The following is a 140,568-nucleotide window of genomic DNA, read 5'->3' as shown; positions in this document are numbered from 1 at the left end:
TGTCATATTGACGCCCAAAGGGCTGTGTCAAGTAAGCAGTGGGTATAACTAACATTCCTACACTTGTATTGGAGGAAAATATAAGTACATGAAAACCTAAAAAAAGAAATCCAGGTGTTGATGGCACAAAATTTTGATGCATTTCCAGAGGGTCCAAGAGCAGCACCACTGCTAGCGGTGGCCAGTACTGAGGCTACAGCTGCAAGAGGAGGGTGCCTCAATAGCTGAGGCACCCTCAAAGAGGGGTTGGGGTAGCCACGGGTGGGAGAGTGTCGCTGACGACAGGAGGTGTAGATGCCGCAGAGGCAACCTTGCTGCACGGGGGCCCCTCCATGGGGCCATGGAGTGCCCCTAAAAGAGGGCACCTCTGGAGTCCGCTGGGACACTGACAGGTTTCACTGGACAGTCTCCCCACATGGCAGAGGGCCCCCCCGATGTGGGTAAAATGCCCATGACGGCGGGAAGTGGGCCTTAATTAGCCACTTAAGTGGCTCAATTGGGCTTCTGGCAGGCAGCTGATCTGCCACCTTTCCCATTGCGGGCAAAATGTCATGGCGGCGGGTAGACTTTAGGCACCACCTGATGCCTTCCTGTGCCATTTTGCCAACTTTCCAGCCCATTGCCAAAGGCCTGGTAAAATTCCAGCCAAGGACTGTGGAAATCCTAATGTAAAGCCAGAACTGGATACATTGTGGTTTCAACCTTGGCCTGGATTTTGGGGTGGGAATAACAGTAAAACTGTCAGAGTTGGCTGTCATTTCTTTGCTGAAACTGACAACAACTTCTGGAATTTGCACAGAATAACGTGAAATCAAGAAATTTCTGACAATTATTTTATGCTTCTCCAGAAGGTGCACTGTTGAGGCACCCCCAAAGTGTAATCAATGTAACTCCCACTGTTACACTGTTAATCTCGCTGTAAAAACCCTTGAAAAAGCTGGCACCTTGTTGAATGAGGGGTAACTGGGTTTTTAACAGCTAAACACCCCCACTAGCCCTGAAAAATTTATTTTAATTTTGTGGAATCCAGGGAAGATTGGAAAATTATGGCAAGCCCTTCTGCTATCTCCATCCCCATTTACTTTAGAAATCTGAGATACAAGCCATCCGACCAGGTGACTTATCTACCCTCAGCATAACCAGCCTTATTAGTACCACCCCCTCCCAATTTTTATCCTATCCATTGCCTCTCCACTCTCCGCTTCCACTGATATTTTGTCAGATTCCATTTCCTTAGTGAACACTGATACAAAGTACTCATTAAGCATATTAGCCTTGCCCTGTGCCTCAAAGCATATAGTACCCTCTTTGTCCCTAATAGGCTCCACTCCACCTCTTACTACCCGCTTACTATTTACATGCCAGTAGAAGATTTTTGGATTCCCTTTTTTGTTGACTGCCATTCTATTCTCATATTCTCTCTTTGCCAGTCTCATTTTCCTCTCCTCTCAATTTATTGTATATGGCCTGGTTCTCATTTGACAAATTTATCTGACATATATTTAAAAATTTGGAAGTTTGTTTATCTTTATTTTAGCTTCTATCTTAATCCAATCATAATCGTTTACTTTGCTGTCTGAAAATATACATTAAAATCGAAGGCTATTCAGTGCTTTTAACTTCCTGGCTTGCTGTGTGTGGATACCCCAATGTGATTGGCTACTTAGCTGCATGCTATAATTGCTGCTGCATGCCAAGGCATCTCCTTGACTTGACATTACAGTTAAACTGGGGAAGGGGAAAACCACAATCCAGTTGTGGGCAACTTTCTTCGAGGTCAGCAGCAAGTGCTGTTGCTTCACTGCTGACCGCAAAATCCAGGCCCTTAAATCTGCTACTCCCAGTGGAATTACAGTTGGAATATGCTTTGAATTTTCAATCCTATTATGTACATAGTTGAATATAATCATGGGATTCATGCTTGAAAATATCGCAAACCCTCCCATAGTACTCTGCAATTATGCCATTATTATAAACAAACAACCCTCAAGATACACTTTAGATTAAATGTGATAAACTTTGTATCCTCCTACTCACTGTGAGAAATGTCCCGGTAGATCCAGGCATAGTTTAGAGATACAGCACTGAAACAGGCCCTTCGGCCCACCGAGTCTGTGCCGACCATTAGCCACCCATTTTATACTAATCCTACACTAATCCCATATTCCTACCACATCCTCACCTGTTCCTATATTCCCCTAGCACCTACCTATACTAGGGGCAATTTATAATGGCCAATTTACCTATCAACCTGCAAGTCTTTTGGTTGTGGGAGGAAACCGGAGCACCCGGAAGAAACCCACGCAGACACAGGGAGAACTTGCAAACTCCACACAGGCAGTACCCAGAATTGAACCCGGGTCGCTGGAGCTGTGAGGCTGCGGTGCTAACCACTGCCGCCACTGTGCCGCATGTATATGTAATGTCTAAGAATTTAAAAGTGGAGGAATCCATTTAGAACACTGAGCCATTTTTTCAGCAGAGCTGTCTTAACTTTTTAATTCCAGTTCCAGTGCCTTTTCTTTCCATTTCTGAATACTTTGATGTCAAATTTCCACAGACCTTTCAGTGCACTCAAGCTGTAACTCTGCTGGGAATTCACAAGAATGGCCAGAGGATAGACCAGGACCTGATACCAGTCTTCTATTGGGATTTCCACGGTTCTTGCAAGAGCAGCAACCATCTATCCCTTACAAGGCCAGTGGTGTAACCAGGAGCTGTGCTGCGGGAGGGACGACTCACATTGCCGGGAGTTTCCATGTCCCCAGCAGTTTGAGAGACTGGGTGTAGTTTCAGCAGCAGAACACTGGCCGCCAAATTGTGCAAGTTAGCCCCATCTTGGGTCCAATACAAGATCATGGACTGGACCACTGTAGTATTGTGCTGTGTTCTTGATAACCACAGGCTTTATATTCGGATTTAACACAAACAGTATTGACTGTCTTACTTATCTACATTGCATGATCTCAGGTCCAGGTCATTTCCTCACTGGTATATGTGTGTGTTCTCTGTAAACCATGTGCTGAGTGTGTCTCTCAAAATGGTGTCTCCTTATATATGTATGATGATGTCATCAGTTGCATCAGTGGTCTGATCTCTTAAAGGTATTGTTTCTTAAAGGTGAAGTCACCACTGCACTACATTTCATTACCCCCTTTTAAATTTAAAGTTTCCCTCTTTTCTTTAAAAATGATCAATTGCTCTCTAGCTACATAATTGTGCAAAATTATATTGAAGAAAACTCAGTTGGACTAAAGTTTGAAAACTTGGAGGAGAGGTTTCAGGCACATCACCCTCCATACCAGACTTTTTTCTCACCTGGCTCCCTTCATCATCGATGTGTGACATAGTCATTAAATCGGACAAGTAATCGATGCGATCTCGATAATTTTCTCTATGAATCTTGCAGTATGAATCTCAGCTGTCGTTGATTTGGCTGAGCTGCTTCTTGAGTTGTCGCAGGTGTGAAGTCATCAAAATCATCTTCGTTACTTTCTTCAGGAATTGTTTTAGCATTGGCTTTTATCAAGAAGGTTACATTTCTCTTCCCAATGTAGTTTCCTCTCTTTGTTATTATCATGCTGCTTTTTCTCTGAACTACTGGAAGCACTGTTGGTGCAAATGGTGAGCTAATATTCAAATTTTTTTTTTGCCAAACAAGGACTTTGTCACCTTTTATCTCACTATCTTTTGCATGTATCTGTCGGTATGCATGTGTATTTATCCTGTTTTTGACTCTTGTCTCTATCTCTCTAACTTTCCGTTGAGTACATGTAGCTTGTGTAGGCATGAATTATGGCAGTGGATACTTCTTCAAGATGTCTTCTTTCATCAGGTAGTTCAGTCCTCTGACAATTTTGATCATGATCAGCTTCAATTCACTGACAGTTGCGAAACTTAGCAGATTTCCCTTACTTGAGTCAACAACATGGAACTCAGTCTGACATGTGGCCCATGGGAGGATTTGAGAGCAACGTGGATAATCCCTAAGACTGGTAGAGGGGTATCTGATCCATAGAAGGTTTTAGACATTGGCTTGGTCAATTACAGTTTCTGTTTTCTCTGTAACTTGTGGAATGTCGGTGCATTTATTATGTTGACTGTTGCTCCTGAACTAATCACTGCAGGGATTGTCGAATTGCCTATGAACAAATTGCACATGGGGAGGTGTTGGTACTTGTGGTTGCAAGCAACAAAAATCTTCTCGTGCAGCAAATATGTAATATTCCTTCTGGCAATCCTCTATTAATGTCTTCTGCGGCTTCGATCGGCATATTCTTGTAAAATGTCCCATTTTTCTGCAGGCGTTGCACTTCTTTCCTCTCGCAGGACATGTTTTGTAATGAGGATATGCACCACTGCAATGATTGCATGTTTGAACGTGATGTGATGGTGACCTCTGTCTTGATCTTCCTCGAATGCCTCAGACCTTTCTCTGGGTTTCCTCTGTGCCCTTATGTTTGGTGTGTTTCTCTGGTGAAACCTTCTTCCAGTGGCATTCACGGATTCTGTTGATGATCCTGACCAGGCCTCAGGAGATTCTCATCTTATGTTATTTGCCTCTTTCCCTTCTAAGACATTAGCTTGTCTTTCACTAGCTTCCAGCATTCTGCCAATATCTCGTCACCCTTGCAAGTTTAACATTTGCCCTCTCTAAGAGTTTGCCTTCTTAGTCTTGGTGATTAACAGGTCATAATGAACCAGGAGATGATTTTATTGTTCACTTCTGTGAAGTTGCAATTCTGGCTCAGACTTCTGAATCTCGTCACGTAGTGGTCAAGGGTCTCACACTTATCTTGTTTTGCTTGCCTGAAGACATAAATTTTGTAGTGAGGATTTGCCTTTGGTTGAAAATATCTTGTTAGAGCATTCTTCGCTGCATCATAATCATCATCAGTTCCGGTGTCTGTGAGTGTATCAAAGATATCATTGACTTTTAGTCCAGCATAGTGTAACAGTGATACTCTCTTTCTTTGGGGTGTATTGATATCGAGTACCACCATTAGGCATTCAAACCTTGCTAGCATTTGCTCCAGTGTGGCCCTGGGTTGCTGTCTGTCTCTGTAAAGGCTAGAAAGACTGGCAGTTGTTGCGCAAACATGGTGATTGCTTTTGTTTTAATCTAGAACAAAAAGTTTTTTTCTGTTCCAGCCGAGGTTTTCTCTCTAGTCCAGCCCAGGTTTTCTCTCTGGTCCAGTCCACCTTTTCTCTCTGATCCAGTCCTGGTTTTTCCTCGACTTTTTTTGTGTTTGTTTTCTGCCCTTGGATCCTTCTGTGCCTCGTCTTTTTTTTCTCCTTGTTGCCAGAATATTTCGTGTTATGCTGTGTTCCTAACTCTTAATTAAATGATAACCGCAGGCTTTGTATTCAGAATCAACACAAACACGATTAATTGTCTTACTTATCTACATTGCATGATCTCTGGTCCAAGTCTCTTCCCCACTGGTGTATGCGCTGGTTCTCTGTAAACCACGTGCTGAGTGTGTCTCTTAATGGTGTCTCCTCCTTATATATGGATGATGATGTTATCAGTTGTATCTGTGGCCTGATCTCTTAAAGGTGCAGTTTCTTAAAGGTAAAGTCACCACTACACTACATTGCAATCACTTTCCAAAGGGGCTACTGGGGGCATATCTAAATTCTTTTTGGGGTGGGGGGACCCAACTCCCACCTGGCTGGCTCCACAATTTGCAGCTTCCAACAGGCGGATGCTGAAGATGTATTCCTGGTGGCACAGGTACGTGACATTTGCCATTGAAATTAAGAGCCTTTCCCGACCTCACAAACTCTGTTTGTATTAGCGGCAGAGATCCCGGACAAACACGTCTGAGCACTTATGCTGGGATGCTCCCCCATTTTCCACAGATAATCACTCTACATGTGTTGTTCATAATGAAAGGAGAATTGCATAGCATAATGGAGACTTTACTTTGTTGGTATATTTTAGCTGCTTGTTGAAAATAAAAGGAATGTTGATTCAAAATAAAGAAGTGAGTGCATATGATGGAAAGATTATATAAATACTCGAAATTAATTTAGTTAATTGAAAAATAAGTTGAATTAAATATTGGTTGGTTTTTATATGGCTATAGAAATTATGAAAAGGGGAATTTGATTTAAAATAAATTAATATGACATGTTAAAATGAATACATTAAACAAGAGGATTATTTTGCTGGCAGGAAATCAGAGGATGTATGGTTTTATAAGGAAGTAGAAACAATGTGGTGTTAGTAATGGTAAACAAGAGAATGAGTTGTTTGGGAAATGATTGGGACTGGTTTAGAGAATCGGGACGTGAGATGTATTTTCAGATCGTGAATAATTTTTATGAGATCAATGAGCAGTTGTGGAGAAAAAGAGGCGTGCGGAAGGGTATTTGGGGTAGAGAACTTTATACTGAAGGGATAGGAAGGTGTTGTGAGTTGTTGTGGCGGGGGTACATACTGCAAGTAGGAACATAGGAACAGGAGTCGGTAAATTAAACCCCTCAAGGCTGTTCCACAATTCCAATAGATTGTGGTACAGATATATCTCAAGTCCATTTAGCACCTTGTTTTATATCCATTGATATTGTCATGCAGGCCCCCACCTGCTAGGAATGGGGCACATTGATTTCACCACATGGACATTAAATTTCAAATTGTTGCTAGGAAGAAGAGAAGGCCTGTGACAAGGGGTTGCCAGGCCCCTGGCTGGAAAGGCATTTTTACATATTAACAGACAGTGTTTGGAACAAAGGAGCTATCCCCTGCTCCAATATAATCCATAAACAGACGTGGTCAAACCAGTTAGTCATATGACTAACCTGCTTGGCAGTCTGGGTTTTTTTTCTGAATTGTACAGTTTTGAACTGAGAGTCTGCAGAAAGCAGAACTCTCCTGGACTGAAGAAGACCTCCTGTCTGCTCCCATCTTTCTCCAAAACCCCCACTGAAGATACATGAACCCCAAGAGAGAAAAGTCTCCTACAGTGAACAAGGTTTAAGAAGAATACTGGGCACCAACGAAAAGCAATATCTACCTACAATCAAGAGCTTTACAGTGAGCCCGAAGCACAGTAACAAAAAACCCTCTTCAGAGATTGCCTCAAAATTTTCCACTTTATTTTTCTTCTGCTCTTTCTGTCCCTATCTGCATATGTGTATCGTGTATGCATGCTAGCGTGGGCGCATCATGTATCCATAGGTGTTAACTGAATTTGAGTTTAAGTTTAATAAATTTCAACTTTTCTTCTTTAAACCTGAGAAAGTCTGTTTGTGCTGGTTTCTTTGCCTTATAATTGGAAAGTGGTGAACAAGGATTCGCCAAGGGGGAGCTAAAACACAGTGTTTTTAAAAACAAAACCCTGTTACAGTAAGACCAGATGAAAGCTGAAAGGGAACCCTAGACCTCTTTCTCACTTGGTCGTAGCAATATTCTTACCCAACAAAGATCTATCAGTCTTGGTCTTGAATATTTCATGTGACCCAGCATCCACGTTAGTGTTCATTTTGGGAGAGGAGGGGAAAGATAGGTGATTATGGGTAGTTACTAATCTTGGGTAAAAAGAATTTGGATGGGGGAAATGAGAAATTGGAGAGAGAGTAGGCTCTATTTGGTGGAAAGTTTGTGGGTATTGGTGTCAGGAATATTTCAGAAGGAAGGAAGGAAGGAAATGTCACCAGGCTCCATTCACTGAGCCAGGCATTATTCAGTTAATTTATTGGATTCTATTGACTCATCAACACATTATTCAATAGATTTGTTGTATTGCCTTCTGTCAGGCACATATCGTTTAAATAATTTGGTGGATTGATTTTACTTACTAAGAGATTATTTAATTTGTTTTTAAAAATTTATTCATGGAGTGTGGGCATCACTGGCAAGGCCAGCATTTATTACCTATTGTCAGGCAAACCCCCCACCTGCCAAGACTGAGGCACACATGATTTCACCACTTGAACATTAAAACTTAAAATTGCAAGCCTCTGACTGGAAAGACATAGTAACTAGCAGAGTTGGAACAAGGGACCATGCCCTGACCCATTCAACCAACAATTGACTTTTGATTACCAGACGTTGAAGGTAGGGGGAGCTAGCATTCCAGGTTAACTGCTAAGATAGCAGAATTCACAAACACAGAAGAAGTGGTCAGACCAGTTTTAGTCACAAGACTAGCTGGCTGTTGAGATTTGAACTTCCAACAAGGGATTTGAACTCAGAAGGCTGTTAGCTCCTGGACTGAAAGACCTGTCTCCATGCTCATCTCTCAGGGAACTGAATCTTGTGAAGACATGTGAACCTCAAAGAGAGAAAAATCTCCTACAGTGAACAAGGTTTAAGAATACTGGGCCTCAATGAAAAGCAAGTCTACTTACAAAAGGACTAAAGTGAGCTCAAAGCAGAGTAACCAAGAAACTCTTCTGATATTGCCTCAAACCCTTCTCTACAATATCGGCCTCTCCTCTTTACTGTCCCTTTTGGCATGTGTATATGGCGTGTGCATGCTAGCATGGGCGCGTTGTATATCTGTAGGTGTGAACCATATTAGAGTTTAAGTTTTAATAAAATTTCATCTTTCTTCTTTAAACCTCAGAAAGCCTGTGTGAATTGGTTTCTTTGTCTTATAATTGGAAAAGTGTGAAAAAGGATTCACAAAGGGGGAGGAGCTCAAAACACAGTGTGTTTAAAAATAAAACCCTGTTACAATAAGACCAGGTAAAGACAGCAAAAGACCCCTATAGACACATTTCTCACCTGGTCGTAACACTATCCCAAATTGCCTTTGAGAAGGTGGTAGTGAGCCCTCTTCTTGACAACTGAGTGGCTTGCTAGGCCAATTGAGAGGGCAGTTACGGGTCAAACACATTGCTGTGGGTCTGGAGTCACATATAGGCCAGACCGGATAATTGCAGCAGATTTCCTTCCCTAAAGGACAATAGTGAAGCAAGATTTCTTTTATAACAATCCAGTAGTTACTTGGGCCAGAATTGTATGTGGAGGTGGTGGCCCCGCCCAATGGCTGGAAAGCCAGGGGCGAGCCCACCTTCGCTGGCTTTGGAAGCCATGCTATTTCACGTAGCTCAGGCACTTAAGTGCCTGAATTCATGGCTTCCGCCCCTCTGAGATGGGATGTCCCACCTCCAAGAGCTGCCGGCCAAACAGAAGGCTAGTAGTTCTTCAGCCCTAGCCGTGCCACTGGGAGTGGTGGCTGCTGCTGTGACTGCACCCAGCATGAGGAGCTACAATGGACGCCAGCCTCAGAATAGGTAAGTGGGGTCAGACATTGCCAGGGACAATCGGCCAGGCCCCAGAGAGGGTGGTGGTCAAACAATAGGGTGGGGGGGGGGGGGGGTTGTTTCAGCGGGGGTGGCCCATGCTGCTGGGGGAGCTCTCCATGGGGCATAGGACACCCGATCAGGAGGGTCTGCCCCAGCCCACAAGGAGGTCACCAGTTATTACTGGGTGGCCTCCTCAGGTGCCAAAGTGCCCATCCACTGCTGGTAAAATTGCCTAAGGGCAGGCAGGCTGCCTGCCACCTCCCCGCTGCTGGTAAGACAGCATCAGGGGCAGGTAGGTGACAGGCATGTCATTCCTGCCATCTTGCACGATTTTACACCACCCCCCAGCCTCCTTGCCCACTTCCAAGGGGTGAGGATGGCGTAAAATTCCAGCCATGGGCACCACTACTATAACTAACTTTTTATTTCAGATTTATTTAATTAACAGAATTTAAATTCTCCAGCTGCCATGATGGGATTTGAACTCATATCTCCAGATTACTAGTCCAGTAGCGTAATCACTAACCTACCCATTCCCATTTACTAAACTGCATACAGTCTGCCACACAGGGAGCAACTACAAAACAGTAATCCAACTGTTACAACCAGGTGAGAAAGGTGTCTAGGGGTCTTTTACTGTCTTCACCTGGTCTTATTGTTATAGGGTTTAATTTTAAACACACTGTATTTGAGCTCCCCCTTTGTGAATCCTTGTTCACAGATTTCCAATTATAAAGCAAAGAAATGAGCACAAGCAGGCCTTCTTAGGGTTAAAGAAGAAAAGTGAAATTTATTAAACCTTAAACAAACTCTAATATGCTTAACGTGTACAGATATACGATGCACCCACGCTAGCATGCACATGCGGTGCACACATGCAAATAGGGACAGAAAACAGCAGAAGAAAAATAAAATGGAGAGGTTTGAGACAGTCTCTAAAGGGGGTTTCTTGTTACTGTTTCTGTAGTTCCAGCTCGCCGTAGAATCCTTGATTGTAGACAGCTCTTACTTTTCATTGGGGCCCAGTATTCTTCTTAAACCTTGTTCACTGAAGGAGAGTTTTCTTTCTTGGTGTTCATATGTCTTCAATGGTTTCCAAAGCTGGTGAGAGCAAGATGAGAGCAAACAGCAGAGAGGTGTTCTCAGTCCAGGAGCTAACAGCCTTCTGATTTCAAATTCTTTGTTGGAAGTTCAAATTCAAAAAACTCCAACAGTCAGTCATGTGACCAAACTGGCCTGACCATGTCAGTTTGTGTATTCGGCCATCTTAGTAGTTGACCTGGAATGCTAGCCTTTTCACCTTCAATGTCTGGTAATCAAAAGTCCATTGTGGATTAAATTGGAGCAGGGAATAGCCCCTTTGTTTTTTGAAGTATTGTCTGTGGATATGCTAATGTCTTTCTCCAGCCAAAGTTTCCAATTGTTATTTAAAGAAAGTTCTTTCTTCACCATCAGCAGTTTAAAATCAATGTTCATGTGCTGAAATTAATTTTCCTCATCCTTGGCAGGTGGGGGTTTGCCTGATACCTCCACACCCAGGGGAATGAAATGTGATTTGAAGAAAAATGGCACATTTCATTACAGAGTTTGAGAGAAATATAAGATACAAAAAGAAAAACCATGCATTTCTCTCATTCATCAATCTTGAAGCTTATTAAAAATGGTCTTTTTGGGGTACCAGGGCTGCTTTAATTTTCCATTTTTTTTCTCAGGAGAGTTAGTAGTGGGCAGGTCTATCCTAACTCTCTGAGTCATGCAAAGACTTTTGACTTCAGGGGATGGGTGGTTCCCTTTTCCTCTGACTGTGGGGAGGATTCTTTGTTACTCTCTCCTTTGTTCTCTGGGACACTCCTACCTGCAGGTATTTGTGCAGACTTGACTGCACTCTCCTGTGGCACTTTGACTAGGTGAGACATCATCCTCACAGTTTCTGTGCACCCTAGAGGTCTCTCTTTGTCTCTGCAGGTTCCTGTAAATGCTGTTAGCAACTCTGGTGGGGTGCTTCTAGAGTCTGCATTTACATAGGAGGATGTGGGGTCTAACTTTTCACATTTTTCGGGATTGGTTAACCGGACAGTAGGGGTTTTCATCCAAGATTTTTCCCAGACTTCTTTTAACCTGCCCTTTTGGTCACTTTTTCCCCTTCTCTTTCTAAACTTTTGCCAGCCATGTGCCTGCCTGTCCCCTTTTGTTCTTGGTGGGGATCCCTTACAGTTCACCAGCCATCTGCTGGAGGGTCCTCCTAACACCTGTACAGGACTTAGGGGTGCAGGTTTCACTGTAGGTTGGAGTTTCTCCTCAACCTGGCACATGTGGCAACTCCTGAAGTACTCCACCACATCTTTGTGGAGTTTTGGCCAGTCAAACCACTGTCTTATGCGTGCTTTGGTCTTTGGTATACCAGCATGTACAGCCATTGTAGTCTTGTGAGCCCTTCTTAATATTTCTCCCTGGTATCTCTGTGGCACCACTAACTGGTGAACTACTGTCCACTCCTTGCCCTCAGGTCTGTGAGGAGAACTCCTCATCAGTACCTCATTCTTTAAATAGTAGCCATCAGGGACTCCCTCAGCTTCACTTTCAGACTGGGCAGCCTGTGCTAACTCTTGCAATACTGGGTTGGCTCACTTAGTCTCAGGTAGGAAAAATCCATTTAATTCATTCCCTGGGTCTCCTAACTTTCCAAAGAAAATCTCAGACAGGCAGACCTCATGGTCATTTGCCTGCAATGTCAATGCAGTCTCCTCTGGGAGAGCTGGTTTGATCATGGCCTGATCCATTACACATTCAGGGAAACTGCAGGGGACCGTCTCCTGCCACTGCCCTGTCTTTCTGACCTCCCGCAGTCTTTCTTTCACTACTGGGGGGGCTACCACCTTCACCCCCGCCAGATCATTAGGAGCACGTCAACCCCTTCCACAGGCAAACTAGGGGCAATCCCTACAGTCACCGATCCTGAAACTAGGTTGCACTCCAGCTGCATCCGGTGTACAGGTACAGGCATACACTGCCGTCGAGTACCATTCACCACCATTCTGCTGTTTACTGTACTCTCTGGGGGAAAGGTCAGGCCTTTTCCCAGTAAAAGGGATCTAGTTACCCCTGTGTCCCTGAGAATCACTATGGGCTTGCTTGCCCCACTCAAGGGGTATGAGGTTACTTTCCCTTCAAACACAAAACCCTGAGAACTTTTCCTGCACCGGCCATAGTTAGTTTCCTGGGTTGCACTCTTACTGCAGTTAAAGCCACAGCTTGTTCTGTGTTTTCCATCAGGATCCTGTCTTCACTGAGCGGATATGCCCTGATTAACCCTACCGGTTTTCCCTTTAGTTTCCAACAGTCAGCTTTTAAATGCCCTGCCTTATTACTATGGAAGCTCACAAGTCTCCGGGTCTCACTCTTGCTCACAGCACCTTCCTTTTTGACTGGCGGAGGGCCCTCTGTATCTCCTGCTTTCCTTTGTCTTCCAGGACTGCCTGGGCGGATATCAGTTTCCTACCCTTTGTCCTTTTCAGATGATTAGGAAAGGTTCTCGCCTGGGAAACCGACTTATAAATTAAAGCAAACTCACCGGCCAGAACAGCCACTTGACGAGCTCTCTGGACCCACTGCTCCTCTACATGGGTCTTTATTGAGAATGGGAAAGAGTCTTTAAATTCCTCTAACAGGATTACTTCTTTGAGAGTCTCATAGCTGAGCTGTATTTTTAAAGCCCTCTGGTCAAAAGCCAGCTGCTTACTTCTTTCAAACTCCAGATAAGTTTGTTTATGTTGCTTTTTGAGGGTTTTAAACTCTTGACGATAGGCTTCGGGTACTAATTCATATGTCCCGTGGATAGTATTTTCGGTCAGTTCATAATTTGATGAACTCTCATCTGGCAACAAGGAATAAACCTCATGGGTTTTTCCAGTTAGTTTGCTTTGTATTAAAAGGGACCAGGTCTCAGCTGGCCATTTTAACTGCCTTGCCTGTTTCTCAAAAGACACAAAAACCCTTCTACATCTTCCTCATTGAATTTTGGAATTAATTGAGCAAGTTTTAGCAATTTTGTACCCAGCCCTGAATTATGCTCCTCCATATTGGCTATGTTTTCACTGGGGTTGCTCTGTCGTTCCCTTGTTAACACAAGCCACTTCAACTCACTTTCTTCGCATTCTTTCTGGAATATTCTTTCTTTCTTTCTTTCTCTCGCCTTTCATTTTCTTCACGTTCCTTCTGGAAGGCTCTCTCTTTCTCCCTCTCTCTTTCCTCAAATTCAAGTTTCCTTTGTTCCAATTGTATCTTTGCTAACAATACCCTGTCGGAGTCTGCTTCTAACACTGCTTCTGCTTCTTCAGATTCTAGGGAAAAATGGTTGGCCACTACCCTTAGGAGTTCAGACTTCCTAGCCTTGCCACGTAAAGTGATCCCACACTGCTCAGCCATTTTCCTCAACTCCTCCATAGACAGTGCTTTTAACTTATCCCAAGTTACTTCACCCTGGCTTGGAGAGCTACTCGCTTCAGTTGCAAACATGTTAGTATTCAATCACACACAACCACAAGAAAGCCTGTATTAAAATTTGCTCTTTTTGATTGGGAACAATTTGGCTTTCCACTTCCAATTTCACTCATTTGTCTGTGGGTAAAATCCTGGACGCTGGCACCCAAATTTCTGTTACGACCAGGTGAGAAAGATGTCTCAGGGTCTTTTACTGTCTTCACCTGGTCTTATTCTAACAGGGTTTAATTTTAAACATACTGTGTTTTGAGCTCCCCCTTTGTGAATCCTTGTTCACAGCTTTCCAATTATAAGGCAAAGAAATGAGCACACCTTTAGGTTTAAAGAAGAAAAGTGAAATTTATTAAGCCTTAAACTTAAACTCTAATACAATTAATGCCTGCGGATATATGACGCGCCCACGCTAGCATGCACACACGATATATACATGCAAATTAGGGACAGAAAAGAGAAGAAAAAAATGTTCACGTAGGAGACTTTTCTCTGTTTGAGTTTACGTGTCCTCAATGGTTCTTCAGTTCCGTGAGAAAGAAATGGGAGCAGACAGGAGAGAGGTGTTCTCAGTCCAGGAGCTAACAGCCTTCTGATTTCAAATTCCTTGTTGGAAGTTCAAATTCAAAAAACTCTGACAGCCAGCCAGCCATGTGACCTAACCAGTCCAACCACATCTGTTTGTGTTTTCGGCCATCTTAGCAGTTAACCTGGAATGCTAGCCTTTTCACCTTCAACGTTTGGTAATCAAAAGTCCATTGTGGATTAAATTGAAGCAGGGAATAGCCCCTTTGTTCTTTGGAGTACTGTCTGTGGATATGCTCATGTCTCTCTCCAGCCGAAGTCTCCAATTGTTTTTTAAAGCAAGTTCTTTCTTCACCATCAATGTTCACGTGGCAAAATTAATTTTCCTCATTCTTGGCAGGTGGGGGGCTCGCCTGACATTGTGTTTTGAGTTTTGCAAGCATGGGCTGGTTGGGTGCGGCCCGTACCTTGCCCGTTGTAAACAGCAGAAGGAACATTTTGTTTGATACGATCCGCCAATCGTTGGGACGTACGGCCTATATACCTAGCATCACACAGGCATTGAAATTCATATATCACATTACTCATACGCGTGATAGGCAGGACGTCTTTTTGGCTTGACAGCAGCATCCTGTTAAACGTGTTGCTACTGCATAGTCGCAGCATAAAACAGTTAGGTTTACCTGTTGCTCAAATGTTTGAGATACATTACCCTTTCAGGGTAATTTGAGGTAAACTCGGCACTTTTCAGGGACAAAAAAGACGGCCTTAGTTCCATTCAAAAGTTTGCATGATATACAGTGAGAAATGATCTGATCAGGGTAGCCATGGTCACACAGGATGTCTTTGATTCGCCCTATTTCAGCATCAAGCTTTCATGGTGAGCAAATAGCTCGGGCCCCATTTATGAGGTTGCCGATAAGGCCAATCTTATAGCACGTGGAACAGTAAGAATCCCATCGCATGTATTGACCAGTGAAGGTAGGTTTGTGGTAGATCATGGTAGAGAACCCCTTAACAGATTTCTCAACTAGTACATCAAGGAAAGGGAGCTCATTTGACTGCTCCATTTCAGAGGTGAATTTGAGCGCAAGATGGAGCCCATTAAGACATGTAAGGAAATTATTGCATGCAGCTGCGGATTCAAATATAGCAAACTTATCGTCTACATATCGGAAATATGCAAGAGGTAGGAGGTTAGGTGTCATTCCATCAAAGACACTTTTCTCATGGAACCCAAGATGTTTGTGAGAGCTTGTATTAAATGTAATGCACTCTTGTCATATGACTAGGTAAGTAATAACTTGTGGCATACTTCGCTGCAACAATAAATTCTATTTAATGAAGAATTCGAAAACCTACTGGAAAACTTAAAGTAACAATTCGCTCATTACCAGCAGACATTTAATTTATTGTATTTAAATTGAGCCAAACTGTCTTCAGGAAATATATTTTTGTAGGCATTTCTTAGGGTCATTGACAAGAGGTAGTTGTTACATTGTGTGATAGTGTAAAACAGGTGATATTCACAATCACAAGTTTTATACCGTAACAGAGTCAAAATTACCAACCCTCACCCTACCGCCCATCCCCACACAATGTGCAAAGCCTCAGGAGATGAGAATCATAGAATGGTTACAGCATAGGAGGCCATTTTTGCTGATTGTCTGCAAGAGCAACTCAGCCAGTCCCACTCTCCTGCCTTTTCCCTGTAGTACTCAGATTATTTCTATTCAGGTATATTATTCAGGTATTCTATTCTATTCACCTATACCCAAGGACTGCATTGGTTCAAGAAGGCAGCTCACCTCCACTTTCTCAAGGGCAATTAAGGATGGGTAATAAATACTGGCCTAGCCAGTGACGTCCACATCCCATGAATGAAAAAAACAATCCAATTCCCTTTTGAAAGTCATGATTGAATCTGCCTCAATCACTCTTTCAGACAGTGCATTCCAGATCTTAACCTCTCACTGCATAACCACTTGCCTCTGGTTCTTTTGCCATTCATCTTAAATTGGTGTCCTCTTGTTTGTGGCTCTTCTGCCAATGGGAACAGTTTCTCCCTATCTACTCTCTCTAGGTCCCTCATGATTTTGAACACCTCTATCAAATCTCCTATCAAACTTCTCTTCTCTATGGAGGACAGCCACAGCTTCTCCAATCTATCCATGTAACTGAAGACCCTCATCCCTTGAACCATTCTTGTAAGTCTTTTCTGCATCCTATCTAATGCCTTCACATCCTTGCTAAAGTGTGTTGCACAGAATTGAACATAATACTCCAGTTGAAGCCAAACCAGTGTTTTATAAAAGCTTCACCATAACTTCCTTTTGTACTCTACACTTCTATTTATAAAGTCCAGCATCCCGTATGCCTTATTAACCACTTTCTCAACCTGCCTTCAACAATTTGTGCACATATATCCCTGAGTCCCTCTGCTCCTGCACCCCTTTTAGAATTGTATTCTTTATTTTATATTGCCTTTCCTTGTTTTTTTCTACCAAAGTGTATGATTTCACATTTATCCGCATTAAATTTCAGCTGCCACGTGTCCATCCATTCCACCAGCCTGCCTATGGCCACTTGAAGTCTCTCACTATCCTCCTCACCATTCACAATATTTCCAGGTTTTGTGTCATCTACAAATTTTGAAATTGTGCCCTGTTCACCCAAGTTAAGGTCATTAATGTAGATCAAGAAAAGCAGTGGTCCTAATATCGACCTCTGGGGAATCCCAATATATACTGTCCTCCAGTTCAAGAAACAACCATTCACCACTTCTCTCTGTTTCCTGTCACTAAGCCAACTTTGTATCCATGCTGCCACTGTCTTTTATTCCATGGGCTTCAACTTTGCTGACAAGCCTTACATGTTACATGTCGCTTTATCAAACACCTTTTGGAAGTCCATGTGCGCCACATTAACTGCATTACCCTCATCAACCCTCTCTGTTATCTCATCAAAAAATCTCAAGCGGTTAGTTAAGCCTGATTTTCCTGTAACAAATCCATGCTGGCTTTCCGTAATTAATCCACATTTGTCCAAATGACTGTTAATTTTGTCCCAGATTATCATTTCTAAAAGCTTTACCATCACTGACATTAACTAACTGGCCTGTAGTTGCTAGGCTTATCCTTATACCCTTTTTTGAACAAGGGCATAACACTTGCATTTCTTCAGGCTTCAGGAGGATTGGAAGATTATGGCCAGTGCTGATAGAATTTCCACCCTTACTTCCCTCAGTATCCTCGGGTCTCATCTGGCCCTGGTGGCTTAGTAACGTTCAGTACAGCTGCCCTTTCTAATACCTCCTCTTTATCAATTTTTAGCCCATCCAGCGTCTCAACTACTTCCTCTCTCACTATGAATTTGGCAGCATCTTCTTCTTTGATAAAGACAGATGCAAACTATTCATTTAGTACCCCGGCCATGCCTTCTGCCTCCATGCATAATCAAATAGATTCTGTCCTTGACCCCTCTCAGACTTCCTCTCTCTTCAGCAATGTAATATTATCCTTGATCAACATTGCCACCTCTCCTCCTTTCTTTCTTTCCCTATCTTTCCTGAATACCATGTGCCCAGAAATACTTAGTACTCAGTCCTGCCCTATTTGAGCCAGGTTTCCATTATCACAGCATTATATTCCCACTTGGCTATCTGCACCTGCAGCTCACCAACCTTATTTATATTGCGAGAATGGTTAGTAAAGAATATGGAATCTTGCACTTCATAAATAGAGGCATTGAGTACAAAATTAGGGAAGTTATGCTGAATCTTTATGAAGCTCTAGTGAGGCCCCAACTGGAGTATTGCATCCAGTTCTGGTCACCACACTTGAGGAAGGCTATGAGGGTCCTTGAGAGGGTGCAGAGGAGATTTACCAGAATGGTTCTAGGCATGAGGGATTTTAGTTACAAGGTTAGGTTGGAAAAGCTGGGGTTGTTCTCCTTAGAACAAAGGAGATTGAGGGGAAATTTGATAGAGGTATACAAGATTTTCATATGCTTAGATAAGTTAGACAAGGAAAAACTGTTGCAATTAACTAATAGTACAAGGACTAGGGGCCACAGATTAAAGGTTTTGGGCAAGAAATGCAGGGTGAATATGAGGAAGAACTTTTTTTTATGCAGCAGTGGTAATGACCTGGAACTCGCTGCCCACAAGGATGGTGGAAGCAGAGACAATCAATGAGTTCAAAAGGAAATTGGATGGCCACTTGGAGGAAATAAACTTGCAGGGCTATGGGGATCGAGCAGGGGAGTGGGACTGACTGGATAGCTCTGTGAAGAGCCAGCATGGACTTGATGTGCTGAATGTCCTCCTTCTGTGCCCTAAATGACTATAACCAGCCACTGTGCATTCACATACATGCATGATAAAGCTAATTTAGACCTTATTGTATTCCCTTTCACACTGACCCCACTCAAACCTTACTACTTCTTACTCTAGTGCTATCTGTCTCTCCCAACTTTGTGCACCTTGTTTTTCCTCTCTAATGTTATAGGCTGGTTCCCATCCCCCACCAACTTAGTTTAAGCTGTCCCCAATAGCATATGCAAACTGCCCCACAACGACATTCATCCTGGCCCTGTTGAGATACCACCTGTCCGACCTGTATAGGTCTACCTCCCCACTCCCCACCAAAAAAAACGGTCCCAATGTCCCAGGAATCTAAAGCCCTCCCTCCTGCAACATCTCTCCAGCGACACATCCATCTTCTCTAGCCTCCTATTTCTACACTGTTACGCCCATGTGGTGAGGGGTGTGGGTGGTCCCCACTGTTCAACTTCCAACTGACCTCAGCGAGTCTTTTTGTTACTAAGGTTACTCCTTTGTGTTTTATTTGTCAAATAAACAGACAGCGATAGATTTACATGTAGGTTTAGAACAGAAGATTAACTGTTTATTGAGCAAATATTTGCTCCTGATAAGGTTGCATCCACACCCGCATTCACTCGCACACGCACACACATAAAGAGATAGATAGAGAGGAAAAGAGGTAAGGGGTTTGAAGTGAGGTAGGTTTTCGGGGTTCACGGAAACCAGTTGTATCTTCTCAGAACTCCATTTCTTCTTTAAAGTTGCAGGCCTGGGTTGTTTGTACATTGCTCTGTTGGTTGAAATTTCAGTCTGAAGACAGGGGATCACTTCCTGTTCTCTGCTGCACAAGTTGAAGTATAGAATTCACCAAAAGGCACCTTCTGGCTGGATTTCTCTCCCAGCTGTCAGCTGGTCAGGCTTTTGTGGCATTTGTCCTGTGACAAGAGGTTTGTTTTTCATTTGAAAGCTTGGAATTCTGTGTATTTTTAAGAGACTGAGAAAAAGGATATTCTGTGAACATTGAATGCTGAAACTTGGTGTTTGACTGCAAGACACCTGTTCCAAACATCAGCAAGAGAAATTGACAGGTCACATGACTTATTGTTAAGAGTTTTGGTTTCACTTTTGCTTTGTGAAGACCAGTGCTGGACAGGCAGGACGCAGAATAAACTAACTGGCACCTGTTTTTTGCAGGCTAGAGAAAAAGACCTCTCCCTGAAAATGGTTTGCCTTTCTTGTAAAATGAAATTCTACAGTTGAGGTGGTAGTTAAGATCTGCCTGGAGAGAGAAAAGGACCCTGGAGAGGAAATGATCCAGGAAAAAAGGAGTTGCTGCTCTCTCTGGAGAAAGGCTCCTTTGCTGAGAGAAAGCCCTGCATTTTAAAAGGTAGCAAATTCCTACTGCCTCCAGTCTCTGAAAAATCTCTGCCTCAGGAGTGATTCCTGTTGCCTCTTATGTTTTGGGAGATCCTGAAAGCTCAAGAAAGCTTCTATTGCCAGACTGCTATTTAAAAACCCAAGTAGACCTGTTACTACACCCTTTGCTGAAAGATCTGTGTGATGCCTGCTGCAAACTAAGTGCCGTGAATGCCTACCCATTACAGACTGTTCGTCAACCTCGCCTGGAGAGACTTCGAGTGGCATCCGACTATTCGACTCTGGGACACCTCACCAACCCGGAAATAGCCTACCAGAACGTGACGACCTAATTATTTTATTATTCCTAAGAAAATAGCTAATTGTGTTGTTAAATGAAACCTGGCTTGGCGTGCTTTATTCTGCAGGATAAATAAAGTGTTTAATTTGGCTGTTTTCCAGTAGGTGCAAAACTTTATATTTGATATGCTAGGACCTGTGGATAGTGCGACTGAATAGTGCATTACTTCTGCCTTTGTTGTAACCTATTAATTGGGGGTTCTTGTCAGGTTAGTTTCAAATGCTAATTACGTTAATTGTGAGGGGAGTAATAACTTGAAAGAAAATAAAGGGACCAAGTTTCTTGTGTAATCAAGCAGAGTCTACACCATCGGAATGGCATTAGCAGTTGCAGCAATTTTTCTGGGAAAGGAGATCATGTCCCTCAGTGACTTAACAACTTTAACCAGATTAAACTGAAAGAGTTGGCAGAACAATTGGGGATGGAATTGAAATCAGGTGCTGAAAAAGCAGAGATAATTGATGAAATAACCCAAAATATAAAATTGGAGGAAGAAGAAGATAGTAAGTCAGAGGGTAATGCAGTTGAATTGGCTAAGATTGTTAAAAATGGAAAAACATAGGCTTCAACAGGAGAAAGAAAAAGCAATAGAACTAAGAAAACTTGAGGCTAAAAAAGAATTAAGAAAACTTGAATTGGAAAAAGAGGAAAGGGAGAGAGAGCATTTCAGAGATAAAGTGAAAAAGAAGCAAGGGAATTCAAATTGAAAGAAACGGAATGAAGACAAAAAGGGTAGTGTTGAATCCAGGGAAAATTCGGGTCAGGGAGAATCTGAATTCAGCCCAGGACCCAGTGAAAAGTTGTTTAAATATATACAGGCTCTCCATAAGTTTAAGGAAAGGGACGCAGAGGCATTTTTCACATCTTCTGAAAAAATAGCCAAACAAATGAAATGGCCAAAAGAAAGTTGGACACTGCTTATGCGAAGCAAGTTGATGGGCAGAGCTCATGAAGTTTATGCCATGCTTCCTGAGGAGGCTTCCGCAGATTATGAGATGGCAAAAAAGGCTATTCTTGCTGCATATGAGTTAGTCCCTGAAGCTTACCAACAGAAGTTTTGGAAACTCCGGAGATTGTTGGGCAGACTTATGCAGAATTTGAGAGGGTGAAGCAAATTAATTTTGATCATTGGATATAGGCAGTAAAGATAGAAGCCAGGTATGAGAACCTTCGAGAACTAATTCTCTTGGAAGAGTTTAAAAATTCTATCACTCCAGTAGTGAGAACTCATGTACAGAACCAGAAGATTTTAAAAGCCAGGCAAGCAGCAGAAATCGCTGACGATTTTGATCTTGTGAATAAGCCAAAACCTTTTATCTGTCACCCCCACAAACCCGAGAAGGATAGAAAGTGGGAGAGTGAAAGGAAGGCAAGTAGCCGGGGACAAGAACGAACAGCTGGGAATGCCGCAGGATCCCCTCCCCAGGCCAGAAAGGAAGGTGCTGACGGTAGAAGTGAGATCCGCAATCCAAAGTGTTATCATTGCCACAAGGTGGGACATCTTCGTTCAGAATACTGGAAGTTGCATGGGACTTGCTGGGGTACACAAAGCTAATGCAGAGAAAGGGGCTCTGACTGAGAGTACAACAGACCAGGCTGTAGCTTTAACAGCAGCTCTAAAACCAGATACAAAAACAAAAGTAAGTGTAGAGGGTGAGAATAAGATACCTGCAAGTTATGATGAATTCTTGTCAAAGGGAAAAGTAACTCCATATCCCTCAAGTGAGGCAGGCAAACCTATTGTCATATTTAAGGATGTAGAAGCAACCTAAACTCTTTTGATGAGGAAAGGTATAACGTTTCCACCAGAAAGCACACTGAATGCTGAAGTTTTAGTTAATGGTATTGGTGGGGAGTATATACCTGTACCTTTGTATTAAGTGCACCTAGACTGTGACCTGATGTCTGGGATGATAACTGTAGGAGTTGTCCATAGTTTGCCAGTAGAGGGAATTGACCTACTCCTAGGGAATGATTTGGCCAGAGCAAGAGTATCAGTTTCTCCTGTAATCACAGAGAAACCAAGTGAAGTTAAAGAAACAGAACAATTGCAGGAAGAAGTTCCAGGAATATTTCCTGCGTGTGTAGTAACCCGAGCAATGGTTAAGCAAGTTCCATTGTCAGAGGTAAAATTGGCACCACAAACAGATAGCCGAGTATCTGAAACTTTTCTTGGGGATTTCTATAATCCAAATGAGATATTTAACAGGTCTTCTTTAATCTCAGCACAACAGCTGATCCAGAGTTACATAGAATAGCGCAGATGGCTCTGACAGAAGCTGAGGCAAAAGGAGTCCCAGAAGGCTATTATGTTGAAGACGGGATTCTGAGGAGAAAATGGAGACCGTCTCATAGATCTGCAGATGAAGAATGGACGGTTGTTTGACAGATAGTGGCTCCACCTAAATATCGCCAGGAATGATTAAGGTTAGCGCATGACATTTCTCTAGCAGGACACATGGGGATCCGGAAGACGAAATCATGTATAAGTCAACATTATTACTGGCTAGGCCTTACAAAGGACATGAGGCAGTTTTGTAGGATATGCCACACATGCCAAATGGTGGGAAAACCGCAACCCACCATAAAACCAGCACCTCTAATTCCCATACCAGTTATTGAGGAACCATTTAGTAGGGTATTGGTAGACTGTGTAGGACTCTTGCCAAAAACAAAAGCAGGACATCAGTATATACTCACTATCATGGATATGGCTACTCAATTTCCAGAAGCCATTCTCTTGAAAACAATTACTGCTAAATTAGTAGTAGAGAAGTTAACCCAATTCTTTGAGATACGAATTGCCCCTTGAAGTTCAATCAGATCACGGTTCTAATTTTATGTCTAAAATATATCAAGAAGTCATGGGTGATTTGGGCATCAAACAGTTAAAATCTTAAACATATCACCCACAGACACAGGGAGCTTTAGAAAGGTACCATCAAATTCTCAAAGCAGTGATTAGGAGCATACCGTCACAAATATCCCCATGACTGGGATAAAGGGTGAAACCTTCTTTTATTTGCCACTCGAGATTCACCGAATGAGTATACAGGTTTTAGTCCTTTCGAATTGGTTTACAGACATGAAATAAGAGGTCCTCTAAAAGTCAACAAAGACAGGTTCTTAGAACAAAAGAATGAATCTTCGATACTAGACTATGTATCTGTGTTCCGGAAAAGGCTCACAAAAGCTTGCAACGTGGCTCAGGAACACCTTAAAGTATCCCAAGCCATGACCTGAAATTTTCAACCAGCAGATGAAGTATTAGTATTATTACCTTTATAGGGTGAACCATTAAAAGCACGGTTCAGTGGTCTGTATAAAGTGATCAAAAGAGTGAATAAGATAAATTACTTGATTGACACCCTTGATCGTTGGAAAAAGAATCGTTGTGTCATATCAATAAGTTAAAACAATATTATCGCAGGGAGAAGGGTAAGCCAGTACAAGTATGTCAGGTAATGGGGACTGTTGAGAAGGACAAGAAGAATAGTGAGGATGAGGCAGAAAGGGGCCTAGACAATTCTCAGATTGAACCTCCAACTATCCGGTTAGCTAATGCAGAATGGCTAGGAAAATTAGATAATATGCTTTTGTACTTAGATGCAGAACAACGAGAAGACCGAACAAGGTTACTCACAGCATTTAAAAGAGTCTGTAGGGATAAGCCAGGATGTACAACTTTAGCCACACATGATGTGGATGTAGGAGAATCAATTCCATTTGTTACGACCAGGTGAGAAAGGGGTCTAGGGGTCCCTCTCAAACTACACCTGGTCTTACTGTTACAGGGTTTTATTTTGCTTTTCGTTGGGGCCCAGTGTTCTTCTTAAACCTTATTCACTGCAGGAAATTTTTCTCTCTTGGGGTTCAGGTGTCTTCAATGGATTCCAAAGCTGGTGAGAAAGAGATGGAAGCAGACAGGAGAGACTGTTTTCAATCCAGGAGCCAAGAGCTTTCTGAGTACAAATTCTCTGCGGCAAGTTCAAAAAAACCTGCAACAGCCAGTTAGTCATGTGACCAGCTCACCTAACCAGTCCTGGCCCTTGTGGATTGTCTTGTCCTAGCAGACCATGGAATGTCTCCTCTCCACACACTATCTGGTGATCAAAGGTCCACTGTGGGTTAAATTGGAGCAGGGAAATGGCCCCTTTGTTCTTTCAAGTACTGTTAATATGCAAAAATGTCATTCCAGACAGTCTGGCAGCCCTTGTATAGGACTTCTCTATTTCCCAGCAACAATTTGAAATTTAATGTCCATGTGGCAAAATTAATGTGCCTCACTCTTGGCAGATGGGGGCCTGCATGACACTTTAAAACAGCATCCTTAACACGTAGATCCAGATAAACCGGTCCAAGTAAATGCAGACATCCAATACATGCTGGAAAGCAACTTAATTGAACCTAGTCAAAGCAGCTGGAATTCACCAATAGTCCTTTCCTTTTTGGTCTCCTTGTCTCGAGAGACAATGGGCAAGTGCCTGGAGGTGGTCAGTGGTTTGTGGAGCAGCACCTGGAGTGGCTATAAAGGCCAATTCTAGAGTGACAGACTCTTCCACAGGTGCTGCAGGTGAAGTTGGTTGTCAGGGCTGTTACACAGTTGACTCTCTCCTTACACTTAACTCTCTTTCTCTGCCAACTGCTGAGTCTCTTCGACTCGCCTCTCTTCAGCCCCACCTTTATAGCTGTCTGCCAGCTCTGGTGATCGCTGGCAAGTGGCTCCCACAACTTGTGGTCAATGTCGCAGGACTTCATGTCGCATTTTCAAACGTCTTTAAAGTAGAGACATGGACGGTCGGTGGGTCTGATACCAGTGATGAGCTCGCTATACAATACGTCCTTGGGGATTCTGCCATCTTCCATGCGGCTCACATGGCCAAGCCATCTCAAGCACCGCTGGCTCAGTGGGGCATACATGCTGGGGATGTTGGCTGCCTTGAGAATTTCTGCGTTGGAGATACGGTCCTGCCACCTGATGCCAAGGATTCTCCGGAGACAGCGAAGATGGAATGCATTGAAACATCGCTCTTGGCTGACATACATTGTCCAGGCCTCGCTGCCGTAGAGCAAGGTACTGAGGACACAGGCTTGATACACTCGGACTTTTGTGTTCCGTGTCAGTGCGCCATTTTCCCACACCCTCTTGGCCAGTCTGGACATAGCAGCAGATGCCTTTCCCATACACTTGTTGATTTCTGCATCGAGAGACAGGTTGCTGGTGATCGTTGAGCCTAGGTAGGTGAACTCTTGAACCACTTCCAGAGCGTGGCTGCCGATATTGATGGATGGAGCATTTCTGACATCCTGTCCCATGATGTTCGTTTTCTTGAAACTGATGGTTAGGCCAAATTCGTTGCAGGCAGCCGCAAGCCTATCAATGAGTCTCTGCAGACACTCTTCTGTGTGGGATGTTAGTGTAGCATCATCAGCAAATAGGAGTTTCCTGATGAGGACTTTCCGTACTTTGGTCTTCGCTCTAAGATGGACAAGGTTGAACAATCTGCCATCTGATCTTGTGTGGAGGAAAATTCCTTCTTCTGAAGACTTGAACGCATATAAGAGCAGCAGTGAGAAGAAAATCCCAAATAGTGTACGTGCGAGAACACAGCCCTGTTTTACACCACTCAGGATAGGAAAGGAGTCTGATGATGCACCGCTATGCTGAATTGTGCCTTTCATATTGTCATGGAATGAGGTGATGATACTTAGTAGCTTTGGTGGACATCCGATCTTTGCTAGTAGTCTGAAGAGATCACGTCTGCTGATGAGGTCAAAGGCTTTGGTGAGATCTATGAAGGCAACATAGAGGGGCATCCGTTGTTCTCGGCATTTCTCCTGTAGCTGCCGAAGGGAGAACAGCAGGTCAATGGTGGATCTCTCTGCTCGAAAGCCGCACTGTGCATCAGGGTAGACACGCTCAGCCAGCTTCTGGAGTCTGTTTAAAATTACTCGAGCAAAAACTTTCCCCACTGTGCTGAGCAGGGAGATTCCATGGTAGTTGTTGCAGTCACCACGGTCACCCTTCTTATAAAGGGTGATGATATTGGCATCGCACATGTCCTGTGGTACTGCTCCCTCATCCCAGCACAGGCAAAACAGTTCATGGAGTGCTGAGAGTATAGCAGGCTTGCCACACTTGATTATTTCAGGGATAATGCCATCCTTTCCAGGGGCTTTTCCGCTGGCTAGAGAATCGATGGCATTACTGAGCTCCGATTTTGTTGGCTGTTCGTCCAGCTCATCCATGACTGGCAGAGACTGGGCTGCATTGAGGGTGGTATCAGTCACATCATTTGCCCTGGAGTACAGTTCTAAGTAGTGCTCCACCCAGCATTCCATTTGCTTGCTTGGTTCAGTAATCTTTTCCCCTAATTTAGACTTGAAGGGGGCGATCTTCTTGATGGTTGGTCCAAAAGCTCTCTTAATGCCGTCATACATTCCTCTGATGTTTCCGGTATCGGAGGCATAGGTGTTGCCAGTCGTTTACGCAGTGCCTGGCTGTTCTTTGTGCAGTGCTTCTGGCTGCTTTAAGTGCTAAGGATGTTACCTCGCTGGGGGCTTTCCTGTAGTTCAGCAATACAGCGCGCTTAGCGGCTAGAACTGTTTCCATCTCTTCAAAGTGAGATTGAAACTAGTCTGCATTCTGCTTCTCACGTTTGCCAAAGGTGGTCACTGCTGAGTCATCGATGGCGTCTTTGATGTGGGCCCACTTGGTCTCTGCATTGCCTGCAGGAGGCACAGTGGCAAGCACTGCAGCCTCACAGCTCCAGCGACCTGGGCTCAGTTCTGGGTACTGCCTGTGCAGAGTTTGCAAGTTCTCCCTGTGACCGTGTGGGTTTCCACCAGGTGCTCCAGTTTCCTCCTACAGCCAAAAACTTGCAGGTTGATAGGTAAATTGACCATTGTAAATTGCTCCTAGTGTAGGTAGGAGAATTGAGCGAATATGGGATTAATGTCGGATTAGTATAAATGGGTGGTTAATGGTCGGCACAGACTCGGTAGACCGAAGGGCCTGTTTCAGTGTTGTATCTCTCTGAGTGTTTTGAAGGTAGTGTCTAAACCTGATGGGTCAACCTGACTTTGCATAGACTACAGAAAAGTCAGTGCAGTAAGGAAGGCAGACTCCTGCCCAATTCCTCACTTAGAAGATTGTATTGACAGAGTGGGCAGTGCCATGTGTCTCAAGAGATAGATATGTTAAAGGGATACTGGCAAGTTCCTTTGACACCCCAAGATCAGGAGGAATCAGCTTTTGTCACACTGGACGGGGTTTTCCAGTGTCAAGTGATACCACACAGGTTAATGGATACTCGAAAAACTTCTCAGAGACTAGTGAACCCAGTCGTCACCAATGTTCCTAACTGTGCAGTTCACCTTGCTGAGGTGATGATTTCTAGGGACACATGGGAGGAACACATGAAACAACTGGGAAACTATGTTTGGAAGATTGCAATTGGCTGATGGGTTCAACCTTTAAGAAAAACTTAAAAACCAAAATGCCAGAATATTCACACTGAGTTTATTGTTACAGCCTTATCACTTGAAGATTGTACACATTTCAGGAAAAAACAATTTTATCGCTGATGCTTTGTCACAAATTTAATCTTGTTGAGTTACATGAATAACAATAGTACAAAGCAAAATTGTGTTAACTACCAGTGGAGTGAATGATGGGCATGAATGCGAAAATATGTTTAAAATGCTTTTTCAATTTCTGGTTTTCATTGTAATGAAACACATTCAAGAATGGCATTTCATTTCACCAAGGGCGGAGGTGTCACAAGAGGTTTGGCTTTTTTTTGAAAGCTTGGAATTCTATGTGTTTTTAAGAGACTGAGAAAAAGGATTTTCTATGAACACTGAATGCTGAAACTCGGTGTTTGAACTGAATGGGACAGACTGCAAGGCACCTGTTCCAAACAACAGCAAGGGAAATGACAGGTCACATGACATTGTTAAGGATTTTGGTTTCGCTTTGCTTTAGCTTTGTGAAGACCAGTGCTAGACAGGCAGGAGGCAGAACAAACCTGTTTTTTGCAGACCAGAGAAAAAGACCTCTCCCTGAAAATGGTTTGCCTTTCTTGTAAAATGAAATTCTACAGTTGAGGTGGTGGCTGTGGTCTACCTGGAGAGAGAAAAAGACCCCCGGAGAGGAAGAGACCCAGGAAAAAAGGAGTTGCTGCTCTCTCTGGAGAAAGGCTCCTTTGCTGAGAGAAAGCCCTGCATTTTAAAAGGTAGCAAATTCCTACTGCCTCCAGTCTCTGAAAAATCTCTGCCTCAGGAGTGATTCCTGTTGCCTCTTATGTTTTGGGAGATCCTGAAAGCTCAAGAAAGCTTCTATTGCCAGACTGCTATCTAAAAACCCAAGTAGGCCTGTTGTTACACCCTTTGCTGAAAGATGTGTGACTCCTGCTGCAGACGAAGTGCCATGAATGCCTACCCAGCACAGACTGTTCATCAACCTCACCTGGAAATACTTCAAGTGGCATCTGACTATTCGACTCTGGGACACCTCACTGACCTGGAAATATCCAACCAGAATGTGACAACCTATTTATTTTATTATTCCTAAGAAACAGTTGTAATCCAAAACATCTTTTTAAAACCGGTTAACCATTTCTTTTTGAATGTATGTGTGTGTGCACATGAGGGTTAGGAAGAATAAGTCATAAAATCTTTTCATATCTAGATTTATCACATTATTGTTTAAAACTTAGTTTATTAATAAATAGTTAATTTTGTTGCTGTTTAACAAAACCTGGTTCAACATGCTTTATTCTGGGGGATAAATAAAGTGTTTAATTTGGCTATTTTCCGGTAGGTGAGAAACTTTATATTTGATAAGCTATGACCTTCTGCATAGTGGGACTGAATTAACAGTGCATTACTCCTGCCTTGGTCGTAACAGTCCTGATTTTTTTTTCTCTCTCCAAAGTCTCTCACATCTTGCCTCTGTTGGGAAACAGATCTTCCTCCCAGTGATGACCGACAATGGCCCAGGCTATGGCTACTTCACACCTTCTTTGTTGCAGAAGAATCCATTCAATTCAAAAATGCCCCTTAATGGGTTCAGGATGGGTGTAATTGACACCTCTTAGCTTTGAAATGTATCCCTGTCCCTGCTAGACAGCCTGAATATACAAGGCCAGGCTTTTGATCTTCGGGGGCCATTCTGAAGCACGTTGTCCACTTTTCTTTTTAAACATTCCATTTCTATAACTATTCAAGATGAATTCTTGTATTGTCAACCTCTGCACTTTATGCGAGTATAACAATACTCACGAGCATGTGGCACTAGAGTAATCCAATGATTTGAGGTCCTGTTTGCTGGTTTCTTTCTTTTCTCCCTAAAATCTGCCTGGGGACCTCATCCCTCTTTCTACCTGTCTCATTGGTACTGATATGGACCACAAGTGATGGCTATTTACCCTCCCCCTTCAGAGTGCTCTGCAACTGCTCAGTGACATCCTTGACCTTAGCACCAGGGAGGCAACATACCATCCTGGAATCATGTCTGCAGCCGCAGAAACACCTGTTTGTTCCCCTAACTATAGAATCCCCTATCACTATGGCTTTCCCAATCTTCCTCCTGTTCCCCTGTACAGCTGAGCCAGCGGCTGTGCCTGGACTTGGCCCTGGTCGCACTCCACAGAGGAACCATCACACTCAGCTGTATTCAGAACTGAATACCAGTAGGAGAGCGAGATGCACTCAGGGGACTCCTGCACTACCTGCCTGGTCCTGGTGGTTACCCACTCCCTCTCTGCCTGCACACCCTTACATTGAGGGGTGACCGCATGCAGAAACGTGCTATCCACATAGCACTCAGCCTCACAGATGCACCGCAGTGACGTCACCTGCTGCTCAAACTCCTCCAGCTGATGACACTTCCTGCACATGTTATCCAGGACACATTTCTTGGAGCTCCCACATGATGCCTATAGTATAAATTCTTCTATCTACATAAACCTCTTGTTCATGAATTTTGAATCATGGCTCTTATCATTATTGATGAATAGGTGTGGTACTTTTACCCTACAAAATACACATTAAAGCATGTAGGTTAGACATATCTTTCAGGCCTCGAGATACTAGGTAGCATTGTTGTGCATTCAAACTGTATCTGCTACATCCATTATTCCTGGCTCAAGGTGGCTCTGTTCCTCCTTTCTCAGTTCTGTAAACTTTTATTTTCACTTTATAATTTTGCTTCTAACACTTAATTTTTCACTTTTTACCTGCCTCCTCAACCAGTTTTCACATCCTTCACTCCCCAAGCAGCCCCATTCTCCCACCAGAACATTCTTCATTGGCTGATTTCCACAAACCACGGCCACCCGTTCCTCGTTCTCAGCTGCCTTCTCCAGGACCAGGTTGTTTTCCAGCTGGCTGTTGCAGTTTATCTCTTCAGATGCTGCTCCACTCACTGCGCCAGATTTTGTGCTTCTCCCGACGGCGGGTTTCGTGGCAGGGGAAGGGACGGAGAATCAAACCAGAAGCACCCGCCATGGAACCAGATGTCAGGAAACCTGGTTCCTATTCTCCCAGGGCCAGCAGAGGCCGACAACGGCCTTCCTGCTCAGAGGCCAAATAAGGGCCTGTTCCTTCCGCTGTTGGAATCTTACCAGCGGCAGGGGAGGGGGACTCTGCCGCGTGGGGAAAACACCTTGGAGAACAAGACACCCTCCCTGTGGGTGGGGTGCAGTGGTCCCTCCTTCATGGGCAATTCGTGCCCCACAGAGGACCCCATCAGGAACTAATGTACACCCCGGGAAACCCCTTCCCCTGTAGTTAACGCCCATTCCCTACCCCCTCGCTGGGCCCTTCTGGACTGGCCCCAGCGGCTAAGCCTCACTTACCTGAGATCTGGGGTTCCAGTTCTGGACTGGGTTCAAGGCCTCTGCAGTACCAGAAGTGGCCACCGCTCCCAGTGGCACTGCTGCTACTGCTGAGCTGCCTGCCCTGTGATTGGCCAGTAGATATTGGGGGCGGGTTCTCTGTCCAAATTCAGTATTAAAAGAACAAAGTGATTACTGACAATGCAGCCGGCAGCTTACGTCATCCGACTGCGCCAATTTGCGCACATGCATAGATTGGTCCCTACCCTCTGCAAAAGCGCTGCGTTCCACAGTGCCAGGACTGGTTGGCGCATGCGCAGATGACATCATCACGTAACACGGAAGATGGTGGTGGGATCTGGGGAGCTAGCGAGAGGAGATCTGGGGAGCGAGCGAGAGGAGGTCTGGGGAGCGGGTCGAGAGCGGCCAAAGACCTTGCTGGTGGCGGGTGCGCACTCCTCCTTCCCCCCGCCGCCCGCACCCGACCTCCGCCGCCCGCCTGCTCGCTCACCGCACCACCCACGCCCCCCCCCCCGACCACTCGTTCACCGCCCGCTTGCCACATGCCCGATCGCTGGCTCGCCTCCCCGGACCGCCCGTTCCCTCCCCAGCTCACTCCCGCACACCCTCCCCTCACCGCTCCCGCACTCCCTCCCCTCCCTCCCCAGCTCGCTCCCACACTCTCTCCCCTCCCCAGCTCGCTCCCTCCCTCCCTCGCCCGCTCGCACCCTCCACGGCCCGCCCGCACCCTCCCCAGCCCGCTCCCTCCCTCCCCCCCCCCCCCTCCGCGGCCCGCTCGCACCTTCCTTCCCGTCCCCAGCTCCCTCCCCGGCCCGCTCGCACCTTCCCTCCCCTCCCCGGCCCGCTACCTACCTCCCTCCCCTCCCCCGCCCACTCGCACCCTCCCCTCCCCGACCCGCTCCCTCCTCTCCCCCGCCCGCTCGCTCCCTCCCCCGCCCACTCGCACCCTCCCCGGCCCGCTACCTCCCTCCCCGGCCCCGCCTGCTCGCACCCTACCTCCCCGCCCGCTCGCTCCCTCCCTCCTCTCCCCGGCCCGCTTGCAACCTCCCTCCCCTTCCCGGCCCGCAACCACCCTCTCTCCCCTCCCCGGCCCGCTCGCACCCTCCTTCCCCTCCCCAGCTCCCTCCCTCCCCTCCCCAGCTCGCTCCCTCCCCTCCCCTCCCCGCTCCCGCACACCCTCCCCTCCCCAGCTCGCTCCCTCCCTCCCCTCCCCTCCCCAGCCCGCTCCCCCTCCCCTCCCCAGCTCGCTCCCTCCCTCTCGGGCCCGCTCCCTCCCTCCCCTTCCCGGCCCGCTCGCACCCTCCCTCCCCTCCCCGACCCGCTCGCACCCTCCCTCCCCTCCCCAGCCCAGCCCGCCCGCGCCCTCACCCGCCCGCTCGCACCCTCCCCCACCCACTCGCACCCTCCCCTACCCGGCCCGCTACCTCCCTCCCCTCCCCCGCCACCTCCCTCCCTCCCCTCCCCCGCCCGCTCGCACCCTCCCTCCCTCCCCTGCCCGGCCTGCTACCTCCCTCCCTCCCTCTCCTTCCCCGCCCGCTCGCACCCTCCCTGCCCTCCCTGGCCCGCTCGCACCCTCCCTCCCCTCCCCGGCCCAATCGCACCCTCTCTCCCCTCCCCACTCGCACCCTCTCTCCCCTCCACGGCCCACTCGCACCCTCCCTCCCCTCCCCAGCCCAGTCGCACCCTCCCTCCCCTCCCCCGCCCTCTCGCACCCTCCCCTCCCCGCTCCCTCCCTCCCCTCCCCAGCCCCCTCCCTCCCTCCGTCCCCTCCCCAGCCCGCTCGCTCGCTCCCCATCCCCCCCGCTCCCTATCTCCCTCCCCCCCCGCGGCCCACCCCAGCCCACCCCACCAACTACTGCCAGTCCCAGCCCTCCCAGCCACAACTACTGCCAGACCAAACCCCCCCCATCACCACTACTGCCAGACCCAACCCCCCCCACTACTGCCAGACCCAGCTCCCCCACCCCACTACTGCCAGACCCAGCTCCCCCAACAACTACTGCCAGACCCAAATCCCCCCCCAACACACTACTGACAGACCCATGCCCCCAACAACTACTGCCAGACCCAAACCCCCCCCCACACACTACTGACAGACCCATGCCCCCCCCCACCAACTACTGACAGACCCAGCCTCCCCCCAACATCTACTGCCAGACCCAACCCCCCCCCCACACACTACTGACAGACCCATGCCCCCCCCCAACAACTACTGCCAGACCCAAACCCCTCCCACACACTACTGACAGACCCATGCCCCCCCAACTACTGCCAGACCCAACCCCCCCCACCACCACTACTGCCAGACCCAACTCCACCCCCCTACTGCCAGACCCAAACCCCCACTCCACCAACAACTACTGCCAGACCCAACCCCCCCCCCCCCCACACACTACTGCCAGACCCCAAACCGCCCCCCCCTACTGCCAGACCCAAACCCCCACTCCACCACCACTACTGCCAGACCCAACTCCACCCCCCTACTGCCAGACCCAAACCCCTACTCCACCAACAACTACTGCCAGACCCAAACCCCCCCCCCCCCCACACACTACTGCCAGACCCAAACCGCCCCCCGCCCCCTACTGCCAGACCCAAACCCCCACTCCACCACCACTACTGCCAGACCCAACTCCACCCCCCTACTGCCAGACCCAAACCCCCCCCCCCCCCCACACACTACTGCCAGACCCAAACCGCCCCCCGCCCCCTACTGCCAGACCCAAACCCCCACTCCACCACCACTACTGCCAGACCCAACTCCACCCCCCTACTGCCAGACCCAAACCCCCCCCCCACACACTACTGCCAGACCCAAACCCCCACTCCACCAACTACTGCCAGCCCCACCACACCCCACACCAGCCGTTGCCAGATCAGATGCTGGTGACGCTGATGTTATTGTTTGATCTCTTGCTGCGCTCTCCTTCCTCTCTCTGAACAAGCTGTGGGTCGGAATGACGGCGGTTCTGCCCAAAGTGCAGCGTCTGTCGGCCCGTGTGGTGCGGGTGTTGGGCTGTAACCCGGGCCCGATGACTCTGCAGGGAACCAACACCTACCTGGTGGGGACCGGCCCCCGGTGAGTAACGAGGGAGGACGCCGGGAGGGACAGAATGACAAGCGAGGTCGCTGCCTCAGCCCTGGGCCTGCTCTCCCAGCATCCCCGGGGGATTCATCCAGAAACAGTCAACCCCGATCAGCCTCCTCTGGCCCTGTATATTGCAGCCCAGCTACATAGAAAATTTATAGCGCAGGAGACCGTTCGGCCCATCGTGTCTGCCAGCCGAGAAAGTTATCCGCTCTGATCCCACCTTCCAGCTCTTGCTCCATAGCCCTGTAGGTTACAGCATCCCAAGAGCCTATCCAGGTATTTTCTAAATGCAATGATGGTTTCTGCCTCTAACACCCTTTCAGGCAATGAGTTCCAGAAACTCAGCACCCCCTGGGTGAAAAAGTTACTTCTCAACAACCTCCGAATCCTTCTACCAATTACTTTAAATCTATGCCATCTGATTATTGATTTCTCTGCTAAGGGAATAGGTCCTTCCTATCCACTCGATCCAGGCCCCTTATAATTTTATACACTTCAATTGAATCACCCCTCAACCTCCTCTGTTTAATCAAACTGAAGTTCATCTGTCACTACCGAATCCTTAATTGTTTACATCTCTTTGAAAGCTGATCTCTCATACTCATTCCTTAGTTACATAGCTTGGGGTCTACTGTGCACTGCTAAATCTAGTTTTCAACTCAGTGACATAGTGCACTATCCTAGAGCTGATTTATGTTCATCTGATGTCAATCTCAGTCTCCAAATTGTTTTGAGATCCTGGTTAGGGAATGCCCCACTCTGGCTCCTTATGGTAGTGCCCCCATCCCAGCCCCTTTTGACCATGCCTCTCCCAACTACCCTCCCCCCCCCCCACCACCACCACCACCACCACCTCCCCCCCCCCCCCCACCAGCCCCTCTTGAATCAGGTTATTCCTACACTCTCAGCTTGCTGCTGCCAGTGCCAAGACTGCTATTTCTGTAGCATATTGCCTACATTATGCAGCAATGATAATCCTGCCCGCGTAGAGATGGGGAAGTGCTGAGATGAGAAAGTGCCTGCATAGCGGTAAAAGGGAAAAGGACAGAAACTGATTGGCACTTTGGGATGGGGCAAGAAAGTCAGTACCAGCATTAACTGAGAGGATGAATGGAGAGAGAACCATCCTCTGTATCTTCAGCTCAGAGTAGATAAGCTGGAAGCCGAGCTGCAGAGACTGCGATGTATCAGGGAGGGGGAAAGTTACCTGGACACTTTGTTTCAGAAGCCAGTTACACCCCATAGGATAAGGTTGTCTGATTTGGTCAGTGGTCAGGTACAAGGTTGTGTGATTGCATGTGAGGTAGGTAAGGGGTTCGAGAAGGCAGAAGTGGAGGAGCTTCAGCCCTTGCAATTGTTCACCAGGTTTGAGGTCCTTTCAGCTTGTATGGATGAGAGCGAGTACTGCAGGGTGGAAGAGCAAACTGACCATGGCACCGTAGTACAGGAAGCCATTCAAGTGGAGGGAGTAAATAGGAATGTAGTGATAATAGGAGATAGTATATTCAGGGGGATAGACACAGTTCTCTACAGCAAGAGTCCAGAAGGCTGTGTTACCTGCCCGATGCCAGGGTTTGGGTCATCTGCTCGGGGCTGGAAAGGAACTTACAATGGGAGGGGGAGGATCCAGTTATTGTGCTGCACATGGGTACCAACGACATAGAGAAGACTAGAAAAAAGGTTCTGCATGGGGATTATGAGCAGCTAGGGGCTAAATTAAAAAGCAGAATCTCAAAGGTAATAATCTTTGGATTAATACAATAAGGTAATACAGCAGAGTAGCGATTTGGGTAATGATAACCAGAGTGGGGCAGGAAGGGACAGAGCGTACAAACTTAAGACTGCACCAGCATATAAGGCCAAAGATTGCAGAAATGTTAAAAAGACAGTTAAAGGCTCTGTATCTGAATGTGTGCAGCATTCGTAACAAAATGGATGAATTGTCAGCACAGATAGAAATAAATATGTATGACTTGATAGCTGTTACAGAGACATGGTTGCAAGGAGACCAAGGCTGGGACCTGATTATTGAAGGGTATTCGACATTTTGAAAAAACAGGAAGCTAGGAAAATTATTACAGTAGCGAGAGATGACCTTGGCTCGGAAGAGCAAGATGTAGAATCAGTTTGGGTAGAGATAAGAAATAGGAAAGATAGGATGTCACTTGTAGGAGTAGTTTATAGGCCCCCTAACAGTTGCTACACTGTAGGACAGAGTATACAAGAAGAAATAAATGTGGCATGTAAGAAAGGTACCACAATAGTCATGGGTTACTTTAATCTACATGTAGATCGGGTGAATCGGATTGGCAAATGTAGCCTGGAAAATTAGTTCATAGAATGTATTCGGGGTAATTTCTTAGAGCAGTATGTTCTAGAGCCAACTAGGGAGCAGGCTTTTCCCGACCTGGTAATGTGCAATGAGACAGGATTAATCAATAACCTCATAGTAAAGGAGCCTCTGGGCGACAGCAATCATAACATGATAGAATTTCACATTCCGTTTGAAAGGGAGAAGTGTGGGTCTAAGACTAGTGTTTTAAGCCTAAATAAAGGTAATTGCAAGGGTATGAAGGCATAGCTAGCTAAATTGAACTGGGAAACTAGGTTAAAAGGTAGGACACCTACCTGACGTTCGGGGCAGCGGCGGACCTGAAAGGAACAGGGCTGAAGAGCTATAAAATAAAGAGCGGGGCTCGAAGCCCTTCACCTAGCTGACATCCAAGGCAGTGCTCAGACTCTCTAACTATTTCTGCACACGCTCTGTTTGGATTAAGTGAAAAAAAAACTAATAGTGACATCACTGAAATTCTGTGTGCTGATTGGTCGGTGGGCGGCAGCTGTTATTGCCTGTGGACAGCTGAGATAGATTGGAGTAAAAAAAAAGGTTCCTGTTGAATTAAATCCCTAGGATAGCCACCGGTAAATTATTAGTAATTACTAGCTGTACTAGTGCTGTTTGCACGGAGTGAGGCTGTAAGTTGAGTGTGGGTATTTTCGCTGGCTGGGGGCAGTGGAAGGTGCTCTTTGGTCTCTTTTTTGCCTTCTCGGCCTCAAAGGTACAGGGGATAAAAGCTGTTAATAATTAGCTGGTAAGTTTATACATTCGCAAGTTTTCATTGTAAAGTTAAGTAATGGCAGGGCAGCTTGGCCAAGCAGAATGTGCCTCCTGTGCAATGTGGGAAGTCATGGATGTGCCATGTGACCTTGGCGAACATGTCTGCAGAAAGTGTCTCCGGTTGCAGAAGCAGAGCTTCGGGTTTTGGAACTCAAGCGGCGGCTGGAGTCACTGTGGCGCATCCGCGAGGTGGAGGACTACATGGATGGCACTTTGTAGGAGGTAGTCAAACCAGTGCCTAGGCGAGCACAGTTGGCGGGGGACTGGGTGGCTGCCGGATTGACAAAGAAATCAGGGCAGGTAGTGCAGGAGTTCCCAAAGGACATCCCACTTTCTAACCGGTATTCAGTTCTGGGTACTGATGGGAAAGGGGGTTCCTCCGGAGGATGCACCGAGACTCATAACCGGAATATCATGGGTGACTCAGCTGTGCTGGGATGGAGAAAAAGGGACAAGATGGCAATAGTGGCAGGGGATTCTATGGTTACAGGAACAGATAGGCATTTCTGTGGTCGCAGACATGATTCCAGGATGGTATGTTGCCTCCCTGGTGCAAGAGTATTCTGAAGGTTGACGGTCCACAGCGCCACCAGGAGCGGTGGCCACTGCTGAGACTGCAGCCCAGCCGACGGAGGAGGACGCATTGGAATCGAAACAGAAGGTAAGTTCGGGCAGCCTCACCAGGGGAATCGGTCGTGCCCTGGTGAGGCTAGGGTGGTCTTTTGGGGGAAGGGGGGTCGTCTTGGATCCCGGGGTTGGGTTGGGAGGTGGGGGTGGCCCTCAATTGGGCCCCCCGGGGTGCGGAATGGCTGACAGTTATAGCTGGGTAGCCTTTCACGTCCCCGGCACACCCGTTTGCCATGGGTAAAATACCCGTGGAGGTGGTCGAGGGCCCTTAAGTGGCCGTTAAGTGGCCACTTAAGGGTCTTGATTGGCCTTGGGCAGGCGGGCCGCTTCTTACCCACCCCCCCCCAATCCCCCGCCGGACCTCCGTAATCTTGGTCGGAGGCGGAATCGGGGCGGTTAGGCCTCCCGGAGCCTGCCGTTCAATATTACGCCACCCCCACGCCACCATCAGACCCGCTGGGGTGGCGTAAAATTCCGGCCCAAAACTCTGGAAGATTTAAGGTAGTTATGGAAAAGGACCTCGAGGGACTGGAAATAAAAGTACTGAATTGGGGGAAAGCAGTTTTCTATATGATAAAACAGGACTGGGAGCAGCTTCTTGTAGGAAAGTCTGCATCAGACCAATGGGAGTCATTCAGAAAGGAAATAGTGAGGGTTCAGGTCCAACATGTTCCCGTAAAGGTGAAGAGTAGGACCAACAAGTCAAGGGAACCCCGGATGTCAAGGGATAGAGGATTGGATAAGGAAAAAAAAGGAGGCTTATGGCAGATTCAGAGTGCTGAAAACAGCCGAGGCCCTAGAGGAGTATAGAAAGTGTAGGGGAGTACTTCAAAAAGTAATTAGGAGAGCAAAGAGGGGGCATGAAAAAACACAGGAAGACAATATAAAGGAAAACCCCAAGACGTTTTATAAGTATATTAAGGGCAAGAGAATAACCAGGGAAAGAGTGGGGCCCCTTAGGGATCAAAGAGGCAATCTGCGTGTGGAGCGGAGGACATAGCTGGGGTTTTGAATGATTAATTTTCATCTGTGTTCACTATGGCGAGGGATAATGTAGGTGTAGTGATCAGGGAGGGGGATTGTGATATACTTGAACAAATTAGCATTGAAAAGAAGGAAGTATTAGCTGTATTAGCAGGCTTTAAGGTGGATAAATCCCCAGGCCCAGATGAGATGTATCCCAGGCTGCTATGTGAGGCAAGGGAGGAGATAGCTGGGGCTCTGACACAAATTTTCAAATCCTCTCTGGCCACTGGAGAGGTACCAGAGGGCTGGAGGACAGTGAATGTGGTACCATTATTCAAGAAGGGTAGCAGGGATAAACCAGGTAATTATAGGCCTGTGAGTCTAACGTCAGTGGTAGGGAAATTATTGGAAAAATTCTAAGAGACAGGATTAATTTCCACTTGGAGAGGCAGGGATTAATCAGGGATCGTCAGCATGGCTTTGTCAGGGGGAGATCGTGTCTAACAAATTTGATTGAATTTTTCAAGGAGGTGACTAGATCTGTAGATGAGGGTAAAGCAGTTGATGTAATCTACATGGACTTCAGTAAGGCTTTTGATAAGGTCCCGCATGGGAGATTGGTTAAGAAGGTAAGAGCCCATAGGATCCAGGGTAATTTGGCAAATTGGATCCAAAATAGGCTTCGTGAAAGGAGGCAAAGGATGATGGTCGAGGATTATTTTTGCGAATGGAGGCCTGTGACCAGTGGTGTACTGCAGGGATCGGTTCTGGGACCCTTACTGTTTGTAGTGTACATTAATGAGTATATAAGAGGTATGATCAGTAAGTTTGCAGACGACACGAAAATTGATGGTGTCCTAAATAGTGAGGAGGAAAGGCTTAGATTACAGGACAATATAGTTACGCTGGTAAAATGGAAGGAGCAGTGGCAGATGGAATTTAATCCTGAGAAGTGTGAGGTGATGCACTTTGGGAGCACTAAAAAGGCAAGGGAATGTACAATGGATGGTAGGACCCTAGGGAGTACAGAGGGACCTCGGGGTCCTTGTCCATAGATTACTGAAGGCAGCAGCACAGGTAGATAAGGTGGTTAGGATGGCATACGGGATTCTTGCCTTTATTAGCTGAGGCATAGAATATAAGAGCAGGGAGGTTATGTTAGAGCTGTATAAAATGCTGGTTAGGCCACAGCTGGAGTACTGTGTACAGTTCTGGGCACTGGAGAGGGTGCAGAGGAAATTCACCAGGATGTTGCCTGGGCTGGAGCATTTCAGCTATAAAGAGAGACTGGATAGGCTGGGGTTGTTTTCCTTGGAGCGGAAAAGGCTGAGCGGGGACCTAATTGAGATATACAAAATTATGAGGGGCATTGATAGGATAGATAGGAAGAAACCTTTTCCCTTAACGGAGGGATCGATAACCAGGGGGCATAGATTTACGGTATGGGGCATGAGGTTTAGAGGGGAGTTAAAAAACATTTTCACCCAGAGGGTGGTTGGAATCAGGAACAGACTGCCTGAAGGGGTGGTAGAGGCAGGAACCCTCACAACATTTAAGAAGTATTTAGATGGGCACTTGAAACGCCATAGCATACAAGGATGCGGGCCAAGTGCAGGAAAATGGGATGAGATTGGATGGGTGCTTGATGGTCGGCGCAGACGTGTTGGGCTGAAGGGCCTGTTTCTGTGCTGTATAACCCTGTGACTCTATGACAGTAGAGATGCAGTGTCAGACGTTTACAGAGATATTTAATAACTCTCAGCAAAGATTTATCCTAGTGAGAAAGAAAGATTCTTTGAGAAGGATGCATCATCCGCGGCTAAATAAGGAAGTTAAGGATAGTATCAAATTAAAAGAAACACTATACAATTCTGCAAAGATTAGTGGTAGATCAGAAGATCGGACAGATTTTTAAAACCAACAAAGAATGACGAAAAAAATAATTAAGGGGGGGAATTAGAGTATGAGAGAAAACTAGCTAGTAATATAAAACAAATCGTAAGCGTTTCTACAAATATTTAAATAGGAAAAGAGTAACTGAAGCTAGTGTTGGTCCTCTAGAAAGTGAGTCTGGGGAATTGACAATGGAAAAGAAGGAAATGGCAGAGGTATTGAAGCGGTATTTTGTTTCTGTTTTCACTACAGAAGACTTAGCAAACCTGCCAAAGATACTTGCAAATCAAGAGGTGAAAGGGAGGGAGGCACTTTAAAAAATTACCATCACCAGGGGAAAAGTGCTGGGAAAACATTAGACCTAAAGGCTGACAAGTCTCCAGGACCAGATGGCCTGCATCCTAAGGTCTTAAAAGAAGTGGCTGCAGAGATGGTAGAGGCTTAGATTATAATCTTCCAAAATTCCTTAGATTCTTGAAGGGCCCCAGCAGATTGGAAAATAGCAAATGTAGCACCTTTATTCAAGAAAGGGAGACAGAAAGCATGAAACTAAAGGCCAGTTAACCTAACATCTGTCATAGGGATATTACTAGAATCCATTATTATGGAGGTTATAGCAGGATACTTACAAAATCAGAATGGGATCAGACAGAGTCAACATGGTTTTATGAAAGGGAAATCGTGTTTAACTAATTTATTAGAGTTCTTTCAGGAAGTAACAAGCAAGATAGATAAAGTGGAACCTGTAGATGTGGTGTACTTAGTTTTCTGAAAAACATTTGATAAGGTCCCACATCAAAGGTTCTTTCTTTTGGGCCTCCTTATCTCGAGAGACAATGGATACGCGCCTGGAGGTGGTCAGTGGTTTGTGAAGCAGCGCCTGGAGTGGCTATAAAGGCCAATTCTGGAGTGACAGGCTTTAACATTTGATAAGGTCCCACATCAAAGGTTACTACACAAGATAAGAGCACATGGTGTAGGGGGTAACATATTAGCATGGATAAAGGACTGGTTAGCTAACAGACAGCAGAGAGTAAGGATAAATGAGTCTTTTTCGGGTTGGCTAGCTATAACTAGTGGAGTGCCAGAGGGATCAGTGCTGGGGCTTCAACTACTTACAATTTATAGCAATGACTTGGATGAAGGGACCGAATGTATGGTAGCTCAATTTGCCGATGACACCAAGATAGGAAGGAAAGTAAGTGGTCAAGAAGGGGTAAAGGTCTACAAAAAGATATAGATAGGTTAAGTAAGTGGGAAAAAATTTGGCAGATCGAGTATAATGTGGGAAAATGTGAACTTGTCCACTTTGACAGGAAAATAGAAAATCTGTATACTATTTAAATGAATAGATTGCAGAACCTGGTGGTATGGAAGGATCTGGGTGTCCTGGTACATGAATTACAGAAGATTAGCATGCAGGTACAGCAAGTGATTAGGAAAGCAAATGGAATGTTGGCGTTTATTGCAAGGGGAATAAAGTATAAAAGTGGCAACGTTTTACTGCAGCTGTACAAGACCTTGGTGGGAACACGTCTGAAGTACTGTGTACAGTTTTGATCTCCTTATTTGAAAAAGGATATAATTGCGTTCGAAGCAGCTCAGAGAAGGTTCACTCAACTAATTCCAGGGATGAAGGGCTTATCTTATGAATAAAGGTTGAATAGGTTGGGCCTATATCCATTGGAGTTTAGAATAATGAGAGGTGATCTTATTGAAACATATAAGACCCTGAGGGGACTTGATAGAGTAGATACTGGGAGGATGTTTCCTCTTGTAGGAGAGATGAGAACTAGGGGACACAGTTTAAGATTAAGAGGTCTCCCTTTTCAGACAGAGACAAGGAGAATTTTATTTTCTCAAGATTAGTTTGTGGAATTGGGTCATTGAATTTATTCGAGGCCAAGTGAGATAGATTTATGATAGATAAGGGAGTCAAGGGTGATGGGGGCAGACAGAAAGTGGAGTTGAGCACACAACCAGATCAGCCATGATCTTATCGTATGACAGAGCAGACTCGAAGGGCAGAATGACTTACTCCCACTCCTAAGTCCTATGGTCCATGAATGGAATGGGTAGAGAAACAAGAATACCAGCATGAATTCTGTGAGAGAGGCTGCGACTTGAATGGAGGAGAGTGGAAGAAATGTGTCAAATTGAATTGATGGCAAAGAGTTATAAGAGTGCCAATATGAACTGGAAAAATTGGAGGAGAAATTGTATTGGAAAGGTTAGAGAACTTGTTGTGAAGCATTGCCTCTGTATACTGCATCCAGAAGAGATGTGGGAAGTGCTTTTTCAACTGCCACTCATCCATTTCTTGCTTGATAAATGGGTGACCAACAGAGGAAGATCGGACAGGCATTGGACACCCCCTAAATTCCCAAGGCTTGTCTGTATCGATTTTTGAGCGAACCTTTAAATGGGCACCAAGTTGTTCTGCTCAGAAAAGGTGGGAGGCTGTTTAAGTATACAAATTGTGATCCTTTGCTGGCTGCAGGGCCCTTAGTGCCATTTTCATGTACAAATGGGTGGAGAATCCATAATGCATGCCATACCTGGTTGTACCAGATGTTGAGGGGCCTAACCAGATGTCCTTAATGGGACTGCTGGAGGAAGCTCCAAAAAAAGTCTGGAATATTTTTTAAGGGGATTTTTTTAGGTCCCAGAAAAACTGGAGTGTTCCTCCAGGCCGAGGAAAGCGATGCAGTGGTTTTTGTCGAGGTTCATCCCAAGCAGCTCAGTAACACAGGAATCTGTGCTCTACGGGCTGTTCCCAGGGTCGCACACTGAGATAAACATCAACTGCTGCTGGAGGTCTTTCAATTTGGTGAAAGACGCCCCTTGGTCTGCCTGAAACTTGCTGGTCTTTCAGCGCAAAGAGTTGTCCACGACCGAATGTTGCAGACTGGCACATTCCAAGGTCCAGGACTACGTGCTGAGGGACGCACTAAAGCTTGGGGCAGCCGCAGCAAAGGCTCAATGGGGAAAGATCACTGTGTAAGCTCCCCCTACCAAGCTGAACGGAGGGGCTGGATCCATGGGAAACCCCTCGAACTGTATCGGGAAAATTTTGTGTGCTGTAAAATGTAAAAATGTATATGGCATAACAAATGAAATGGAAGGGTTGTGAGGCAACTCATGATTGTATTGAAGGAAACTGATCACCTTTGCACTGTTTGTAATTTTTGACTTGGTGCTGTTAGAAACTGTTTGGTAATGTATTTTTTACAGATTTTTATGAATAAATTATATTTTGGAAATAAAAAAAAAGTTCCTCCAGGCCTTACAAAACTACAGTGGCCTGCCATAGATGCACTGCCTATTTGGACAAAGTTATATTCACACTATCTAAATGTAAGTTTTTTTGCATAAGCTCATGAGAAGGGCATATGCTTTTCTCACTTCACAAAGGCAGTTTGAAAATGAAGCACCATTTAGGATCTTAATTTAATTCTGCAGCAGCTAAGTATTCCACCCCCAATTCCAACAAACCTCTGAATAGTGTAATGCATTCTGTACTGTTCACCATCTATCTTGTTGAACCAGTGGCTTTTGGAGCTCATGTTGCCTATTCCACAGATGAAGCTTGTACATTATTGAGACAAATTGGCATAGATAATACTGTACCTGCAAAACTATAACATGAAGTAATTCATATACTTTCAGAAATTACTGCTGTTTGGACTTGGTCTCTGCCACCTAGTTAGGCTCTCCCTGCTCTACATCCTAAGTTCTACTGAATTAGTTTTCTCTGAATATAGGTCTTCTTCCTTCACACATGCATTGCCCACACAATGCATCCTTACCCAACTGACCCCTCAGAGCTTATGGGGAGTGCATGCAGTTCTTCTTTTCTTCTTTGGCCTCCTTATCTCGACAGACAATGGATAAGCGCCTGGAGGTGGCCAGTGGTTTGTGAAGCAGCGCCTGGAGTGGCTATAAAGGCCAATTCTAGAGTGACAGGCTCTTCCACAGGTGCTGCAGAGAAATTTGTTTGTCGGGGCTGTTACACAGTTGGCTCTCCCCTTGCGCCTCTGTCTTTTTTCCTGCCAACTACTAAGTCTCTTCGACTCGCCACACTTTAGCCCCGTCTTTATCGCTGCCCGCCAGCTCTGGCGAACGCTGGCAACTGACTCCCACGACTTGTGATCAATGTCACAGGATTTCATGTCGCGTTTGCAGACGTCTTTAAAGCGGAGACATGGACGGCCGGTGGGTCTGATACCAGTGGCGAGCTCGTTGTACAATGTGTCTTTGGGGATCCTGCCATCTTCCATGCGGCTCACATGGCCAAGCCATCACAAGCGCCGCTGACTCAGTAGTGTGTACAAGCTGGGGATGTTGGCCGCCTCGAGGACTTCTGTGTTGGAGATACGGTCCTGCCACCTGATGCCAAGTATTCTCCGGAGACAGTGAAGATGGAATGAATTGAGACGTCGCTCTTGGCTGGCATACGTTGTCCAGGCCTCGCTGCCATAGAGCAAGGTACTGAGGACACAGGCCTGATACACTCGGACTTTTGTGTTCCGTGTCAGTGCGCCATTTTCCCACACTCTCTTGGCCAGTCTGGACATAGCAGTGGAAGCCTTTCCCATGCACTTGTTGATTTCTGCATCTCGAGACAGGTTACTGGTGATAGTTGAGCCTAGGTAGGTGAACTCTTGAACCACTTCCAGAGCGTGGTCACCAGTATTGATGGATGGAGCATTTCTGACGTCCTGCCCCATGATGTTCGTTTTCTTGAGGCTGATGGTTAGGCCAAATTCATTGCAGGCAGCCGCAAACCTGTCGATGAGACTCTGCAGGCACTCTTCAGTGTGAGATGTTAAAGCAGCATCGTCAGCAAAGAGGAGTTCCCTGATGAGGACTTTCCGTACTTTGGACTTCGCTCTTAGGTTGAACAACCTGCCCCCGATCTTGTGTGGAGGAAAATTCCTTCTTCAGAGGATTTGAACGCATGTGAAAGCAGCAGGGAGAAGAAAATCCCAAAAAGTGTGGGTGCGAGAACACAGCCCTGTTTCACGCCACTCAGGATAGGAAAGGGCTCTGATGAGGAGCCACCATGTTGAATTGTGCCTTTCATATTTTCTGAGTTTTTTGAGGAGGTAACAGAGAGGATTGATGAGGGAAATGCAGTTGATGTGGTGCACATGGACTTTCAAAAGGCATTTGATACAGTGCCATACAACAGACTTGTGAGCAAACTTATAGCTCATGGAATAAAAGGGACAATAGCAACATGGATACGAAATTGGCTGAGTGACAGGAAACAAAGAGTAGTGATTAATGGATAATTTTTTGGGCTGGAGGAAGGTTTGTAGTGGAGTTCCCCAGGGATCTGTGCTGGAACCCTTGCTTTTCCTGCAGTATTTGTAGAATTATTAGCATTGATCAAAACAATTGCTGTTCCACAGAATCACAGAATCGTTACAGTGCAGAAGGTGGTCATTTGGCCCATCGTGTTCTCATTGGCTCTCTGAAAGAGCAATTCCCTCAGTTCCATTCCCCCTCCCTTCTCCTCATAATGCTGCACATTCTTCCTTTTCATATAACTGTCTAATTCCCTTTTGAATGCTTCAGTTGAATCTGCCTCCACCACATTCTCAGGCAGCACATTCCAGACCTTAAGCACTCGTTGCATGAAAAAGTTTTTCACGTCACTTCTGCTTCTCTTACCAAATACTTTAAATCTGTGCCCTCTCATTCTCGATCCTTTCACGAGTGGGAATAGTTTCTCTCTATCTACTCTGTTCAGACCCCTAATGATTTTGAATACCTCTATCAAATTATCTCTCAGCCTTCTCTTCTCCAAGGAAAACAGTCCTAACTTCTCCAATCTATCTTCATAACTGAAATTCCTCATCCCTGGAACCATTCTCGTGAATCTTTTCTGTGCTCTCTCCAATGCCCTCACGTCTTTCCTCAAGTGTGGCGCCCAGAACTGGACTCAATACTCCAGCTGAGGCTGAACTAGTGTCTTATACAAGTTCAACATAAATTCCTTGCTCTCGTACTCTATGCCCTTATTAATAAAGCCCAGGATACTGTTGCTTTATTGACTGCTGTCTCAACCTGTCCTGCCATCTTCAATGACTTATGCATATATACACCAAGGTCCCTCTGTTCCTGCACCCCCTTTAGAATTGTACCCTTTATTCTATATTGTCTCTCCATGTTCTTCCTGCCAAAATGAATCACTTCACATTTCTCTGCATTGAATTTCAGCTGCCACCTGTCTGCCCATTCCACCAACTTGTCTATGTCCTTTTGAAGTTCTGCACTATCCTGTTCACAGTTCACAATGCTTCCAAGTTTTGTATCATCTACAAACTTTGAAACTGTGCCCTGTGCACCATATATCAGGAAAAGCAAGGGTTCCAGCACAGATCCCTGGGGAACTCCACTACAAACCTTCCTCCAGCCCAAAAAATTATCCATTAATCACTACTCTTTGTTTCCTGTCACTCAGCCAATTTCGTATCCATGTTGCTATCGTCCCTTTTATTCCATGAGCTACAAGTTTGCTCACAAGTGGCGGCACAGTGGCACAGTGGTTAGCACCGCAGCCTCACAGCTCCAGGGACCCGGGTTCGATTCCGGGTACTGCCTGTGTGGAGTTTGCAAGTTCTCCCTGTGTCTGCGTGGGTTTTCTCCGGGTGTTCCGGTTTCCTCCCACAAGCCAAAAGACTTGCAGGTTGATAGGTAAATTGGCCATTATAAATTGTCACTAGTATAGGTAGGTGGTAGGGAAATATAGGGACAGGTGGGGATGTTTGGTAGGAATATGGGATTAGTGTAGGATTAGTATAAATGGGTGGTTGATGTTCGGCACAGACTCGGTGGGCCGAAGGGCCTGTTTCAGTGCTGTATCTCTAATCTAATCTAAAGTCTGTTGTATGGCACTGTATCAAATGCCTTTTGAAAGTCCATGTACACCACATCAACAGCATTGCCCTCATCAACCCTCTCTGTTACCTCCTCAAAAAACTCCAGCAATTTAGTTAAACATGATTTTCCCTTAAGAAATACGGGCTGGCTTTCCTTAATTAACTTGCTTTTGTCCATGTGACTATTGATTTTGTCCCGAATTATTTATTCTAGAAGTTTTCCCACCACCAAAAGTAAACTGACTAGCCTGTAAATTGCTGGGCTTACCCTTACACCCTTTTTTGAACAATGGTGTAACATTTGCAACTCTCCAGTCCTCTGGCACCATCCTCGAGCCTAAGGAAGACTGAAAAATTAATGGCCACTGCCTCTGCGATTTCAACCCTCACTTCCCTCAGTATCCTTGGATGTATCTCATCTGGTCCTGGTGCTTTATCCACAGACAGCCTATCTAATACTTCCTCTTTATCAATTTTAGACCCCTCTAGCGTCTGACTTATCTCCTCATTCAACATTGCCTGGGTTGCATCTTCTTCCTTGGTAAAGACAGATGCAAAGTATTCATTTAATACCTCAGCTATGCCCTCTGCCTCCATGTGTAAATCACTTTCTGGTAATCGGCCCCACTCCTCCTTTTATCACCCTTTTACTATTTATATGCCTTTAATGCTAGCTGCCAGTCTCTTTTCATACTCTCTCTTTGCTTCTCTTATTTGCTTTTTCACTTCTCCCCTGGACCTTCTATATTCAGCCTGATTCTCAATAGTATTTTCTACCTGGCTTCTGTCATAAGCACACTTTTCTTTCTATATCTTAATCTCTACCTCATTTGTCATCCAGGGAGCTCTGGATTTGTTTGCCCTTCTTTTCCCCTTCAAGGGAACATACCTTGACTGCGCCCAAACTATCTCACATAAGAGATTAGCATGTAAAATTAAAGCGCATGGGATTGGGGGTAGTGTATTGCGATGGATAGAAAATTGGTTGGCGGACAGGGAACAAAGAGTAGGGATAAATGGGTCTTTTTCCGAATGGCAGGCACTATTGGGGCACCGCAGGGATCGGTGCTAGGACCCCAGCTATTCACAATATATATTAATGATTTCGATGAGGGAACTAAATGTAATATCTCCAGATTTGCAGATGACACAAAACTGGGTGGGAGGGTGAGTTGTGAGGAGGATGCAGAGAGGCTTCAGGGTGATTTGGACAAGTTGAGTGAGTGGGCTAATGCATGGCAGATGCAGTATAATGTGGATAAATGTGAGGTTATCCACTTTGGTAGCAAAAACAGAAAGGCAGATTATTATCTGAACGGCTATAAACTGAGAGAGGGGAACATGCAGTGAGACCTGGGTGTTCTCGTACACGAGTCGCTGAAGGTAAGCATGCAGGTGCAACAAGCGGTAAAAAAGGCAAATGGCATGTTGGCCTTCATAGCGAGAGGATTTGAGTACAGGAGCAGGGATGTCTTGCTGCAATTATACAGGGCCTTGGTGAGGCCACACCTGGAATATTGTGTGCAGTTTTGGTCTCCTTATCTGAGGAAGGATGTTCTTGCTGTAGAGGGAGTGCAGCGAAGATTTACCAGGCTGATTCCTGGGATGGTGGGACTGACGCATGAGGAGAGGTTGAGTCAGGATTATATTCGCTGGAGTTCAGAAGAGTGAGGGGGGGATCTCGTAGAAACCTATAAAATTCTAACAGGACTTGACAGGGTAGATGCAGGAAGGATGTTCCCGATGGTGGGGGAGTCCAGATCCAGGGGTCATAGTCTAAGGATACGAGGTAAACCATTCAGGACTGAGATGAGGAGAAATTTCTTCACCCAGAGAGTGGTGAGCCTGTGGAATTCGCTACCACAGAAAGTAGTTGAGGCCAAAACATTGTATGGTTTCAAGAAGGAGTTAAATATACCTCTTGGGTCTAAAGGGATCAAAGGGTATGGGGCAAAAGCAGGAACAGGCTACTGAGTTGGATGATCAGCCATGATCATAATGAATGGCGGAGCAGGCTCGAAGGGCCAAATGGCCTACTCCTGCTCCTATTTTCTATGTTTCTATGAAGGTAGCTCATTGTTCATCTACCAATTTTCCTGCCAGCTTTTGACTCCAATTTATTCGTCCCACCTCCATTCTTACCCCATTGAAGTTGGCCTTCCCCCTGATAATTATTCTTACCCTGGAATGCTCTTTGTCCTTTTCCATAGTCAGCCTAAACCTTATGACACAATGATCACTATCCCCTAAATGCTCTCCTACTGATACTTGATCCATTTGGCCCACCTCATTCCCAAGAACCAGCTCTAGCAGAGCCTCCTTTGTGGTTGGACTAGCAACATACTGTTGTAGAAAATTTTCCTGAACACACTCTATGAACTCTTGCCCCTCACTGCCCTTTACACTACTATTATCCCAGTCTATGTTTGGATAATTAAAGTCCCCCATTATAACTACCCTATAATTTTTGCACCTCTTTGTAATTTCCTTGCAAATTTGTTTCTCTACGTCCTTCCCACTAGCTGGTGGCCAATAGACAACACTGAGCAATGTAACCACACCTTTTTTGTTCCTTAGCTCTAGCCAAATTGATTCTGTATTCGACCCCTCTGGGACATACTTTTTTTCCAACAATGTCACGCTCTCCTTAATACCGCCACCCCTCCCCTTTTTTCCCTTTCCTATCTTTCTTGAACACCTTGTATCCAGGAATATTTAACACCCAAGTCTCTGTTATAAGCCACAACATCATATTTCCACTTGCAATCTGCGCCTGTACCTTACCCGTCTTATTAACCACACTCTGTGCATTCACATACATGTACATTAACCCTGATTCAGACTTCCATTTCATGTACAACACTTTTAAGCAATGCAGGCATGGTACGATCATGAGAGTCAATATTACCTGACTTCAGCAGACATCACGTAAAATGTGATAATTGGGTGCCTACATGCTATCCTAGAATGTGATCCAGACATGATTCAGCGCCAGCATCTTCAAAGAGTAAAAAGGTGCCACAATGGAACTAATCAGTCCTTCTCACTTTTAACCATTGTAGAGTGTTTATATTGCAGCATTGTTGAGGAGTCAATGAAGTAATGTGAAGTTAAAAAGAGATTATGTTGATACTGACAACCGTAACATTTTTCCTAGACGATTTTTGATTGACACCGGTGAGCCATGCGTACCTGAATACATCAGCTGTTTAAAAGAAACTTTGACCCAATTGAATGCCAGTATTCAAGAAATTCTGGTGACGCACTGGCACATTGATCATGTTGGAGGCATACCAGATGTATTGAAAAATGTTGTTGATGGTGAGTATGCACAGGCAAGCGGTCTTCCAGACTCTAATAATTGAAAATAAAGTCATTCTGTTTCCTGCTTTGTGCTAAATAAACTTTCATGTTGAAATAAATGACAACTTGTAATATGGGATCTACTTTTAATGGGGAAGGGGGGGATGATGCTATTAAACATTTGCCTTTAGTGTGAGATAGTGATTTGCTTCTTCCTGAGAAGCTCACAATGTGGAATCACTGACGCAGAGCTCTCGTACCATATGTTAAAACACCGATGTGCCTTTGAATGTGATCTATCCTATTTCTCATGTACATGCTTCCCCTCGTTGACATCATCCAAAAACACAGTGTCAGTTTCCATGTACTCTGACAACACTCAGCTCTACCTCACTACCACCTTTCTCAATCCCTCCACTCTTTCTAAAGTGTCTAACTGCTTGTCTGATATCCAGTCCTGGATAAGCAGAAATTTCCTCCAACTAACATTGGGAAGAACAAAACCATTGTTTGTAGGCCCTGCCACAAACTGTTCCCTAGCAGTTGACTCCACCCCTCTCCCTGGCAACTGCCTGAGGCTGAACCAGACCATTTGCAACATTGGTGTTGTATTTGACTCCGGTTTCAACCATTTATCCATGCCATCATTAAGACTGCCTATTTCCACCTCCATAACATTGGCCAACTCCGTCCCAACCTCAACCCATCTGTTGCTGAAACCCTCTAGATTTGACTATTACAATGCATTTCTGGCCAGCCTCCCCTCTTCCACCCCTTCTAAACTTGACGTCATCTAAACCTCTACCCAATTTTTAACTTGCACCAAATCCCATTCACTCAGCACCCCTGTGCTCACTGATCTACATTTGTTCTCACTTAAGCAATGCCTCGATTTTTAAAATTCTCATTCTAGTTTTCAAATCTTTCCATGACCTTGCTCCCTCCCTATCTCTGTAAACTACACTAGCCCTACAAACCTCCAAGATCTCTGCACTCCCCCAATTCTGGCCTCTTGAGCATCCCCAATTTTAATTGCTCCCCCATTGGTGGTTGTACCTTTATCTGCCAAGGCCCTAAGCTCTGGAATTCCCCCCAAAATATTTCCACCTCTCTACATCCCTTATCTCCTTTAAGACACTCCTTAAAACCTATCTCTTTGGTCAACCCTCAGTCATAAGCTGAGAAGTGAGGATGTGCACAGTGTTCAGTACCATTCACAATTGCTCAGATATTGAAGAAGTCTGTGCCTGCATGCAGCAAGAGCTGGACAACATTCAGGCTTGGGTTGATCAGTGGCAATTAGCATTTGTGCTACACAAGTGACCATTTCCAACAAGTGGCAACTTCAACAAGAGGGAATCTAACCATCTCCCCTTGATGTCCAGTTACATTACCATCCCCGAATCTCCCACTGTCAAAATCCTGGGGGTTGCCATTGGACAGAAACTTAACTGGACCAGCCACATAAATATTGTAGCGACAAGAGTGGCTCAGAGGCTGGGAATTCTTTGGAGACTAACTCACCTCCTAACTCCACAAAGCCTGTCCACCATCTGCAAGACACAAGTCAAGAGTGTGATGGAATTCTCTCCACTTGCCTAGATGAGTGCAGCTCCAACAACACTCAAGAAGCTTGACACCATCGATGACGAAACAGTTTGTTCGGCACCCTATTCAACATTTTAAACATTCACTCCCTCCACATAGTGACAGCAATGTGTACCATCTACAAGATACACTGCAGCAACTCGCCAAGGCTCCTTCGACGGCACCTACCAAACGCATGACCTCTACCACCAAGAAGAACAAGAGCAGCAGACGCATAGGAGCACTTCCACCTGCAAGTTCCCCTCTAAGTCACACACCATCCTGACTTGGAAATATTTCGGGTCAAAATCCTAGAACCCCCTCCCTAACAGCACATGGGTGTGTCTACACCACGTGGACTGCAGCAGTTCAAGAAAGGGGCTCATCACCACCTTCTCAAGAGCAATTAGGGATGAGTGATAAATGCTGGCCTGCAAGAAATGCTCACATCCCATGAATGAATAAAAAAACTGCCCTCATATCTCTTTATGTGGCTCAATGTCAGATTTTGTTTGGTAACGCTCCTGTGAAGAAACGAGCATCAGAAATATAATTTGTCATATCAGCAGGAATTTGTGTAACTTGCGAATCACTGCCTAATTCAAAATCCAGTTGTATTTTAGTGAAGTGGATGTAGGTGGTATAAAAAGGATGTTTGCAGGCCCAATGTAGCAGAAATAGGGGCAGCACTACTCTATGGTGCTAGTTTTTTACTATGAAACTATATATTTAATGTTCTGTATATTATGAAGAAAGTCAAGTGAAGGAAATCTGCATTCAGAACATTTCTCTATCTTCTCCCACCACCCCCAATTCTCAAATGTCACTGGTAACCTTTAATCATGAAGCTTCAGAACCTAGGAGCCATAACGCTGATGTTGAGACACTTTAGATCATTTTTAACCTCAATCAGAAAGCTTACTTGAAGTCAAAATTATAGCGTATTGGTTCAAATTAAATGTAATTAAGTGAAGTAACCTGTCTTTCTGTTTGGATTTGTTCCATTATAACATGGCAAAACCTTTTTATGAACAGCTTGCAGCATAGGGACAAGGCAAGAATGAGCTTTTATTTTTCAAAACTGATTTGTATAGGGTAGTTAATGAGGTTTTTAAAGGAGACTACTAAATGTATAGACAAAAGGAAATGCAGTGGAAGTGGTATATTTGGACTTTTGGAATCTCTTAAAAAAGTGTCACATAAAACAAGTATGTTAGGTGATGTTCTTTGCCTTTTCCAAGTGTTTCCCATGACCCTCTTGATGGCCTCAGAAGAACGGGTGAATTGGGAGATAATATTCTTTGCAATTTTAACCAGAAATAAAGGAAATCAAAAATGCATATTGCAAAATAAAAATTGTCAACTGCACCTATAATACACAAAAACGTTTTGTATTTCAGTTCCTGGAGTGTCAGAAATGTCCATCTAATAGTTGTGAGACTCATCCATTTTTCATCTGATAGCTGAATGACAAAAGGAGATTCCTATCAGGAGGTACATCTGGTGATTTTAACTCAAATAACTTGGTAATTAAATAGCAGCTCTATAAGGCCCTGGTTAGACCACACTTGGAATATTGTGTTCAGTTCTGGTTGCCTCATTATAGGAAGGATGTGGAAGCTTTAGAGAGGGTGCAGAGGAGATTTACCAGGATGCTGCCTGGACTGGAGGGCATGTCCTACGAAGAAAGATTGAGGGAGCTAGGGCTTTTCTCATTGGAGCGAAGAAGGATGAGAGGTGACTTGATAGAGGGGTACAAGATGATGAGAGGCATAGATAGAGTGGATAGCCAGAGACTTTTTCCCAGGGTGGAAAGGGCTATCACCAGGGGGCATAATTTTAAGGTGATTGGAGGAAGGTTTCGGGGAGATGTCAGAGGTAGGTTCTTTACACAGAGAGTGGTGGGTACGTGAAATGCGCTGCCAGCGGTGGTAGGAGAAGCAGATACATTAGGGACATTTAAGCGACTCTTGGATAGGTACATGGATGATAGTAGAATGAAGGGTAGGTAGTTAGTTTGATCTTAGAGTAGGTTAAAGGTTCGGCACAACATCGTGGGGCCTGTACTGTGCTGTACTGTTCTATAAGTAGCACATGGAAGACTGAGAAGACAGTTGAAGGAACTGCATTAGGGGAATGGACAGCTATTTGGAAAATGCTCAACATGGATAAATGTGAAGAAGTATATGTTGGGAGGGGGGAAACAGAATGGGACTATATCCTAAATATATGAGTATAGGAACAGGAGTAGCCCATTGTGCACCTCAAGTCTGTTTCACAATTCTGTATCTGAGCTCCATTTACCCGCCTTTGATCCATATTCCTTGATACCTCTGCCTAACTTAAAAATGATCAGTCTCGGTCTTGAAAATTTCAAATGATCCAGCATCCATGGCCTTTTTGGGTAACAACGTTCCACATTTCCACTACCCTTTGTGTGGAAAAAAGTGCTTCCTAATTTCACTCCTAAATGCTGTAGCTCTAATTTTGAGGTGAAGCCTCCTTGTTCTGAATTCTGCCAGCAGAGGAAATAGGGTAAATGCAAAAAACTATCAAATCCCTTCATCATTTAAAACAGTAAAATTCTAAATGAAGTGGAGGAACAGAGATATTTGGGAGTCAGATTTGCAAATTTTTAAAAGCAGAATTCCAGGAGGCAATAGGTAACAAAAGGGCAAATGTGATTTTGGGTTTTATTTGTATAAGAGCATTGAGTTCAAAAACCATGTAAGTAATGATGAATCTGTAGAAGACATTGGTTAGACTACAGCTGGAGTACTGAGTACTGTTTTTGACTCGCCATTATACAAAGGGTGTAAGAGCCATGGAAGAATTGATGTCAGGATTGAGAGGATATAGTCATGATGACAGGCTTGGAATAAATCTAGCTGTATTCACTGAGGCAGAAAAGGTGCGAGAGATCTAACAGAAGTAATCAAAATTGTGAAAGGGTTTTGAGAGGGTTAATAAAGATTGGGCAAGAATTTGCTAGATGTGTGATTTACTGTGAATTTGACATTTGTGCCAAATTTTTCTGGAAATTGATCCAGCAACAATGATGAATTAAGGAGGTAATTTACAATGCAGACAATGGCTTATCCTACAGACCATCCATATGGCACTATAAAAAGCTGCAAACAGATGTCATGGGGATAATTCTAACCTAACCGCCCAATGGGAAACCCACTGGATCAATTGGAATGCTGGTTTTACACCCGCCAAACATTACTTTAGTCTCTTTATTTAAGGAAGAATGTAAATGCATTGGAAGCAGTTCAGAGAAGGTTTACTAGACTATTATAAAAGCAAAATACTGCAGATGCTGGAAATCTGAAATAAAAACAAAAAGTGCTGGAAATACTCAGCAGGTCTGGCAGCATCTGTGGAGAGAGAAGCAGAGTTAACGTTTCAGGTCAGTGACCTTTCATCAGAACTGGCAAAGGTTAGAAATGTAATAGGTTTTAAGCAAATAAAGTGGGGATGGTGAAAAAGAGAACAAAAGGGAAGGTTTTGATAGGACAGAGGGTCCGAGAGATTAACTGACAAGGAGGTCATGGGGCAAAGGCAAAGAGTGTGCTAATAATACCAGGAATGGGCGTGTTGTCTTATGAGGAAAGGTTGGACAGGCCAGGCTTGTATCCGCTGGAGTTTAGAAGAGTAAGAGGCAACTTGATTGAAACATATAAGATCCTGAGGGGTCTTGACAGAGTGACTGTGGAAAGGATGTTTCCCCTTGTGGGAGAATCTAGAACTAGGGGTCACTGTTTTAAAATAAGGGGTCACCCATTTAAGCCAGAGATGAGAAATTTTTTCTCTCAGAGGGTTGTGAGTCTTTGGAATTCTCTTCCTCAAAAGTCAGTTGAAGCAAAGTCTTTAAATATTTTTAAGATAGAGGGAGATAGATTCTTGATAAGTAAGAGGCAGAAAGGTTATCCGGGGTAGGCAGGAATGTGGAGTTGAGGTTAAAATTTGATCAGCCATGATCTTATTGAATGGCGGAGCAGGTTCGAGGGACAATGTGGCCTACTCCTGCTTCTAATTCGTATGATCGTATGTACTTTCTGTTAGCTTCTTTGATGGGGAGCTGCCTTTTTGAGCCACTACAGTCCATGTGGTGAAGGTGCTCCCACAGTGCTGTTAGGTTGGACGTTCCAGGATATTGACACACTGCGATGAAGGAATAGCGATATACTTCCAAGTCAGGATGATGTGTGACTTAAAGGTGGTGGTGTTCCCTTGCGCTTTCTGCCTTTACCCTACCCGGTGGTAGAGGTCATGGGTTTTGGAGATGCTGTCAAAGAAGCCTTAGCGAGTTGTAAAAGTGCATCTAAAAGATGGCCCACACTGCACCTGTGGTACGCCGGTGGTAGAGGGAGTAAATGTTTAAGATGGTGCTTAGAATGTCGATCAAGCAGGCTGCTTTGTCCTTGATAGTTTCGAGTTACTTGAGTGTTGTTGGAGCTGCACTCAACCAGGCATGTGGAGAGTATTGCATCACACTGCTCCTGTCTTGTGCTTTGTAGACGGTGATTAGGCTTTGGGGAGTCAAGTGCTGAATCACTCGCTGCAGAATGCCCAGCCTCTGACCTGCTCTTCTAGCCACAGGGTTTATGTGGCTAGTCCAATTAAGTTTCTGGTCAAGCAGATGGCCAGGCTGTTGATGGTGGGGGATTCACTGATGGTAATGCTGTTGAATGTCAAGGGGCGATGCTTGAACTCTCTGTTGTTGGAGATGGTGATTGCCAAGCACTTGTGTGGTGTGATCATTACTTGCCACTTATGAGCCCAAGCCTGAATGTTGTCCAGATCTTGTTGCATGTGGGCATGGACTGCTTCATTATCTGGGGAGTTGCGAATGGACTGAGCCCTGTGCAATCATCAGTGAACATCCCCGCTTTGGACTTGTGTTAGAGGGAAGGTAATTGATGAAGCAGCTGACGATGGTTGGGCCTAGGACACTACCTTGAGGATCACCTACAGTAATGTCCTGGGACTGAGATAATTGGCCTCCAATACCTACAACCATATTGCTTTGTGCTAGCTATGACTCCAAGCAATAGAGAGTTTTCCCCATGATCCCATTTGCTTTCAATTTTACTGGGCTCCTTGATGCACTCTCAGTCAAATGCTGCCTTGATGTCAAGGGCAGTCACTTTTGCCTCACCACTGGAATTCAGCTCTTCTGGCCATGTTTGGACCAAGGCTGTATGAGGTCTGGAGCCAAGGCATCCTGGCAGAACTCAAACAGAGCATCAGGGAACAGGTTATTGGTGTGTAAGTGCTGCTTGATTGTATTGTGGACTCCTTCCATCACTTTTCTGATGATTGAGAGTTGGCTGATAGGGCAGTAATTGAGCAGAATAGATTTGTCCTGCTTCTTGTGAACAGGACATACCTGGGCAATTTTCCACATTGTTGGGTACATGCTAGTGTTGTAGCTGTACTGGAACAGCTTGGATAGAGGCACGGCTAGTTCTGGAGTACAGGTCTTCAGCACTACCAACGTAGCCTTTGCTATATCCAGTGTGCTCAGTTGTTTCTTGATATCACGTGGAATTAATTGAATTGGTGAAGAGTGGCTTTCTGTGATGGTGAGGATCTCAGGAGGAGGGCCGAGATGGATCATCCACTCAGTGCTTCTGGCTCAAGGTGGTTGCAAACGTTTCGGTCTTGGCTTCTGCAGTCACGTGTTAGGCTCCGCCATCTTTGAGAATGGGAATTTTCATGAAGCCTCCTCCTCCTATTCGTTGTTTGTTTATGATTCATGGCTTAATGTGGCAGGACTGCAGAGCTTTAATCTGATCCATTGGTTGTGGGATCACTGAGCTCTATCTATAGTATACTTGTTATCGCACGCTGTCACTTCATCAGGTTACCACCTCATTTTTAGGTATGCCTGGTGCTGGTCCTAGCATGCCCTTTCACAATTCTCATTGAACCATAGTTGGAACCTGACTTGATGGTAATGGTAGAGGGAGGGATATGCTGGGCCATGAGGTTACAGATTATAGTGGAATACAATTCTGCTACTGCTGATGGGCCACAGCCCCTCATGGATGTCCAGTTTTAAGCTGCTAGATCTGTTTTGAATCAATCCCATTTAACACTGTGGTAATGCCACACTACACGATGGAGGGTGTCCTCAGTGTGAAGACGGGACTTCATCTTCATAGACTATGCACTAGTCAATCCTACCAATACTGTCATGGACAGATGCATCTGTGACGGGTAGATTGGTGAGGCCGAGGTTAAGTAGGTTTTTTCCATCGTGTTGTTTTTCTCACCACCTGCCACAACTGAGTCTGGCAGCAATACCCTTCAGGACAAGTTGCTATTGAAGCGAAGTTAATCATGACATTTCACCACTACCAACCGTTTCGTTAAGTCCATCTACCTGACCCCACCTGCCTTCCAAAAACAAGTATGAGAATCTCCTGGACTACTTTATTACTAAGATTGAGACCATCTTTTCAGCAGCCTTTACTTCTTTCCCCTTGCCCACCAAGCCAAATCTCAACCCCCCTCCCCTAACCCATCTCCCCCATGAGTCCTTCTTTCTCCTTTAGTTCATTACCCCTTTTTGGATTAAACCTTTGTCTAGTGTTTGGGGGTGTTTCCCTATGTTAAAGGCACTATCTAAATTCAAGTTGTGTCAATAACTCCAAAGTAGAGGTGAATGATGGTCTCCCATGGTGTATTTTCAATTTCATTTCTATAATATGATTGAGACCGCAGGGGCAGTAAATTATACAGTACTGGTAACTGAAACTTAAGCAAACTGCAAATTACCAGTACTTTTGTTTTCTATTTGAACATTCAAGACTTATTTTTATAGTAAAAGACTTGTTGGTTAAGTACCATTACTGAATCTTAATATGGAATGCGATCCTGAAGAACCAAGACAGCATGGAGTGGGCTTCGCCATCAGAAACTCCTTGCTCAGCATGATAGAGCCTCCCTCAAATGGCTCGGAACGCATACTGTCCATCCGACTGCTCACCACCTCTGGTCCAGTACACCTACTCAGCATCTATGCTCCAACACTCTGTTCCGCACCTGAAGCTAAAGACCAGTTCTATGAACAACTCCATAACATCATTAGCAGCATCCCCAACACCGAACACCTATTCCTGCTGGGGGACTTTAATGCCAGGGTTGGGGCCGACCATGACTCATGGCCCTCCTGCCTTGGGCGCTATGGCGTTGGAAGGATGAATGAGAACGGGCAGAGACTGCTTGAGTTGTGTACCTATCATAACCTCTGCATCACCAACTCGTTCTTTCACACTAAACCCTGTCACCAGGTTTCATGGAGGCACCCAAGATCACGTCGTTGGCACCAGCTAGACCTCATTGTCACAAGGCGAGCCGCCTTAAACAGTGTTCAAATCACACGCAGCTTCCACAGTGCGGACTGCGACACCGACCACTCCCTGGTGTGCAGCAAGGTTAGACTCAGACCAAAGAAGTTGCATCATTCCAAGCAGAAGGGCCACCCGCGCATCAACACGAGCAGAATTTCTCACCCACAGCTGTTACAAAAATTTCTAAATTCACTTGTAACAGCCCTTCAAAACACTCCCACAGGGGATGCTGAGACCAAGTGGGCCCACATCAGAGACGCCATCTATGAGTCAGCTTTGACCACCTACGGCAAAAGTGCGAAGAGAAATGCAGACTGGTTTCAATCTCATAATGAAGAGCTGGAACCTGTCATAGCCGCTAAGCGCATTGCACTTTTGAACTACAAGAAAGCCCCCAGCGATTTAACATCCGCAGCACTTAAAGCAGCCAGAAGTACTGCACAAAGAACAGCTAGGCGTTGCGCAAACGACTACTGGCAACACCTATGCAGTCATATTCAGCTGGCCTCAGACACCGGAAACATCAGAGGAATGTATGATGGCATGAAGAGAGCTCTTGGGCCAACCATCAAGAAGATCACCCCCCTCAAATCTAAATCGGGGGACATAATCACTGACCAACGCAAACAGATGGACCGCTGGGTTGAGCACTACCTAGAACTGTACTCCAGGGAGAATGCTGTCACTGAGACTGCCCTCAATGCAGCCCAGCCTCTACCAGTCATGGATGAGCTGGACATACAGCCAACCAAATCGGAACTCAGTGATGCCATTGATTCCCTAGCAAGCGGAAAAGCCCCTGGGAAGGACAGCATTACCCCTGAAATAATCAAGAGTGCCAAGCCTGCTATACTCTCAGCACTACATGAACTGCTATGCCTGTGCTGGGACGAGGGAGCAGTACCCCAGGACATGCGCGATGCCAACATCATCACCCTCTATAAAAACAAAGGTGACCGCGGTGACTGCAACAACTACCGTGGAATCTCCCTGCTCAGCATAGTGGGGAAAGTCTTTGCTCGAGTCGCTCTGAACAGGCTCCAGAAGCTGGCCGAGCGCGTCTACCCTGAGGCACAGTGTGGCTTTCGTGCAGAGAGATCGACTATTGACATGCTGTTCTCCCTTCGTCAGATACAGGAGAAATGCCGTGAACAGCAGATGCCCCTCTACATTGCTTTCATTGATCTCACCAAAGCCTTTGACCTCGTCAGCAGACGTGGTCTCTTCAGACTACTAGAAAAGATCGGATGTCCACCAAAGCTACTAAGTATCATCACCTCATTCCATGACAATATGAAAGGCACAATTCAACATGGTGGCTCCTCATCAGAGCCCTTTCCTATCCTGAGTGGTGTGAAACAGGGCTGTGTTCTCGCACCCACACTTTTTGGGATTTTCTTCTCCCTGCTGCTTTCACATGCGTTCAAATCCTCTGAAGAAGGAATTTTCCTCCACACAAGATCAGGGGGCAGGTTGTTCAACCTTGCCCGTCTAAGAGCGAAGTCCAAAGTACGGAAAGTCCTCATCAGAGAACTCCTCTTTGCTGACGATGCTGCTTTAACATCTCACACTGAAGAATGCCTGCAGAGTCTCATCGACAGGTTTGCGTCTGCCTGCAATGAATTTGGCCTAACCATCAGCCTCAAGAAAACGAACATCATGGGGCAGGATGTCAGAAATGCTCCATCCATCAATATTGGCGACCACGCTCTGGAAGTGGTTCAAGAGTTCACCTACCTAGGCTCAACTATCACCAGTAACCTGTCTCTAGATGCAGAAATCAACAAGCGCATGGGTAAGGCTTCCACTGCTATGTTCAGACTGGCCAAGAGAGTGTGGGAAAATGGCGCACTGACACGGAACACAAAAGTCCGAGTGTATCAGGCCTGTGTCCTCAGTACCTTGCTCTACGGCAGCGAGGCCTGGACAACGTATGCCAGCCAAGAGCGACGTCTCAATTCATTCCATCTTCGCTGCCTTCGGAGAATACTTGGCATCAGGTGGCAGGACTATATCTCCAACACAGAAGTCCTTGAAGCGGCCAACATCCCCAGCTTATACACACTACTGAGTCAGCGGCGCTTGAGATGGCTTGGCCATGTGAGCCGCATGGAAGATGGCAGGATCCCCAAAGACACATTGTACAGCGAGCTCGCCACTGGTATCAGACCCACCGGCCGTCCATGTCTCCGTTATAAAGACGTCTGCAAACGCGACATGAAATCGTGTGACATTGATCACAAGTCGTGGGAGTCAGTTGCCAGCATTCGCCAGAGCTGGCGGGCAGCCATAAAGACAGGGCTAAATTGTGGCGAGTCGAAGAGACTTAGTAGTTGGCAGGAAAAAAGACAGAGGCGCAAGGGGAGAGCCAACTGTGCAACAGCCCCAACAAACAAATTTCTCTGCAGCACCTGTGGAAGAGCCTGTTACTCCAGAATTGGCCTTTATAGCCACTCCAGGCGCTGCTTCACAAACCACTGACCACCTCCAGGCGCGTATCCATTGTCTCTCGAGATAAGGAGGCCCAAAAGAAGAGAGATTACTGAATCTTAATATGGAATGCTTTACTCTGAAAAGAATAATGTAGTGCTTCTGTCTGTGTATGTAGAAATTCGATCATTTGTACATACTGCATATCTAATACCTTGTGTGTTTTCAGATTTGTAAACAGTTTACATTATCTTAACTAGGTCTACGATATCCTTTTAAGACTGTAAATGAATTAGACCATTGCTGTTTTTTAATATGTCTTTTGAATTTTATAAGGTGGAGATGTTCAAATTAGTAAACTTTCACACAGACCACCTCAAAAAGAGACAATTGGAGAAGGTGACAGTCAATACACATACCTAGAGGATGGAGATGTGTTGGAGACAGAGGGAGCCACACTGAGGTATTCTTGGACACAATGTTGCCTTTTTACTGCGCAAGTTTTTGATTCTTTTTATATCTGTAAATGTATGCACATTGTATTTGATAGAAATCAAAAAGAATTATTTGAGTCCAAATTAACAGCGTAATAGGTAAAATGCAATAATTAAAAGGGAGGTTGAAAAAGACCTAAGAATCTTAATAGACTCAACACTGTACCGGGCCTAGGAAAAATCAGTGTTAATGGGGTGTTATGGGACTTGAAATAGGCTCAGTATCCTTATTGCCTTGTTAACCTTGGCGATCAGCCTGATGTAACTTGCACAGAGGCCTACCTGTGACATGATTATTCCAACCATGTACTAGCGTTCTGATCAGGAAACAGGTGGAATTTTTTTTAAAGTTGATTTTTTTTCTTCGGAACTAAAATGTGCAGGAGTTCTCCTAACTCCACATAAAGGTGTAGTAAAAGTGACTGCCCTTGACATAAAGGTAACATTTCACTGAGTGTGGCACCAAGGATCCCTGGTAAATTGAATCATTAAGGATTGGAGGAAACTTCCATTGGCTTTACTCATACCTAGCGCTAAGGAAAATGGTCTGGTTGTTGGAGGCCAATCATCTCAGCCCCAGGAAATTGCTGCAGGAGTTCCACAAGGCAGTGTCCTGCACTCAACCATTTTCAGCTCCTTCATCTCACCTTCCCTCCATTATAAGGTCAGAAGAGGGGATGTTCGCTAATGATTGCAGTGTTCAGTACATTCGCAATTCCTCAGATAATGAAGTAGTCTGTGCCACATTCAGCAAGACCTGGACAACGTTCAGGCTTAGGCTGATAAGTGGCAAGTAACGTTCATGCCACATAAGTGCCAGGCAATGAGTATCTCCAACAAGAGAAATCTACAATCGCCTCTTGATATTCAGTGGTATTAACATAATTGAATCCCCCATTATCAACATCCTGGTGGTCACTATTGACCAGAAACTTAATTGGACCAGCCTATTGTGACTACAAGAGCAGGTCAGAGTCTGGGTATGCTGCTGCGAGTGAATTACTTCCTGACTCCCCAAACCCTTTTCACCGCCTACAAGGCACAAGTCTGGAGTGTGATGGAATACTCTGCACTTGCCTGGATGGGCAATAAACGCTGACCTTGCCGGTGACGCCCAAATATCATGAATGAGTTCTTAAAAAAATGTAGACTGCTGCCAGACGAGCATCATGTTCATCCTTTCCAAGCACCTACATGTGGGCCTCTGCCAGTATTCTAACCACCTAACATTCCTAAGGCTGAACAGCAGCAAGCTGCATCAGTCCTGTTTGCCATCTGCTGCTCAACTGCCAAATTCAAATGAGATTGGGGCCTCAAAATTACAGCTGCCTCCTCGCTTCTGAACAGGCAGCCAGCCAATGTGTTCTGTCAGCTGGCTACTGAAAAGTCAAAATTGACCCTATCGCGTCTTAACAATGCAGAGTAGAAGTCACCCAAGCAGTGGAATAATAAGATTACTGGAAGTCATGATTAAACTGCATTGCTGTGGTCAGACTTCACCTTAGACACTGTATCCAGATCTGGTTACAAAAACACAAGGGAGACGTTGAAGCCCTGGTAGAAGGGTAAGGAACCACAAAGCTGAACCCTAGTGTCAAAGGTGTGAGTTATGAGGAAAGAAAGGAAAAGATGTGCCTGAATATTGTTGTTATAGAGCAGATAAAATATTTAATGTAATCCAAACTAAATCTGGAATATTACTTTAAATTGCAAGAGTAGTGCAAAGATTCAAAGTATTAAAAAGAAAATATAAGACCGATATCAGGAAATCCTTCTTCACACAAAGAGAGACCAATACATAATTGATAGGATAGTATAAATGGAAACCCTGAAATTATTACAATAAATAATTGGATCATGTAGTGGGAGGACTTTAGGGTCATTCTGGACGGATGAACTAAGATGGACTGAATGCCCTTTCTCATCTGTAATTATCCTGTGATCATTTAAGAACATTTCTTTCCCTGCCATTTAACCTGATCCCTAGTTACACTCTATTTAGAAGCAAATTTTATGTATTCCAATAAAAAAAATTTGCTTCTTATTTTTGTGAAATATTTGTTGGTCCAATATCATACGTGAACTTTGAAACTTCTCAAATGTGGTCAACTAATTCTGCATGTGCAGATATCTGTGATAATGGACCCTTTTGTTCTTTGGGAATTTGAACTAATTGTATGTTATGGACTGAAAAATTGCTGCATTTCTGGACCGTAAGAAAGTTCTTAAGTTGATTAATTTCTTGTGGGGAACCTAATTAGTGACCAGAAAGCAGGATATTGTGATTGAAATATTACAATAGTGTCATGAAGACCCCCACCTGCCAAGAATGAGGCATATTAATTTCACCAAAAACTCCACATTGAACTCAAAGGACTGTAATTACAACCCAGCTATTGCCTCAAACTTTTACCCTTTATTCTTTCGACTTTTTCTGTCTATATCTGCATGTGTGTTTATTGCATATGCATGCTAGCATGGTCGCATAGCGTATTCGTAGGCGTTAACCGAATTAGAGTTTAAGATTAATAAACTTCCATCTTGTTTAAATCTTAGAAAACCTGTCTGATTTGATTTCTTTGCCTTGCAATTGGGAAGCAGTGAAAAAGGGGGAGCTAAAAAACATGGTGTTTTAAAATTAAACCCTGTTATGGTTAGACCAGGCGAAGGCTGAGAGGGAACCTCTAGACCCCTTTCTCACCTGGTCATAACAATAGCTTATCAGTAACTTTGAATAAGTGCACGATAGAGCTATGCTATTGTGTGGCATGGTATTTTAATGGGATGTCAGACTTTCCCTATTGGATATGTGTATTATAATATTCAGTTCACGTATTGATGACTTGTAGTCACCATAGGAACAGGAATAGGCCATTCAGTCCAACAAACGTGTTGTGTCATTCAGTGAGATCATGGCTGATCTGTGTCTTAACTCCATTTACCCACCTCTGTTCCATATCCCTTAATATCCTTGCTTATCAAAGATATAGGGGTACACATTCACAAATCATTAAAAGTAACGATGCAAGTTAACAAAGCCATAAAAAATACAAACAAAACACAATTTCTAGCACAGGGTTGTCCAACCTTTTCATGTGGGGGGCCACATTACAATTTTTGTCTTACATGGGGGGCCGGTGAGACAATTTCGGAAAGATAAAGGCATTAAAAAGTATCTTACTATTAACCAAAACAACAAAAAAGCTGCATTTTTGTGCAGCAGCCTTAAATGAGAAGGCTAATTTATTGATTTTACTTTCTGGTCACTAAGTTGGACACTGATTTAGTGAGATACCTGGCATTTTTTTGCTTGCACAAGTAGTCAATGTTTGCTTGCACACTTGTAGTGATGCGGTATATTCTGGATAGATGTCATTCTGTCAGGAATGATCTTGATCACTCTCTCCCTCTCTCTGTCCCCCCTCTCTATCTCTTCCCCCCCACTCTCTCTATCTCTGTCCCCCTTTCCCTCTCGCTCTCTGTCCCCCTTTCCTTCTCTCTCTGTCCCTCCCCTCCCTCCCCCTTCCCCTCTCTCTCTCTCTGTCCCCCTTTCCCTCTCTCTCTCTCTCTTTGCCCCTCTCTGTCCCCCTTTCCCTCACTCTCTCTCTCTGCCCCCCCCTTTCTCTCTTTCTCTGACTGTTTCAGAGAGTGGGAGTGCTCAGCAGGTGGTTAATCAGTTTTTTAAAAAATATCAAGTCAGTTTCACAGCTGACATATCCTGACATCGGGAACAGCAGTTGCTGTACTTCGGACAGATTCTGAGTTTTTTAAAAGGCTGCCGGAAAACCCTGAATCTGTTCGAAGATCGGAAACTGCTGTTCCCAATGTCACGATCTGTCAGCTGTGAAACTGACTTGCGATCTTTTTTAAAAGCCGGTCTGACAATGTGGAATTTCTCATCTCCTGTCACGGACCCCTGAGGAGGATGAGGAACGGCCCCGGGTACAGTTTACATCCGCGGGCTGGATAGTAGCCTTTGGCGGGCTGTATCCTGACCCTCGGGCTGTATGTAGGACAACCCTAGTCATAGAGAGATACAGCACTGAAACAGGCCCTTCGGCCCACCGAGTCTGTGCCATTAACCACCCATTTATACTAATCCTACATTAATCCCATATTCCCTACCACATCCCTACCTTCCCTCAATTCTCCTACCACCTACCTACACTAGGAGCAATTTACAATGGCCAATTTACTTATCAACCTGCAAGTCTTTGGCTGTGGGAGGAAATCGGAGCACCCGGTGGAAACCCACGCAATCACAGGGAGAACTTGCAAACTCCGCAGAGGCAGTACCCAGAACCAAACCCGGGTCGCTGGAGCTGTGAGGCTGCGGTGCTAACCACTGCGCCACTGCAACCCTGTTCAAGCAGAATAGAATACAAAAGCTGAGAAGTACTGTTAGCCTCTATGTTGCATGCATCGGAGAAAGTGCAAAAAATTACAAGGATGATACCAGAACTGAAAGGGTACAACTATCTGGAAGGACTTAACAGGCTGGGGCATTTTTCTCGAGAAAAGGTGACCCAATAAAAATATTTAAAATTATGAAGGAGTTCAGTAAGTTAGATGTAGAGAAGATGTTTCCACTTAGTCCAAAACTAAGAGCCATAAATGCAAGATAATTACTAATAAATTCAAAAAGGAAACGGGAGATATTTCTTTACTTATTAGTGAGAATGTGGAACTTGCTACCACACAGAGTGGTTAAGACGAATATCAATGATGAATTAGATAAATACACGAGGGAGAAAGGAATCAAAGGATCTATTGATAGTACGGTAGCAAGATGAAATAAAGTGGGAGGAAGATCGTGTGGAGCATACACAACAGCATAGACCTTTTTTTTTTATTCGTTTATGAGATGTGAGCGTTGCTGGCTAGGCCAGCATTTATTGCCCATCCCTAATTGCCCTTGAGAAGGTGGTGGTGAACCTCCTTCTTGAACTGCTGTAGTGGAGGAGAGTTCCAGAATTTTGACCCAGTGACAGTGAAGGAATGGCGATATAGTTCCAAGTCAGGATGGTGTGTGGCTTGGAGGGGATCTTGCAAGTAGTGGTGTTCCCATGCAACTGCTGCCCTTGCCCTTCTAGGTGGTAGAGGTCACGGGTTTGGAAGGTGCTGCCTAAGGAGCCTTAGTGAGTTGCTGCAGTGCATCTTGTAGATGGTACACACTGCTGTCACTGTGTGTCTGTGGTGGAGGGAGTGAATGTCGAAGGTGATGGATGAGATGCCAATCAAGCGGGCTGCTTTGTCCTGGATGGTGTCGAGCTTCTTGAGTGTTGTTGGAGCTGCACTCATCCAGGCAAGTAGAGAATATTCCATCACACTCCTGACTTGTGCCTTGTAGATGGTGGATTGGGGAGTCTGAGGTGAGTTACTCGCTGTAGAATTCCTAGCCTCTGACCTGCTCTTGTAGCCAAGGCATTTATGTGGCTGGTCCAGTTCAGTTCATGGTCAGTGGTGACGCCCAGGATGTTCTGGAGCACAAGTCTTCAGTACTATTGCCAGAATGTTGTCTGGGCTCATAGCCTTTGCAGTATCCAGTGCCTTCAGATATCATGTGGAGTGAATTAGATTGGCTGAAGACTGGCATCTGTGATGCTGCGGACCTCAGGAGTAGGCCAAGATGGATCATCCACTTGGCACTTCTGCCTGAAGATGGCTGCAAATGCTTCAGCCTTGTCTTTTGCATTAATGTGCTGGACTCCCCCATTTTGAGGATGGGGATATTTGTGGAGCCTCCTTCTCCTGTCAGTTGTTTAATTGTCCACTGCCATTCACAACTGGATGTGGCAGGACTGCAGAGCTTAGATCTGATTCGTTGGTTGTGGGATCACTTAACCTTGTGTATTGCATGATGCTTCCACTCTAATGGTAGAGTGGGGGAAGATGCCGGGCCATGAGGTTGCAGATTGTGGTTGAATAAAATTCTGCCTCATGGATGCCCAGTTTTGAGTTGCTAGATCTGTTCGAAATCATTCCCATTTAGCATGGTGGTAGTGCCACACAACACAATGGAGGGTATCCTCAATGTGAAGACAGGGCATTGTCTCCACAAGGACTGTGCGGTGGTCACTCCTACCAATACTGTCATGGACTGATGCATCTGCAACAGGTAGATTGGTGAGGATGAGGTCAAGTAAGTTTTTCCCTCTTGTTTCACCACCTGCCGCAGACCCAGTCTAGCAGCTCTGTCCTTCAGGTCTTGGCCAGTAGTGGTGCTACCGAGCCACTCTTGCTGATGGACATTGAAGTCCCTCACCCAGAGTACATTCTGTGCCCTTGCTACCCTCAGTGCTTCTTCCAGTTGGTGTTCAACATGGCGAAGCACTGATTCATCAGCTGGGGGTATGTTCGGTAAGTGGTAATCAGCAGGAGGTTTCTTTGTCCATATTTGACCTGATACCTTGAGACTTCATGGGGTCGGAGTCAATGTTGAGGACTCCCACAGCAATTCCCTTCCGACTGTATGCCACTGTGCCGCCACCTCTGGTGATGGGCCAATGTGATTGACTCTTAAGTGCCCTCAGAAATAGCCTAGCAAGCCTCTCAGTTGTATCAAATCGCCCATTTCTGTGCTGTAAATCTTGTGTAATAATTTTGGTGAATCTTTGCTGCACTCCTCCTCCGAAGGTTAATCTATCCTTCCTGGGTGCAGTGCCCAGAACTGAATGCAATACTCCTGATGCAGTCTCACCAGAGCTTTATACAACTGAAGCTTAACTTCTGCCCCTTTGTATTCTAGCCCACTTGAGTTAAAGCTAACATTCCATTATCCTTTTTAATTATTTTTTGGACTAGTCCACTAGTTTTTAGTGATTTCTGTATGTAGATTCCTAAATCTTTGCACCTCCACAGTTCCGAGCTACTCATCATCTTTCTTGGGTCCAAAGTGGATGAACATAGACTTACCCACACTGAACCTCATCTGCCACAGTTTTTCCTCATTTAATCCATCTGCGGCTGCAGATGTGAATCCAGGATGGTGTGTTGCCTCCCTGGTGTCAGGGTCAAGGATGTCACTGAATGGCTGCAGAGCCCCCTGAGGGGGGAGGGTGAAGAGCCAGCAGTCGTGGTCCACACTGATACCAATGGCATAGGTAGGAAGAAAGAGTTTAGTGAGCTTGGTAAGACATTAGCAAGCAGGACCTCAAAAGTGGTAATCTAGGGATTACTTCCAGTACCACGCACAAGTGAGAATAGAAATAGGAGAATAGTGCAGATGAATGCGTGGCTGAAAGGATGGTGCAGGAGAGAGGGCTTTAGATTCCTGGGACCAGTTCTGGAGAAGTTGGGACCTTTACAGGCTGGATGGGTTGCGTCTGAATAGAGCTGGGACAAATTTCCTTGTGGTACAATTTGCGAGTGCTATTGGGGTGGGGGGAGGGGTTTATACTAACTTGGCAGGTGTGTGGAAACCTGGAGATAATACAAGAGAGGAACATCAAGGTGCACAGAGAGTTGGAAGATACATTTAGCACTGGAGTAGGAAATAGCTAGGTATTAGGTGGGGTCAGAGTGAGAGTGTTGGACAGTACTAGAGAAGGGAGTAGTTCTGTATTAGATGGGAGTGGACTGAGAAGGGCTACGAAGAATACAAAGACAGGATTACAATGCATGTGTGTAAAAGCACAAAGTGTGGTAAATAAGGCTAGTGACTTACAAGCACAAATAGCAGTATGGGAATATGATGTTGTGGCAATAACGGAAACGTGGCTTAAAAATGGCAAAGACTGGGTGCTTAATATACAAGGATATAAAGTGTTCAGAAAAGATAGAGAAGGAAAAAAGGGAGGTGGGGTGGCAGTCCCAATTAAGGAAGACATTGTAATGCTGGAAAGGAAGGATGTCCTTGAAAGGGCAAGTACAGAATCCATTTGGTTAAAGTTGTGGAGCAAAAAGGGTATTGTCACACTACTAGGGTTATTCGAGAGGCCACCAAATTGTGAGAGAGAGATAGAGGAGCAAAATGCAGGGAAATCACAGAGATGTGTAAGAACTATAGAGTGGTGATATTGGGGACTTTAATTACCCCAAATATCGATTGGGATCATTTTAGAGTAAAGGGTGAGGAGGGGGAGGAATTTCTGAAATGTGTTCAGGAGAATTTCCTTGATCAGTATGTTCTCAGCCCAACTAGAAAAGAGGCATTGCTGGATCTGGTGCTGGGAAATGAGGTGGGCCAAGTGTCTGTGGGAAAGCACTTGGGTAAGAGTGATCATCGTATCAGAAGGTTTAGACTAGTAATGCAGTGAAACAAGGAACAAAATAAGGTAGAATGTCTAGATTGGAAGAGGGCTAATTTCAATGGAATGAGAAGGGATCTAGCCAGGGTAGAGTGGAACCAAAGACTGACATGAAAAGCTGTATTGGAACAATGCGTTATCTTTAAGGAAGAGAAGCTTCAGGTACAGGTTATGAGCATTCCAACAAGGGTGAAAGGTAGGGGAACCAAGAATAGGGCTCCTTGTTTGACGAGGAAGATAGGGATGATGCTGAAACAAAAAAAGGTGTGTGATGCATTTCAGGTGAACTCATCAGGTGAGAATCAGGCCATATACAATAAGTTGAGAGGGGAGATAGGAAAATAGACTGGCAAAGAGAGAATATGAAAATAGAATGGCAGTCAACATAAAAGGGAACCCAAAAATCACCAGCGTGTAACTAGTAAGCGAGTGGTAAAAGGAGGAGTGGAGCCTATAGCAGACAGAGAGGGTAATATATGTTTAGAGGTGCAGGGCAAGGCAAATATGCATAATGAGTACTTTGCGTCAATGTTCATGAGGGAAATGGAGGCTGACAAAATATCAGTAGAAGCAGAGAGAGTAGAGGCAATGGATAGGGTAAAGACTGAGAGGGTGGAGGGACAAAAAGGCTGGCTATGCTTCAGGTAGATAAGTCACCTGGTCCGGATGGCTTGCATCACAGGTTGCTAAAGGAAGTGGTGATGGAGATAGCGGAAAGGTTTGCCATAATCTTCCAGTCTTCTCTGGATATGAGGGAAGTGCCAGAGAATTGGAGAGTAGCCAATGTGACACCCTTATTCAAGAAAGATGTAAGGACAGTCCTAGCAACTACAGGCCAGTTAGTTTAACATCAGTGGTGGGTAAGGTTTCAGAAAATATAATCAGAGAAAATATCAACAGACACTTAGAGAGGTTCAAGTTAATTAACGATAGTCTGCATGAATTTGTAAAAGGCAGATCATGCTTGACAAGTCTATTTGAATTTTTTGATGAAGTGACAGAGATGGTTGATGAAGGGAATGTGGTGGATGTTGTTTATATGGATTTTAAGAAAGCATTTGATAAGGTAGCATTTAAAAGGCTGTTTAAGAAAATTGAAACTCATGGAATAGGAGGATCAGTGTCCAATTGAATAAAAAATTGGTTTAAGGACAGAAAACAGCGAGTCGTAGTAAATGGTTGCTTTTCAGACTGGAGGATGGTAGACAGTGGTGTTCCCCAAGGATCAGTGCTGGAATCACTGCTTTTTTGATATATATAAATGACTTGGATCTTGGAATACAGAGTAGAATCTTAAAGTTTTCTGACAACACCAAGTTTGGAGGTGTGGCAAACAGTGAGGATGATATGAACCGTCTGCGATAGGACATAGGCCAGCAGAATGGGCAGACAGGTGGCAGTTGGAATTTAATACTGACAAGCATGAGGTGATGCATTTTGGCAGAAGGAATAGAGAGAGGGAATATATACTTAATGGTGCAGTTCTAAAGAGTGTGGAGGAACAGAGGGACCTGAGGGTACATGTACATAGATCTTTGAAAGTGGCAGAGCATCTTTTGAGAGTGGTTAATAAAGCATATGGGATCTTGGTCTTCATAAATCGAGGCATAGACTACAAAAGCGGGCAAGTTGTGCTGAACTTCTATAAAGCTCTGGTTAGGCCCCAACTAGAGTATTGTGTCCAGTTCCGGTCTCCACACTTCTGGAAGGATGTGAGGGTCCTTGAGAGGATGCAGAGGAGATTTACCAGAATGGTTCCAGGAATGGAGGATTTTAGTTACAAGAATAGGTTGGAAAAGATGGGTGTGTTCACCTTAGAACAAAAAAGATTGAGGGGAGATTTAATAGAGGTGTACAAGATTATGACGGGCTCAGTTAAGTTAGATAAGGAAAAACTGTTCCCATGAACAAATGGTACAAGGACGAGGGGACACAGATTGAAAGTTTTGAGCAAGAGATGCAGGGGAAATATGAGGAAGCATTTTTTTACGCAGCAGGTGGTAATGACCTGGAACTCACTGCCCACAAGGATGGTAGTAGTGGAGACAGTCAATGACTTCAAGAGGAGGTTGGATGTCCACCTGAGAAAAATAGACTTGCAGGGCTACAGGGATCGAGCGGGGCAGTGGGACTGACTGGATAGCTCCGTGGAGAGCCAGCATGGACTCAATGGGCCAAATGGCCGCCTTTTGTGTCGTAAATGACTCTATGTACATAAAAGTAAGGCGTGATTAATGTACTGTGGCGTATTGTGATATTGATATTTTCTCAAAATGAAGGCTGAAAATTCATTGCCACAGCAGTTATTGCAACTAACTGATAACATTGTGGTTTCTGGGAGTAGTGCCGTTTAACACAATTTTCTTTTGCAAAGGGATGAAGCAAAGACAACTAAATATTGAGTACAAATATTGTGTCAAGAAACTATATAGGTTTGAAAATTATATCGGATGGTTGCTATCTCATGGACTGAACCGTTCAGTGAAGAGTATTCATTTAAATTCACAGTACCTAAGCAAGAAAGAATAAACCTGCATATAAATAAAAGCAAAATACTGCGGATGCTGGAAATCTGAAACAAAAACAAGAAATGCTGGATTCACTCAGCAGGTCTGGCAGCATCTGTGGAAAGAGAAGCAGAGTTAACGTTTCGGGTCAGTGACCCTTCTTCGGAACTGCATATAAATAGAGCCTTTTGTCACCTCAGGGTGTCCCAAAGCACTTACAGCCAATGAAGTATTTTTGACACGTAAACACTGTTATGTAGGGAAAGGTGGTGGCCAATTTGCAAACAGCAATGTCCGACAAATAACAATAGAAAAATGATCAGATAATCTGTTTTAATGGTATTGATTGAGGGATAAATGTTAACCAGGACACCGGGATAATTTCCCTGCTGTTCTTTGAATAGTACCATGGGATCCTTCTGAATGGGCAGATGGGGCTTCAGTTTGACAGCACCTCTAATACTGCAGCACTCCCTCAATACTGCATTCAAGTGTCAGCTTAAATTATGTGCTCAAGTCTCTGGAGTGGATCTTAGACCTTGTGACTCAGAACCTAATTCCATCATGGTGATATTTTAACTTTGAAAGTCACATGTTTACATTTCCAGCAAATGGAAATACTTTGTTTTCAAATGTTACTGGTCTACTTGTCTATAATATCTGAAGGGAAAATGGTTGAGACAATTTGTTTCGCACATTGTGATGATAAAAACAATTGTTTCATAACTGACAATTGCTGTCATCTCAAGGTGTTCAAATAGACAATTAACTGAAAGTCACAGTGATCTTGGTTCTTGGGGGAAATTATTGTAATTAGAAGAATTTTTAAAAAGCTAGTCTAATGGTGACCATGAAACCATTGTCAATTGTTGTAAAAACCTATCTGGTTCACTAATGTCCTTTAGGGAAGGAAATCTGCTGTCCTTACCTGTGACTCCAGACCCACAGCAATGTGGTTGACTCTTAAGTACACTCTGAAATGGCCTAGCAAGTAACTCAGTTCAAGGGCAATTAGGGATGGGCATCAAATGCTGGTCTAGCCTACATCCCATGAAAGAATAAAAAAAAGTATATATTTCTTTCAGTCATTCTGAATCGAAATGTTGGTGTGTGAAGATACTCTGTAGGGTGGCAGCACAAAATACAGCTGGAATTTCAGTAAGCAATGAGAAAATGTTGTAAAGTTGAAGGGGCTACCTGAAACGTTAAACCAAGGCTACATCTGCCTCTTCAGGTGGATGCAAAAGATCCCATGGCACTATTCAAAGAAGAGGCAGGAAGTTCTCCCTGTATCTAGAGCAATCTCTGTTCCTCAAACAACTCTTGACCAACATTTAGCTGTCACTGACTCATCGTGCTAACAGGCAGGAAGGACCCTTCACCAATGTTATTTAAAAGGGATCATGCAGTTCTTGCAGGTCAGGTGCTGGTTTATTATTTCCTGCTGCTGGTAATGACTGGGTGTTTTTTGGCCTGTTTTATGACTCTGGAAAGTTATGTTTGACTGCTGAGATGATTTTGCTAGTTTTGCACTGTTGTTGGCTGCCTTATAAATAGTTTGACTGGTCTGACAAAGCAGCCTTTGGAACTGAAAGACAAGGGGAGCAGCAAGGAAGACAGAAGAGAATAGAGCACTTGTAACGAAGAGGGCATTATGCTAAACCCACAGTGGATATTCAGGGAGCATTTCGACATGAACTTTGCTGCACAAAGGAGGCTATCGCTAAGCTATATCATCTGCTGCAGCCACGTACTTGGGCATAGATAGCACTGCCAATGGCTGTCATGGTCATCGTTCATGTCATCGGCTACAGCAGATGACATCAGCAACATCTTACAATTCGCAGTGCACAAATTTATCAGGAAGGTCACCAAGGCTTTCTACACCAGGAGGAACATTTACATCTCTTTCTCCCTGGACAGAGTGAAATGGAACAAGAGCACACCAGGCTTCAAATGCATTGCAGGCTTCCTCAGGGTGTAAGGTGTATCATGCTAGACTCCCACCTGCCAAGAATGAGGCACATCAATTTTCTCATGAACTTTGATTTTTAACTGTTGTTGGAGCGAGGAAATGACTTGTTAAACAGATCAGTCGTGGCTGGAAAATGATATTTACATTCTAACAGACATTGAAGATGAGGAAGCGCATTCCAGGGCCTGCTAAGGAGGATACAATCCACAAGAGCCAGGACTGGTTAGACCAGCTGGTCGCATGACTAACTGGCTGTTGCAGGGTTTTCTTTTGAACTGGCAAGAGAGTTTGAACTCAGAAAGACTTTTTACTCCTGCTCTGAGAAATTCTCTTCTGTCTGCTCCCATCTCTTTCTCACAAGCCTCTGAATCCACTGAAGACACATGAATTCCAAGAGAGAAAAGTCTCCTACAGCAAACAAAGTTTAAGAAGAATACTGGGCCCCAATGAAAAGCAAGATCTACCTACAATCAAGGACTCTACAGTGAGCTCGAACAATCGTAACAAAAACTCTTCAGATATTGCCTCAAACCTTTCCACTTTATTTTTCTTCTCTTTTCTGTCTCTATTTGCAAGTGTGTATCACATATGCATGTTAGCATGGGCGCGTCGTGTACCTGTTGGCATCAACCGAATTAGAGTTTAAGTTCAAGTTTAATAAATTTCAACTTTTATTCTTTAAACCTAAGAAAGCCTGTTTGTGCTGGTTTCTTTGCCTTATAATTGGAAAGCAGTGAGCAAGGATTCACCAAGGCAGAGCTAAAAACACAGTGTGTTTAAAATTAAACCCTGTTACGGTAAGACCAGGTGAAGGCTGAGAGGGACCCCCTAGACACCTTTCTAACCTAGTCATAACAGGTGCCATATACTGCACCCTCATTACCTTACATGCTGCCCATCACCTGGCATTTTTATCAATAGAAAAGCATAACACTCCCACAACATACAGCTGTTTGTGACCGTAGACAGCGCGTCATGCAGGTAACCTGGCAACAATAAGAACTGTTCCACCCAGTGCCAGTCCTCTTTTTTTGCCTTTATTGGTTGGATACTAAGGGAAGTAAGAGTGGAAATTGCAGAGGTACTTACCAGAATCTTCCAGTCCTCCTTAGATACGGGAGGGGTGCCAGAGGACTGGAGAGTTGCAAATGTTACACCTTTGTTCAAAAAAGGGTGTAAGGATAAACCCAGCAACTACAGGCCTGTCAGTTTAGCCTTGGTGGTGGGAAAACTTTAAGAAATGATAATCTGGAACAAAATTAACAGTCACTTGGACAATTGTGTATCAATTAAGAATAGCCAGCATCGATTTGTTGAAGGCAAATCATGTTTAACTGACTTGATTGAGTTTTTTGATAAGATAACAGGAAGGGTTCACCAGGGTAATGGAAACATAGAAAATAGGAGCAGGAGTAAGCCATTCGGTCCTTTGAGCCTGCTCCGCCATTCATTATGATCATGGCTGATCATCCAACTCAGTAACCTGTTCCCGCTTTCGCGCCATACCCTTTGAGCCCTTTAGACCCAAGAGCTATATCTAACTCCTTCTTGAAAACATACAATGTTTTGGCCTCAACTGCTTTCTGTGGTAGCAAATTCCACAGGCTCACCACTCTCTGGGTGAAGAAATTTCTCCTCATCTCAGTCCTGAAAGGTTTACCCCGTAACCTGACACTATGACCCCTGGTTCTGGACTACCCCACCATCGGGAACATTCTTCCTGCATCTACCCTGTCAAGTCCTGTTAGATGTGGTATGCTTGTACTACCAAAAGGCACTTGACGAACGTGTCATATAATAGTTGAAGACCTTGGAATAAAAGGGATAGTGACAGCATGAATACAAAGCTGATTGAGTGACAGGAAGCAGAGAGTACTGGTGAGCAGTTGCCTTTCAGACTGGAGGAAGGTATACAGCGGTCTTCCCCATGGGTCAGTACTAGGACCACTGCTTTTCTTGATATATATTAATGACTTGACTTGGGTGTATTGAGCACAATTTCAAAATTTGCAGATGAAACAAAACTTTGAAGTATTATGAACTGTGAGGAGGATAGTGATAAACTCCAAGAGGACATAGGCTGGTGGAATGGGCAGACATGTGTCAGATTAAATTTAATGCAGAAAAATGTGAGGTGATATATTTTGGTAGGAAGAATGAGGAGAGGCAATATAAACTAAAGGGTATAATTCTAAAGAGGGTACAGGAACAGAGAGACCTTGGGGTTTATGTGTACGAATATTTGAAAGTGGCAGGACAGATTGAGAAAGTCGTTAAAAAGACTTGCGGGATCCTGGGCTTTATAAATCGAGGCATAGGACACAAAAACAAGGAAGTTATGATGAACCTTTATAAAACATTGGCTTGACCTCAACTGAAGTATTGTGTCCGATTCTGCGCAGCACACTTTAGGAAGGATGTGAAGGCCTTAGAGAGGGTACAGAAAAGATTTACAAGAAGGGTTCCAGATATGAGGGACATCAGTTACAAGGAGAAGCTGGGGTTGTTTTCCTTAAAGAAGGTAGAGAGGAGATTTGATAGAAGTACTCAGGGTCGTGAGGGGTCTAGACAGAGTAGATAGAAAGAAACTGTTCCCTTTGGTGGAGGAGTCGTGAACCAGAGGACACAGATTTGGTGATTGGTAAAAGAAACAAAGGTGACATGAGAAAACATTTTTTTACACAGCGAGTGGTTAGGATCTGGAACGCACTTACTGAGAATGTGGCAGAGGCAATTGAGTTGTGGCTTTCACAGGGGAATTAGATAAGCACCTGAAGATAAAAAATTTGCAGGATTATGGGGAAAGGGCAGTGGAGTGGGACGAGCTGAACTACTCTTACAGAGAGCCTGCACAGACTCAGCAAGCTGAATGGCCTGTTTGTAACCATTCTGTAGTTCTATTTTAGACTGTCAAGTTACAAGCTGGCTGCAGAGCAAGAAGGGATAGCTCCTCTGGATATGGCTCCTGAGTCCTGTCAGAAATCCAGGTACAGAGCTGGCCCAGGTACAATGAGAGCCATCCCAACACAAGAAAAATAATCAAACATTTTGTGCTGTCTGGGACAACACCAACAGACATAAGCAGTGTGTGTCCCACCTCCTGTGTGCCCATTTTGGGCTCAATCCAATTTCGAGCCCATTGGCTTCAGGACAAAAGAAAATTGTGGCAGGGGTGGGGAAGGGCCTTAGCGGGGATGGTGATCAACATTGAATACATTGTACTTGAAGTCAGAAGCTTTTTCCCAGGGTGGAAGAGTCAGTTACTCGGGGACATAGGTTTAAGCTGCAAGGGGCAAAGTTTAGAGGGGATGTGCGAGGCAAGTTTTTTTACACAGAGGGTGGTGAGTGCCTGGAACTTGCTGCCAGGGGAGGTGGTGGAAGCAGATACGATAGCGACGTTTAAGAGACATCTTGACAAATACATGAATAGGAAGGGAATAGAGGGATATGGGCCCCGGAAGTGCAGAAGGTGTTAGTTTCGGCAGGCATCAAGATCAGCGCAGGCTTGGAGGGCCGAATGGCCTGTTCCTGTGCTGTATTGTTCTTTGTGTTCTTTGAATCTTTAAGTGGAGGTTTAGTGTCATTTCAAATTGTTGATGTCGTGTCATTATCTATCAATGCATTATTTTAAACTATGTAGTATATCTGTGACAAACCAACGTTCTGTACATTAGTGTAGATGAAGGTCCTCTTTTATATGAAAGGGTTAATTGCAAGTTTATTTTTGCTACCAGGGTTATTTACACACCTGGACACACCAGTGATCATATGGCATTATTACTGCAGGAGGAAAATGCTATATTTTCTGGAGACTGTATTCTGGGAGAAGGGACAGCAGTCTTTGAGGACTTGTATAATTATATGCTTTCTTTGGAAAAGCTACTGAATATAAAAACTGACTTAATATATCCAGGTAAGTAGTTGGTCCTTAATTCTTTACCTTTAAATTCATTGTTTTATTTTCATTATCGTCACAAGGCAAGCTTCTCTAAATAGCGTTCAAATCACACGCAGCTTCCACAGTGCGGACTGCGACACTGACCATTCCCTGGTGTGCAGCAAGGTTAGCCTCAAACCAAAAAAGCTGCATCACTCCAAGCAGAAGGGCCGCCCGTGCATCAACACTAACAGAATTTCTCATCCACAGCTGTAATGTAAGTTTCGAAATTCACTCGAAAAAGCCCTTCAAAACACTCCCACAGGGGATGCAGAGACCAATTGGGCCCACATCAGAGACGCCATCTACGACTCAGCAATGACCACCGATGGCAAACGTGTGAAGCGGAATGTAGACTGGTTTCAATCTCACATTGAAGAGCTGGAACCTGTCATAGCCGCTAAGCGCATTGCACTGCTGAACTACAAGAAAGCCCCCAGCGAGTTAACATCCGTAGCACTTAAAGCAGCCAGAAGCACTGCACAAAGAACAGCCAGGCGCTGCGCAAATGACTACTGGCAACACCTATGCAGTCATATTCAGCTGGCCTCTGACATTGGAATTATCAGAGGAATGTATGATGGCATTAAGAGAGCTTTTAGGCCAACCATCATGAGGATTGCCCCCCTCAAATCTAAATCAGGAGATACAATCACTGACCAACGCAAGCAAATGGACCGCTGGGTGGAACACTACCTAGAACTGTACTCCAGGGAAAATGTTGTCACTGAGACTGCCCTCAATGCAGCCCAGTCTCTGCCAGTCATGGATGAGCTAGACGTACAGCCAACAAAATCGGAACTCAGTGATGCCATTGATTCTCTCGCCAGCGGAAAAGCCCCTGGGAAGGACGGCATTACCCCTGAAATCATCAAGAGTGCCAAGCCTGCTATACTTTCAACACTGTACGGACTGCTTTGCCTGTGCTGGGACAAGGGAGCAGTACCACAGGACATGCGCGATGTCAATATCGTCACCCTCTATAAGAACAAGGGTGACCGCGGTGACTGCAACAACTACCATGGAATCTCCCTGCTCAGCATAGTGGGGAAAGTCTTCGCTCGAGTCGCTTTAAACAGGCTCCAGAAGCTGGCTGAGCGTGTCTACCCTGAGGCACAGTGTGGCTTTCGAGCAGAGAGATCCACCATTGACATGCTGTTCTCCCTTCGACAGCAACAGGAGAAATGCTGTGAACAACAGATGTCCCTCTACGTTGCTTTCATTGATCTCACCAAAGCCTTTCACCTTGTCAGCAGACGTGGTCTCTTCAGACTACTGGAAAAGATTGGATGCCCACCAAAGCTACTAAGTATCATCACCACATTCCATGACAATATGAAAAGCACAATTCAGCATAGCGGTGCCTCATCAGACTCCTTTCCTATCCTGAGTGGCGTGAAACAGGGCTGTGTTCTCGCACCTACACTGTTTGGGATCTTCTCCCTGCTGCTTTCACATGCGTTCAAGTCTTCAGAAGAAGGAATTTTCCTCCACAAAAGATCAGGTGGCAGGTTGTTCAACCTTGCCCGTCTAAGAGCCAAGACCAAAGTACGGAAAGTCCTCATCAGGGAGCTCCTCTTTGCTGACGATGCTGCTTTAACATCTCACACTGAAGAGTGTCTGCAGAGACTCATCGGCAGGTTTGCGGCTGCCTGCACCGAATTTGGCCTAACCATCAGCCTCAAGAAAACGAACATCATGGGGCAGGACGTCACAAATGCCCCATCCATAAATATCGGCGACCACACTCTGGAAGTGGTTCAAGAGTTCACCTACCTAGGCTCAACTATCACCAGTAACCTGTCTCGAGATGCAGAAATCAACAAGTGCATGGGAAAGGCATTCACTGCTATGTCCAGACTGGCCAAGAGAGTGTGGGAAAATGGTGCACTGACACGGAACACAAAAGTCCGAGTGTATCAAGCCTGTGTCCTCAGTACCTTGCTCTACGGCAGAGAGGCCTGGACAACGTACGTCAGCCAAGAGCGACGTCTCAATTCATTCCATCTTCGCTGCCTCTGGAGAATCCTTGGCATCAGGTGGCAGGACCGTATCTCCAACACTGAAGTCCTCGAGGCGGCCAACATCCCCAGCATATACACCCTACTAAGCCAGCGGTGCCTGAGATGGCTTGGCCATGCGAGCCGCATGGAGGATTGCAGGATCCCCAGGGACATATTGTACAGCGAGCTCGTCACTGGTATCAGACCCACCGACCGTCCTTGTCTCCGCTTTAAAGACGCCTGCAAACGCGACATGAAGTCCTGTGACATTGATCACAAGTCGTGGGAGTCAGTTGCCAGCGATCGCCAGAGCTGGCGGACAACCATAAAGACGGGGCTAAAGCGTGGCGAGTCGAAGAGTCTTAGCAGTTGGCAGGATAAAAGTCAGAAGCGCAAGGAGAGAGCCAACTGTGTGACAGCCCTGTCAACCAATTCTATCTGCAGCACCTGTGGAAGAGCCTGTCACTCTAGAATTGGCCTTTATAGCCACTCCAGGCAGTGCTTCACAAACCACTGACCACCTCCAGGCGCTTACCCATTGTCTCTCGAGACAAGGAGGCCAAAGAAAGAAAGAAAGATTTTCATTATAATACAGAAATCTATAAATATGTGTCCATAATTCCATTAGAAAGTAAATTAACACTGCAAATTTCCCCTAATGAACCTAGGTCCCCTGATGGCTAGTTTGTAAATGCATCACCTGATGTGGTACTGAACATATACCACACCCATGTTCAATCCCTGGTTTACCCAATCTAATGAAAGGGAGTAGTTGGGGTGCTGCAATTAGCATCAGTGCCCCTGGGTTAGTAATGCAGGAAATATCAATCAGGATTCCTCCTCCTGATCTGTATTCAGTGACTTCTACTGGGGAACTTGTTTGTGTCTATCAAGCAAGATAAGGCGTGGGCTTAACTGTCATGTTTTCCTGGTTGAATGGCCTACATAGACTTATATTCTTAGTTATGTGGAGAATGGCCAATTGGGTAAAGTACCAGTGGGCTGGTGGAATCATACCCAAGGAAAGGTTGGGGCCTAAAGGAGAAGAGAGAGAAAATTGAAAACAAAAAGGTAATGAATAAATTAAGTAATTACTAACATTAAGTTTTCACTCTTACAGTGTGCGTGTTAATGATTCACATTCAGATGGACACAGTATTCTCTGTAGCCTTTTGGCTATAGAACTGGATTAGCGGCTGTGAGTTCAGTTCCTATCCTATCCACGTTGTGGAATGGAATTCAATAAATCTGGTAATTTGAAGACTGGCAGAACCAAAACTAGCTGATCCGTTGGCTGTGGAATTATTTAGCTCTGTCAATCACATGCTGCTTCTGCTGTTTATCATGCATGTAATCCTGTGTTCCAGCTTCACCAGGTTGACACCTAATTTTTTAGGTATGCCTGCTGCTGCTCCTGGCATGCTCTCCTGCACTCCTCATTGAACCAAGATTGATCCCCTGGCTTGATGGTAAGGGATACACCATTCGATGAGGTTCCAGGCTATGGTTGAATACAATTCTGCTGCCGATGACAGTCCACAACTCCTCATGGATGCCCAGTTTTGAGCTGCTAGATCAGTTCTGAATCTATTGCATTTAGCACGTTGGTAGTGCCACGCAATACAGTAGTGGGTATCCTCAATGTGAAGATGGGGCTTTGTCGCCACCAGGACCATGTGGTGGTCACTCCTACCAATACTGTGATGGACTGATGCATCTGCGATAGGTTGATTGGTGAAGGCAAGGTCAAGTAGGTTTTTCCTTCTTGTTGGTTCTCTTACCACCTACCACAGGCCCAGTCTGGCAGATACATCCTTAAGGGCTGGGTCATTAGCAGTCCTACCGAGCCACTCTTGGTGTTGGACATTTCTGTGCCCTTGCTACTCTCAGTGCTTCTTCCAAGTGGTGTTCAACATGGAGGAATGCTGATTCGTCAGCTTAGAGAGGACAGTATGTGGTAATCAGCAAGAGGTTTCCTTGCCCATGTTCGACCTGATGTCATGAGATTTCATGAGGTCTGGAGTGAACACTCCCAGGCCACTCCCTCCTGACTGTACAGGACAGTGCCACCACCTCTGTTGGGTCTTCCCTACTGGTGGGACATGACATACCCAGGGATGATGATGGACAAGTCTGGGGCATTGGCTGTAAGGTATGATTCAGCAAGTATGACTAGGTCAGGCTGTTGCTTGACTAGTCTGTGGGAAAACTCTCCCAATTTTGACACCCAGGGTACTTGTAAGTAGTTCCCTAACACTGCAACACATACAAAGGTTTGTAATGGAGGCTTAAGAAATACCGTTTACATTTAAAATTCAAAGGGTCAGTATCAGTTTTAAAGCTGCAAATAATGAGGAAAGTCACAGAATTTAAAACTCAACTGAAAGAACCAAGAAAAAAAACATACTTTTAAACAAAAGATACCTGGAGATAATATAAGATGGCAGCCTGGGGCCCTGAAATTTTACTGAGGAGCACTGTGTAAATGCTCACAATTTGAGCAGAAAGCCAGCAAGCAATCAGATTGTAATTACAGTGTGGCATGTTTACATAGGCAAAACTCATGTAAATGTGGACACAAGAAATTATAATGGAAAAACAATTCATGTAAGTGTAGCAAAAATGTGACAACAGAAGTCATAATACAGATAAGTATATTTTAATAGGCTATAGTTGTATCCATTTTATTCAGAAACACACAAGTCTGAAACTGAGGCATTTTGACAACTCATGGTTATGGCAGCATAAACACATGGAGCAAAGATGGGTAAATGGAGTTAAGGTACAGATCAGCCATGAACTGATTGAATGGCAGAACAGGCTCGAGGGGCTGAATGGTCTACTCCTGTTCCTGTGTAACTACCGATATGTTAAAATTATGTGGAAGCAGCTGAGGAAAAAAATTAAGGAAAATACCAACACTTCCAGCTGAAGCCTTTCCAGTTAAACGAAACATAATGTATATAATAAGGAGCCATGGATCCAAGTAATCACTCTGTGCTACTATATGTACTGTTTCTGCATATTTCCTGACAGTGTAAACTTTGAGCCATAAATCATTAAGCTGAAATTAGGAAGGCATGAAATCAGAGCAAATTAGAAATCTGAATTAGTGAAGTGCTGAGGGAGGCAAAATTTTTTTTAAAAACACACTGAAAATCTCACAGACGTGCCGTCAGTTTCTTTTGGGCCTCCTTATCTCGAGAGACAATGGATACGCGCCTGGAGGTGGTCAGTGGTTTGTGAAGCAGCGCCTGGAGTGGCTATAAAGGCCAATTCTGGAGTGACAGGCTCTTCCACAGGTGCTGCAGAGAAATTTGTTTGTTGGGGCTGTTGCACAGTTGGCTCTCCCCTTGCGCCTCTGTCTTTTTTCCTGCCAACTACTAAGTCTCTTCGACTCGCCACAATTTAGCCCTGTCTTTATGGCTGCCCGCCAGCTCTGGCGAATGCTGGCAACTGACTCCCACGACTTGTGATCAATGTCACACGATTTCATGTCGCGTTTGCAGACGTCTTTATAACGGAGACATGGACGGCCGGTGGGTCTGATACCAGTGGCGAGCTCGCTGTACAATGTGTCTTTGGGGATCCTGCCATCTTCCATGCGGCTCACATGGCCAAGCCATCTCAAGCGCCGCTGACTCAGTAGTGTGTATAAGCTGGGGGTGTTGGCCGCTTCAAGGACTTCTGTGTTGGAGATATAGTCCTGCCACCTGATGCCAAGTATTCTCCGAAGGCAGCGAAGATGGAATGAATTGAGACGTCGCTCTTGGCTGGCATACGTTGTCCAGGCCTCGCTGCCGTAGAGCAAGGTACTGAGGACACAGGCCTGATACACTCGGACTTTTGTGTTCCGTGTCAGTGCGCCATTTTCCCACACTCTCTTGGCCAGTCTGGACATAGCAGTGGAAGCCTTACCCATGCGCTTGTTGATTTCTGCATCTAGAGACAGGTTACTGGTGATAGTTGAGCCTAGGTAGGTGAACTCTTGAACCACTTCCAGAGCGTGGTCGCCAATATTGATGGATGGAGCATTTCTGACATCCTGCCCCATGATGTTCGTTTTCTTGAGGCTGATGGTTAGGCCAAATTCATTGCAGGCAGACGCAAACCTGTCGATGAGACTCTGCAGGCATTCTTCAGTGTGAGATGTTAAAGCAGCATCGTCAGCAAAGAGGAGTTCTCTGATGAGGACTTTCCATACTTTGGACTTCGCTCTTAGACGGGCAAGGTTGAACAACCTGCCCCCTGATCTTGTGTGGAGGAAAATTCCTTCTTCAGAGGATTTGAACGCATGTGAAAGCAGCAGGGAGAAGAAAATCCCAAAAAGTGTGGGTGCGAGAACACAGCCCTGTTTCACACCACTCAGGATAGGAAAGGGCTCTGATGAGGAGCCACCATGTTGAATTGTGCCTTTCATATTGTCATGGAATGAGGTGATGATACTTAGTAGCTTTGGTGGACATCCGATCTTTTCTAGTAGTCTGAAGAGACCACGTCTGCTGACGAGGTCAAAGGCTTTGGTGAGATCAATGAAAGCAATGTAGAGGGGCATCTGTTGTTCACGGCATTTCTCCTGTATCTGACGAAGGGAGAACAGCATGTCAATAGTCGATCTCTCTGCACGAAAGCCACACTGTGCCTCAGGGTAGACGCGCTCGGCCAGCTTCTGGAGCCTGTTCAGAGCGACTCGACGCGTGCCGTCAGTAATACCATGAATATATTTGAACACCTGAAATCAAACTCTCCATTGATTATTTTTTCAACTAGCAGCATGTCTCAGCTTTTATATATCGTTCCGATCTATACTGAACAGAAACAACCATAAGATATTTAGCTAAGTGGAACAATAAGCTCAACCATTTTATATGTTACAGAGAGCTCGTCATCCAAATCTCGGGTATTCAGCCTTTCATAAATGTCCTGGTGTTTTCTAGTTGCTCAATCAGAACATTGCCTTATAATTCACCTCCTGATATTCTGTGTATATTTGTTTTGAATTCCAGGACATGGCCCAGTTCTGCAAGATGCATCTGATAAAATTAGAGAGTACATAGCTCACAGAAACTTGAGGGAACAGCAGATTTTAAAGGTTTTTCAGGAGCATTCTGAGAAGTATTTCACCCCAATGGAAGTTGTTAAAAGTGTTTATAAGGTAAACTTTATTTTTATTTATATATGAACATAATGGTATGATAGTGTCCCTCATTGTTACAAATGTCGAAGTTTTAAGCTCAGTGACAACACTGTGCATGTGCAATGTCTTCATTATACTATTTGAGAACCAAAAGAAATTACAATCTGAGTTATGGCAATATTGTAGGTATTATCTTGATTTAAAAATACAGTACACAGTAAAAAAATTTTAAACAATTTAAATGTTTCGCCTCTTTTCAAGCACTTTATGCTTCCTTCTGCTGAAGATGTTCACCTCTTACTGGCATATGGTTTCACAGCACCAGTTGTCTTGTAATTCCTTGTCAAAGTGGCTGTTATTGATGTGTGGACTTTGACAGTGAATGTTCAACTATGGAGGAGTTTCACTACCAAGTGAGATCTTACCTTTATCTCATGTCCACCTCTGGGAGTTGGATAGTCATCATGAATAAAACCATTGTTAAATTTTCCCTAATATAAAGACATTGATACTGGAGTCAGCCTTGACTCAGTGATGACACTTTTGTCTAAGCCAGAAGGTTGTTGGTTCAAGCTGGACACCAGAGATTTGAGTACATAATCTGCCAAAGTTCTGTATTGTTTTAAGTGCCATCTTTTGAATGAGACGTTAAATCAACATGGTGCAGGAACTTGGCGATGGTGGTGTCGTTGAAGGTCAGGGGGTGTGGTTGGATCTTATTGAAGATGGTCATTGCCTGGGACATAGGGATTGCAAATTTTTTCTGCCCCTGAACAGCCAGTTGGAATTTTACCCAGATACTGCATAAGGCTGCATGGGCTGCTTCATTATTGAAGGATTGTGAATCAGTCTGCCTTCTTAGGTGGATGTAAAAAATCCCATGTCACTAATTGAAGAAGGGGGTGGAGGCAGTTGTCACAGTGTGCTGGCCAACATTTACCCTTTAACTAGCATCACTGAAAAACAGACTATCTAGTCATTTATCTCACTGCTGTTAGTTACATCTTGCTTAAGCAAATTGGCCACCTGTTTCCTTACATTCCAAGTGATCACATTTCAAAAGTATTGCCTGTGAAGCACTTTGTGATACCCTGAGATCAATAAAGGTGCTCTATATAAAAGCAACTTCCTTCTATTTTTAATTTTCTTTCTCACCCCTACTGATATGCCAAATGAGTTGAACCAACTCAGCAGTGAATTGAGACTTTCCTCGTCTGTATAGTTCACCTGGCCACAAAGCAATCTCAGTCATGTTTAAATATTGCAAAAACAATGTTTGTGCTCATTATCATGCAATGTTCCCGCTAAGCTGTGTGGTTGCACAGCCGCCTGAAAGGTATCTCGCAGGCCTTGTTATGTGATAAATGGCATGTGCGCGCAGCCACGCAAACATTTTAAAGGGACCGTGCACTGAAAAAAAAGGCCACGCATAGCAACTAAATTTTAAAGGGAATATTGTTTTCATGGTGTTACGACCGACCGCTCCTGTCAAAGCCCCCAATCAAAATATACGATTCTGATTGTGGTGGGACCAACGCACTGTTAATTCAATCCCGTCGTTCCACAGATCGGCTAACATATCATTTAAAACTTTCCAAATTAAAGAAAGACCCAGCCAAATTGTACCATCTATTAACCCCCGAACGAGGCTAACCAGAGCAGGTGTCTTTAAATCAATAAATTAACTCTAATTAGAAGAACTAAATTCTTAAACACTATGAAGATATAAACAACATTGAAAATAGAAAATTAGAGTCCTTGCAAATTTACAGTCCAATGTTGCTTGAAGTCCTCACAGGATGTTGCTCAAAGTCCTCACAGGATGTTGCTTTCCTTCTCCAGCGAATTTCAACAATTAATAACTTGCAAACACTTTCAACAGAATTAATCCGACTTTAGTGTTTTTGAGGGATAAAAGATTGTCACAGTCCAACTTCCCTTTCTTCAATTTAAATTACCAGAGATCTCTGTTTTGGCTTGACTTTTTTAGAATTTTGAGAGATAATAATAAATCTATTCCTTCAGTTTAAATGGTTGAGAGCTCTTTTTCAGGCTTCTGAACATCACAGTTGTGTCTTCTGTGTCTGTGTTCTGTTAGAACAAGCTGTCTTCCGAACAGCCAGTTCAAATTGTAACAAATGTATCGCATCAGGCTCACTCCCAGTGGCTGTATCTATGGTAACGAGAATGCTGCCTTTGAATCGCAATCTCGAAATGGCTGTTTCTAAGGCAACGAAACTGTACCTTCCTATAACTCCTAAGGCTTGCCGGCTCTTAAAGCAATACTGATCCCTTGCAAGTCTTAAAGGCAAACCGCATATTCCGGAAAAAAACTACAGGACCATGACAATGGTTGTAATTCTATCAACATCTAGCACCAAGTTAGCTTAATATTTCTAAACCTTTGCTAGGCTTTGGTTGTAGGGTAGATTTTCCAATTGATAACACACTGACCTTTGAACATAAAATGGTAACTTGCCAAGGAGTTTCATTCACAATTGTGTATTACACTTACCTACCCTTCCATATAAGATGGATGACTAGAAACACTAGGGGCTGTCTTGTGTTTATAAAAATTCCAGTAAGAAAATTTTAAGTAAATTTTCCATTTTATTACTGCACCATTTTTCTTGTCATTTTGTTCTTTTTCTGTTGTCACTTGGGTTTTCAGAATCTTTTTTTCCAATTGTTATGCTACTACTTTTTTTTCAACAACTGCAATAGTGCCATAGGGATTTACCCATGGGAATTCCGTATCTGTACTTTTTAAGCAAGAAGAGAACTAATGAAGGTATATTAAGCTACATGATGCATCCACCTGTATCCCTAATCAAGAATCTACAAGTGAAGACTGTGATTTACAAGGGACATCATAACAGTTATGTCAAAAGCTCCATACAGGCCTTCAGCCAAACTCTTTCACAGGCACAGCACCACTAGTAGATGTTAAATTCACAACAGCCATTAATTTTTATGCTTCTGTATCATTTCAAACTTCTCCTGGGGACATCAGTGACTTAAGCCAATCAGTTGTTCATAGGTAGTCAAGTGCCTTATTGGCTTGAGCAAACAATTCCATCTTTATATGGTATGCCTTCAAAGGTTTCAAGGACTATTGTATGCTGCACAACTTTGTTATGCAAAAAGGCAATATCATAAGTGACCCTGAAGAACCATCATGAGGAGCAGCAGGAGCCAGTAGAAGCTGCTAAGCAGAGCACACTGCCAGTTGCAAGAGTCATATGGAAGCTCTAGTACAGGATTTTTTGACTTACAGATATGACCATTGAATTAACAGTCCTGTTCTCACGTCCCCATAAATATGCTTGTATATTACCAGTGTTTGTAACCTCATGTCTCACTGCTTCATCACCACTAAGGCAAAAGACCAACCTTTGTGGGCAGTATAGAGAGGCTTGCCAAGAGCAACACTGGGCGTACTATTTAATGAGGCCTCAATCTAGTGAAGCCACAACACAGGCTATTTAAATGCTAAATGCCACAGGCAACAGATTATGGGCATAGCTAAGTGGTCCCCCAGCCAGGAGACAGAAAAATTCTGCAGCCTACCAGCCAATTACAAGAGGCGGAGATTCCATAAACAACCCTATCCTCAGCTATGACAGACACCAGCTGAAGAGTGCAAGAGATAATACAGAAATATTTGTGAGCATCTTCAGCCAAAATGTGGAGTGGACAACCTTACTCAGCTTTCTCCCAAGATAGTGATCATATTGATCACACATGGTGGCATCTGACCAATTTAGTTCACTGGAAGTGACATTAAGAAGCAACTTAATGTACTAGACACAGCAAAGCTTATGGGTCATGAAGCCTGGTGCATTATAACTAGCCGTGCCCATAGCCAAACTGTTCTAGTGCATCCACAATATTGGCATCTACCTGACAATGTGGTAAATTGCCCAGGTATGTCCTGGTAAATCAAACTCCACTACCTCCCGATCAGCTTCCTCCAATCATCAACAAGGCAATAGAAGGAGTCATCAGTAGTGCCGTCAAGTGACACTTAAACACCAATAACCTGCTTGCTGATCTGTTTAGGTCCCAAAAGGATGAGATAGCACCAGACTGCATTACAGCCTTGTTACAGGCATGGCAACCCAGAGCTGAATAGCAGAGAAGAGGTGAGAGGAACTGCCTTTGACATCAAGGCAGCATTTGACCTAACATGGCACTAAGGTGCCCTAGTAAAACTGAGGTCAATGGGGACCAGGGGAAAACTCGCCAGTGGCCAAAGTCAAATCTAACAGAAAGAAAGATGGTCATGGTGGTTGGAAGCCAATCTTAATTGTCCCAAGACATCCACCGCAGGTATTTCTCAGGATAATAGCTTTGACCATCTTCAGCTGCCTCAATTAACCTTCCCTTTCTTATAAGATTTGAGTCGGGCCCTTTGCTAATGATTCTATAGTGTTCAACTTAATTCACAACTCCTCCGATAATGATAGAGCCTAAAGCAGCACTCGGGAAAAATCTTGACTCCCTGCTAAGTGACAGACAAAATTCACATCACCTAAGTGTCAGGCAAAAACCATCTTCAATAAGAAAAGATCCAATCACACCTCTCTGACGTTCGATACCACCATCACCGAATTCCCGCACTATCACCATCTCGGGGCTCACAGTGAATCAGTCATATCAACAATATGGCTAAAGAACTGGATACTCTGCAATGAGTCACTAACCTCTTGACACCACAAAGTTGTTGAAACAAGACCCCAATCAGCAGCGTCCACTCACCTTGATAGGTGCAGCTGCAACAACACTCAAAACCTGATCCCTTGTAGGACAAAGCAGTGTGCTCAGCATTCTTACCATCAGAATCAGTGTCCACCAGTGCAATTTGGCTGCAGTCGGTGTTCCTTCTAGGCTATGCAGCAACCCGAAAGGTGCCACACAGGCCACACACAAGTTGGTCCCATGAAGTTACCACGCAAAAAAATTTAAAGGGCCCGCACACTACAAAAAAATCTTAGCAGGAAAGTTGGCTGCAGGATGCAGTGCAGCGAACCACCAATATATGGTGGTGACAGTTCGGGGCCAACATGTTCCTGTAAAGGTGAAGGGTAGGACCAACAAGTCCAGGGAACCCTGAATGTCAAGGGATATAAGGATTGGATAAAGAAACAAAAGGAGGCTTATGGCAGATTCAGAGTGCTGAAAACAGCAGAGGCCCTAGAGGAGTATAGAAAGTGTAGGGGGGTACTTTAAAAACTAATTAGCAGAGCGAAGAGGGGACATGAAAAAACACTGGCGGGCAAGATAAAGGAAAATCCCAAGGCATTTTATAAGGATATTAAGGGCAAGAGGATAGCCAGGGAAAGAGTAGAGCCCTTTAGGAATCAAAGTGGCAATCTGTGTGTGGAGCCGGAGGACATAGGTGAGGTTTTAAATGATTACTTTTCATCTGGGTTCACTATGGAGCAGGACGATATAGTTGTAGAGATCAGGGAGGGGGATTGTGATATACTCGAATGAATTAACATTGAAAGGGAGTTGTTTTAGCGGTCTTAAAAGTGGATAAGTCCCCAGGCCCAGATGAGATGTATACCAGACTTTTAGGTGAGGCAAGGGAGGAGATAGCAGGGACTCTGACACAAATTTTCAAATCAAATCCTCTGTGGCCACAGGAGAGGTGTCAGAGGACTGGAGGACAGTGAATGTGGTACATTATTCATGAAGGGTAGCAGGGATAAACCAGGTAATTACAGGCCTGTGAGTCTAACATCAGTGGTAGAGAAACTATTGGAAAAATTCTGAGGGACAGGATTAATCTCCACTTGGAGAGGCAGGGATTAATCAGGGATAGTCAGCATGGCTTTGTCAGGGGGAGATCATGTCTAACAAACATGATTGAATTTTTGGAGGAGGTGACTAGATGTGTAAATGAGGGTAAAGCAGTTGATGTAGTCTACATGGACCTCAGTAAGGCTTTTGATAAGGTCCCACATGAGAGATTGGTTAAGAAGGTAAGAGCCCATGGGATCCAGGATAATTTGGCAAATTGGATCCAAAATTGGCTTAGTGGCAGGAGGCAGAGGGTGATGGTCGAGGGTTGTTTTTGCGAGTGGAAGCCTATGATCAGTGGTGTACCACAGGGATCGGTGCTGGGACCCTTGCTGTTTGTAGTGTACATTAATGATTAAGACGTGAATAATGGAGGTATGATCAGTATGTTCGCAGATGACACGATAATTGGTGGTGTGGTAAATAGTGAGGAGGAAAGCCTTAGATTACAGGATGATATAGGTGGGTTGGTAAGATGGGCAGAGCAGTGGCAAATGGAATTTCATCCTGAGAAGTGTGAGGTGATGCATTTTGGGAAGACTAACAAAGCAAGGGAATATGCAATGGATGGTAGGACCCTAGGAAGTACAGAAGGTCAGAGGGACCTTGGTGTACTTGTCCATAGATCACTGAAGGCAGCAGCACAGGTAGATAAGGTGGTTAGGAAGGCATATGGGATACTTGCCTTTATTAGCTGAGGCATCGAATATAAGAGCAGCAAAGTTATGTTAGAGCTGTATAAAACATTAGTTAGGCCACAGCTGGAGTGCTGTGTGCAGTTCTGGGCACCACATAGGAAGGATGTGATTGCACTGGGGAGGGTGCAGAGGAGATTCACCAGGATGTTGCCTGGGCTGGAGAATTTCAGCTATGAAGAGAGACTGGATAGGCTAGGGTTGTTTTCCTTAGAGCAGAGAACGCTGAAGGGGGAGCTGATTGAGGTATACAAAATTATGAGGGGCATTAATAGGATAGATAAGAAGAAACCTTTTCCCTTAATGGAGGTGTCAATAACCAGGGGGCATGATTTGAGGTAAGGGGCAGGAGGTTTAGAGGGGATTTGAGGAAAAATGCTTTCACCCAGAGGGTGGTTGGTATCTTGAACACACTGCTTGAAGGGATGATAGAGGCAGGAACCCTCATAACATTTAAGAAGTATGTAGATGAGCACTTGAAACTCCATAGCACACAAGGCTACGGGCCAAGTGCTGGAAAATGGGATTAGAACAGAAAGGTGCTTGATGGCCTGCACAGACATGATGGGCCGAAGGGCCTGTTTCTGTGCTGTATAACTCTATGACTCTATGACTATGACCAAGCTTGCATCTACATAACCTCCCAACTCTAATAGTGAGAAGAGAGCACCAATATCAGGGAAGCATCATCGCTGTCAAGGTTCCCTCCAAATCACATATCATCCTGACTTGATGAGGTAGTCCTTATTATTGCTGGAATTCCTTACCCAACTCCATTGTCGGAGCACCATATAAGACCATGGGATTGGTACACAGACAAGAATTTTTATTCAGACCATCCAACAAATCCTTAGCACCATCACTTTAACTCCTCAGCAAGAAATCATGTGGGATTTACCACTCGTACATCTTTGAGCTACAGACTGTGTATGGATTAAAAACAGGTGGTACTATCCTTACCCTGAAGATGGGACTAAGTTACCAGCTGATAATCAGAGATCTTGGAATGCTGGGCCAGCCATTTCATCAAGTCATCAACTGCCCCTCTGCAGTCTCTGTTGGTGCAGTAAACAATGTATCACAACTACCTGTGTAAGACCAGTTTGCCATCCCAACTGAAAACCAATTTGCAAAGAGTTTGCCACAAGTTTAAGACATGACTCCTCGTCATCTACAACAAAATGTGGGAACATGAGACTGTTTGGCAAGATGTTAAAGACGGCCTTTGGCCCATCTCTACAACCACAAAGGTGATGGCTTTTGCTGCAAGAGTCACTGCAGAATTTTGCTTTTCTCAGAAGTTGGTAGAATTCTGACCCATATCATGCTATGCCAACTAAATGAACAGCTGGTGGAAAAAATTCTCCAAGAAAGCCATTCAAGTGGAGGGAGAAAAAAGGAATTTAGTGGCAGTAGGGGACAGTATAGTTAGGGGGATTGACACTGTTCTCTGCAGCAAAGAGCAAGAGTCTAGACGGCGGTGTTGCCAAGGTTCGGGACATCTGCTCAGGACTGGAGAGGAACCTACAGTGGGAGGGGGAGGATCTAGTCGTCGTGGTCCATGTAGGCACCAACGATATAGGCAGGACAAGGAAAGAGGTTCTGCATAGTCAGTATGAGGAGCTTGGCACCAAATTAAGCAGAACCTCAAAGATAATAATCTCTGAATTATTAACTGAACCACGTGCAAATTGGCATAGGGCAAATAAAATTAGAGAAATTAATGTGTGGCTCAAAGACTGGTGTGGTAGAAGTAGGTTCCGATTCGTGGGGCACTGGCACCAGTACTGGGGAAAGTGGTGGCTGCACCGTTGGGACGGTCTACACCTGAACAGTGCTGGGTCCAGTGTTCTAGCGAGCCGCATAACTAGGGCGGTCGAGAGGGTTTTAAACTGAATAGTGGGCGCAAGGGATCAAATTTGGGAAGATATGGTAAATCAAGGAGCAGAGACAAGGCAAGAGAATAAGGTATTAATATGGGAAATGATAAACAGGCTGTGACAGGAAGGTACAGAGCGTACAAATCTAAGAGTAAATCAACAGATTAGGCTAGAGGTTACAAAAATAATAAAAGGACAGAACGAAAGGCTCTGTATCTGAATGCACATAGCATTCAATACAAAACAGATGAACTGAGAGCGCAAATAGAAATAAATAAGTACGATCTGATAGCCATCACATAGACATGGCTGAGGCCGGCTTAGATTGGGACCTGAATATTGAAGGATACATGGCATTGAAGGAGGATAGGAAGCTCAGAAAAGGTGGAGGGGTAGCTCTATTAATTAATGATGGTATTAGCGCAATAGAGAGGGATGGCCTAAGTTCAGGAGACCAGGATGTAGAAGCAGTTTGGGTAGAGATGCGAAATCATAAAGGCAAGAAGTCACTTGTGGAAGTGGTGTACAGGCCCCCTAACAGTAACCACACTGTAGGACGGGGTATAAAGGAACAAATAATGACAGCTTGTCAGAAAGGTATAGCGATAATTATGGGGGATTTTAACCTACAGATAGACTGGAAAAATCAGATGGGCAGAGGTAGCCTCGATGAGGAGTACATAGGATGTTTTCGGGATAATTTCTTGGAACAATACGTTGTGGAGCCAACCAGAGAGCAGGCTATACTAGACCTGGTATTGTGCAACGAGATAGGATTTATTAATGACCTCATAGTTAGGACGCCCCTAGGTAGCAGCGATCATAATATGATCGAATTTTACATTTAGTTTGAGGGAGAGAAGAGTGGGTCCGAGACGAGTATTTTAAACTTAAATAAGGGCAATTATGAGGGCATGAAAGCGGAGTTAGCTAAAGTGAACTGGCAAATTAGTTTAAGGGATAGGTCAATAGAGATGCAGTGGCAGACATTTAAGCGGATATTTCAGAATACACAGAATAGCTACATTTCAACGAGGAAGAAAAATTCCAAGGGTGGGACTCGCCATTCATGGTTAACTAAAACAGTTAAAGATAGTATCAAACTTAAAGAAAAAGCTGATAATTGTGCAAAGATGGGAGGCAGGTCAGAAGATTGGACAGAATATAAAAAACAGCAGAGAATGACTGAAAGATTGATAAGGAAGGTAAAATTAGAGTACGAGAGAAAGCTAGCTAGAAATATAAAGGCAGATAGTAAAAGTTTCTATAGATATTTTAAAAAGAAAAGTTAACAAAGTGAGCGTTGGTCCTATAGAAAGTGAGTCTGGAGAATTAGTTTTGGATAATAAGGAGATGGCAGATGAATTGAACAGATATTTTGCAACGGTCTTCACTATTGAGGATACAAGTAACATCCCAGTATTAGCTGTAAGTCAGGAAATGGAAGGGAGGGAGGAACTCAAGAAAATTACAATCACCAGGGAAGTGGTACTGAGCAAATTGTTGGAGCTGTGGGCTGATAAGTCTCTGGGTCCTGATGGACTTCATCCTAGGGTGTTAAAAGAAGTGACTAGTGAGATAGTTGATGCGTTAATTTTAATTTTCCAAAATTCTCTAGATTCGGGGAAGGTTCCGTTAGATTAGAAAATATCGAATGTAACTGCTTTAATCAAAAAGGGAGGGAGACAGAAAGCAGGAAACTGCAGGCCAGTTAGCTTAACATCTGTCTTAGGGAAATGTTAGAAGCTATTATTAAAGACGTTATAACAGGGCATTTAGAAAAATGAAGGCAATCAGGCAGAGTCAACATGGTTTTATGAAAGGGAAATCATGTTTAACCAATTTATTGGAGTTCTTTGAGGGAGTTACACATGCTGTGGATAAAGGGGAACCAGTGAATGCATTGTACTTAGATTTCCAGAAGGCGTTTGATGAGGTGGCACATCGAAGGGTATTGCAGAAAATAAAAGCTCATGATGTAGGGGGCAACATATTGGCATGGATAGAAGATTGGCTAGCTAACAGGAAACAGAGATGGCATAAATGGGTCATTTTCTGGTTGGCAAGATGTAACAAGAAGTGTGCCACAGGGATCTGTGCTGGGGCCTCTACTTTTTACAATTTATATAAATGACTTGGATGAAGGGACCAAAGGTACGGTTGCTAAATTTGCTGATGACACAAAGATAGTTAGGACAGTAACTTGTGAAGAGGACATAAGGGGCTACAAAGGGATATAAAAAGGTTAAATGAGTGATCTGGCAAATGGAGTATCATGTTGGAAAGTGGGAAATTGTCCACTTTGGCAGAAAGAATAAAAAAGGAACATGTTATCTAAATAGTGAAAGATTGCAGAGCTCTGAGATGCAGAGGGATCTGGGTGTCCTCATGCATGAATTTGCAAAAAGTTAGTATGCAGGTACAGCACATAATTAGGAAAGCTAATAGAATGTTATCGTTTTTCGCAAGGGGAATTGAATACAAAAGTAGTGAGGTTATGCTTCAGCTATACAGGGCATTGGTGAGACCACATCTGGAGTACTGTGTACAGTATTGGCCTCCTTATTTAAGGAAGGATGTAAATGCGTTGGAGGCAGTACAGAGAAGGTTTACTCGACTAATACCTGGAATGGGCGGGCTGTCTTACGAGGAAAGATTGGACAGGTGAGGCTTGTATCCGCTGGAATTTAGAAGAGTAAGAAGCGACTTGATTGAAACATACAAGATCCTGAGGGGTCTTGTGGGAGAATCTAGACCTATAGGTCACTGTTTAAGAATAAGGGGTCGCCCATTTAAGACAGAGATGAGGAGACATTTTTTTCTCTCAGAGAATCCTGAGTCTTTGGAATTCTCTTCCTCAAAAGGCAGTGGAAGCAGAGTCTTTGAATATTTTTAAGGCAGAGGTAGACAGATTCTTGATAAGCAAGGTGGTGGAAGATTATTGGGGGTAGGTGGAAATGTGGAGTCATCAGTTCAGCCATGAATTTATTGAATGGTGGAGCAGGCTTGAAGGGCCGAGTGGCCTACTCCTGTTTCTAATTCGTATGTTGCTTTTGGATTGGTCGTGGAATATCTGACATGATTTTTTTCAGCCTGCCAAATCCAGAGGTGTGTAGAGAAGAGCACCAGAAACTCTGGTTTTTGTTGACCACACAAAGGCATTTGATTCTGTGAATGGTGCACTTATAAATTCTTCTGAAGTACAGATGCTTTGGCAGAATTGTAAATAGTATCTGGCAATTATATGTTGGTATGATAACCTGAGTAATAGAGCTAAGCCATGTCTCATCACCATTTGTAGTCCATCACAGCATCAGACATGGTTGTATTCATACCCCAACCCTGTTCAACATTTTGTTTGCTATGGTGCTGCTCAACGTGTTCAAGAACTGTGACGGGAATCTATATTTAGTACTGCACAGATGGCAGCATCTTCAACCTTTGTCAGCTGCATGCAAAAGAATAAGTAATGGGGATAACTGTTTGTGACCTTTTTATTTTGCTGATGATGACACATTACTCACCGACAGTCTCGAGGATATTTTGCTGCTGCTGTTGGACTTCTTTATTCAGGCGGCACAATGCTTTGGCCTTACAGTCAACTTCATAACTCATTCTGCAGCCCATACCTGGTCATCCAGTCGCACACCACCCCCCCCCCCACCCCCCCCCACCCCCTCCCCCACCCCGCAGTTCCAATCAATACGTACCAAGTAAGGTCACAGACAAATTCTATTACCTCCTTTTACAGAAACTACAATCAATGACATGACTCACTGGATTGGCAGGGCCAGCTTCAGCTTTGACAAATTTGAGTGGAGACTCAAGCAGGAATGAGGAGTTAGTCTGCAAACAAAAATCACTATATACCAAGGTTTTTTCCTCACCACCCTTCTATATATTTGAGTTGTGACTTGCACTGTCTACGGTGTATCGCTGGCAACGAGTGGCAGACAGGGTATTGTCAGGCAAACCCCCCACTTGCCAAGACTGAGGTATACATGATTTCGCCACATGAATATTAAAACTTAAAATTGCAAGCACGTGACTGGAAAGATATTTGCATAGTACCAGACAGTATGGAAACAAAGGGAACCAGTCTGTGCCCCAATACACAGAAGAGACCTAGTCAAACCAGTTGGTTACATGACCACCTGCTGGCCTACTAGGGGAGTTTTAAGCTGGAAGAGCAGATTTTGAAATCAGAAAGCTCCTGGCTTCTGGTTTGAGAACATCTCTCTCCTGTCTGGCCTCATCTTGCTCTTACCAGCTTCGGAAACCATTGAAGACATGTAAACTCAGAGAGAGAAAAGTCTGCTACGTGAACAAGGTTTAAGAATAATACTGGGCCCCAATGAAACGCAAGATCATATCTTCAATCAAGGACAACAGTGAGCTCGAAGCACACTAACAAGATATTGCCTCAAACTGTTCCACTTTATCTTCTTTTCTGTCCCTATCTGCATGTGTATATCATGTGTGCATGCTAGCGTGGGCATGTCGTATATCGGCAGGCGTGAACCATATTAGAGTTTAAGTTTAAGTAAGTTTAATAAATTTCAGTTTTCTTCTTTAAACCAAAGAAAGCCTTTTTGTGCTCATTTCTTTGCCTTATAATAGGAAAGCTGTGAACAAGAATTAACAAAGGGGGACCTCAAAACACAGTGTGTTTAAAATTAAACCCTGCTACAATAAGACCAGATGAAGATAGTAACGGACCCGGAGACACCTTTTTCATCTGGTCATAACAATGTCCTCAAAGTCTGCAATATAACTAACAAAGCATCACCTTATATCCTTGATTATCAAAGCAGCCGACTGGAATTTGTCATTTACCAGTCGGAGTGAAAAGTATTAGGAGAGTTCACCTTATTACTTGTCAATCACCTCAAACAGGAGGTTGGTATCCCTGAGGACCTCAGGTTAATGCAGCATCAAAATCCAGATATGCCGGGTGGCATTCCCCCCTCATTTCTTAGTCTCTTTCAACAAAGAGCATAAGGATTCACATGTTTATTTCTCCTAACAAGCTATCTGAATCTCTGCCCTTAATGGTTTATGCTTCCTAGTTCTTGTAAGGATTTTTTTTTACACAAGCCTTTGTCATTTCATTTTCGCATTGGCCATTTTGGTTTCGTAGAATTCGGATAACTCCTGACTCCATTTTCAGGACACATTTGAGATCATTTCTTACAGCATTTTTCCCACAAATATCATCATAAGGAATGCAGCCAATTAAGAAGACCAAACACCATCTTCTCAAGGCAACACAAAATGTAGGAAAATAACAATCCAGACAATTGCCACTCTTTTGAGAAGACTCCCAAATATCAGCAAGGAAATGAAAAAGAAAATAAGATAAGAGACTGGCAGCTCACAGAAAATGAAATTGAAAAGTCTTCTAAAGGCATATAAATAGTAAAATGGTAGTAAGAAGAGGAGTGGAGCTGATTAGGGACCAAAAAGGGGATTTACACATAGAGGCAGAAGGTATGGCTGAGGTACCAAATGAGTACTTTGCATCTGTCTTTACAAAGGAAGAAGATGCTGCCAAAGTCCAAGTGAAAGAGGAGGTAGTTGAGATAATGGACGGATTAACAATTGATAAAGAGGAGGTATTAGAAAGGCTGGCTCTGCTTAAAAGATGATAAGTCACCAGGAGAAACATAGAAAATAGGAGCAGGAGTAGGCCATTCGGCCCCTTGGGTCTGCTCCGCCATTCAAAAAAGATCATGGCTGATTGCCTAATTCAGTACCCTATTCCCGCTTTCTCCCTATATCCCTTGATCCCGTTGGCATTAAGAAATATATCTCCTTCTTGAATATATTTAATAACTTGGCCTCCACTGCCTTCTGTGGTAGAGAATTCCACAGGTTCACCACCCTCTGAGTGAAGAGATTTCTGCTGATCTTGGTTCTAAGTGGCATACCTCATATCCTGAGACTGTGACCCCTGGTTCTGGACTCCCCAGCCATCGGGAACATCCTCCCTGCATCTAGCCTGTCTAGTCCCGTTAGAATTTTACAGGTTTCTATGAGATCCCCTGTCATTCTTCTAAACTCTAGTGAATATAGGCCTAGTCGACCCAATCTCTCCTCATACGTCAATCTTGCCATCCCAGGAATCAGCCTAGTAAATCTTCTTTGCACTCCCTCCATGGCAAGAACATCCTTCCTCAGATAAGGAGACCAAAACGGCACACAATACTCCAGATGTGGTCTCACCAAGGCCCTGTATAACTGCAGTAAGACATCCTTGCTCCTGTACTCAAATCCTCTTGCAATGAAGGCCAACTTCCCATTCACTTTCCTAATTGCTTGCTGCACCTGAATGCTTGCTTTCAGCGACTGGTGTACAAGAACACCCAGGTCTCGTTGCACCTCCCCCTTTCCCAATCTTTTGCCATTCAGATAATAATCTGCCTTTCTTTTTTTACAACCAAAGTGGATAACCTCACATTTATCCACATTATACTGCATCTGCCATGCATTTGCCCACTCACCCAACTTGTCCAAATCACATTGGAGCCTCTTTGCGTCCTCCTCACTACTCACATTCCCCTCCCCACCCCCCACTTTGTGTCGTCTGCAAACTTAGAAATGTTACATTTAGTTCCCTCACCCAAGTCATTAATATATATTGTGAATAGCTGGGGCCCAAACACTGATCCCTCTGGTACCCCACTAGTCACTGCCTGCCACCCAGAAAGAGACCTGTTTATTCCTACTCTCTGTTTCCTGTCTGTCAACCAATTCTCAACCAATGCCAGTATATTACCCCCAATCCCATGTGCTTTAATTTTGCACACTAACCTGTTACGTGGGACCTTATCAAAAGCCTTCTGAAAATCTAAATACACCACATCCACTGGTTCGCCCTTACCTATTCTACTAGTTACATCCTCAAAAGGAGCAGATGGGATGCATCTGAGGATGCTGAGGGAATAAGGGTGGAAATTACAGAAGTACCGGCCATAATCTTTCAATCCACCTTAGATACGGGAGTGATGCCAGAGGACTGGAGAATTGCAAATGTTACACCCATGTTCAGAAAAGAGTGTAAGGATAAACCCAGCAACTACAGGGCAGTCAGTTTAACCTTGGTGATGGGGAAGCCTTTAGAAACAATGATTTGGGACACTTGGACAAGTGTGGATTAATTAAGGAAAACCAGCATGGATTTGTTAAAGGCAAACTGTGTTTAACCAACTTGATTGAGTTTTTTGATGGGGTAACAGAGATGGCTGATGAGGGTAATGTGATGTATATGGACTGCCAAAAGGCTTTTGATAAAAACACCACATAATAGGCTTCCTAGCAAAGTTGAAGCCCATGGAATAAAAGGGAAAGTGACAGCATGGATACGAAGTTGGCTGAGTGACAGGAAACAGAGAGTAGTGGTGAATGGCCTTTCGGACTAGAGGAATGTGTACAGGGGGGCTCCCCAGGGGTCAGTACTGGGACCACTGCTTTTCTTGATATATATTAATGTCTTAGACTTGGGTGTAAAGGACACAATTTCAAGATTTGCAGATGACACCAAACTTCAAAGTATTGTGAACTGTGAGGGGGATAGTGATAGACTTCAAGAGGTCATAGAGTGATACAGCAGAGAAACAGGCCCTTCGGCCCATAGTGTCCATGCCGGCCATCAAGCACCTATCTATTCTAATCCCATTTTCCAGCACTTGGCCTGTAGCCTTGTATGCGATGGCATTTCAAGTGCTCATCTAGATACTTAAATGTTGTGAGGGTCCCTACCTCTACCACCCCTTCAGGCAGTGTGTTCCAGATTCCAACCACCCTCTGGATGAAAATATTTTTCCGCAAATCCCCTCTAAACCTCCTGCCCCTTACCTTAAATCTATGCCCCCTGGTTATTGAAATCTCCGCTAAGGGAAAAAGTTTCTTCCTATCTACCCTATTTATGCCCCTCATAATTTTGTATACCTCAATCAGGTACACCCTCAGCTTTCTCTGCTCTAAGGAAAACAACCCTAGCCTTCCGAAGAAGGGTCACTGACCCGAAACGTTAACTCTGCTTCTCTTTCCACAGATGCTGCCAGACCTGCCGAGTGGTTCCAGCATTTCTTGTTTTTATTTCAGATTTCCAGCATCCGCAGTATGTTGCTTTTATCCTAGCCTATCCAGTCTCTGTTCATAGCTGAAATTCTCCAGCCCAGGCAACATCCTGGTGAATCTCCTCTGCACCCTCTCCAGTGCAATCACATCCTTCCTATAGTGTCGCAACCAGAACTGTACACAGTACTCCACCTATGGCCTAACTAGCATTTTATACAGCTCCATCATAACCTCCCTGCTCTTATATTCTATGCCTCGGCTAATAAAGGCAAGTATCCTATATGCCTTCCTAACCACCTCACCTACCTGCGCTGCTGCCTTCAGTGATCGATGGACAAGTACACAAGGTCCTTCTGACCCTCCATACTTCCTAGGCTCCTACCACCCATTGTATATTCCCTTGCCTTGTTAGTCCTCCCAAAATGCATCACCTCACACTTCTCAGGATGAAATTCCATTTGCCACTGCTTTGCCCGTCTTACCAACCCATCGATATCATCCTGTAATCTAAGGCTTTCCACCTCACTATTTACGACACCACCAATTTTCATGTTATCTGCGAACTTACTGATCATACCTCCTATATTCACGTCTAAATCATTAATGTACACTACAAATAGAAAGGGTCCCAGCACCAATCCCTGCAGTACACCACTGGTCACAGGCTTCTAATCGCAAAAACAACCCTCGACCATCACCCTCTGCCTGCTTCCACTAAGCCAATTTTGGATCCAATTTGCCAAATTACCCTGGATCCCATGGGCTCTTATCTTCTTAAGCAATCTCCCATGCAGGACCTTATGAAAAGCCTTACTGAAGTCCATGTACTTTACATCAACTGCTTTACTCTCATCTACACATCTAGTCACCTCCTTGAAAAATTCAATCAAGTTTGTAAGACATGATCTCCCCCTGGCAAAGCCATGATGACTATCACTGATTAATCCCTGCCTCTCCAAGTGGAGTTTAATCCTGTCCCTCAGAAGTTTTTCCAATAGTTACTTTACCACTGACGTTAGACTCACCAGCCTGTAATTACCTGGTTTATCCCTGCTACCCTTCGTGAATAATGGTACCACATTTGCTGTCCTCCAGTCCTCTGGCACCTCTCCTGTGACCAGAGAGGATTTGAAAATTTGTGTCAGAGTCCCTGCTATTTCGGCCCTTGCCTCACATAACAGTCTGGGATACATCTTTTCTGGGCCTGGGGATTTATCCACTTTTAAGCCCACTAAAACCGGTAATACCTCTTCCCTTTCAATGTTAACTTGTTCGAGTATATCACAATCCCCCTCCCTGATCTCTACACCTACAGCGTCCTTCTCCATAGTGAACACAGATGAAAAGTAATCATTTAAAACCTCACCTATGTCCTCCGGCTCCACACACACATTGCCACTTTGGTCCCTAATTGGTCCTCCTCTTTCCCTGGTTATCCTCTTGCCCTTACTATACTTACAAAATGCCTTGGGATTTTCCTTTATCTTGCCTGCCAGTGTTTTTTCTTGCCCCCTTCACTCTCCTAATTACTTTTTTAAGTACCCCCTTACACTTTCTATACTCCTCTAGGGCCTCAGCTGTTTTCAGTCCCCTGAATCTGCCATAAGCATCCCTTTTTTCCCTTATCCAATCCTCTATATGCCTTGACATCCAGGGTTCCCTGGACTTGTTGGTCCTACCCTTCACCTTAACGGGAACATGGTGGCTCTGAACTCTCACTATTTCCTCTTTGAATGACTCCCACTGGTCTGATGTAGACTTTACTACAAGTAGCTGTTCCCAGTCCACTTTGGCCAGATCCCGTTTTATCATATTGAAATCGGCCTTCCCCCAATTCAGTACCTTTATTTCCGGTCCATCGTTGTCCTTTTCCATAACTACCTTAAATCTTACAGAAGCAAAATACTGCAGATGCTGGAAATCTGAAATAAAAACAAGAAATGCTGGAAATACTCAGCAGGTCTGGCAGCATCTGTGGAGAGAGAAGCAGAGTTAATGTTTCAGGTCAGTGACCCTTCTTCAGAACTGACAAATATTAGAAATGTAAAAGGTTTTAAGCAAGTAAAGCGGGTGGTTGGGGCAAGAGATAACAAAAGAGAAGGTGTTGATAGGACAAGGTCACAGAGAATAACCGACCAGAAGGTCATGGAACAAAGGCAAACGGTATGTTAATGGTGTGGTGAAAGACAAAGCGTTAGTAAAGAGAGGATGTGAATTGACTGTAAAGTTCAAAGCACACCAAGCACCAACATTAAGAAAAAATTTTTAAAACAGAAACAATGGGTAGGCACAGTAGAAACAAACTAACTAAACTAAAAAAACTAAAATAAAATAACCAAATAAAAAAGAAAAAATAACTAAACATAAAAATGGAGGGGGGGGGGGCCGTCATGCTCTGAAATTATTGCATTCAGTGTTCAGTCCGGCAGGCTGTAGCGTGCCTAATCGGTAAATGAGATGTTGTTCCTCGAGCTTGCGTTGATGTTCGCTGGAACACTACAGCAGTCCCAGGACAGAGATGAAGGTGTTCCGCAAAGCTCACATCTCTGACACTCCTACCACTTGTCTGGCTTCATTCCCGAGGATTAGGTCTCGTACCGCCCCTTCTCTCGTAGGACTTTCTACGTGCTGGCTCAAAAAGCTCTCCTATATGCACTTTAAGAATTCCGCCCCCTTTAATCCTTTTGTACTAAGACTATCCTAGTTGATATTGGGGAAGTTGAAATCCCCTACTATTATTACCCTATTATTTTTACACCTCTCTGAGATTTGCCTACATATCTGCTCCTCTATCTCTCCCTGACTGTTTGGAGGCCTGTAGTATTTTTTTTTTAGAATTAGAACATTACAGCGCAGTACAGGCCCTTCGGCCCTCGATGTTGCGCCAACCTGTGAAACCATCTGACCTACACTATTCCATTTTCATCCATATGTCTATCCAATGACCACTTAAATGCCCTTAAAGTTGGCGAGTCTACTACTGTTGCAGGCAGGGCGTTCCACGCCCCTACTACTCTCTGAGTAAAGAAACTACCTCTAACATCTGTCCTACATCTATCACCCCTCAACTTAAAGCTATGTCCCCTCGTGTTTGCCATCACCATCCGAGGAAAAAGACTCTCACTATCCACCCTATCTTCTTTCTTTTGGGCCTCCTTATCTCGAGAGACAATGGATACGCGCCTGGAGGTGGTCAGTGGTTTGTGAAGCAGCGCCTGGAGTGGCTATAAAGGCCAATTCTGGAGTGACAGGCTCTTCCACAGGTGCTGCAGAGAAATTTGTTTGTTGGGGCTGTTGCACAGTTGGCTCTCCCCTTGCGCCTCTGTCTTTTTTCCTGCCAACTACTAAGTCTCTTCGACTCGCCACAATTTAGCCCTGTCTTTATGGCTGCCCGCCAGCTCTGGCGAATGCTGGCAACTGACTCCCACGACTTGTGATCAATGTCACACGATTTCATGTCGCGTTTGCAGACGTCTTTATAACGGAGACATGGACGGCCGGTGGGTCTGATACCAGTGGCGAGCTCGCTGTACAATGTGTCTTTGGGGATCCTGCCATCTTCCATGCGGCTCACATGGCCAAGCCATCTCAAGCGCCGCTGACTCAGTAGTGTGTATAAGCTGGGGATGTTGGCCGCTTCAAGGACTTCTGTGTTGGAGATATAGTCCTGCCACCTGATGCCAAGTATTCTCCGAAGGCAGCGAAGATGGAATGAATTGAGACGTCGCTCTTGGCTGGCATACGTTGTCCAGGCCTCGCTGCCGTAGAGCAAGGTACTGAGGACACAGGCCTGATACACTCGGACTTTTGTGTTCCGTGTCAGTGCGCCATTTTCCCACACTCTCTTGGCCAGTCTGAACATAGCAGTGGAAGCCTTACCCATGCGCTTGTTGATTTCTGCATCTTGGTCGCCAATATTGATGGATGGAGCATTTCTGACATCCTGCCCCATGATGTTCGTTTTCTTGAGGCTGATGGTTAGGCCAAATTCATTGCAGGCAGACGCAAACCTGTCGATGAGACTCTGCAGGCATTCTTCAGTGTGAGATGTTAAAGCAGCATCGTCAGCAAAGAGGAGTTCTCTGATGAGGACTTTCCGTACTTTGGACTTCGCTCTTAGACGGGCAAGGTTGAACAACCTGCCCCCTGATCTTGTGTGGAGGAAAATTCCTTCTTCAGAGGATTTGAACGCATGTGAAAGCAGCAGGGAGAAGAAAATCCCAAAAAGTGTGGGTGCGAGAACACAGCCCTGTTTCACACCACTCAGGATAGGAAAGGGCTCTGATGAGGAGCCACCATGTTGAATTGTGCCTTTCATATTGTCATGGAATGAGGTGATGATACTTAGTAGCTTTGGTGGACATCCGATCTTTTCTAGTAGTCTGAAGAGACCACGTCTGCTGACGAGGTCAAAGGCTTTGGTGAGATCAATGAAAGCAATGTAGAGGGGCATCTGTTGTTCACGGCATTTCTCCTGTATCTGACGAAGGGAGAACAGCATGTCAATAGTCGATCTCTCTGCACGAAAGCCACACTGTGCCTCAGGGTAGACGCGCTCGGCCAGCTTCTGGAGCCTGTTCAGAGCGACTCGAGCCCTATCTAATCCTCTGATTATCTTATAGGTCTCTATTAAGTCACCTCTCCTCCTCCTTCTCTCCAACGAAAACAACCTCAAGTCCCTCAGCCTTTCCTCGTAAGACCTTCCCTCCATACCAGGCAACATCCTAGTAAATCTCCTCTGCACCCTTTCCAAAGCTTCCACATCCTTCCTATAATGTGGTGACCAGAACTGCACGCAATACTCCAGGTGCGGCCGCACCAGAGTTTTGTACAGCTGCAGCATGACCTCGTGGCTCCGAAACTCGATCCCCCTACTAATAAAAGCTAACACACCATATGCCTTCTTAACAGCCCTATTAACCTGGGTGGCAATTTTCAGGGATTTATGTACCTGGACACCAAGATCTCTCTGTTCATCTACACTACCAAGAATCTTCCCATTAGCCCAGTACTCTGCATTCCTGTTACTCCTTCCAAAGTGAATCACCTCACACTTTTCCGCATTAACCTCCATTTGCCATCTCTCAGCCCAGCTCTGCAGCCTATCTATGTCCCTCTGTAACCTACAACATCCTTCGGCACTATCCACAACTCCACCGACCTTCGTGTCATCCGCAAATTTACTAACCCACCCTTCTACACCCTCTTCCAGGTCATTTATAAAAATGACAAACAGCAGTGGCCCCAAAACAGATCCTTGCGGTACACCACTAGTAACTAAACTCCAGGATGAACATTTGCCATCAACCACCACCCTCTGTCTTCTTTCAGCTAGCCAATTTCTGATCCAAAGCTCTAAATCACCTTCAACCCCATACTTCCGTATTTTCTGCAATAGCCTACCATGGGGAACCTTATCAAACGCCTTACTGAAATCCATATACATCACATCCACTGCTTTACCCTCATCCACCTGTTTGGTCACCTTCTCGAAAAACTCAATAAGGTTTGTGAGGCACGACCTACCCTTCACAAAACCGTGCTGACTATCGCTAATGAACTTATTCTTTTCAAGATGATTATAAATCCTGTCTCTTATAACCTTTTCCAACATTTTACCCACAACCGAAGTAAGGCTCACAGGTCCATAATTACCAGGGCTGTCTCTACTCCCCTTCTTGAACAAGGGGACAACATTTGCTATCCTCCAGTCTTCCGGCACTATTCCTGTCGACAATGACGACATAAAGATCAAGGACAAAGGCTCTGCAATCTCCTCCCTGGCTTCCCAGAGAATCCTAGGATAAATCCCATCTGGCCCAGTGGACTTATCTATTTTCACACTTTCCAAAATTGCTAACAACTCCTCCTTGTGAACCTCAATCCCATCTAGCCTAGTAGTCTGAATCTCAGTATTCTCCTCGACAACATTTTCTTTCTCTACTGTAAATACTGACAAAAAATATTCATTTAACGGTTCCCCTATCTCCTCTGATTCCACACACAACTTCCCACTACTATCCTTGATTGGCCCTAATCTAACTTTAGTCATTCTTTTATTCCTGATATACCTATAGAAAGCCTTAGGGTTTTCCCTGATCCTATCTGCCAATGACTTCTCGTGTCCTCTCCTTGCTCTTCTTAGCTCTCCCTTTAGATCCTTCCTGGCTAGCTTGTAACTCTCAAGCGCCCTAACTGAGCCTTCACGTCCAATCCTAACATAAGCCTTCTTCTTCCTTTTGACAAGCGCTTCAACTTCTTTAGTAAACCACGGCTCCCTCGCTCGACAACTTCCTCCCTGACTGACAGGTACATACTTTTCAAGGACACGCAGTAGCTGCTCCTTGAATAAGCTCCACATTTCGATTGTGCCCATCCCCTGCAGTTTCCTTCCCTATCCTACGCATCCTAAATCTTGCCTAATCGCATCATAATTTCCTTTCCCCCAGCTATAATTCTTGCCCTGCGGTATATACCTGTCCCTGCCCATCGCTAAGGTAAACCTAACCGAATTGTGATCACATTCCCAGCCAAGTGATTGCCCCCTTTTTGTTTTTATGTTCTACCCATATGGCCTAATTTGAGGAACCTTCTAAGATATCATCCCTCCTTCCTGCAATAATTGACTCCTTGATCAATAGTGCAATGCCACCTCTTTTACCACCCCCCCCCCCCCCCCAACCCCGTCACGCCTGAAGATTCTATATCCTGGAATATTGAGCTGCCAGTCCTGCCCTTCCCTCAACCATGCCTCTGTGATAGCAGTAATAGCATATTCCCATGTGTTAATCAACGCCCTCAATTCATCTGCCTTACTTGTAAGACTCCTTGTGTTAAAATAGATGCAATCCAGCCTTGCATTATTCACTTGTGCCTTAACAGTTCTATATTTGCTCTGCCTTCCAGACTGACTTAGTTTCTCTTCTATATTTGGCTGTGCATCACCCCCTACTGTACCTCCACTCTGTATCCCATCCCCCTGCCAAATTAGTTTAAACCCCCCCCCCACCCTCCACCCAAACAGCACTAGCAAACCTCCCAGCAAGGATGTTGGTTCCGGTTTGGGTGCAACGCGTCCAACTTGTACAGGTCCCACCTTTGCCAGAAACAGACCCAGTCTTCCCTCCTGCACTATGTCTTCAGCCATGCATTCATCTGCTGTATCCTGCTATTCCTGTACTCACTAGCACATGGCACCGGGACTGATCCAGAGATTACAACCTTTGAGGCCCTGCTTTTTAATCTGCTACCTAGCTCCCTAAATTCTTGTTGCAGGCCCTCATCCCTCTTTCTACCTAAGTCGTTGGTACCAATATGAACCACGACCTCTGACTGTTTACCCTCCCCTTCAGAATGTCCAGCCAGGCTGGTGGAATAGGTGGACACGTGGCAGATGAAACTTAATGCAGGGGAGTGTGAAGTGATTCAATTTAGTGGGAAGAACAAGGGGAGGCAATACAAAATAAAGGATACCATTTTAAAGGGGTTGGAGGAGCAGAGAGACCTGGGGGTACATGTGCAAAAATCGTTGAAAGTGGCAGGGCAGGCTGAGAAAGTGGTCAATAAAGCATACAGGATCTTGGGCTTTATAAATAGCAGAATAGAGTACAAAAGCAAGGAAGTTATGATGAACTTTTGTAAAACACTGGTTCTGCCTCAACTGAAGTATTTTGTCCAATTCTGGACACAGCACTTCAGGAAGCACATGACGGGCGGCACAGTGGCGCAGTGGTTAGCACTGCAGCCTCACAGCTCCAGGGACCCGGGTTCGATTCTGGGTACTGCCTGTGTGGAGTTTGCAAGTTCTCCCTGTGTCTGCGTGGGTTTTCTCCGGGTGCTCCGGTTTCCTCCCACAAGCCAAAAGACTTGCAGGGTGATAGGTAAATTGGCCATTATAAATTGTCACTAGTATAGGTAGGTGGTAGGGAAATATAGGGACAGGTGGGGATGTTTGGTAGGAATATGGGATTAGTGTAGGATTAGTATAAATGGGTGGTTGATGGTCGGCACAGACTCGGTGGGCCGAAGGGCCTGTTTCAGTGCTGTATCTCTAAAAAAAAAAAAATGAAGGCTTGAGAGGATGCAGAGTAGATTTACAAGAATGGTTCCAGGGATGAGGGACTTCAGTTACGTGTTTAGATTGGATAAGCTGGGGTTGTTCTCCTTAGAGAAGAGAAAGTTGAAAGGAGATTTGTTGGAAGTGTTCAAAATCATGAGGGTGTTGACAGAGTAGCTGGGGAGAAACTGTTCCCAATAGCAGAAGGGTTGAGAACTAGACAACACTGATTTATGGTGATGGGCAAAAGTGGCAACAGTGACCTGAGGAAAAACCTTTTTATGAAGCGAGTGGTTAGAATCTGGAATGCACTGCCTGAGAGTGTGGTGGAGGCAGATTCAATCATAGCTTTCAAAAGGGAATTGGATAAGCACCTGAAGAGAGAGAAGTTGCAGGGCTATGGGGAAAGGGTGGGGAGTGGGACTAGCTGAGTTACTCTTACAGAACGCTGACATGGACACAATGAGCCAAATGGCCGCCTTCTGCGCTGTAACCATCCTATGATTCTATGGACAGTTGTTAACTGTGGTATTAAGCAATACTTACCAGTATCCTGCTCAGTTAGGGTTCTGTCAGAATTGCTCAGTTCTAGACCTCATTACAATCTTGGTCCACACAAGGGGACAGGAGCTGAATATCAGAGGTGATGAGAGTGACTATCCTTGACATCAAGACTAGCATTCGACTGAGTGTGGTACCAAACTGAAGTCAATGGGAATTATTGAAAAAGCTCTCCAGTGGCTGGAGTCATACCTGGCACAAAAGAAGATGGTTGGGTTTTTGGAGACCATTCTTCTCAGCCCCAGTCGGATTTTCTGAGGGCAGCATCCTGGGCCCAACCATCTTCAGCTGCTTCAACAATGATTTTCCCTTCCTCATAAGGTCAGATGTGGAGCTGTTTGCTGATGATTGCAGAGTGGTCAGCTCCATTTGCAATTCTTCAGATAATGAAACAGGTCCATGTTCACATGCAGTAAGACCTGGACAACATCCAGGCTGAGGCTGGTAAATGACTAGCAGCATTTGCACCACATATGTGTCAGGCAGTGACCACATCCAACAAGGGAGAGCCTGATCACCTCCCTGTGCCACTAAATGACATTACCATTGCTGAAACCTCCACCATCAACATCCTGGGGTCACCATTGACCAGAAACTGAACTGGATAAGCCACATAAATGCCACGGCTACGAGAGCAGATCAGAGATTGGGTAATCTGTGGTGAGTGACTTACCTCCTGACTTCCTAAAATGTGTCCAGCACCTAAAAGGCATAAGTCAGGAGTGTGATGGAATACTTTCCATTTGCCTAAATAGGTGCAGCTGCAGTAATACTCAAGAAGCTCAACATCACCCAGTACAAAGCAGTCCATTTAATTGTCACTTCACTCACTTAACACTCCATTCCCTCCACTTCCAGCCTAACGTTGCTGCAGTATGTACTGTCTACAGGATACATTGAAGCAACACATTAGGGCACCTTCAGCTACATTTCCCAAACCCACGACCTCTGCCACCTAGAAGGATAAGGGAAGCAGGCCCATGGAAACCCACCACCTCAAGTTACGTAACATTTTGACTTGGACGTCCATCACCATTCCTTCATCACTCGGTCAAAATCCTGGAACTCCCTACCTAATTGTTGAAGCACCTTCACCACACAGACTGCAGCAGTTCAAGAACCACCCCCACCAACACCTGTTCAAAGGCAACTAGAATGGGCAATAAATATTGGTCTCGCCAATGATGCCCACTTCCCAAGATTGAACCTTATAAAAGTAGAGATGAGCAATAATTGTGGCCTTGCCAGTCATCCCAGGTTAGGCAAAGCAGAAGTATTTGCACTCTATCTGCAGTTAATCAGAGGGAAGTTCTCCCAGTGACCTGGCCAATATTTATCCCTAAACCAATACCAGTAAAACCTATGATCTGGTTATTACATTGCTGTTTGTGGGACCTTGCTGTGCACAAATTGGCTGATGCTGTTCCTACATTACAGCTGTAACTACATGTCAAAAGTATTGGCTGTAAGCACTTTGGAACATCCTGAGGCCATGAAAGGTACTATATAAATGCAAGTTCTTTCTTTTTTATTCTTTCTTTACTGGGAACTGAGTTGATAATGCTCAGACCAATAATTTCAAACTAAAGTTTATTAATCCATATTGGTGATGACTTCAAATTAAAGTGAGATTTATGTGCCCTAAATAAACACTAAATACAAGAACCAAAATTATTTTCAGCCCTTATTTTTAGTTGAAAAAAGTTATAGTCTATTCTTAGAGGAACACGATATATATAATGTATATTCTTCACCAATAGGATACTCCTCCACACTTACATCAAGCAGCTGAAGTTAATCTTACCCACCACCTGAAAAAGTTGGAAAAAGACGGAAAATTGAGTAAGTATTCTCAACAATTCATAACAAAATACTGGAAATATTTTAATAATTACACCTGTGCTCCATGGGACATGGGGGCCCATTTACATTTCAGTCCTCAAAACAAAGGGTGACTGCCAAACCAAATGATAATTGGGCCAAGGCACTCATCCACAAGAAGGATATCGTAACATTAAGTCTGGGATCAGGTCTGTGTAAGTATTAAAAATAAAAACAGGAAGTGCTGGAAATACTCAGCAGGTCTGGCAGCATCTGTGGATGAGTTCTGATGAAAGATCCCAGACCTGAAAGGTTAACTCTGTTTATCTCACCACAGATGTTGCCAGACCTGCTGTGTATTTCCAGCACTTTTTGTTGTTATTTCAGATTTCCAGCATTGCAGTATTTTGCTTTTATTTCTGTGTAAGTACTGATGGGCTGGATGAAATGAGAGATCATTATCTTAGTCTTGGTAGTTGAAGTCACAAACAGACTGGAGCTAGAGCTTGACAGCGTTCTGTTAAAGTAACTGAAAAGGGAAAGATAGCTGTTGAATGAAATAAAGATTTAATTGAGTAGTATGAATCCTCTGTGGAGTGAAAAGAGCTGCTGGAAAGATACGTTATGATACAGTACATCTGGAGGCTGGGAGAACTTTCAGTAAGATGTTAAAAGGCAGAATTCTTTTGTCAGTTTCATGTCCTAACAGGAGCTGTCAGCCTTAGTAGTTTTCATCTATACACTTGAGTACCATAATATGGCACAGACAGGAATAAACATTTCAGTAAGTGGCCACAGCAGCAGTTCAATTGCACATTAATTCAGTGGAGGAAAAGGCAACTTGTGTCTAGCAAATCTAATAGCTTTTTGACAGAATAACAAGGTGTCCTCTTTGTCAATTTAGCATCCCATCATATTATTTGACTTGGTTTGTCAGAAAACAGAGTGGCAAATTCACATTGGGGTCTTAACAGATTATTTTTCCTGACACATTGCCAGGATCAGTAATCGATTTAAACTGTTCTTTAACATCCTTCTATAAAGTCATGTCTCCAAATAATTGCTGTTCTATCTAACTGTGCTGTCAGCTGCCCATAGCATCATGACAGGGCACTACAATTTTGCAGAGTGGCACATTTTCCCAAGGTCCAAGGATTCAGAGATTGTACTTGTACAGCCATACTTGCTTTCCTGCTTAATTCCACCACCTGCATGAATGAAAAAGAATTCCACTCTCTAAATGTCCAGCTCAATTGTGACCAGCAACACTGCACCATGTAAGTAAATGCTTGCCTTACTTGTAGCTGCTATTATGCTGTCATTTTAAGGCAGTCAACCATGCCAGCGCTCTTTTACACAGAAGGGCAGATCTCTGGGTGGATCCTGGGAGATCAGGGCTAACCCTCCATTATGGTTGATGACACCTCTCTAGTTTCCCAGGACACCAGTTGAGCACCACTATAGTGAGTGTCATTTCCCACTGTCCAAGAGCACACAATTGGAATGTTTAAGGTGTGCTTTAGGTGCCTCGATCAGTTTGCAGTTGCTTTGTATTATATAGTCCATCGTGAGCATAGTCCTCGAGAACTGTGGTTGACTGTTACTTGCTGCACACCTTTTCCTTACACCAACAACATAGGAGGGGCAGGTATTGAGGTCGTGTGGTCAGATTTTCAGGAGCTAGGGAGGAAGCTAAGGAGTAGGACCTCCAAGGTTGAAATCTCTGGATTACTCCCAGTGCCACCTCACTAGCGAGAGTTGAAATAGGAAGATAGGGAGGATCAATGTGTAGCTTGAAGCATGGTGCAGGAGGGACAGCTTCAGATTCTTGGGGCATTGGGACCAGTTCTGGGACAGAAGGTACCTATTCAAAAGGGACGGGTTGCACCTCAACTGGACTGGGACCAATGTCCTCCTGGGAAGGTTCTCTAGTGTGGTTGGAGAGGGTTTAAATTAAATTGGCAGGGAGATGGGCACCAGCATTTAGAAGTAAAAATGAGGAATAAGGTGCATAAAGTGAGAGTGTTGGAAATACTAGAGAAGTTAGTAGTTCCATATTAGATAGGAGAAGTCTGAAAAGGGCTATGAGGAATGCAAAGACAGGATTACAATGCATGTATGTAAACACACAAAGTGTGGTGAATAAGGTTGGTGAGCTCCAAGCACAAATAGTAGTCTGGGAATATGATGTATTGGCAATAACGGAGAGTGGCTTAAAAATGCTGAGGATGGGCACTTAATATACAAGGATATAAAGTATTCAGGAAGGTAGAGAGGGAAAAAGGGAGATGGGGTGGCAGTACTGATCAGGGAAGACACTGTAGTGTTGGAAGGGGAGAATGTCCTTGAGAGGGCAAGGACAGAATCTAGTTGTTTAGAGTTGAGAAGCAAAAAGGGCATGATCACACTACTAGGGGTATTCTGTAGGCCTCCAAATGGTGAGAGAGAGATAGAGGAGCAAATCTGCTGGGAAATAACAGAGATGTGCAAGAACTATCGAGTGTTGATATTGGGGACTTTAATTACCATAATATTGATTGGGATACTTTTAGTGTAAAGGGAAGGAGGGGGAGGAATTTCTGGATAGTGTTCAGGAGTACTTTCTTGATCAGTATTTTCTCGGCCCAACACGAAAGGAGGCATTGCTGGATCTGTTGCTGGGAAATGAGGTTGGCCAAATGGACCAAGTGTCAGTGGGGGAGCACTTGAGTAAGAATGATCATTGTATCATAAGGCTTAGACTCGCAATGCAGAAAAACAAGGAATAAAATAAGGTAGAACAACTAGATTGGATGAGGGCTAATTTCAATGTGATGAGAAGGGATCTAGCCAGGATAAAATGGAACCAAAGACCGAGAGGAAAAACTAATGGAACAATGGATTATCTTTAAGGAAGAGGTGCTTCATATACAAGCTGAGTACACTCCAACAAGGGCAAAAGGTAGGGGAACCAAAAACTGGGCTCCTTGGATGATGAGGGAGAGAGAGATTATGATGAAACAAAAAAAAAGGGTGTATGATGTATGGCAGGTGAATTCTTCAAGTGAAAATGAGGCCAAATGCAATAAGTTGAGAGGGGAGGTGAAGAGGAAGATAAGACTGGCAAAGAGAGAATATGAAAATAGAATGCAGTCAACATAAAAGGTAACCCAAAGATCTTCTACCAGCATGTGGGTAGTAATAGGTGGAGTTGAGCCTATTAGGGACAAAGAAGGTAATACATGCTTAGAGGCGCAGGGCAGGGCTAGTATGCTTAATGAGTACTTTGTATCTGTGCTCACTAAGAAAGTGGAATCTAACAAAATATCAGTAGAAGCTGAGAGATTAGAGGCAATGGAAAGGGTAAAAATTGAGAGGGAGGAGGTACTGGAACGTCTGGCTTTGCTTAGGGTAGATAAGTCATCTGGTCCAGTTGGCTTGCATCCCAGGTTGCTAAAGGAAGTGGGAATGGAGATAGCGGAAGGGCTTGCCATAATCTTCCAATCTTTCCTAGATATGGAGAAGCTGCCATAGGATTGGAGTTTGGCAAATGTGACAACCATATTCAAGAAAGGGTGCAAGGACAAACCTAGCAACTACTGGCCAGTTAGTTTAACATCAGTGGTAGGTAAAGTCATGGAAACAATAATCGGAGGAAAAAATCAACTGGCACTTGAGGGATTTGAGTTAATTAAAGATAGCCAGCACAGATTCATGCTTAACAAATCTAATTGAACTTTTTGATGAACTGTTCTAAACAGTGTGCAGGAACAGAGGCATCTGGGAGTGCATGTGTATCGATCTTTGAATGTGGCAGAACATATTGAGAGAGTAGTTAGCAAAGCTAACTTGTACTTCATAAATAGAGGCATAGAGTACAAAAGTAGGGAAGTTATGCTGAATCTTTATGAAGCCCTGGTTAGGTCCCAACTTGAGTATTGCATCCAGGTCACCATACTTTAAGAAGGAAATGAGGGTCCTTGAGAGGTTGCAGAGGAGATTTACCAGAATGGTTCCAGGGATGGGAGATTTTAGCTACAAGGTTAGTTGGAGAAGCTTGGGTTGTTCTCCCTGGAGCAAAGGAGATTGAGGAAAGATTTGATAGAGGTGTACAAGATTATTACAAGTTTAGATAAGGTAGACAAAGAAAAGCTGTTCCCGTTTGCTAATGGTACAAGGACTAGGGGACACAGATTGAAGGTTTTGGGCAAGAGATGCAGGGAGGATGTGAGGAAGAACTTTTTTATGCAGTGAGTGGTAAAGACCTGGAACTCGCTGCCTGCAAAGGTGATGGAAGCAGAGACAATGAATGGTTTTGAAAGGAAATTGGATGGGCACTTGAGGGAAATGAACCTGCAGGGCTACGGAGATAGAGTGGGCAAAGGAGACTGACTGGATTGCTCCACAGAGAGCTGGCATGGACTTACTGGGCCGAATAGCCTCCTTTTGTGCCATAACGACTCTATCTGGAGATCGAGTGTTTAACCAGAGTTGCTGCAAGATCCTGAAGGATTTACAAAGGACAACTCATTGCCAATTACAAAAGACATTCTTTCCAATCTCATGCAGGAGACCTTGATTACCGCAGCTGTAAAATGCAATAGTCCTGTCTGCGCCTTTCCCATCTCTGTATGCTGTTATGAAAGTGCTTCCATTTTTTAATATTTTTAAGGGCTCGTGTTTAATAATTGTGGAAATGGATTCATATGAAAGACTGAAGAGATTCCATAGATGCTAGACTTTGTCTTTTTTAAAAAGGTCACTGGAAGGACTTGAGATTTTGTTTAAATACTAACCCTTACTGGATGTCACATGTCTTAAGCTAAGTAAACAGCAGGAGCCTTGGTGGACTAGGGGAGTTGTTTACAGAGAAGTGACATGTCAAGATTTATGATGGTCAAGAGCTGGTTTTGTTTTGGATATTGTTTTGAGTCAGATGGGGGTAAGCCTGCTAAGAGAGAAGCCACAGCTCATCCTTTTCCACCTCTTTGAGAAACCATGAGAATCCAGTGTGTGGACTGAAGAAATTGATCCCACATTTCTCCTGAAAAGCTTGCCAGACTAATGCTCGACATCACCTGAAGAGAACTGCTGCAAAAAAAAAGATCCCAGTGACAGCCATCTACGAGTATCTGGATGCCAGACTAAAAGAGCCAGCTGTTGGGCCAATTTAGAAGGCAAATTTCATATTAGCTAGAATTCAGTTGCGGATGAAGCAGCGTGAACTTGAAAGAGAAAAAGAAGTGAGAAAATGAACTTGAAAGAGAAAAGGAAAAGGAAAAAGAGCATTTCAAAAGTAAAGAGAAGAGAGGCAGGAGGGAGAAAGGGAGCAAGAAAGGGTATTCGAATTAAAAAGGCTCGAATTAAAACAAAAGGGTGGCCTTGACTCCAGTGAAAGTTCTGAGGAGGACAAATCTGACTTCAAACCAGGACACAGTGGAGAACTGTTTAAATTTGTGCAAGCCCTCTTGAAGTTTGAGGAAAGGGACATAGAGGCATTTTTCATTTCTTTTGCAAAAACAGCTAGGCAGATGAAGTGGTCGAAGGAAAGCTGGACACTGCTCATGGAAAGCAGGTTGATGGGCAGAGCTCATGAAGTCTGTGCTATGCTTTCTGAGAAGGCTTCTGCAGATTATACATACATACAGTTATACAGCACAACCGCACCAGCCATCAAGAACCTATCTATTCTAAACCCATTATCCAGCACTTGGCCTGTAGCCTTGTAGGCTACGGCATTTCAAGTGCTCATCTAAATATTTCTTAAATCCTGTGAAGGCTCCTGCCTCTACCATCCCCTCAGGCAGTGCTTTCCACATTCCAACCACCCTTTGGGTGAAAATTTTTTTCCTCAAATCTCATCTAAACCTCCTACCCCTTACCTTAAATCTGTGCCCCCTGGTTATTGACACCTCTGCTAAGGGAAAAAAGATTCTTCCTATCTATCCTATCAATGCCCGTCATAATTTTGTATACCTCAATCAGGTCCCCCCTCAGCCTTCTCTGCTCTAAGGACAACAACCCTAGCCTATCCAGTCATCCTTCATAGCTGAAATGCTCCAGCCCAGGCAACATGCTGGTGAATCTCCTCTGCACCCTTTCCAGTGCAAGCACATCCTTCCTATAGTGTGGCAACCAGAACTGTACACATTACTCCAGCTGTGGCCTAACTAGTGTTTTATACAGCTCCATCATAACCTCCCTGCTCTTATATTCTGTGCCTCGGCTAATAAAGGCAAGTATCCCATGTGCCTTCCTAACTACCTGAGATGGCTATTCTCGCAGGTTATGAGTTAGTCCCTGAAGCTTACAGACAGAAATTTCAGAAGCTCCGGAAACAGCCTGGACAGACGCATATAGAATTTGAGAAGGTAAAGCAAATTAACTTTGATCATTGGATGTGGGCACTAAAGGTAGAGGCCAAATATGAGACCCATAGGGAAATAATTCTCCTGCAAGAATTTAAAAATTCACTCCCTCCATTAGTAAGAGCCCATGTAGAGAACCAGAAGTTTTCAACGGCCAGACAGGCAGCTGAGATCGCTGATGGTTACGAGCTTCTTTACGAGCCCAAATCCTTTTTCCGTCACCCCCACAAACCCGAGAAGGATAGAAGGTGGGAGGATGAAAGGAAGGCACTGGCCGGGGACAAGAAGGGACAGCTGGGATCGCTCGGGGATCAGCTCCTCTGGCCAGAAAGGAAGATGCTGAGGGTGGAAGTGAGGCCCAAAAGCCTAAGTGTTTTCATTGCCACAAGGTGGGACACCTTCATGCAGAATACTGGAAGTTGCAGGGTCAACCCATGGGACATATTGGGGTACAGAAGGCCAATGTAGAGAAAGGAGCCCTGACCTAGAGTACGACAGATCAGACTGTAGCTCTGACTGCAGCTGTAAGGCCAAGGACAGAAACCGCCATGAGTGTGGGGGACGTGAACAGGATACCTGAGAGTTTTTATAGGGAATTCTTGTCAAAAGGAAAAGTTGCTCCTCATCCCTGAAGTGAAGCAGGTAAACCTATCGTAGCAGCGTGAAACAGCTAGCTTCACCTGTTGCTCAAATTTTTGGGATACATTACCCTCAACTATGCAGTAGCCACACCTGTGGTGTTCGTCACTAGCAGGATGCTGCCGCCAAGCCAAAAAGACGTTCTGCCTATCACACAAATGAGTAATGTGGTATATGAACTTCAGTGCCAGTGTGATGCTAGGTATATAGGCCGTACGTCCCAAAGACTGGCAGATCGTATCAAACAACATGTCCCTTCTGCTGTTCGCAACAAGCAAGGTACAGGCCATACCCAACCAGCCCATGCTTGCAAAACCAAAAAAAAACAGTGTCCAACATTAGATGTGATTCCACGATTGGACAACACTTGCTAAATAATCCTCAGTGTGCTAAGAATTACGCTGACAGCCAATTTAAGATTGTCAGTAGGGCTCGCAGTGTGGCGCATTTGCACGTACTGGAAGCTACATATATTAATACACAGGGCCCTGTTCTTTGCAGACAGAAAGAACATGTACAAACATTGCGCTTGTTTCAGCTAAACAAAGTGACAGCCATTCGCATGTTCAGTCCTCAGGGTAGTGCCTTGACCAATCACAGTCAAGCTGCCTGGTTTAAATTTCAAACAAAGTGTGGCAGTTAACTGTCAGTCACTGTAAACTGGTGCATTCTCCATGGCAATGCCTCTACCAATCAGAGTTCACTTGCCAACCAATCAGCACCCTCTTCTCATACAGTATAAAGTTGTTGTTTTCCCTTACATAGGTATTCTTTCAGATTGTCCTGATGAGTGCAAGAAGCTTTGACAACATGTCTCTATTTTCAGCAATAATACTGAATTGTTAGGGAGGTTAGACACTATGCTTTTCTCAAAATGGAGACGTGTGACCAGTGGTGTTCCACAGGGATCCGTGCTGGGACCACTGTTGTTTGTGATATACATTAATGATTTGGAGGAAAGTATAGGTGGACTGATTAGCAAATTTGCAGACGACACTAAGATTGGTGGAGTAGCAGATAGTGAAGGGGACTGTCAGAGAATACAGCAGAATATAGATAGATTGGAGAGTTGGGCAGAGAAATGGCAGATGGAGTTCAATCAGGGCAAATGCGAGGTGATGCATTTTGGAAGATCCAATTCAAGAGTGAACTATACAGTAAATGGAAAAGTCCTGGGGAAAATTGATGTCCAGAGAGATTTGGGTGTTCAGGTCCACTGTTCCCTGAAGGTGGCAACGCAGGTAAATAGAGTGGTCAAGAAGGCATACGGCATGCTTTCCTTCATCGGACGGGGCATTGAGTACAAGAGTTGGCAGGTCATGTTACAGTTGTATAGGACTTTGGTTCAGCCACATTTGGAATACTGCGTACAGTTCTGGTCGCCACATTATCAAAAGGATGTGGATGCTTTGGAAAGGGTGCAGAGGAGGTTCACCAGGATGTTGCCTGGTATGGAGGGCGCTAGCTATGAAGAGAGGTTGAGTAGATTAGGATTATTTTCATTAGAAAGACGGAGGTTGAGGGGGGACCTGATTGAGGTGTACAAAATCATGAGAGGTATAGACAGGGTGGATAGCAAGAAGCTTTTTCCCAGAGTGGGGGTTTCAATTACTAGAGGACACGAGTTCAAAGTGAAAGGGGAAAAGTTTAGGGGGGATATGCGTGGAAAGTTCTTCACGCAGAGGGTGGTGGGCACCTGGAACGCATTGCCAGCGGAGGTGGTAGATGCGGGCACGATGGAGTCTTTTAAGATGTATCTAGACAGATACATGAATGGGCAGGAAGAAAAGAGATACAGAAGCTTAGAAAATAGGCGACATGTTTAGAGAGAGGATCTGGATCGGCGCAGGCTTGGAGGGCCGAAGGGCCTGTTCCTGTGCTGTAATTATCTTTGTTCTTTGTTTGTTCTTTGTTTTTGTTTTGTATTTAGATGCAGAACAATAACAAGGCTACTCATATCATTTAAAGGAGTCCGTAGGGATAAACCAGGATGTACAACAGGTTATCCAACATACGGCCTGAGGGCCAGGATCCAGCCCGCCAAAGGTTTCCATCTGGCCCACGGATGTAAACTGTGCCCGGGGCCGTTCCTCAACTCCACTAGGGGTCCGTGACTGGAGATGGGAAATTTCCCTTTGTCTTCTGGCCGACCGGCCTTTTTAAAAACATGGCGCTGTCAGTTTCACAGCTGACGGCTGCTGAAGCAGGAACCCATTTCCTAACTTCGGACAGAAAACCCCAAATCTGTCTGAAGTTGGAAAACGCGTTCCTGCTTCAGTAGCTGACAGCTGTGAAACTGACAGCACCATGTTTTAAAACAAACTGACCAACCATAAAGCTGCTGTGCTGAGCGGTCCTGTTCCCTGCAACTGTCAGAGTTGGACAGACAGACAAAGAGAGATCAAGATCACTCCTGACAGATGGATATCTATGCAGAGTGCTCCGCATCATTCCAAGAAGTGTGCAAGCAGACATTGACTACTTGTGCAAGTAAAAAAATGCCAGGTATCGCACTAAATCAGTGTCCAACATAGTGATGAGAAAGTAAGTCAATAAATTAATCTTCTCATTTAAAGCTTCTTCACAAAAATGCACATTTTTGTTTTGTTTAATCGTAAGATAAATTTTTAATATCTTTTTTTTTCTGAAATTGTCTCACCGGCCCCCCCATGTAAGACAAAAATTGTAATGAGGCCCTCCACGCAAAAAGGTTGGACAACCCTGATGTACAACTTTAGCCATACATATTGTGGATGCAGGAGAATCCTCTCCTATAAAACAGCATCTTTATTGCTTAAGTCTAGGCCCAGGTGAAAGCAGAAATCCAATACATGTTGGAAAACTACCTAATTGAACCCATTCAAAGCAGCTGGAGTTCCCCAGTCGTGTTAGTGCCTAAGCCTGAGGGTTCAACTAGATTTTGCATAGACTACAGAAAGGTTAATGCAGTAACAAAGGCAGACTCCGAGGCGTGACACTGGTGGGGAGGGGTGAAGTGAAGTTTTCAGGGCGGAGTGGGGGGAGCAGGGAAAACTGTTTCTATTGGCTGAGGGAATGGCGCGAAGGGGTTGGAGGGCAAAGGTAATGAAGTTCGGGGGGGGGGGGAGTTCGAGTTGGGAAGAAAGGTTTTTTTGGTGGCATAGGTCAAAAATAAAGTGTGTGGTCATTGGGAGGGGGGGTTGTGGGAGAGGGGCTTCCAGCTTTTATTTAATTTTTTTATATCACTGTGAAATGAATTTGTCTTTAAAAATTTTAATTCAACTAAAGGGCTTGAAGCGATTTAAAAATGGCGCTGGCACCTGTGCGGTGCCACTGAATGTCATTGCCAGGGGCGGAGTGCCTTCCCCCTCTACGTCATCAGGGGCGGGCATTTCTCCCCCTCCATGTTAATGAGCCGCCACACAAAATATTGCGGTGGCTCCACGGCACATGGCTTACATGTGCGCCTCGCACTTTTTCAAGCTCACCGCCGAGAATGGCGGCGAGCTGTTAAAATTCAGCCCACTGTATACAGTGCATTCCTGCAAGATGCTGCTCACCCATGTCTTGTTTGCCCTGGTCATTGCTAGTTTTGTAGCACTTAGTTTCCACATATAAGACAACAGTTCACTTGATTAGCACATCTGCCACTGTACTCAGTATCCATTTTCTCCTCCATTGTCACACTTTGGCTGCATTAGGCACTGTCTGCGGGATGCACGGCAGTAAATAACCAAACTGTCAAACTTACTTTGACAGCACCTCCAAGCCATTGATAGATGAGAATAACAATGTTGTGAGAATACCATAACCTCCAGATCCTGACATGGACATAAACTGGCACTCCTTCGTTAAAATCCGAGAAATCTCCACCCACTGTTCTATGTTCTATCATGGATGATAGTAGAATGAAGGGTATGTAGTTTGATCTTAGAGTAGGTTAAAGGGTCGGCACAACATCGTGGGCCGAAGGGCCTGTACTGTTCTATGTTCTATGTTCTTAACACCATTGTGGAAGTATCATCATTCCAAAGACTGCAGCCATTCAAGAAGACCCACCACCACCACCTTCTCAGGGTAATTAAGCATGGACAATAAGCACAGCCTACATCCCAAAAACAAAAAAGTGTGGTTATATTCATGCTAACTGCCCTAACACTTACTGTCATTGCTGACCCTTACCTTAATGGAGAAGCACCACCATTCCTTCCCTGGTCAACTAGGGAATGGGATGATTCTGTAGCTTACTGGCATTCAATGTTGCCGCAAGGGCTTTTGGTATGTTGGATCTTTAATCTTCACCAGCATAGAATTTCCTAGTCCCCAAAGAGGCAGTACTGTCAGGAGCTCATTGTGATTAAAATTAAGCAGACCCAGAAGATGTGGTTGAATTAGCCAACTTCACTTTTGATGAGCACAAAAGACAACCTGTAATTGTTTCACCCAGGAGTTCACCTTAGCAGTCTAGGCTTTAGAGTTCTGAATATTTCTAAACAAGATGGTCATTATCCCAAACTAAACATTCACAGTCCCAAACAGTACAACAATTTTAATGTTTTGGAGTTTGATTACTTTGTTTGGGACCATGATCTGTCTTGTTTATTGTGATTGAGACAATAGCTGAGCTGTATAGACTAAAATGATGCCATGTTCAATCTCTGAAAATTGTCTGATCTGAGCTGGGGTGGCAGTGATGTACTACAGTTTACCTTTGTGCCATTGTAAGAGAGGAGAAAATTGGTGAGTGTTCCCACTTCTGATTTGCTGCTGCAGGTGTGTACACAGATGTCAAATGAAAACTAGATTGGCCTCCACCATTGAATAGACTTGTATAAGCTCATTCATGAAGAACAGTCACACGGGCAAACTAATAAAAGATGACTGCACCCATGGAACTCATCATAGCGAGGAGTCGATGATTTGGTGAGAGGTATTGAAGCAAAATCTGGCAGAAAAAGGAAAATTATTTTCAATCAATAGTTTAGAAATTGGTATAGTAATTGCTGTATTGGTGCAATAGTCTCAATAACTATCTTCAAGAAATGATCCAGGGAAGCAGTATTTTGCTGTTACTGAATTACTGCCAATATTTAATTCTGCACTTTTCAACATGGATTTAGTGAAGTATTTTTCAGTGTTATAAATGACATTAATCAAATCATTTTGTCTTGCAGCCCAAGATGATGCAACTCAGAAATGGAAAAGTAATTTGTAATGCTTCTCCGTCCTTTTAATTGGATAAAATGGAATTGCAATTCTTTTTGCAATAAGGCTCTGTGGCTTTTTAAAGATTTGATATTTGAAGTGCAAGTCATATTCTGATTTAAAAACAGAAACTGCTGGAAATACTTTTGGAGAGAGAAACAGAGTTAACGTTTCAGGTCGACAATCTTTCGTCAGAACTATATTCTGATTTTCTGGGTTTAGTATCAAAGATGTGAAAATAAGTATGCTATACAAGGTATTGGGGTAGAATTTCCAAAGGGGTTCTACTGATCCCCTGCTATAACTTCTGTGAAAACCCTGAGGAAATAATGCCGTCATTTACTCTATTTCTCCAGGTTAACCGCTGACGTTACAGCTGATGATTGGGAGAACCCCTGTTGAGATTCTACCATCAGCTATAACGTCAGCGGTTAACCTGGAGAAATAGAGTAAGTGACTGCATTATATCCTCAGGGTTTTCACAGAAGTTACAGCAGGGGATCAGGAGAACCTCCTTGGAAATTCTACCCCGCTATGTTTCTCTAATAATACCAAATGGTAATTTTAATCATTTCTCAATTGCTGTATTTTTCTAGTTCATAATAAGTCTGTTTACAAATGTTTACATTCATTGAGCATAACTCTTATAAGCCTTCAATCTAGCATCTGTATGATTAAAGGTCTTCTGTATAATGCATCACATGCCATATTAAATCTACCTGTAACAGATATCAGGTGTTGTCTTTTTTCTTAATGGCTGAAATGAGCAATTTACAGTACTGACTTACTGAAATATAAAACTCTTAGAGAAAAACAATTCCTTTTGAAAGGCTGAAATTTCAACCAGTCATACAACTGAATTTAATTTTCAAAAAGTGGTACTAATCCCATTCTTACTTCTGACCTCACTGAAGATATATGTATGAAGTAAAATAATCAATTTAGCTTTATATAGCACTGTTAAGATGCAGCATGTCTATCAAGATGTTTTACAAAGAAAATTTCCTTTGCACAATGCCTGAATTTTAAAGTAATAGTGATCAAAACAAGATTAAATATCTTTATCACACTGACCCAAGTGAAAAGTAACATTCACGCCACACAAGAGCCAGGCAATGACCATCTCCAACAAGAGAGAATCTAACCATTTCCCCTTGACATTCAACGGCATTACCATCGCTGAATCCCCCACTATCAACATCCTAGGGGCTACCATTGACCAGAAACTGAACTGGAGTAGCCATATAAATACCGTGGTTACAAAAGCAGGTCAGAGGCTAGGAATCCTGAGGCGAGTAACTCACCTCCTGACTCCCCAAAGCCTGTCCACCATCTACAAGGCACAAGTCAGGAGTGTGATGGAATACTCTCCACTTGCCTGGATGGGTGCAGCTCCAACAACACTCAAGAAGCTCGACACGATCCAGGACAAAGCAGCCCGCATGATTGGCACCCTATCTGCAAACATTCATTCCCTCCACCACACACACAGTGGCAGCAGTGTGTACCATCTACAAGATGCACTGCAGCAATGCACCAAGGCTCCTTAGCACCTTCCAAACCCGCGACCTCTACCAACTAGAAGGACAAGGGCAGTAAATGCATGGGAACACCACCACCTGCAAGTTCCCTTCCAAGTCACACACCATCCTGACTTGGAACTATATCGCCATTCCTTCACTGTCGCTGGATCAAAATCCTGGAACTCCCTTCCTAACAGCACGATGGATGTACCTACCCCAAATGGACTGCAGCGGTTCAAGAAGGCAGCTCACCACCACCTTCTCAAGGGCAATTAGGGATGGGCAATGATTGCTGGATGGTGAAAAAAATCACAACACAACAAAAACATGGAGAGACGGTAAAGATAATCTATAAAATGAGAGAAGACTAGGAAGGTTAGGGAAGCAGAGGAAAGAAAGCAACGAGAATGGACTGTGGGAAGAAAATAGAAGGAAAAGACTCTTTGGAACAGGTGGAGGAATTGAGGTCTGCTCTCCAGTGTCAACAGTACACAATGTCAGTACTGGAATTGTGCCACCACTGTATTATCACTATAAAGTATCATCCCCTCTCATTGTGAGCATCATCACAATAGGCATGTTATTTTTGTCTACTACTCTCCTGTTTTATTGCTCATAATCACATCTATCTCGTCTGGCTAGCAGAACTAAACCTTTAGACTTCTGTAATTTTGCATTTTTATGGCCATGTTTGCTAAGCTTTCTTTAATGCATTAATTTTATGAAGTTATATATATATTAAATAATTGTATGATTGAGGGTACATTCACAGATACTTTATGAGACCATTTTGCACTGAGAGTGTACACTGCTAGCTATTGTTTATGAAGGCACTTCACATCCTAGTTGCATGGTGCTTGTGGGAGCCATAGACAGTGGGACCCACACTAATGCAATTCATGGGGTCCATATTTCAAGACCACATTAGAGGTGAGACCATATTATAATGTGGTCCTTTCGAAAGCCAGTAGCCAGAATAAAATAAACAAAAGGAAGACAATAAATTCAAATAAATTAAATTTTATTCTAGTAACAGAAATTTAAATGTACATGTATAATTGGTCATTTTAGAACAGATGGACACATTTTGAAGAAATCGGTAATTTGCAACTGTTCACCAACAGAGTACGTTGGTCACCAGGGTAGTGACAGAATCATTCCGAGCTTACCCATAAGGGGGTAGACCTATTGCTGGGCAATGACTTGTCAGGAAGCATAGTAATTGTACCCAGAGGGTCCAAAACAGTCCACGGAGACTGGAGAAACTTAGGGGTGCAAACAAAACTCTGTACAGCTGCAGCGGGCTGGGGAGGTCCCAAAAATCCCACAGGGTCAATAGAGCCAGAAGAAGTTAAAAGAGCCCGATAGAGCCAAAAAGATTTAAAGAAACTAAGATAAAAGCCACAAAAGTTGAAGGAAAAGCAACTGCAATGTAGTTAGCTGAAACCTTTATAAAAGATTTAAATAGGAACGGGGGAAAGTTCCCAAACAGGAAAGCCAAGCGTGAGGGAGATGCCTCACCTGGTTGAAGTGCCACAGGGGAGTGCAGTGGACACTGGACAACCACCTGCGAGCAGTAGCGTCCCAGAAGATGTGGGGCAGATTAGGGAAACACCTATCTCTGAAGGAAAAGGGAAGGTAACATACCCTAAAGTGAACCACCCTTGTGAAAATCACAAGAAAACTAAAAGTGAGGTCAGCATGGATCTACCCACTGAAGAATCAAACGATTAGGTTCCAAATCCAAAACTATAGAGTGAGAACTCAGCGAGAAGAAGGGACAGGAAGAAATTCCAGATGCAAACAATGTATCCCCACTATCACCTTAGAAATAAGAACCATCAATGTGCCAGAACCTCAATGGTTAATGCCATGTATTGAGGAAGCAGTAGTTAAAGGGTTAAAGCTTGTGCAAACAGGGAACCTTGCCACAAGCAATAACAGAAATTTGCATACTACAAGCTTCACCAACAATCACATGGTCCTGGAGATTAACGTTCCTAAAGTAGTACAAACTGGTTTGAGAGAAACTATAACCCCATTTGATAACATGTAACCAAAAGAAATGCAATTTTTTGATGGGACCTCATCCAAAGGAAGGATGATGGAAAAACTTAAACATGAACCTCATATGGCTGCTACAAACAGAGTCTACAGCAGCAGCTGTAAGATGGAGGAGTAAATGAAATGAATGTGTACAGTGGTGTGACCCTAAACTTTCTTACTGTTGCCTTTGTCCATCTTTCTAAACCCAAAAAGCAAACAACATAAAAATGAAATCCAAGGAATTTCATTTTTTTTCCCTTTTGGGGGAGCTGTCATGCACACTGAACTATGAACTAACCCTGAAGAGTTATGAAAATTGACTTCGTCTTGAAAAAATGGATCTTTATTAATCTGTGGATTATAGCCTGAGCCACGTGCAAATTGGCATAGGGCAAATAAGATCAGAGAAACCTACATCTACGTCATACAGCAGTGAGAACAAGAAGTGACCCACCATCTTCAACTGAATCTTCAATCAAGAGAGAAATCTGCAATCATCTCAGGCATGCACCCATCTAGGACCTGATTTCTAAGAGAATCCAACAGGTTCAATGCAACCTGTGTGTGTGTGTGTGAGAGAGAGAGAGAGAGAGAGAGAGAGAGAAAGAATATGTGAATGGATGCAGTTGTGACAATTTCATGATAAGGCATATTGATCAATAAACAATTTTTTTTCTGTTTTTTAAAGCTGATAAGAACACTTGTCTGTTTATTTGAAAAATAAAACACCAAAGGGCTAAACTCTAATAAAAATACACTAGCTGTGGTCAGGTGAGGAATTGAACAGTGGGAACCATCCATGTCACACCACATGGCTGTAACAACCAGTTTTCTAGGGGTGGGTATGCAGGGCAGTTATCAAGCAGCAAGATGTCCTTCTTCTGTAGTTTGTTCTGACTGAGATGTTTTCTGACGTTTGGTACAAATTCATTGTGGAACTAGTTTTCGAAAATTGATGAAGCCATCGAAGCTTTGGCACTACTTGAGTATTGGCATTGTAGTGATTTTAGGTTTAGATGATGGAAGCAGTCTGGTTTGGTGAATTTTCCGATGATGAGTGGAGTCAGCTTGTGTAGGCCAGTTTTGTTGCAGCAAAGGAGGTCTGTCCACCTATATCTGTTTATATCTGGATGTTTTGTTGGTGTTGTTTCTTGTCACTAATGTCCTCTCTGGTAACATTTTGTATTAGAGGGCCATCTCGTCACAGTTGTAACCTTGGTCTTGGGTATATCCTCCTTTGTGTAAAATCTTCTTTAATTCAGTGGGAAATAATGTTGCGGCTGGCTTGTCAACAGACTGTTGTTTTCCTCTTATAGTAACTTGCAAAATGCCGTTCCAGTTCTTGAATCTTGCTAACCATCCTTTGCTGTCTCCATCTCTACTGGGGCATTGGTATTTCCATTCATTTGGTGACAAAATTTCTTGGCCTCAGCTTGAATAACAGGACTGGATTCGGATACACCTTTAGTTTTCTGCTATGTGAACCATAAGTATAAGGCTTGTCGAGAGGTGTGCTATTGGCATTTCGGGCTTTCCTTCTTGATTGGCCACCTTCATTCATCTCCCTTCTCAACTTATCTTCATCTTTAAGCCACCTATGAATCATTGATTCAGCAATCCCCATTCTTTGCAAATAGATGCTAGTGTAGTGCCTTCCTTGATCTGGGTGATGATTTTCAGCTTCTCAGTGTTGGTGTAAGATTTTCTCTTCCATGATTTCACGTTGACCATTGTATGGGTATTAGTGCAAGTTTGATCTTGTATTTATACAGAGAAAAATGGCGCCTTAATTAGTCTCGAGGCTGTCATCTCATTGGCTGGTTCTAACTCATTTTTGGAGCATTTGCCCCAGAGGGCTGTGGATGCTCAGTCGTTGAGTGTGTTCAAGACTGAGATCGATAAATTTCTGCATATTAAAAACATCAAGGGATACGGGGATAGTGCAGGAAAATGGTGTTGAAGTAGAAGATCAACCATGATCTCATTAAATGATGGAGCAAGCTCGAAGGGCTGAATGGTCTACTCCTGCTCCTATTTCTTATGTTCTTATGTTTTGTTCTTATATCCTAAATAAGTGACTTTGGCCTTGGAAAACTCACTCTTTGCCAGGTTTATGACAAGGTGAGCTTTGGCCAGCCTGTCAAATAGAGCTCTCAAATGCCTGACATGATCACTCCAAGTGGTGCTGTACACCAAAAAGTCATCAATGTACAAACAAAATTACACAACCCGGCATTACTCTTTGGTTACTCTTTGAAATGTAGCCAGTGCATTTTTCATACCAAATGGCATGACTTTACATTGGAACAGACCATCTGGTGTCACAAAAGCAGATATTTTTTGGTTTGGTCAGTCAAGCGGACTTGCCAATATCCCTTAAGCAAATCAACCTTACTAACAAAGGCTGATTCCCCACCTTATCAATACGATCTTGAGCCTCGGGATCGGATAGGAGTCTGTCTTAGTTGCCGCATTAACCTTTACCTCGATAATTGATGCAGAATCTTTGAGAACAATCTGGTTTTGGTACTGGAACGACAGGAGAACTCCAACTACTTTGGGTTTAATTACATCATTATTTAACATGTACTGAACCTCTTCCCTGACTTTGGCTAATTTACTGGGATTGAGTCTGTAGGAGTTTTGTTTAATTGGTTTAGCTTCCCCTACTTCAACCTCATGAATCACCAGAGAAGTATGACCTGGCTTATCTGCATATATAGGTTTATACTCCCTCAACAGGTCAATTATGTCTTTCCTCTGGTGCTCAATTAGGTGTTGTAGCACCTCATCCAGACCCTCCAACACCTCTGCATTCACCAGCTTCACCGCAGGAGGCTCAGTCTGAGAACTCTCTGTTTCAGACATACCATCTGGTTCATCACGTGCAGCAGTATCACCATCTACATTCTCTACCACCTGGGTTACACCTACTGGCTGACTATGATCACGTTTATAGCACCTCTTCAGCATATTCACATGACACACCGTTTGACTCTTTTGCTTGTCTGGGGTACTAATTACATAGTTCACATCACTGAGTTTTCTTTTGATATAGTAGGGTCCACGAAACCTAGCTTTGAAGGGTTTTCCAGGCAAAGGCAACAAGACTAGCACCTTATCCCCAGTTTGAAAACTACATGCCTTAGCTGTTCTATCTGCTGTGCTTTCATCACCTGCTGAGAAGCCTTGAGATGTTCTCTGGCCACCACACAAGCATTTGAGAGCCTTTTTCAGAACTTTGACACACTATCTAGGAGGGTAGTTTCCTCTCCTGTGCCAAAAATCTCTCCTTAATGAGGGAGCCCCTAGGCACATGCCCATACACCAATTCAAAGGGACTGTAACCAGTAGGCTCATTTGGAATGTCCCTAGTCATGAATAACAAGAATGAGATCCCTTTATCCCAATCCTGGAGCTACTCAAGACAATAGGCCCTAATCATACTCTTCAGGGTTTAGTGATAGCTCTCCAAAGCACTTTGGGACTGTGGGTGATAGCAGCTGACTTGAGCTGCTTCACTCCTAAATTACACATGACTCCTGAAATACACCTGACATGAAATTTGACCCATTGTCAGACTGAATTTCTTTTGGCAACCCATACCGAGTGAAAAACTGGATTGACCCCTCAGTCACTCTTTCGCTGTGATCTTCAATGGTAGTGCCTCTGGAAGTCGAGTGGACAAATCCATGATGGTCAGGAGATACTTATGACCAACGTAGTCATAGGTAAGGGTCCAACACAATCCACAAGAACCCTGCCAAATGGTTCAACAGATGCAGCTATCGTTATTAATGGGGCTTGCTTAGTTGAAGGGTATGGCTTCCCAACCATCTGAAATGTGTGACATGTCTTACAAAAGTCAATCACATCCTTAAAATAAAAGCAAAATACTGCAGATGCTGGAAATCTGAAATAAGAACAGGAAGTGCTGGAAATACTCAGCAGGTCTGGCAACATCTGTGGAGAGAGAAACAGAGTTAACTTTTCAGGTCGATGAAAGATCAATTTCTAACCAATTCCATCAGAAGAAAATTCTGCTTGGGAGCTAGACTATCTTAATTTCAGTGGCATCTAATTTCTGTCACAGGACAGAGTGTAACTTCCCCCTTTTACTCAAATAAATAAATAATGCTGCAGTACTTGTTTTGTCCACAGAATGGAGACATATTGGCTGCTTGGTATGCTGCATGGTTTAAGCTGAATATTGCAGAGGCAGAAAATGGCTTCACTGTAAGTAAGTTTTAGATTCCACCACAGCTGATACTGGGTGCTTGAATTGGTTGCATTAAGTTTCATACCTGTGATGCAACTTGGAAATAAATGCTATATAAATGCAAATCTCTTTTTTCTTTTTCTTGCTCCTACATGACTGGTAGTGCAATATTGACACGATTAAAGAAAGAAAAAAGAAATATTTGCATTTATATAGCACCTTTCAGAACTACAGGATGTCCAAATCACTTTACAACCAATGATGTACTTTTGAAGTGTATGGTTGACATCCTTGACATTTAAGGGGATATTTCGGAATACACAGAATAGATACATTTCAACAAGAAAGAAAAATTCCAAAGGTATTTACATGAATTGTAAAAAGTAAAAAACCCGCCATCAATGGTTAACTAAAACAGTTAAAGATAGTATCAAGCTTGAAGAAAAAGCTTATAATTGCACAAAGATGGGAGGCAGGTCAGAAGATTGGACAAAATATAAAAAACAGCAAAGAATTGACTAAAAGATTAATAAGGAAGGTAAAATTAGAGTACGAAAGATAACAAGAAATATAAAGACTGATAGTAAGAGTTTCTATAGATATTTTAAAAAGAAAAGAATTAACAAAGTGAGCGTTGGTCCTATAGAAAGCGAGTCTAGGGAAGTGATAATGGATAATAAGGAGATGGCAGATGAATTAAACAGATATTTTGCATCGGTCTTCATTATTGAGGATACAAGTAACATCCCAGAATTAGCTCAAAGTCAGGAAATGGAAGGAGGGAGGAACTCAAGAAAATTACAATCACTAGGGAAGTGGTACTGAATAAATTGTTGGAGCTGCGGGCTGACAAGTCCCTGGGTTCTAATGAACTTCATCCTAGGGTGTTAAAAGAAGTGGCTAGTGAGATAGTTGATGCGTTCATTTTAATTTTCCAAAATTCCCTAGTTTCGGGGATGGTTCCGTTAGATTGGAAAATAGTGAATGTAACTCCTTTATTCAAGAGACAGAAAGCAGGAAACTACAGGCCAGTTAGCTTAACATCTGTCTTAGGGAAAATGTTAGAAGCTATTATTAAAGACGTTATAGCAGGGCATTTAGAAAAATCAAGGTAATCAGGCAGAGTCAACATGGTTTTGTGAAAGGGAAATCATGTTTAACCAATTTATTGGAGTTCTTTGAGGGAGTTACATATGTTGTGGATAAAGGGGAACCGGTGGATGTATTGTGCTTAGATTTCCAGAAGGCATTTGATAAGATGCCACATCAAAGATTATTGCAGAAAATTAAAGCTTGTGGTGTAGGGGGTAACATATTGGCATGGATAGAAGATTTGCTAGCTAAAAGGAAACAGAGAGATGGCATAAATGGGTCATTTTCTGGTTGGAAAAATGTAATGAGTGCTGTGCCACAGGGATCTGTGCTGGGGTCTCAACTTTTTACAATTCATGTAAATGACTTAGATGAAGGGACTGAGGGTATGGTTGCTAAATTTGCTGATGACACAAAAATAGGTAGGAAAGTAACTTGTGAAGAGGATTAATAGAGCAATGGTGTTGGGGAAATTGATGGGATTGAAGGCCATAAATCCCCAGGGCCTGATGGTATGCATCCCAGAGTACTTAAGGAAGTGGTCCTAGAAATAGTGGATGCATTGGTGGTCATCTTCCAAGATTCTATAAACTCTGGAACAGTTCCTACTGATTGGAGGGTAGCTAATGTAACCCCACTATTTAAAAAGGGAGGTAGAGAGAAAGCAGGGAATTATAGACCAGTCGGCCTGATATCGGTAGTGGGGAAAATTCTAGAGTCCATTATCAAAGATTTTATAGCAGAGCACTTTGTTTGTGCTTGTGGCTGTTCAGTTTTCAGTCCATTAACACCCTATCTATACTAAAGCTTTGTCTTTCAACACACCATTAATATATTGTTTGCCTTTGCTCTATGACCTTCTGGTCAGTTATTCTCTGTGACCTTGTCCTATCTACACCTTCTCTTTTGTTATCTCTTGCCTCACCCCTGCTTTGCTTGCTTAAAACCTTTCACATTTCTAATATCTGCTAGTTCTGAAGAAGGGTCACTGACCTGAAATGTTAACTCTGCTTCTCTGTCGACAGATGCTGCCAGACCTGCTGAGTATTTCCAGCATTTCTTGTTTTTATTTAAGATCCTGAGGGGTCTTGACAGGGTGGATGTGGAAAGGATGTTTCCCCTTGTGGGAGAATCTAGAACTAGGGGTCACTGTTTAAAAATAAAAGGTCACCCATTTAAAACAGAGATGAGGAGAAATTCTTTCTCTCAGAGGGTCGTGAGTCTTTGTAATTTTCCTCAAAAGGTGGTGAAAGAAGAGTCTTTGAATATTTTTAAGGCACAGGTAGATGGATTCTTGATAAGCAAGGGGGTGGAAGGTTATCGGGGGTAGGTAGAAATGTGGAGTAACCAGTTCAGCCATGAACTTATTGAATGACAGAGCAGCATCGAAGGGCCGAGTGGCCTACTCCTGCTCCTAATTCGTATGTTCGTATGTTCCATCTATGAAAGATGATGGACACGCAGCAGCAATCCATTTAAGTGGAGTGTCTTCTCTTGATGCACCTTTGTTGATGGCTGTGAAGGCCAATTCTTGAGAGGTAGTTCTGCCACAAGTGCTCCAAGTGCCCCACGTGAAGCTGCCAAGTGATGGTGTGAGTTGTTGATTTCAGCGTTGGCACCTGTTGCCGAGCTGCTATAGCCATTGGTCGTCATGGTAGTGCACACCAGTCCACAGAATGTGTCGCCATTCCTACTTTCACCAGCTAGTGACTCCCAAGTGCAAGAGTCGACATTGAGGGCCTACATATCCTTGAAGTGGAGCATTGGGCAGCCCACAGGTCGTCTGGCCCCAGCTATCTCACCATACAGAAGGTCCTTGGGTATTCGACCATCTTCCATTCTGCGGACATGTCACATCCACCGAAGCCGCCTCTGTTTGATTAGTGTCAACACACTTCGGAGTTCTGCTTTGAGAGGATTGCCACATTTCTGATTTTGTTCTGCCAGGATACACCTATAATGCACCGCAGACAGCGAAGATGGAAATTATTGAGCTCCTTTTCCAGGTAGCTGTAAGTAAAGGCACTTTACCGCCTTCAGAACTCAACATTAAGTTCAATAATTTTGGATCACAACCTCTGCCCCCATTTAGTTTTCTTGTTTCGTTTTTTTTTTAGATGGTTTATTTCCCCCCACCCTCCTTGTTTCTTTCTTAATCCCTTTACTTTGTGTTCAGATGGCTGCTATACTACCATCAACCTCCTGGGGGTTACCATTGACCAGAAACTGAACTGGAGTAGCCATATAAATACTGTGGCTACAACAGCAGGGCAGAGGCTAGGAATCCTGTGGCAAGTAACTCACCTCCTGACTTCCCAAAGCCTGTCCACCAACTACAAGAAACAAGTCAGGAGTGTGATGGAATACGCTCCACTTGTCTGGATGGCTGCAGTTCCAACAACACTCAAGAAGCTCGACACCATCCAGGACAAAGCAACCCGCATGATTGGCACCCCATTTATAAACATTCACTCCCTCCACCACCGAAACACAGTGGCAGCAATGTGTACTATCTACAACATGCACTGCAGAAACGCACCAAGGCTCCTTAGACAGCACCTTCCAAACCCACGACCTCTACCAACTAGAAGGACAAGGGCAGTAAATGCATGGGAACATCACCACCTGCAAGTTCCCTTCCAAGTCACACAACATCCTGACTTGGAACTATATCGCCGTTCCTTCACTGTTGCTGGGTCAAAATCCTGGAACTTCCTTCCTAACAGCACTGTGGGTGTACCTACCTCACATGGACTGCAGCGGTTCAAGGAGGCAGCTCGCCACCACCTTCTCAAAGGCAATTAGGGATGGGCAATAAATGCTGGCCTGGCCAGCAACGCCCACATCCCATGAATGAATTTTTAAAAAACAGTCTTAGGAGTAAGATGGAAGCACTGTAGTTATGGGGAACATGGCAATGATTATGGGAAGCTGTACAACTCAGAAGCCTTTACATCTGTGTAAACATGGGTGTCCTTGAATAAGATGGTGCTTGCAGGAGGCACAGGATATTATAGACTGTGAAACACCAAGCATCAAGAATGGCGAGGAGACAACAGGCGGGATGATTAGTGAGACAATACACTTCAGTTTATTGATCAAGCTGCAGCTTTGGAATATGTCGGGGGCGTGGGGGGGCAGTGTTAGTGTGGACAGATGAGTAATGGTTATTGTATTCTCTAAATTTGTACTACAGACTCTGTTTCATTGGGAAGCCTCTGGATGTTTCACCAGATACTTCTCCCTTATGCCATTGTTTGAATAAACTTTTATTTACTTCAATCCCGCGGACTCGAGACAATTTATTTACTCCACAACAAAGCTTTAAATGAGAAGAGTAATTTATTCACTTACTTTCTCGCCACTATGTTGGACACTGACTTAGTGAAATACCTCACTTATTTTGCTTGCACAGGTCAATGTCTGCCCGCACACTTGGGGAGTGATGCAAAGTATTCCAGATAGATGTCTATCTGACAGGAGTGACCTTGATTGCTCTCGCTCCCTCCTTTCCTTCTCTGTCTGTCTGTCTCTCTCTTTCACACCTCCCTCTTTATGTCCCTCCCTTGTGTTCCCCCTTGGCTGTGTCGTTTCCCCCCCCCCCCCACCTATGTCATACCCGCGCTCTCTGTCCCCCTCTCTCTCGCTGTCCCCCTCTCTCTCTGTCCCCTTCGCTTCTCTCTCTCTGTACTCTCCACCTCCCTCTCTCTCTCTTCACCCTCCCCCTCTCTCTTTGACCCAGCGACAGTGAAGGAACGGCGATATGGTTCCAAGTCAGGATGGTGTGTGACTTGGAGGGGAACTTGCAGGTGGTGGTGTTCCCATGCATTTGCTGTCCTTGTCCTTCTAGGTGGTAGAGGTCGTGGGTTTGGAAGGTGCTGTCTAAGGAGCCTTGTTGCGTTGCTGCAGTGCATCTTGTAGATGGTACAGACTGCTGCCATTGTGCGTCGGTGGTGGAGGGACTGAATGTTTGTAGATGGGGTGCCAATCATGCAGGCTGCTTTGTCCTGGATGGTGTCGGGCTTCTTGAGTGCTGTTGGAGCTGCAGCCATCCAGACAAGTGGAGAGCATTCCATCACACTCCTGGCTTGTTACTTGTAGATGGTGGACAGGTTTTGGGGAGTCAGCAGGTGAGTTACTCGCCTCAGGATTCCTAGCCTCTGACCTGCTCTTGTAACCACGGTATTTATATGGCTACTCCAGTTCAGTTTCTGGTCAATGGTAGCCCCTAGGATGTTGATAGTGGGAGATTCAGCGATGGTAATGCCATTGAATGTCAAGGGGAGATGGTTAGATTCTCTCTTGTTGGAGATGGTCATTGCCTGGCACTTGTGTGGCGCGAATGTTACTTGCCACTGACCAGCCCAAGCCTGGATATTGTCCAGGTCTTGCTGCATTTCCACACGGACTGCTTCAGTATCTGAGGAGTCACGAATGGTGCTGAACATTGTGCAATCATCAGCGACTATCCCCACTTCTGACTTTATGATTGAAGGAAGGTCATTGATGAAGCAGCTGAAGATGGTTGGGCCTAGGACACTACCCTGAGGAACTCTTGCAGTGATATCCTGGTGCTCAGATGATTGACCTCCAACAACCACAACCATCTTCCTTTGCGCTAAGTATGACTCCAGCCAGCAGAGAGTTTTCCCCCTGATTCCCATTGACCTCAGTTTTGCTAGGGCTCCTTGATGCCATACTCGGTCAAATGCTGCCTTGACGTTAAGGGCAGTCACTCTCACCTCACCTCTTGAGTTCAGCTCTTTTGCCCATGTTTGAACCAAGGCTGTAATGAGGTCAGGAGCTAAGTGGCCTTGGCGGAACCCAAACTGAGCGTCACTGAGCAGGTTATTGCTAAGCAAGTGCCGTTTGATGGCACTGTTGATGACGTGTTGATGATATATTAACATATCCTAATGCTAAATAATATGTTAATATTGTCCTACTGGTCCCACTTCAGTCCCTCCTTTTGGACCCCTGGTCAAGCGCACCACCTGACCCAGATGGGACATTCCCAACATCCTCTATTCACCAATTGCTCCAGGGATCCTACTGGAAGTTCAGTGGTCTTCGGCTCTCCTAGTCTACCATTCTCTTACGGCTTCACCAAAGTCCTATTGACCTGGGCTGAGCCTGGAACCTCTATCCCGTTAATTAGTGTAACCTTTAGATATATATTCACACATTTCATATTCCCTGGAAGAGTGGCTCCGACCACAGGGGATACCGGGGTGTACCCTTTGTTGGCCAGCATTACCATCTGCACTGCTTGGGATATCATTCGCCTTTGTTAGCAACAAATACAGTGACTGACTACCAGGGCCACAATGGACGCAACGGCTGCAGCGATCCTTCCCACTTCCCAACAGTTATACTGCATTCTTGCCACCTTGGCTCTATTGCTGGCTGAGTCCTCCAATCTCCTAGCCACTCCTTTAGCTAGGTTCACCTGTACCCTGCCCATCGTGATTGCTTGATGGCTTTGCTCCATAAACCTCCTTGTGGTGGCCAGGGCCCTTTGCAACCACCTCCTGGGCTATTCAGCCTGGGACGTCATCTATGTCTAACGATCCATCCCACCAGGGATCGAATACATACCCCTTGAGGGCCCTGCCTGCATGGTGAAAATCCCCCATTGTAAAGGAGTCAGTGATCTGTAAGCAGAAAGTGTGGTTATTTTCACACTCCAATCCTCCGTATAAGAACCTGATCCTGTCCGTCAAAGCACCACTGTATAGGGGAGGTTTGCACTGCCTTAAAGGCTTTTTCAAGAGGGCTGACCAATACCACTATGGCAGAATCATTACTGATGGGTCTCAGTATTGCAAGAGCAGATGATGTAATGCTGCAACTCAGTACGACAT

The 140,568-nt window shown here is 44.4% G+C and overlaps 1 protein-coding gene across 2 annotated transcripts; it reads left to right on the top strand.

Annotated features, from left to right (window-relative positions):
• Positions 1-34,051: 34,051 nt before the first annotated feature.
• On the top strand, positions 34,052-126,094 carry lactb2 (lactamase, beta 2). Of its 2 annotated transcripts, XR_010974981.1 has the most exons (8): positions 34,052-34,259; positions 50,923-51,086; positions 62,786-62,912; positions 79,409-79,587; positions 86,621-86,769; positions 113,594-113,675; positions 125,393-125,549; positions 125,794-126,094. XR_010974981.1 is itself a non-coding variant. In XM_068030922.1 (7 exons), exons 1-7 carry the CDS (start codon positions 34,138-34,140, stop codon positions 125,832-125,834), a joined length of 864 nt encoding a protein of 287 aa, XP_067887023.1. In that variant the 5' UTR covers positions 34,053-34,137; the 3' UTR covers positions 125,835-126,094. The 2 variants fall into 2 exon arrangements, 1 of the variants encoding a protein (XP_067887023.1); XM_068030922.1 differs by lacking the exon at positions 125,393-125,549 and having other exon boundaries at positions 34,053-34,259.
• The last annotated feature ends 14,474 nt before the right edge of the window (positions 126,095-140,568 follow it).

The sequence above is a fragment of the Heterodontus francisci genome, chromosome 5, assembly GCF_036365525.1.
Source record: "Heterodontus francisci isolate sHetFra1 chromosome 5, sHetFra1.hap1, whole genome shotgun sequence".
Classification (NCBI taxonomy): domain Eukaryota; kingdom Metazoa; phylum Chordata; class Chondrichthyes; order Heterodontiformes; family Heterodontidae; genus Heterodontus; species Heterodontus francisci.
Note: the sequence above shows the minus strand (reverse complement) of the source record. Positions and strands in the feature narration are given on the sequence as shown.

Coding starts and splice junctions, on each gene's coding strand:
- lactb2 (XM_068030922.1), top strand. CDS start 34,138: ATGACGGCGGTTCTGCCCAAAGTGCAGCGTCTGTCGGCCCGTGTGGTG. Junction 34,260..50,922: donor CTGGTGGGGACCGGCCCCCG/GTGAGTAACGAG, acceptor CATTTTTCCTAG/ACGATTTTTGATTGACACCG. Junction 51,087..62,785: donor ATTGAAAAATGTTGTTGATG/GTGAGTATGCAC, acceptor GAATTTTATAAG/GTGGAGATGTTCAAATTAGT.